Consider the following 144,179-nt stretch of genomic DNA (forward strand, 5'->3'; position numbering starts at 1 on the left):
AGTAAGGAAAATATTATCCAAACGTTAAACTTTTAATTTTTCAAAAAAATATACTAGACGCATTTGTATCCAGATATCAAGTAGACGTAATTTCCACTGAGTTTCTAAAGCATTTGATTATATGAGTCACAATATTCTTTCAAATAAACTATATTATATTAGTATTCAACACCAATTATTCTCATGGTTGGCTTCTTAGATTAGTGATAGAAAGAAAAATTATTAAATTAAAAAATATATATTCAACTGTTCCAAAAGGCTCTCATTATTATTTATCCTATTCATAAGCTATTTAAATTTTCTAAATTCTAAAAAATTACTTTTCGCTGACAAAAATATTTCATTTAATAAAATCCTCCTACGATTAAATTCTTTTTCAAAATAATTTAATTTCACTATCAGTTTGGAGTAATAAAAATAAATTACCATTAAATATTAATAAGTGCAGAGAAATGTCGTACATTAGATCTCATTCTCCAATTCTCAATGATTATACCATAATATTTATCATTCTTTAGTGACTATATGAAATTTGTGATTTAGGCTATGCGTTCAACTCGACTATCTTTCATTCATTTAGGACTCATTAATAGGAATTTTTTTTCTTCAAACTTCCCATTGAAACAACCTCTGTCGATATTCTTTTCACGTGGAAGGGTAAAGTGGTATATCACTTATACCCTTTTTCTAAATAGAAATTTACCACGTATATGGACTTCATTCTTGGTGGGGAACAGTATTGAGAAACTAGAACAATGGCAGGGAAAACTGACTTAAACTTAATTCCGTAGAATGTTTCTTTCATTAAGCCTGATGATTGCACGCATCGTAGCCAACTGTGTGACCACTTCAACACACTACTCCGATTGATTGAGCTTGCGAAGATTTTACTAATACTGTTGCCTTCAAAATATTCTATTTCTCACTTATGCAATCTATTCTAGAATACAACTATAATGTATTGTATTTTACAGCTTGCATTCATATTAAGACCATTGAAGCAATTCAGAATAGATTCTTTCATTTTATTTCGTTCAAATATGGTATTTTTCATCGACCACATTCACAATATGAACCGTTATTAAACCAATTCAATATGAAAAGTCTAGATGTATGGAAAACAATTATAGAATTACAGTTTTTATATAAAATATTAAATAACTATTTAAATGCCATGAACTGCTTAGTTGTTTCAATTGAATGTACCGAATCGTTAAACTAGACTTACCAAAACGTTTTATACTACTTTATATAAAAAAAAAAAAAGAAATACAATTATGCTCTTGAAGCGCGATATAGTAGATTAATGATGTTTGTTAATGATTAACAGATGGATTTATTTAATTTTCCACTCTACTGAGTCTTTTTGTAATTACATTATAACTATGATTTTATTATATATTATTTGTTATTGCTGTTATAATAATATTTTTTTTATCGACCTTTAAATACATCGACATCTAAGGTCATTAGTATGTGTAAAATTGTTTGTTTATATTCTAGATTTATTCATTTAAATTAAGTTGTGCAAATCAGATTTTTTTTTAAAAAGAAACGAGGTTTCTGATATTGTTAGGGTTCAGTCCGAGAGCTTCGCAGTGTTGTTCAGAGATATGGAATATTTTGCGGAGTTGTTGGTATTTTTGACATTCAGTGATCATGTGGATGACCATTAGTAGGACACCGTATGTTTCGCAATGTGGTGGTTCATTTTGCCTCATCAAAAACTTGTGGGTTATCGTCTTTTCACTTGAGTTCAGTATTTGGCCATAGATTTATGTTGTTTTTTTATTTTATTAAGTTTGGTATTCAGTTTTCTCTAGTGAGAAAGTTATTTATTATTTATAAGGGAGTTTATTTGGATCTTTACATCTGAGTATGAGGTATTATTTATGATTAGAGATGATATTGAGGCAATTGTGTTGAGTGCTTCATGGTCAGATTTTTTGTTTTCTGAAATGCCAATGTGACCTGGAATCCAAATTAAATTAATTTATATTCCGTTATTTTTAACTAGGTATTTTTCTTCTTAAATATTTTTTGTAATATCAGTTGGATTTTATGTATTTTTGATATTTTATAATTATTATTATTTACTATTGAAATTGTAATTATTATCGCTTTTTCACCTATTGTTAATATTTCCCACGAATTTTAATAGATTTAAATATGTATATAATAAATGCAATAAAATTTATTATCTATTAAAATTTGTAATTATGTTTAGCCCGTTTAAATATATATAAATAAATAAAGTAAACATATTAACAAAGAAAACCATGGTTTTAAAATAAAATAAAACCAAATACAATGGATTTCGCTTAATGTAGATATGTTGTGACCAAACCCATTTTCACACATTAAGTGATATGAGACATATAAACCAAACTTAATTCTAACACACCATCGCTTTTAGAATCAAAAGGTTTTTATTTTGCATTTTTAAGCCATAAAATTAGAAATAAAATGTAGTTAAGGACAATTTAGAGAGACATTGAAACCAATTTATGAGGGGAAACTTGACATAAAGAATGCGAAATATAAAGAATTACTTTATTTGAAACAGTTTTTAATTAAAGAAGAATCTCTCAAGTTCTACGATAATCTGAAGACAAAAGAAGAAGATATTCAGGACAGTGAAAACGAATATATCGACAACATTCATTGATGAAGTTGAAGATTAAAAAAAAAAGTATTATTTCAATGTTAAAATCAAAATGAAGTAATGTTATTTAAAATAATGTATGACTACAAATTATTATTTTTTTTAACAAGAATAAAAAACTTAATGGTTATTGTATCTTCAAATATGCGTGTTTTTTTTTCTTTTAATTCAGGATAAAAATAAAATATTTTTTGTCAAGTTATTGAAAAAAAAGTTACAAACTTATCACTTGATTTTATTTATTTATTTTTAATTCCTCTTAAAAAGACTCATATGCGTATAATTAAATTCACAACAAAATCCCATTAAAGTTTAAAAGTTAATCATTTTTATTACTTTTGATAAATACAGTATCATAAATACGGCGAAACCCAATTGTATTGGTTGTTAATACATATTATAAGGCTACGATAAAACAAATATTATCGACTTAAACCGAACCGAGTATCCATATCATGCGGTTTTTTTAATCTTGTTAGTATACATTGCATTTGGGATCAGACCATTTTGTCCATATTACGCTGATGCCCATATTAACGGGTTCCCACGTAAGGCGAAATCTACTGCTATATAATTTCGTTTTATTAATTTTATATTTCATCGATATTAAGTTGCACTAGAAACAAAAAGATCATAAAAACAAATATTTAACGGATTATTTCGTAGAAAAAACGATTTTATTATGTCTTGTATTGTTTACCCGTTAGATATAATAATAGTAGTGTAACGTTTAGAACGTGTAAATATTTACAAATGTATTGTGTTGTATATATTTTATAATCCATATCATAATTCAAAAAAAAAAAATCTTTGTGGAAATTCTGTCTGATCTTTATTTCTATATACGATTGCAAGTGTTCTACGTTCATCATAATTAATGATTTATATATATTATATAAATTGTCTTCTAATTTTGCACAATTAAACAATACGGCATTATTACGTAGGTACAACAGCAATCTAAAAACTCTTGATTACTAAATTATAATATATAATATTAAACGAAATTACCAAGACGTTACTACGTTGAAAGCACGGATAATATTACGATCGCTTGGGGGAGAGGAATAAACTTGATTTGTGATGAGTTATTCGAATTCTGAGGCTGAAATTTCAGATGTTGATTAGTCGATCACAGGTCATGCAACTTGCTTTTGTTTTGCAAGGCTCATGATAGTGTTTATTATCTGATCATATGTGATATATGATTGGATAGCGGATGCAAGATTCAATAGTTTTATTTTTTTTAAAAAAAAAAAAAAATCTGGTTAGGTACAAAAATATTAAAATTGAAGTATATCTTGATAACTCTTTATGAAAATAATTATTGTATTTCTCTGTATCGAAGGTTATATATATCTCAAAATCAAGGTAAATATTACACTATTTTTCACCACTTCCCCACATGTTTTAAATACCTCCTGTTTAAACCTCAAATTTAATGCAGATTCAATTTTCAAAACAAAATAATTATTTATGAATTATATTACATTTTTAATTCAATTTATTAAATATGCAATGGTTTAAAGAAAACCCTATAAGATTGATTTAAATATTAAAAATACAAAAATAATATCAATAACTGATATACAATTATAATTCATAATAATTATTTATGAAGAATATTATGTCATAATATAAAAATGCTTAATGGAGTAAACTTTAATGAAAAGCAATCACATATTTTAAAATATACATGCATTTTGCCTTGATATTAATAAAAAATTATGTTTAATTTTTAATGAAAATGTATTTTTTGTTATAAGAAATTCAAATATATTCAAATTATTCTACTAAATAATGTTGAAGAAATCGAAAAAGATAATTTAAAATCTAATTTCGGTAATTTGAAAGCACCAAAATCGATAAGAATTATTTAGAGAAATGTAATCAAAAAATGTACCAACTAATGGTTAATGGTTGAAATAATGAAAGATAGAAATAACTAATTATTAATTTAAATTTATTTTAAAAATTAAATTACTCATATAAAATGTTTGAACTTTTTGGATTATTTTGAGCCTTAACTATGAACTCATGAAATTCTTTTTTCTCTTTTTGGAATACCAATAAATGTATATTACGTGTATATAGGTATTTATTATACTTATACCAAGCAATATCATAGTTCTATTGCACTAATTAAATTACAATATAATTTCATTTCATTATTCTTTATTTTCGTTGTGTCTTGGATAATTATACCTAACACGTATTCAGGGCCGTAGCAATTAAATATTTCACCGAGGGCGAAACTTCAAAATGCGCCTTTTATTTATTAAAAGACTCACAAAACAATTGAATATTTTTTATAAACGTAATGTAAATAATCATTTTTCTTTATAATTATGTGAGCATTTGTTAATTTAATTTGAATCAATAACTTATTAAAATATAAATATACATAAAAACTACTAGTAAATATTTAATTATACATTAATATACATTAGTAGACATATACCATATACGTTGGTAAATAGGTATAACATAATAATATTTATAAGTTATATAAATAAACACATAAACATATAAATAGATAATATTGCTTTTACTTAAGTAATAAGTTATATGTAAAAATTAAATTGCCAATTTTTCATTTTAGGGCTCTGCCAGGATTTGCGCCCGAGACGTAGTCACCTATAGCCTAACCCCTCTTGCTACATCCCTGCACATAACATCATTATTCATTCTTAATGTTTTGTAAAAAAATGTTTAAGCTTTTATTTTTGAAAGTTATTTTTACTTAATAATTGTAATTTATTATTTTTTTTTATCGTAACATTAATTATTTTTATTTGATTATATTTTCAACCATATCGAAATGTGCTTTTAAAAAAAAAAAAAAAAAATCGTTAACTGTGTTTACATACAGGGATAGGCAGTATCTTAGATACATTTCTATCTTGTATTCAGATACTTTTAGTGGCTGTATATATTTTATGATTTAATTTTGTTTGCATAATGATACAAGATAAAAATGAAAATATTTTTTTTTTAACAAACAATAAACGTCAATTGAAATTATCCTCATGTAATGTACATAGTTGACTGATATAAGTTCTAAATTAATTGAAAACATGTTCTGTGAAATAAGTTTTAAAGAAGTAAAGACCCATTTTAGGGTAAATTAGGCTAAATTATTTGTTTGCTATATAAAAAATGTAACGTGACTTTTCGGTAGTATTTCTTATATTTTTATCCTTCATATATTCACCTACACGTTCTAAGTTATGAGATAAGACGTTTGAAAATTTAATATTTCTTAAATGATTAATTATTCATTTTTAAAGTTAATTCTTTTTTTTTTTTTTTTTTATTTATTATTATTACAAACACAATGTATACCTAAGGGTACAATAAGAGTATTTGCTAAGTTAGATTAAATACATGAATACGCTTGATAAAAGCAGCCAACCAGAGATGACACTTTTAATTGAGGTTATATTAATTTATACATATATCTATATTTATATTATTATTCTCTTTTTTTTTTTTTTTATATATTATTAACAAATCTCTATACAAGTTTCGTTTTAAGCACCTTGGAGGATTGCCCGGGATATCATTTGATGAAAGAGCTTTAATTAGAGGATTAGAATGTGATGCTAGACGGTTGTGGAATCTTTTATAGTTATTATATAAGTTATTTTATAAGTTATATAAGTTACTACTAGTTATACTTTATATAAGTTATTGCTTCTTCTTTTACTGTTTTGATTTTAAGGTCTGAGTGAAGGGTATGGTTTGAAACGTAAGGAGGGAAGTTAGTTAATTTCCTTAATGCAATATTTTGAAAAGGCTGTATTCGATTTAAATTTGATTTTTTAGCATTTCCCCACAGTTGGAGACCATAAGTCCAAATGGGTTTGATGAGGGATTTATACATGGGAAGTTTTATATTTAGATTTGTGTGTTTGTTATTGACAAATAATGATTCAAGCATACGAAGTCGTAGGTTTAGTTGTAGTCTTTTTGCACGTGTATGTTGGGCCTAGGTGAGTCTACGGTCAAGGGTTAATCCAAGATACTTAACTGTTGGAGTAATCGGGATTTGAGTGCCAAAGAGAGTGACTGCCGGACATTGTCCTAGTTTAAGGGTAAAAGTTGTATGATTTGATTTGGTTTGATTTACCTTAATTCTCCAGTTATTATACCAGGTTTCCATAAGAGAAAGATGATTTTGAAGATTATGCGATGCTACAATAGAGCTTTCATTTATGTATATGATAAGTTTGTCATCTGCATAGTCTGCCACAATCGTGTTAGGCGAGGTTGGTTGATCAGAAGCATATACGTTATACAGAATTGGGGATAGGATGCCTCCCTGTAGAACCCCAGCTCTGATGTTTGCTATGTTGGAGTATGCGGATTTAAAATGGACTTGAAAATAACGATCAGTTATGTATGACTTAAGTAGAGTAAAATAAGTTGGGTGCAAAAAGGACTTTAACTTGTATAACAGTCCTTTATGCCATACACGGTCTAAAGTTAATTCAACAGTAAATAAAACAATTTAAATTGATTTTATTTATATTATATAATTTTTTTTAATTTAATTTTTAGTTAATCTTAAAAAAAATATAATGGACCGGTTCTATTACTGTGCTCCATAATAAATATTAGTGTGTCTTAATTATTATTGAAAATACACAATATTAAATTGCAATACATTTTTTAATACATTTACTTACTTCAATAATAATTTTTTTAAAAAAAAATTTAAGTTTCTAGTATATTGTAATTTGTGTCTAAAACGGTAAAAAAAATTTATCCAGTATTTAGTTTTGTATTTTGTATCTTGTATCACCAGGTAAAAATTATTTATCTAGTATTTAGTATTTTGATACATTTTTTTAAAAGATCTTGCCCATTCCTGTTAACATATCATACTGAATCACTTAGTACACGATGTATTATTTTGAAGGTAAACAAGTTTCAATGAGTGAAAACTGATTACGTACAGCTAAAATATATAAAGGATAAAAACTAATATATTGTACTTGTCAATAGTAGGATTTGACATCACACATAAAATGATAATTAACTAAGCTTATGCCAGTTCAATGTTAAGGAATTGTATAACAATCTATAATTGTTTTTATCCGTAAATCTGTTACTAAATTTCATATTAAAGTTCACACATCGTTTTTATTGAAAAAAAACGTCTATTTAGTTATTTTCAAATTAATTAGTGCATTATTTTTTTGGACGTATACTGAAATTCGAAATTTTTATAAGATTATTCATTTAATTTTTGATTAACTTGAATTAACAACATACCTATACGTATGATTACAATGAATCTTAAATTGAATAAAATTGCCAGTAAACATTTTTGCCAACTGACGGAAAATAAATAATAAAAAGTAAAACGTTACCTAAACGTACGTGAATAGTGTATTTTTACTTTCTGGTGTTCAATTTTAGGACCTTTGGGTTTTTCTAAAAATGTAATCAATTTTCTATGAGCCAGTGTACTTAAAAAAAAAATAAATAAATAAATAAAAGTATTAAAAAAATTTACATTTGAGTTCTAGCGGAATTCTCTCCCATTCTAATGTATGGTTTAATTTAACCATTATAAATTCATAAGCATTCTTAAAATTCTCGATTCAAATGATTCGATACAATATTTGTGAAGTATATACTTGGAAAAGAGCATATAAAATGCATGTTTTAAATTAAAAAAGTACATCCGAGCGTTTTATTTGAAAAAGAAATTTGTGCTCCGAACATATACTATAATAATACGGTTTTGTGTATTGAGAGTTTTTTTTTTCCCCCATAAATATATGTACCTTTATATTGTACTTAAAACGACGCAAAACCTTGTACTGAGAAAAGAGTGAGCATTGTTCTCTCGTGTGCATTATGTAATGTACACTGCTAACAAACGTTTCGCCCGTTCGTGAATTAGTGAAAATGGTCTTAAACCAACATGGGAACTCGTTTCTACGTACACACAATATTATACTCGTCGAGAGCGAAGCTCGCTGAATGAAGGCTTTTCCTCGTCGCGAATGATTATGATTAACGTCAACTGCAAAAACACTCTCCCAGTACCTGCACATAGTGAACGGTTACTATTTCCGAGCAAGTGCGTCCACCGTAGTCAGTAAAACCGCGTTTCCGCTTCCGAATGTTTACAAATACGGCACGTTGGGAAAAGTTTTGGTCAAACCGTTGTCGACCCTCGGTTACCGTGATGACAATAGTTTTTTTTTCTACTTTTCGCTCGTCAATCAAATTATAATTCACCCTTAATCGGTATGCCTACGACTCTCGTAAAATCCACCGTTTTTGCGTGGGAAAAAATTATACGATGAACACGTCATAATGGAGTGTGTGTAATGTACAGGGCTAATGAATATTATTTATGATACTATAATAGGGTAAAGGGGTGAAGAACAGGCCAAGATGCAAAATGTGTACTAGTATACTTATTAACTTGTGTAAATAATAAAATATATTTTGATATTTTGACAAGACGTGTTATATTTTTGTTTTCAAACTCGGTCATAGTTTTTTTTTTTAAGAAATTCTTCTTTTTCCATTTTAATGCCAACACAAACAAAATTAATTACCAACAATTCATTGTAAGTTTTTATTTATAAACAAGATATCGATAATCAAGACTATCTACGAGTTTATCAACAAACATTATTCTCAGTCACGACAAAACCGCGGACGCATCTCAGATGTATCGTGATAAAACCAGGAACGCAACTCGGACAAATCATCATTTTGGGACACAATTTCAATGAATATTTACAAAATATTACTCACTATTATTTTACACAAATTTCTCAAATCCGCATCCTCGTTTTAACATCTTAAATGAATGTTTGGCGAAATACAACAACTCATAATGTGTACAGTGATCACGACGGTATATTTCTTGGACCAATAAATAGCGTACAGAATACGATGAAAAAAAAATAAAAAAAAAATGTGATTGTCAACGCAAATTTCTATGAAATTATTCCGGAACACGCGTGTTCGTATTGTAATAATATACAGAAACTTTTTTGGCACCAATAATAGTATCATTATGGCAATTCGTTTTTATGCACATGTTTACGATTTCGATCAAACAGTGCGTATAAAATCTCACGGTGAGGACGACAAGAAATCCCGATTCCCGTGTGACTAGTGCGCCCCCGATGTTCGGATTATCGATGACGGAAACGTGCGAGATATTCTTTTACGGCCACCATAAATAAAAAAATAAAATAAAAAAAAATAAAAAACGAAATACAGATAAAAAAAAACCGTTCAAATTGTGATTTTTTGCATAGCACACGCATGAAACGCTCCGACGATAAATGACTACTACCGACGACACAATTTTCGATATCGACAACACGGATTGACGATGCTATTGGTGTGCGTGGTCGTCAATAAAATTAACGACTTCAGGTGGTCGCGAATACGGAACAATTGAAGGAAAACAAACATCTCACAGATTGTACGATTTGAATATTATTGTTCTCAGACTATACTATAAAAATGTGATGTATTGCATCAATGGGATCGACAAATATAAAACAATATCAGTTGGGTAATATCGAATATATAAAGCAGCCGATTTTATTGAACATACGAAGCAAAGTTTTCTAGGCTTTACTTCAACATAGGAGGAAACTTTTATTTTTCAAATTTATGTATTTACAGTTTTTTCTCGATTTCCAAATCACATAGTATACTTTCAGTGCTTTATTTTATTAGTCTATTATTGGTTATTATAACTATCACTAATTTTATTTGTTTCACTAATTGAAAACGGCTTCTGAGAAAGAGAGTTTATGTACTTTCAAATTAAATAAATAATAGTATTTTTAAGGAAAAAATATTATTGTTTTATTTTATTTTTAATTGATGCAAATTTTAAATTTTAAATTTAGGTGCAAGAACTATAAATTGTTTAATGTTTGTGTTTGATGTATTCTGTAACAAAATGTGCATACCAAATTAAATATTCGTTCGTTGGTATGATATTGTTTCAGATCATAGAGAAGAACTATTAGAGAAATCGAGGGGAATGGATGTTATGTACAATACGATAAATATGAAAATAAAAAAATAGATGCTATACGCGCGGAACGAAATATTTTTTCACCTTGTTCGTCACTTTATTACGGTTTATTAACCAACCAACTCGTCTCATTGGTGTGCATCTAGTAGTCCGCAATTGAGAACGGATTTCGTCCGTATCACCCGACTGAAGGATTTAGTCACTGATTTAGATCGCAGTCGTTTCCTAAATTGACACATTGGTAGAATGACTTTAGATCACATTCTTCGGTATGCAAACAGTCAGGTTAATAAATTCAGTAGCACAACTTTTGACCATAAACTAGTGGAATTAATCAACTACTTGAAATAAGATTGACAATGCTCATTCGTTAAATAATAAATAAAAATTATGTATCTGCAAATAATTTCCGTGTGATGCATAAATTGCATTATTTACAATATGTATGATACTATGAGATATTATTAAAATAAACATAAAGTAAAAGCGAAGCCTTTCTTTAAGCTTGTTGTGGGATATGGTTAGCAAGTTTGCAATAAATTATAATTGCATAAATAATTATTTTTTAGTATCTATTCTAAGATTATAATAAGGATTAAATATATGTTTTAAATACAGCTTCAAATGTTTTGTACATCATAAAGTTATATAACTTAATTTTTTATGCACTACATAGTTGCTATATAATTTTAGTATAATTATAGTACATAATTGCTACAAGAGTATATAAATTGCATTATTTTCCACCAAAATGTTTATTAAATTTAAGAATAATTAATATTTATTACTATATTTAATATTTTCTTTGTACTTAATACATTATTCACGTGAAAAACTGATATTGTATTGTTTCTTTATTTTTACAAAAATATTGAATTATTTTTAATATTTTCAAACACAACATTTTTAACAAAATTTAAATTTTCCAAACTCAATGTCATCGCCAAATAAATAAAATTCTGTTTTATGTTCCGAATGATTCTCTTCACAATAATCTCTTCAAATATCTAGCAGATAACTAATTGGTTTAAATGTAGATTCGATTGAAAGATTTTGCATAATTTTAAAAGTTAAAGCAAGTAGGTGTGAATCAATGCAAATGCTTTTGAGTTATATTATAACTATAACGATGATGAAACTGTGAAACATTTTCATTCATTCATCTCTATCAAATTACATGCTTTCAAGCGTATTTAATATTCTGACTCATGGATCTGATTTTATACGTTATGCTGTTTTACAAATCGGTAGATACATGTATATTATTAATCAAAGCTAGGCAAGTTTTTTTTTTTTTTTTATTTATTGAACTTTTAATCTTTTTTAACACGATCTGTTGCAAATGGAACAATAAGTGAAATTAAGGTACATATTTTTTGTCGTGAGTAACAGAATGAAGAAACCTCCCGATGAAAGCACTTAAGCGGTTTTTTAACAATAGTTTAGGTTAGTTATTTAAATAATAATAATAATAGTAATAAAGAAAAAAGCGATAGAAATAATCATTACAATTGTGATATTTACAGTTTTTTTTTTTTTTTTTTTTTAAATTAGTAGGTCCCGATACCACCGCCTTTTAAATCTTTTTTTTGGGTTTCCAATTATATTTTTTGAGGCCAGATCTTTGATTAATGAATTTATATGGTTTTTTTAATTTAATTTGACTCGTTTATTGAAGATTTTAGCAATATCTTGGACGGGGAAGATGGCAAGATCATTATGTAGAGAATGGTTTGATACATAATAGAGGGCTTTAGTAATAGCTCGGAGGGTTTTTGACTGGAAATGCTGGCTGAGCAAGTTAACGATTTTTTTTAACTCGTTAAGTTAAGTTATTTTAAAATAATAAAGTTTAAGTTAAATTAATAGTAACTTATATTTTTTTAGTTAACTCGTTAAGTTAAAAGTTAACTTAGAAAAAAATGTAACTTAACTTAGTTTAAAGTTAAAATTTTCTAATTAGCAAAAATAAAAATAAATGCACACATTATATTAGTTTTTTTACGCTCAAGAAAATTACTGGGGAAATTTAAAATGATACATAAAAGTATTAACTATATATCAAAAACCTACTTTCAAAAATAAATCACATTAATAATGAAATTAAATTGGAAATTATACCACTGTTGTTATGTGATTAATCCCTCATCGACACTCGCTCTCGTGGTATTTACTATTATCACAGAATATTCTTGGGATTTCAATGGGATTATAGTGTATATACAATAAAAATGTTATAAAAATTGAATAATAAAATATAGCCCATAAAATGACTATTAAAGTAATTTTTTATATTATTTTCGTCTACAGGAAATTCTTAATAAAATAGTAAATTATAAATATACTAAAAACCTCATTTAATAATTTGCATTATTCTTTGCACTAAAATTAACTTAATTTAGATATTTTTAAATAAAATTAACTAAACGTTTTAACTTTATTTTAACTTTTAATTCGTTAATGCCCAACCTCGTTATTAATATTAGTTTATACTTTATAACTATATTATATAAATATATTCTTTGCACTATTTTTATACTATATTTGATTTAAGGTCAACTCACAGAAAAAGCCCAAGAATTCCATCACAAGGATTACAAAATATATAGACTTTACAACACAACGAGAATATCTCAAACAAAATTAAAGAATGAGCTATTGAAATTTTTAGTATCGTTTGATCCATAAATATTATTAATTAGAGGCTTTATTTTGAAAAAAGTTCATCATTTTCAAGCAAAATGTTTAATTTAATTATCCGAAAAAAAAATACTTATGATCCAAGTGTAACGGAGCCTGAATCTGGTCGTGATTGAAAATTAATGACATTTTATAATATTTATTGAATATACACATTATAATTTTACACGTTCTTAATTAATTTTCATCAGTATTCATTACCGTCAGTAATATTTATAATTATTCTGTAAAAAATAATTGTTTGCATGCTTAATATACATTTCAGACCTCTGCAGTGCCACGGTCAGCATGTGCAATTGATCGATACGGGTACAGGTTGTGTCGATCTGACATCAGTATAACATCATAAACAGGGATCGCATAATATGTACCTTACCTCGTGTACTAAAATATGCCATCCATGTACACACAGACCACCGCCGTTGACTGTTATGATTCGGTCTCGTCTTCGGATAACGCAAACTATTTCATTTCTTCTCTTCGTCCCGCAGCGCATCTCAGATCCACATTACTATCATCTCTTTGCACGATAATAATATTGTACCACGTGGAAGGTTTCATGGGCGAGAAAGTGAGGCGGGCGTCGATGATGCAAGATAAAGCGGCTCGAAGTCTGCAGAGAACGTCCCAGATCTAGGTAATCCTGCGACGCTCTGTTTTTTTTTCCTTTGGCCAATAGCCTGAAACGAAACGGAAAGTTTTCTTCTTTCACGTCCCTCTCGGACGGTGCAGCGGTGGAACGTATTCCTTTAATGTTACTGCGTGTGCACGCGCGTATCGCGTATTTGCATCGTACGTAAAAGCTTACATTGAATGTAATAATTTTATGCGATGGTACAACGACAAACTTACAACAACATTACAATATTTCACTTGTGAATCGATACGCAGCGCTGACGTGACAAGATCAATTTAATATGTAATTGTATCTTCAAAGACAAACGGAGAACCGAATAGTTAATAAAGATGGTTGGTTCGAAATTTATCAATAAGGTTTGTACCTGGTTAATACGTTATGAAAATAAAATATGTTCTGAGGAACTCGAACGTGTACGTATGCTAGAAATAACGTTGAAAATATTTTGATAGATATTTTTCAAGTATAAATTGTACATTAAATCATATATTTATGTTGTTATTGTTGTTGATCATCTGGATCATATAGGCAGAACCAACTGCTTAGTTTTTGAACGACTCTGGTGATAAATTATCAGTATAACTATAAAAAATTTGAATTATTTTTATTGAAAAAAAAACACAACTAAAGAACCCAAAAAACGAAAATATTGAATATATTTCAAATATTATTATATTTTTAACCAGCTATTTCGATTACACATTTTTTTTTTACTCTCAAAATAGTATTATGTTGTGTTTAATGGAAAATTATATATTCTTAACATTATTTTGAGTATATATTTTATAACTAATACATTAAACATTTAATAGACATTATGATTCCTCAACAATAGTCTCTATAGTACCTTGCTTATGTGTCACACATTTCTTAATATTCTCTGAACGGGGTTTATATGTTGTGTATGTTTTAAAATATTTTTCTCCGTGATTAGAGTATGTTTATATATCCATAGTAAAATAAATGAACTCAGTTTACTGGAATAAAAAAAATAATTAAAAAAAAAAAAAAAAATAAGGGATCAAGAAGAAACAAGGTTCGGAATACTTGTGTATACCTGGGAGTATTTTTAATAAGTTTTATTAGTAATGTTTTCACAAAGCATTTAAAAAAAAGTGCTTTAATTGAAATTAATAAATTTTATATTAATTTGAGAGATTTTTTATTAACAATAAAATCCCTTGTTCTTTTGAATAAAATATTATGCAGCAGTTTGAATTGAAGATTTTATATTAAATATATTAAACTACATTATTATTCATATTAATCATAAGGGTATAAATATTTAGTTAAGATTTAATAATAGTTAACCATTGAATTATTCGTGTATGAATCCTTTTTTATTGCTTCTCAAAAACACATTAATTGTGCTTTATAGTACGTATAATAAATTATGTAGGCAATAACACTCAGTAATGGTATCATAAAAATACTGCACTATAACAAAGAATGTTACTTAATTAATTTGAGGATTTATAGAACAATAGAAAATTGTTCGTCACAAATAAATATAAATTTTGAAAATAAGTATTTATATTTATAAGTAAAAACAAATTTTTATAGTGAAAATGAATAGGATTTTATCAATAAATACTTATAATAAGGAACGGATTTATATGCAAATGCATATATGTATTTGATTAAATATTTTTTAAATCTGATGAGAATCGTCCTCGATCTAGATCATTCTTATTAAAATAAAATTAATTTAATTTGCATATCATGTTTATTTCATGCATATTTGTAGTTTTATAGTGCATATTTAAATGTATTGCACATATATTAAATATATGAAAAAATTTGTTTTACCTTATATTAGTATATAAGTTATATAGTAGTGATAAAATGAAGACCTGTCGTTATTCCCAAAATTAAAATGACATTCTCGTATGTAATATAAGATTACAAAAATTTTATATTAATATATAAGAATCCATATGATAGAATTGAATACTTGAACTTGACGGAATCACGGAAACCGATCTGTCATTGCGTGTATTTGTGCATATATTTATATATTTTTACATGTAAAACTGTCCCAGTTTTTGTTTCTTGTGATTTTTTCATACTACTCCTTCGTAACTTTAAAATGCTTAAAGTATAAACACTAATTAGGAATCATTTTTAGATTTAAGTAAACAAGACTAAACATATTTTTAAAACCTATAATTGAACTTTGTATTGCAATATTTGTGAAACTTTTACATGATTCAAAAGAAAATATTTTTAAATTAATTATAAGTGCATATTTTGTTGCATATTACAACATTCTTGGGAGTATATCTTGAGGATCTTTTGTGCATATAAATACTATTTATAACTACTTATTAGTAATATTGAATTGCATTTTATTTTTCAAAGTTATTCAATATTTAATTGGTTTTAATTGTTTTTATTTAGTTTTTTGAATGTTTTAACTGTAATATATGTGTATTTCTAAAATTGTAATGAAAATATTGTTGAACAGTTTAGTGCAAATTGTCACATATACTAAATAAAAAATTTAAAATATAAAATGTTAAATCAACGAATAAATCGCCTGGTTTCTATCTCAATTATATTCACTTATAAATTTGAAATATTAATATAATTTATATTTATACCAAAAAATAAGCATATACCTGAGTATCTTAGTGCTATACTGCTTCAACCGTAAGTAATATGAAAGTGTAATTTTTAAGGGTAATTTTGTCGGAATGTTATCAAATTTTTGCACGAAAGTCAGTACACGTCCTATCATAATACGTATTTGTGTGCGATTATACTATATAATAATATATGCAATTGTAGTCAGCACAGTTTTGACACATGTTATCCAAACTTTAGACGAAATTAAAGCTACGAAGAAGCGAGAAACTTGATGATAACTGATCCAGGTTATTTGCATGAAAATATATTTAATATGCATTAAGGAAAACTTCTTACCACGTGTGCATCCATCAATAATATAGAAACTTTATATGATTTTGCTATTTCAGAGAAACAACTTAAAATGGGTTAAGTTTGCCCACCATTCCGAAACATCTACAAACTAAACCATGAATGATAATATTATTATTACTATTGTTATAGTAGAAGATATATTATGTTAGTGCGATGGCGTAGAGTAATTCAAAAGTAGCTGGATTTAATGTAATGAATATTAAGGTAGCTCGCCGTGGTCAGACTTCGTACATTATTTCGTCGTTGAATGACAGTATTATTAATTAATTATATTAAACGAAAGGTTTGAATGAAAAAATAAAAATAAAACAATACGATTAATAAATAATTTGTATTTTTCAGCAACAGAATACTGATTTGTTATAATTGTTTAAACTTTTTAGCGCCATTATTATGGTCACATGAAGATAGGAAAATACAAATTCTGACAAAAGGACTTTGTATGCACTACCATTTATATATAGTATGTAGATAAAGATGATTAAGCGTCGAATTTGTATAATATGCATTGTCAAAAAGTATAGGCCATTATTACAATCGGGTGCTAAATATCACGCTAGATTAGGGATGAGTATGAATATTAAATGACCGGTTAATTATTTTTTAGGTTTATAATGAAATGTTAAGCTAAAACTGGTCGCTTAATTTTAACAATAATGGGAATTTATTATTCTCACTAAATTACTCAAAGACTATATTCCATAGAGTTTGTGCTGCTAGACTAATTAAATCGACCATTGAAATTTAAAATAAATCCACAATATGAATATTTAAGTTATATTACATTTATCTTGTTCCGAATTATCAGCCACGAATAGCAAAATTCTACAGTCATGAGTATCAGCCGACTAGTTATTAAACCATGAAAATCGCCTTCGTTGCATTAAATGATTTCTTCTAAACTTTAAGCTAATGTCACATTATTGATCCACACGCTAGTTGAATATAATATAAATACTTTAAGCGAAGAACTTTCATGATGGATCTAAAGATAGTGCATTTCATCTATTGTATTATAATTATCGAGTCATTGTTGCAGTGAGATATGTAAAAATAGTAATGCAACATGAGTACTTATCGGTGTGTTATTCAAAAATGCTGATTTTAAACACTGCCATGACATGGCGTAATATATCCGTTAAGGATTTCTACAAATGTCACAGTTAATGTAGTCCATTAGATTAATTGATTACTCATGATAAGAACATTTATTATGAATATCCATTAGGGATATTAATGAATTATTTACAACAAATGTTTGATGAAAAAGGATGGATGAAAAATTAAAAGGAAAGATTTTCGTTAACATTTTAGATTATGCAAATAAGTATTATTGTAAAATGTTTTTAATCGTTCCAGTTTACAGACCTCTTTTAAAATCCTTTTGTTTTATATTTATATGACTAAATAACTAAATTAAAGATTCATTAAATAATGTAATGTAATTTCTTAAAGTACGAGTATCTCATATTTATTTTGCGCTGAAACTTATTTTTACATATATATATCTTAAATTTGTTATCACGGTTCTTTTTTAAAATCCTCGAAACTAACATCCTAATTTAGTTTAATAATAATAATACATTGCAGTCAACATTAATACTATAAAACATAGATTGAAAATAGTATTTTTACATTAATTAATTAATTAATATATAAGTTTATTCAAATTGTTATGTAACATAGAAAACCAAGTAATTAAAAGTTTTTAATACATAATTTATATATGATACTGGTATATTTATTTAATTACAACAGAATTCATTATATAATGTGCAATTTAAATATTAAAAACTACCTCATTATTTTTAGAAACGAGCAAAATCATTCGTTTAACGATACTGACACGCAAACCGAGATAATATTGTCTTTAAACAGATCATACCTATACATTAGTCTATTTATCATTTTAGAGAATACACGAGAGAATAAAAAAATGTCCAGTCGTAAATATATTTCAATGATTGCCAAACAGTAGTTTATTCAATGTAAAAATTCAATATATTTCTTACATAAAGTGGTACATTATTATGTATATTTTATAAACATTACTATTACAGGCTATTATTTCAGATGTTTAATCAAACACTGAAGAAAAATAATTTATTTATACATTTGTATAAATATAATTCTTCCTTTTTATTAAAACATTGATTTTCAAAACATTGATATGATAGAACATCAATAGTTAAGAATAAAAATCTTAAAACATCAAATTCCATGCGACACATTTTACTGTTGTAGATACTAAAAAGAGAATAGTTACAAACTAGACATTTTACAATTATATAATATGATTTGGTCGAATACGAATTTTCAAATAAAATGTTCGTGAAAATATTTCGTATGAGTAAAGTAAGCAATGGATTTAAATTTTGTGTTTTTTTTTTTTTTTCACATTGTATATCTTATTTTTTATTCCATGCGTTTATACATCATTATCAAATAATAATAACATATGTACGTTTACAGTAAATAATTAATAAATGTTAAAAACATGGCTTGTTTTTAAGCAGCTATTAAAATCAAGGCATAACGAAAAACTTTTAACAACCGCAAGACAACGCGCGAGTGCACTCGTATATATTCAAAGTTTACGGACAAAAAGTGTTGCGCAATTAGATTACGATTATTACGAAGTAGCGCGGCCGCCGCCGTTCCGCGGTCACATGCATTGTGATAATTTATGTAAATTTCATTTAAAGATTCGAACCGTAACGGTAGAAACTATTTTAAAAGCCAATATTGGACCACCGTGTACAGCAGCAGCAGCAGCAGCAGCAGCAGTAGTAGTAGTGGTAATAGCGGTGGCGGTAACGAGAAACCGTGTACTATGTCATTAACAAACTTATTTACAAAAGGCGAATGCGGTCGGGAAGCCAAAGGGGATTAGATCGGTCGCAAAACCTTGGCACCGCCATTATGTCGGTTGATATCGCGCGTACGGCCACGCGATTATTTAGCGAACTCGCATTCTCGGGAGAACGGCGGTGGCTGTTTCCGATTTGTCAAAGACAAGTATGACTTGTGTATTCGGGTCCCACCGAATTCCGATACGAACCTCGCTTGTACAATACGTACCTGCTCCCCTTCCTCTCCCCATAAGACGGGCTCGTGTCACGTACAATACGTCTCCGGCAGACGAGCGCCTCTGCTGCGGAATACTCCCCGGAGCGAAACCGTGATTGTGATAATAATATCGTTGTAAACTGTGGTACTGTTACAACGGCGACGACAACAATAACTGTATTGGGTGTAATGACGACGACGTGTACGTAACCGGTGCGCGAGGATCAATATAAAATTATGCGGACGGGCGATTTTGTTTTATTTGCCAACGCAACCGTAAGCGCCTATCGACGAGCAAAATTAGCATTGCGGGTCTCGCGGACGCGTACCATGATTTATCATGAAAGCAACGAACGGTTACTTAGTTTTTGTACGGAATCGTTTTCGTCTCGACCTCTTGTGCTGTACGGGAACGATACGTGCTCGGCGTATGTAATCGATAAATCGAATTGCAAACGGAATATCAGACGATCCTGCGCCGAACTTATGGCTGCGTGCGGAAAACGCGTCTCTAAAACGGAAATCATACGTCGCGGTAACCGAGTTGCTTTCCGCAAGAATAATATGTATTGTAAAAGCTATATGTTTGGTGATAAGCTCATGTGTTATCGATACCTTGTATACCTAAATATTAACTTTATATGTAATCAACATCAGTTGCACTGCGACATCCATTTCAATCGTTTAGCATAAAATCAGAAATAATACCAATGGTTAAAAATAGTATTATAATTTAAAGTATTTACAACCAATGATAACATTTTTCATGACAACTTTACAGCATTAATATAGCAACGGAAAACGTTGAAAAAATTAGTGTTTAGTAAAAAAAAAAAAAAATTATTTGCTTTCCAACATTTTTTTCAAACAATTTGAGTAAATTAGAAACTAACAAAGATGACATTTACGTTAGGAAATTGAGGACTCAGCTGGGACAAAATATAATTTATGGACGCAATTCGAATGCACCGTGAATTATAACGTTACAATATCGCATTGCATTAATACTATTACTACAATATTCCTTCAATGAAAATATTTGTCATCTCGATTCGGCTGGTCGTAAAACTTACATTTCATCGGAATCAATCGTGTTTAAACCGTTGCATTGCTAGTTAAACTTCTTATGATTGGTTTTGCAGTTAAATTTTACTTGACCCATACTAATTTACGAGTAATTTCAATGTGGTGGACTCTTTCACCTTTCCATATGTACTAAAGCTAGTACATGACATAACTTCAAGCTGTCATCATAAACTCTTTCGTTAGTTGTTTTACAGAAATCACCAATGGTCAGTAGTAGCTGTTACTGCTTCCCTATACTATCTCCTTTTAATCGCCTTTTACGATAAGCAAGATTTTTTGTAGATATTTTCTGGCCCTAACCTACAGGGGTTCTTTTATCTGTTCATAATTGTATTATTTATAATATAAAATGACAAAAAAAAAACCCATTAAGAGACCAAGACATTTTTAAGAGTATAAAAGTATTGTGCAATAAACTTAAATGCAGCAATCATTTTTCAAGTATTTTTTTTTCTTTTAAGATCTGTATTATTTATACTCTGTGGTCATAATTTTCCGTTCTACGACCTTTTATACATCGTCTTCAATAATTGGCTCAAGTATGCTTTCGAGTTGTGATCGTAACGCAATCACCGGCTATGAAAATTATCGGGGGAATCGATCATATACCTATTATTATTTTATTTTTCCTTTCGATAAACCCCATCGTCACCGCACACGCGATTATAGCTGACGATTACGGATCCTTACCTTTTTACCACTATATGTACAAGTGCGCGCATGCGTGTCATGCCACGGCTGATGGTTTTTTATTATTATTATTTTTTTTTTTTTTTATCAACAAACGGGTGTGGCGTTAACGGGAACCGCTGATTCTACACACACGAACACGAACAACGATTTTTATTATGCAGTTCGTTTTTCTCGCGTACTACACCGCCGATTGACTCCGGGCGAACGATCGGCTTTCTTTCCCGTTATTGTTGTTTTTTTTTTACCCTTACCTAGGTTCTGTATACGAAAGGCGTGGTGGTGCTTGTTTCGGCCGTCCACGGTCACGCGATTCTTTCGCCCCTTGTAAACCGCGTGCCGACGTCTCCGGGCGGTGCCATCACGACGTGCGATCACGTCACGGGTCGGAGACCGCAGTCGCACACCACGTCGTTGGTCCTCGACGACGAAAGTTATGTTAATCGATTGGCACAAAAAGCGGTCTAATGCGCTGTTGAAACATGCCCGTGTGGCGCGGGTAATGGGTCGGGTATCACCACTCTCGCGTTTAAATGTTTTGTCGAGAAAAAAATTAACTTTTCCCATTATTTCCGAGGGCCCCGTGATCGATGGGTCGACTCGGTAAAATTAGTTGGACTCGGTGGGGCGTGTTGGTCTTGCTCGGAGTTAAAGCCCAACCGTGACCAAGTGCCTTGAAGACTGTTAACGCAAACGCCGACCGTTCTGAACGCCATGCCGTATTGCCGCCACAGCCGGCACACCCGGTAGCAATGCCGGCGTAGAAAATTCGTGAACTTTCGAACGGCGTCTGCGGATAAAAAAAACCATCGATGACAATCATCGAAGCGTAACGCTGACGGTCTGCCGTCGAACGACCATCACTTCGTGTGTGAGATCTCTTTTTTTTCCCTACATCTTTGCTTTTTGGAATCTCGCACGTGTCACCGCTGAGTCGTCATGAACCCGGTCGCTGGTCCCTTATTACACGTCGTGCGCGTACACCATCGAGTTTTATTCATACACTGCCGGTCAATGACGTCACTTGTGCAATTTTGTGGTTACCGATTGATGTGATCACGGTGGTACCATCGGTTCTGGGACTACGGCAGCTGAGCTGCAACACGTGAGACACTGAGGTGTGGCAAACACATTACTGACGTGGCACCGGAATATCGCATTGCATGTGTTTCATTATCGTTTCATTATTACTATTGTTTTCATTATTGCTGTTATTATTTGTTATAAATGTTATTTTTTACTTTTTTTATTGTTTCCGAGCATTCACATTTTAAACTTATGTAATCGATTGGTGTTAATAGTACGTCGGTTCCTTCTGCCCGTTTACTCCGATATTTAAATTATTGTTATTTCTTAAGTTACTTCTCCATACCATTTCGTTGATTTGTTCGTTAATTGATCAATTATAAACGACAAGAGTACACAATCGAACCACTTACGGTAAGACTGCGAAGTGAGAAAACAATGGCATTGACGTCATTCCGGGAAGATCCATCGACTACTATAATTGTATACGTACACGGATATTATATTTGTCCAAACCGAAGACATCTAATTTTCTTTTATTTTCGTAAACAATTTTCAAGGCGGTGGCTAGCATATAACATATATAATATGCTTGTAATAGCATGAAAATATTTTAAGATTCGGATGACACATCTATAGAATCAATAAAATAATAATATGTTTTTGAATTCGATAAAATAAAGCTAAATTATTATTTTAATCGATCCTAACCATAATATTGAGTTCTAATAGTGTTATTGTATTTACTAAGTGTTGAAAAAAATTATAACATGCAGAAGCATAGGTATATAATATTCTGTGCTTACATCAATGTAATTAAAAAAAAAAAAAAATGGTGTATTTATAGTATAAATAAACCGATCACCCGACGGCCGTACAATTAAATAATATAGTAAGATTTCCGTAAACGATCATCTCTAAGGGATGGTTACCTTTACGTAACGGTAAATTTTTTTAGTCTCCAGCGTACGAACCCTTGTAGATAAATTTCGAATTTAAAACAAAAATATATAATTACATTTGTTTAATTTAAAATGATGTACTATCTTTATTAAAACGAAACAAAAGTGGAATCCGATGGTGAGAATAAAAAATAAAAACTATATACATGCATAATAAATGTTTTCTCTTTAGCGAAAGGTTCCACTATCCTGGAAAAAATGTATAGTATTTACAGTGGTTTTCTCAGCAAAATAAATTGGTTTCAACTAACAACCATATAAGCGATAAAAAACAATGTGTAAATATCGTATATCTCATACAAAATTTGATTAAATAAACGTATAAGAAATAACAATAGTGGTTATTAATAATAGCGTATGAAATACAATATCCGATTCAAAAATCACCGGATTAGGTGAGTGTCCATATGTGTCATTTATTTTTTTTAAAACGCAGAATGTATTGTATAGTCAAAGATTCACATTTAATTGCTACAGCTCGTTATGTATTACTTGTCAAATATAAATATTCAGTTCTTATGGCAATCTTCTCAATAGGGTTGAATATTGCACTATAATATGAATAAAATATGTAGTCGTAATAATTCATTTCGTACGATAATTTTTGCGCTTTATTCTCCACCCGGTGTTTCGTACAAATGACGTGCCAATATTTTATCGAAGTTATATTACATTATAATTATCTGACTTCGGAGGCGTTAAGCTGCACTCATTAAATTAATCTCTATAACATGCACGTCTTGATGAAAGTTTTTGGAAAACGGATTATTTGAAATTCTAACGGAAATAATATGTAAGGACCAAACAACTACAGCTGTGTACTGTAAACAATAGTTTTCACAGAATAGTATTGATAAATTAACCATTACGAGTTCCAAATGCTCAAAAACCATCAACGCTTTACCCGGTGCTATTTCAAATTCTTCGCGATCATTATACCTACCTACATATTGATTTACCACGATCCAGTACTTACCGAATTTTTTTTTTTTTACTAAGAAAACACTTACAACAACATAGGCCATTGTGTATATTAAAATTAATCTCATATGTATTATGAACAAAAAAAAAAACAGTTAATATTAATATTTTATATCCTTTATTGATTTCTAGATTTTTGGTTGTAGGTTGGTGGTCTTGATGAATAACATAATCCTGGTTAATGATTGAGGGTGGTTATTAAGTAATTCGGCTTTTTTTTTTTTTTGAACACCATAGTCAGCATAGTATTATCAACACCGTTTACAATTACTAAAACGGATCGAACTTGTTTATAGTACTTGAGGTTTTTTGACAACACAATCGATTAATCACCAATTTAAGCGAGACCGCATAACGGATAAAATGTAAAACATTTTTTATTCAAAGATAAATATCGAATATATTACAAACATTTCTTTTTCCAGAAAATTCGTTGTTTTTAAAAACCAATTTGAAGGCATCTGATTTACAATATCTCATACTTTCCATTCGATACACTTGCCGTACTGTACTGCCGAACATGAAATACTATTTTATTGGGGATATACACTTTCTTCCGCAGAATCTATCCGCAATTCGTATTGTTTCTTCGTGATCCAAGTCCTAAGACAGCTTTACATGACACGTGCCCCCGACGGTGAAGGAGATTTTTGCAAGTCACGTTACCGCAAAACAATTCAATTATAATAATAAAACACGTAGTAGGTAATTCGTGTTGGTTTTTTCCTGCGCTTCGCATTTTATCAAAACGTCAGTTCATCTCACACGCCGCGGCCAACCGAGAGCACCGTTGGATTTGCGTCCGACCATATTATAAATGCGTTGAGACGTGTCATTTTATATACACGTGTAGTACGTTACGTTGATTTATTATATATGCCATTATTATAAATTAAATTACTATCGTTAATCGCCGACTGGTGTATTATAACTTTCAAGAGGGTATACGGCAGAGTGATAATGCAAACCACGTATACTCAAAGAGTGTGTACCTAATTTGTTATACAATTTACTATTTACATTTTACATAATTTTATTAACATCCATTATAATTACCGCCACGACATTGATTCATTCTGTGGAAATGTTTCGCGTTCACGATTTCACATGTCACGCGCTAAGTCCGATTTAGGAGACAATACGCTTATAATAATAATAATAATAAAAGCAGTTGAAAACTCGAACTCCTATTTATCGAATCTCTCTGTAGAAACTTTAGGAAACAATATTTTCAAAAAAAAATAAATTTTTATTTCACTGTATATTATGATTTTATAAAATTATATAATATCATATTTGTATTCCGTAGTTTTCAATGTATGCCAAAAACAAATTTCAAAAATAACAAGTTGCTATCCCTGTACTACTAATCAAGGATCATAATAAACCTATTTTAACATAGTATTGTTAATATTATTCGTTGCAATACAAAGTTGTTATTATTTTATATATTATTATTATTTACATACATACTGTACAGTAAAAAATAAACGTGATTTAAGTGAAAAAAAAATATTATTTCTTTTATTGAATATTTTCAAAGAACCGTCAAGTTCAATAAACAATGGTTCCACTGTATTATATCGCCTCCCGGGTACACCGTTTAGGGGCGTAATGCAACGGTCATAATTATAATAATCATAATTACTGTAGTAATTATTCTGCTCAATAATAGTGTTCGTATTAATATTTTTAACGAGCCATTTTCGGGCTCACCGCTGAAGCGCAATAATTTTTGTATTTAGTTTGCTGCGGTCGGGTCGTTTTCTATACATGCGCGCGCGCGTGTGTATTATGATTACTGTGTACTGAAAATAAATATAATAAAGTCTCTTATAATACGCATTTAATGCTTGAAAGTTGTGAAAGCGTATTTACGAATTTACGAATTCTTCGAGCACTTTGTATCCGGGTCTCTCACCCTTCTTCATACTCTCCCACTCTTTCTCTCTCTTTTTGTTTTTTTCATCCTCATTAACTGCAGGGCTCATGATCATTGTACTGGTAAACTCATATACACAGCTGTACATGATGTAACTACATGATATTACATTGTATATTATTTTTATACATACTGTATATATATTTACAAATTTATATATTGTATATATCACTTGGCTGTTGACCTTTATCGAGTATAGATCTTTGTTGTACATGTTCAGTCTTTTATCTTTTAGTATCTTATTCTAAATTCTGTTTTATTAATTTTATTGTGTTCTGTTCAATATTTTATTTAATAGTTCGTAATTGAATTTGTCTTGTGTGAAATTTTTACTTCGGTGATTTGGATTAGCCAATTTATTGTGACAGCTGCTCTCTACCAGCGCATAGCAAATGCAGTGGCCTTTCTGCGACTGAAATAAAATATTTTGCATTCAAGAATAGTAATTTAAAATATTATTGTAATTCATGTGATCAGGGCTTTAAAGAACTGCCCGGCCTAAAGTTACTTATTTAAAAAGCTTTTTACCAAGGTTGAAGAATTAAAAGTTAAGTGCCAGCTGGCAGATACAAACATATGATTATAAATTGACTTTATCATTAATGAAATTAATGATCGAAACTCTCGAGCTTCTAATCTTATATTTTATAATATTGGAATCTAATCAGGTCAATGTCCGTATTACTGATAATTTTGGATAGGTAAGTAATTGCAAACATTCAATTATCTCTGAAAACGATGCTAGACCAATTTCAGTAAAGGTCATTCGTCTTGGACGTTATGGTAATAATAATAAACCATGATCGTTAAAAATAATCTTTTTTTCACCTGCTGATGCGTTCGATGTATCAAGTGTAACATAAACTATCATGTCAAAATTTGCCATCTCAAATTAGTATCAGTTCGGACCTTACTAAACATCAAAGAGAATCCATTAATAAATTACGTAAACAACCTAATCAACGCTTACCAAGAGAGCCAGATTTAACTACTAAATTTATTAGAGAAGTTCCCAAAATTGTTCTTAAAGAAAAATAAACAACAACATTTTTAAAAAACCAGGTTACTCGTATTTATCAAAATGTAACGACTAAATTAGATTTTTTTCGTTAACTCGGTATACCATTGTAATTATTCGTGTATTATTCTTATCTGAAACCTTGTTAAATAATTCTATTAGTCACAATGAATTAGGCATTATGAATTATTATATTTTCAGATCTGAAAGATCAACTGACTATTCTATGAGAGGTGGTGGTGTTTTGTTAGCAGTTAATAATATTTATAAATATGAGCCTATTTCTACGGATTTTATATCAAATATTGAACATATTTTTGTCTTATTAAATGTTAACATACTTAATTCCTATTATGTTGTATTTACATCTTTTATCATTTTCCTTGTGATATATACACTCAATTCTGTGAATATGATGAAAACACTTTACATCTATACCCTAATTCTAATATTTAACTTATAAGTGGTTTTATTTGATCAAACTTTTCTTCCCAAGATATGGCATAGTCTCTTAACTCAGCTATCAATATTATTAATAACAGTTTTATCAATAATGTGGAACTTAAAAAATTAATTAATTTATTTATATACAAGTTGTACTTTTTGCTGATGATGCTAAGATTTGCGCCGAAACCAATTCAATTTATGATTCAATCAATTTTTAAAATAACATGTATACTTTTTTAATTTAGACTATAAATAATTTCCTGCCTTAAATATTGAAAAATTTAAAATTGTTTCCTTCACTCGTACTTACAATCATTTTGCTTACAATTACTTATTGGATTATAGAACCTTAATAGAGTTTTTTTTAATAAAATACCTTGGTGATTACTTTAGTTCAGATTTATCATTTAAACTAAACCATGAGCATATGCTCAGCAAATTATATAAAATGTTAGCCTTCATAAATAGGAACACTCAAAAATGTATAAACTCTACTAAAATAAAAACAATTTATTGTTCCTTTGAACTATGATTTGTTAAAGTATAATATGATATGCTGTAAGATTTTCACTCAGGTCAGTTTTCATATTCTCTCCTATTATTATAGAAATAAAAATCTTTTTACCATTCCATCCTTTAAGTTAAAATAAAATAGTGAGTTTTTTTTTTTTTTTTTAAGCTTTGAAACTAGCGAATAAAGTCTCCACTGCATTAGATTTTTTTTAACACGACTCGTGGTACTTTTGGACTTAAGCCAATTAAAATAATAAAAAAAATAAAAATATTTTAATTTTAATTAATCGTTCTTAATCTAAGTATTTTTTTAATATTTTTTTAAACCTATATGTTTTTAGTATTATTTATACAAATTGTACAATATTCTATGCATTTGTTTTATCATACACATAATTCGTCTCATACCACATTTAAAATTGTTAAAGGGCTAGGGCCCCGTTGATAATGTACCATACGTTGGTGGCGATTGTACATGCATGTATTGTTTTGTCTGGATGGAAACTGAAGAAATATGCTATTTTGTCACGCCCGCACCGAAAGTTTAGTTTTCGACCGTGGTTGGAGCGTTGGAAAGTGACCTTTTTCCGTCCAGTGGGTGGTAAAGTTGAAATCCTCAAAAATACCTAATGGTAAATTGGATATCTTCTGCAGAAGTACTGGTTGCGTATTTCCAGCATAAGCTGAAACTGAAGTGTATACCACGGTCCTTACAAAACATAAACTTTTGGTTAAATCTTATATTCAAACTATAACCTCCATGCACGACGCATAAACATTGCACATATTTAATTTTCACTGTTTCTTCATAAGTGCGTTGAACGTTATGGATAAGTTTATTTCACGTGATTTATTAAATAATTTAAATTCTAAAATTAGCATAATTACGAAAGATGACAATTAGAATAGCAGTTGTAATTAACTCCACTATACATGGGTAAAACAGTAAATGCTGTTTCACAAAATCTATTGCCTGAAAAATCAAAAGAACAATTATATATTAGCCTACGAAAATCTTTCAAAATGGAGGAAAATAAATAAAATAAAATCGTGGTCGGAAAATACATTGCTTATATATTATCAACTTATCCAAATAAATTAAATCTTCAACTCTAGGGTCTGTTTATTCAATGCTTAAAATGACTATAAATATGAAAAATTATATTAACAATGTTACTTATTCAAATTTACAAGCTTTTTTTAATGAGAAAATCGACTGAATTTAAAATTAAAAGTCCAAAGTTTTGAGTTCAACCGATTTAAAAAAAAACTATAAGGTGAAGCTCCTGATATTCAATACTTGGTAACTAAAGTTGGTGAAATAAAATTGTTTTGTATATATTGGCTATTAATATTCCATTAGGTTATTTATTACGATATAGGTAAAATTGATTTTTGAAATAACTGGCGCATGAAAAAGAGAAAAATTTAATAATATCATCATATTTTATATACAAAATTTTGCTTCTATGTTACACATTAAACTTTCATACACAAACACAAATTGTTCATGATTATATACTATTGAAGAGGAGTTATATGATAATTTTTAGAAATACACGAATTTACGATCCACAAATGTAACATCGAATAGATTTTTTTTAAATTATAAAAACGGTAAATTCACCAAGCAGGTCATTGAAATAAACTTAATTGGAAATATACCTAAATAAATTGCCAGGTATTTAAACTTACCGGATCTCAAGCTTATACAGGTTATATTATTTCCGTCAAACTTCATCAATATCATTTGCCGATTCTGGATGTGTTATTACATCATTCAAACGCCATGATGGTTGGAAACTTAGCCGAATTGCCGAAGGTTATGTAGAATATTCAATATAAAAAATTATTTAACCAGATAACTGAGTCTATGACAAATCCATCGTCTACAAAAACAATATTTGATGTGACTATAGAGCATCTACTTTAAAAGTCAGTGACAATGGTGAAAAAGAAAAATAATCAAGTGTTAGTGGAAATGTTTTCAAAATTAGTTATTGTACTAGTTGGACATTAAATATAAATTATAATAAAATATAGTATAATAATCTTATAAGTTAAAATAGAATATAAAAATAAAATGGAAATTGTAATAATTGTGAAATGAGGTAATATTTGTTCCGTGAAATGGTTTTCGTAGAATAGTCTGTTGTTGCACAGATCCTTGCATTAAATTTTCTGCGAACGCAGGGGCATGTTAAAAAATATTACGTGTTGCTCGCGTGGGAAGGCAATTTCGGTTTTGAGCGAAATGAGGCCCTCGCCTGCGGCTTGTGACGCATACGTTTCCCTCGAATGAAATAGCTTACTTGTCGCCTTTGCCGTACAATAAACTATTATGGAAGGGAAGACTACCAAACGTTGCGATGCCAATGCTGGAGAGTGTCAACATTTGCTTTTGAGTTTTCAAAACGGTGACAAAAAAAAAAAAGAGAAATAATAACAGACGAATTATAGTACTGGGGAAATAAGAGATAGCGTATACAATACAGAACCGGTGTGACGGAGAAAAATATAAAAAGTCGAACGGACTTGTTCTTAACGCGCCGCAGGGTGGAAAGAGAATCGTGTAATGCGCGCGTATAATGAGCGATTTGGACGAAACGTGCACGCACCGACTGCTACAGTCCATTATGTATACATACGTAAGAGTGAAATAATGCAACTCTATATCCTCACTATCCTCCCGCTCCTCCTGCTCATTCTCCGTTCGCTATTCGTTCTACGTCACGTTTACTGTCTATTCATGCGTGTGTATGTGTAAAAGAATAATTTTTATTTTCCTTTCATCGTGTATATATCATCTCGCCACCGCCGTCGACAACAGCAGACTACTCGTGTCGTCGTCGACGTCATCTCGACTCAAGTACGTGTTATTAACGCACGCCACTAGCAAAATGGTTTAACGCCCCAACAAACACACACACAAACATACAGTATTATATACTATTGTCTAACTGCGTATACGTACGCGTTATCGGAGGCTGTTGTAGTAATTTTAGTATATACTATTATTATTATTATTATTATTTTAATGACAACGCGAGATATGTAGTACACGAGTACGACGACAGTAGTTTATTATATCACATACACATAAAATATTATTTGCGTACTCGATGTACACTATTATGACCGTCTCGCTATAGGAAACGCGCAACCGAGGATTATCCAGATGATTGTTTTTCTTTTATTTTGTCTTATCCTGGTACAGCTATTGCATCCGCAACGATAAGATAAAAATAATCATCTTTAAAGCATAGATAATAATCTTGTAAAATATTTGAAATAAACATAAACACTATTTTATATTCTCATTTGTCATTTTTATTTGAACACACGCAAACAAAAATTAAATTACAAATTGCAAGTTCGCACATTCCAATTGGAATAAGTAGTTCATTTTTAGTAATAGGAAATATTTTGTTACATTAGAGATATTTAAAATATCCATCTATCTTTAAAAAATATTTAAAATTTTGTTCTTATTTTATCTGGATATGTTTTATTTTTTTTTAGAATTGTTTATAAGATACTTACAATATTGGACATATTTATCTGAATCTAGATTAAATAACGTTCATAATATTTGTTTCTGTATTTTGATAATCTCAAATCAACTTAAATAATAAAACTGATTTATCAAATTAATTTAACTGTCGGATGAATTACAATAATACCATGGTTATCGATCGTGGTTTAAAATGAAAATGATTCGACAAAAGAGTTGATGATTAGATTATTTTTTTCTCCAATTACCATTGAAGCCATTTTTTTTTTGTGATTTATTACCACCACTGTCGCAAAAGTTTAAACTTATACTTAAATAAATAATAGTTCGTTTCTAACTGTTCAAATCGTGCTCGCATTTATAATTTCGTGTTTGTATTTAAATTTCTAATGCAATAGTAAGTAAAAGTGCATATAATATACGTCGATTTACATTTAATTGTAAGTTTACTCATGGCAGTGGTGTGATGTCTTGCGTGTCACAGAAATCGACGTGTGGGGGAAAATTAATCGACTCTGCCCTCGCACACGAATAGCGTATACTGGTGTTATGAATTACTGGTTCTATGCAGTGCGAGTAATTTTTTATAGATAGGTAATCTCATCATCTGATCGATAAAATATGATCAAATCGTTTTACAGTCGAAAAACAAATGGTCGAGTATTTTATTAGTATGGTAGAAATGATTTGTGGCTGAAAAGGTTTTTAGGTCAAAGTAAAGATAATTATTAAATTTTCGATTACTTTATCTAATATTTTGAAAAATGTAGTCCATATGTAGGTCTATTATAGTAAGACCTACTATTATAGAATTGAAGAAATTAATCAAAACATTAATTCTTAAAACAAAACCGCAGCAAAAAAATGAGATGAATTAATGGGCGTAGTGACAAAAAAAGATAACTCAAATACAATTCCACAATATACACCTAAAAATATTACAACTCATACTCTTAGTGGTTAACGGTTTTAATTAATTAGAATACTTAAGAGGAATAACTCAAAATTTAAAATTTTACTTATTCATTAAATATTTATTATTATATAATAATTATTAATATTTTATTAAATTACTTAATAATAACTTTTTAACTTGTAAGGTTTTTTTAAAATAATCACCTCAAAATATATATTTTTTGACCTTAATATATTCCAATTACATAAAATGTGGATCACTTAAATTTTTGATATTATATTTTTCTATTTTTATATCAAAAATGTGTTTGAACTGATGACATTTCTATCACTAGACTTTCGGTTACTACATTTTGGACCAGACACCTCTCCTAGTTCAACTTAAATGAACAATGTATGGCTGGCAGTTTCAAACTGAAAGTTGCCTGTCAAACACCAGAACCTTCGGAATTTTAAAACACGAATTTGTAATTAAAATAATAAAAAATATAATTTTAGTAAACGTCTTCAATTTCCTAATTTGTTGTTCTTTTTTCGAAAAAAAAGTATAACACAAGAGCGGTTGGATAAATAGATGGTATTTACATAAAAAAAAAGTATTGAAATATGGACAACAGCAAAATATACCGTTTATCTACAAATCTCATACATTTTTAACGTTCAAATATTGTCCATAAAGTCAATATAGATTTTATATACGTACAACGATGTAACTATGAATTAAGATGTATCTTTATTTCATATACCATCATCACGAGACTTGATGCAATCGGTTTCGGCCAGCAGTTAATAACCATCGTTGATTTTAACATAAGTCGTTGCATCCATTTCCTGGTATTTCAGTACTATTTACGGCCCGTGAGATGAGATTCATCGCTTCCATATTTCACAGCTGAAATGTCGTAAAATTGGATTCACGCATATGATGGCAGACAAATCCTATGCGTATTTTCAAATATTTGTTTTTGTACAATTTGCCACCATCATTGGTATAACATGGCTCTTTATATAATTGGACCGTTCTGTTGTTAAGGCGGAAAAAAATTGTTTAAAATGTTCCAAACGCCAAACTTTTTTGTGCTCAAAACCCGGGAAAACATGGCTTTTATTACGTTTATCACATTAGTTGCAGTCCAAAGACCTTCGGTCTCGAAAGTCGAAGCGCATATTATATGAACGATTGTCATCGTCCGAACCGCGTTCGTCCTGGAGTTGAAATATTTGTGCGAATTCCACAGATCGTTAACATAAAAGTTCTCGTCTATTCCCGACGATGCGCGCGTTGTTGCTGTGCAGATGACCAATGTTCGGTCGACCGAAAACGCATATATTGTATGCGCAATCCATCTAGGAACACAGACCGTAACATCGTGGTGTTGTTAATGATCGGCAGCCGACCGACGTCCGTGCGAACGGTGCTGAAATCCCCCAGGAATCCGCGGTGACAGCTGCTGTTCTAATATCCTTTCCTTTCGATACCTCCTTAGCGGCGCCAAAACGTATATATATATCTCATTGTAGTGTTGTACACGCGCGATTTGTTATTTACACCGAGTTGTTGATATAATGAAATGTCATCGTGTTCTCTGTCGATCACCCTTTGTTCTTATTCCTCTTACTCTATCTCTTTGTACCTCTCTTCCGTTTCCTATTGAACGTCTTAAACACTAATCATAATGAAATATTTATGGAAATAATTTCGCTAACCGAGTAATCTAGTCGCGTACTCTCTTCCAAATGTTTAACGTAGTTACAGACTATTATAGTATACAGTATACTATTAGATGGCTATCTTTGATTCGAGTAATAATCGTACACACTAAATACACGCACAGGTAGACTATTTATTGCATATCGTGAATTATTTTGATCTGTCATAATTTCGAGAAGAAGTACTTTTCAGTACATTACTGTAAACGAAACTATTCCAATAGAAGCGACAACAAAATGGCTAACCAATACTGTTTTATGTTACTACATTTTATCAAAATCTATATTCATATTTATATTTTTCATTTTAATATCTATTTTTGCTATTGTATTAACTGATTAGTGTTGGATTAAACCATACGAGAAATAAATAAACAAATAACCGGTCGGCTTATGCGCAGATGACTACGGGACGTCTCCCATTGCTGCCGTCGTTGAGTGGGATGACTGCGAAGTTTAAGGAAATTTTGGCGAACGATTGCGCATGGCTGCTGGTTAGGCACGTGGTGCAGAACAACGTGTTCGTCATGACGAGTTGCACCGAACGGACCAGTTGGAGAGTGCGAGATCGTCCTTAGAGTTCAGAACTCCGCGCGATGAATTCGTTCCAACTTTCAACTAGCTCTGTGGAAAATCATAAAATATCTCTTTTGCCTGCGCTCCGGATAAGCGTTTACGAATTCACGACTACGCTGTTCGATGATGTTAACCGTTGCGAACGGAATCCGTAAGACGAAACGCATAACGTGTATTAACATTAACCACAATAAAAGCTGTTAACTCATTAAACGACATTTGGTCTCAAATCGCCATACGTGTAATTAAATAAACAAATATTTTTGTTTTTAAACACATATTCGTACTGGACATTTCCAAGTAATCAGCGAAGAGAGGTTTTCACTTCACGTAAATAGTCATATAGGTTTAGCAATAATTTACGAGTCTATTTTTTTTATATTAACTCAACACTTATATTATTTCGCATAATGTAATGTATGTGGCTACCAAGTATTTAAATATCAATGAATTTAAACAATTTCACGTTCGTAGTTTAAAATAAGTTTACGTATTATAAACGTTTATCTTATTGACTAATTTTATTCTGTACATTTATTTTTCTCTAGGAATATGCTATTTTCATTGTATGTGTGTGTGTGTGTGTGTGTGTGTGTGCATGAGAGTGTATCCATTTGTATTTTATATCGATATTTTTTGTAGATTATTCATATGATCCGCGTCCAAATGGTATTTTGCGTGAAAGTATCCCAGTTAATACAACATATGCGACTTTCAAAATCATTTCGAAAACTTTTTTCAATGGCTCTCACTCTCTTTCATTTTTTCCTTTTTCTTATTTTTTACTTACAACTTTCAAATATCTGAATAATATTCAATGTAGATGGAATACTACTCTTTCGTAAGTTTCGACTGAAGTGTATTTTATTAATTTATTTTTTATTATTTTTCATTTCCGTTCAAAATGTATAAATTGGGTAAAGTAAAAATGGTCAATTATAATTTAATTAATATTTACTTCACATCTGTGAACTTATATACAATAGTTTTGTGTTCTCATTCAAATAGAAATATTCATAAATATATTTTCAAACTATAAACTATCTTAAACCTAGACAATTTTATTCTGAGCCAGTAAAATATTTACATTGTATTGATGAATTAATAATATATCAGTTGTAAATGGTAATATTTATATCATTGATTTTAATTTTTTTATAGAAACATTTAATAATCCTTGTTGAGACAATATTCATATTTATTTCATTGTGACTATTTTTCTGAATACATATTGTATTATTTTAATTACAGTACCATTTTATTAGCATTAAAATGATATAATTCTTAATCACATTTCATACAAATTAATCAATAAAAAAAAAAAAATCGAAAACGGATTTAAAACAAATGCTACCAAAATATAACAATCCAATTAATCTATGGAAAATAATTGTTATTTGTTACATGTTGGATGTACATTCTTATGTTATACAATTTTAGTTTATGAACCGAAAAGTTTATTTGTTTAACATTTTTCTATTTCATAGTATATTTAGATTCATCGGAAGAAAATAATAATTTTTAATTCAAAATTTAATACAAACACTAATTTTCTTGATAACGAGGCATGGTTTAACAAATGAATAAATTATAAGACAACTGATTTAGTCTACAACGTTTTTCTGTTAAATTAATCATGAAAATAATTAATACACAAACTGCAGTGCTGAAGTATATTAAAAAAAACATAATAAATTATGTGTAATTTAATTTCAGTATAAAATGTCTTAATACAGTTGCTACCAACGAGTAATAATTTTCAGTGTTCGTGTCAGCAGTCGCATTTACGAAAAGCGTATACATAATATTACGGTCCAAACCATTCATTTCCGTTTTCATATAGGACCCGAAAAATGTGATTTCCATTTTTCGGAAGTACTCGGACCAACATTGGTTTGGAAGTGTATGCATGTACAATACATAGAATAGCCACTTGATTTTAATACTATTTTCTTCATGAAATTCGTTCTTATGTGACATATTTTTTACGGCAGCGGTGCGTAGTAAAACTATACTAATGTAATAATATAGTCGTATTCTAAAGAATAATAATACATTTTTTATTTTATTTTTTATTTTTATTAATACTTTATCAAGTTTTGGAACTTGTAACGGCAACGTTTTCAATCTCTAAAGACTTCTGACGATAAATGAAAGATTCTTCTTAAAATACACTAGGTAGCTCTTTCAATCAATGTTAATTTTAAATTTTATTTATACTATTCAAATATTCTTAGCATGAGTTTTTGCTCTTTTTTTCGTGTTAATTAAGATTCATATTGAGTATTATTTGATTGTTCAATCGAACGAGGTATCATAATTTTTCATTTTAAAAATATAATTTACAGCTTATATAATATTATTATATAATAAATATTATCGAAAATATTGAAATTAATGAATCAAATTTGATTATAGTTTTATTTTTCTTGAAATTAGCTGAAATGAAAATCACCGTGATTTTTAGAAGCGTTAAAAACAGCAAGAATTGTCAAATTTAGACGGATGTACATGGATATGAGCAGTAGTGGTATTTTTTTTTTTTTTTTTTATAGTAAAAATGGTTTTAGCCAATCTTATTTAACTGAGTGAGCTCTGCTCGCAAAATGTGATTTTTTTCCCTGTCAAACAATTCATCTTCTTCTTCCTTGTATTTGAATACATACGAGTATATTATATTATATAAAATGTTTAAAGTTTTAATTATCGGAATGGTATAACAAAATATTGGTTTACTATTTTACTCGACTAAACTTTATGTAGTTATGAATAATATGAACAACTGGGATCGCCATTCATATCTGAAAAAAATAATATACAACACAATTATGTATCAAGTACGATATCGCTGTTTTTCACTTAAACATTTCTGAACTATATAAAATTAAATGAAAATATATGTTCTTATTAGAAACATAATTATTTTGTTAAAAACTCATTATCCGGCAGTCAGCAAATAATTTTCAACCATAGTATGAATGAACCATAGTATAAAATATGTTGATCATATATTTTCACTATACGTAGAACTCGATTTGTTACACACGTTGTTGACATAAAATATAGATGCGCGTTCATCTACTATTCATTACGCACACTACATTGTAATATATCCAGGACCGATTCGACCTACTTTTGAAATCCTTTCAAACACGCATATTACTCTGTCCGTGCACACGTCTTTTTTAAGTACGTACATCACCATGTTATGATAAATTCATCGGGATCAAAAGAAGCTACGGGTATTATTTGGTCAACTCTTCCGCACCGCGTCACTTTAGGGTTAATAGGATGTGTCTTTCCCAGGAGCGGTACGGACGAATAATACGAGGAAAGTCAATGACGATAAAGATCCGAACTTTAACAGTATATTTACTGTTAGTTGATCCGTATTAATATTAAAGCATTTGATGCACATTCATTTTGTACTATAAACAACGGAAGGTTTATATTATGAACAAATATTTTGAATTATTATTTGTAAGGTGTACGCTTACAGACTTAATACCTCGTTGGACCAGTGATTTCTAGGTATTATTATGAAATCACATACCCCTAGCTAAATCTTTAATGATTTATCGAGGACGTTTTTTTTTTTTTCGTAGACAAAAAAAATGAATTTTACGATTTATAATTGATTTAATAACACATTCTTGCGATAATGTGATCTAGGATATTCTCTAAGTACAAAGATACTCTCTGGATTTTCTTCCTTTACCTATGACTAGAGTGACAATTTTCAGAAAGAAAGAAAACGGGACGGTCGTTAATTACTCCCCCTCTGAAAAAAAAAAATTGCATTTCAAAACATAATTATAATAACTACAAATAAAATATATTTATTTTAAAAAAATTAAATAATTTGCTTTTTATTATTGATGAATTTAACAATAGGTACATTGTTACACATTATTACTAATTCATTTTTTTTAAATATAAATAAGAGAAATACTTTATTGGCAGTCTTCATTATTCATGATCAATTTAACTATCAAATTACCCTTCAATGTCTATATTTTTATTTTTTTTTGTTTCAATTGTATAAATTGAAATGTTAGGAATTTGATAAAAATAAGGAGAATAATCTAAGCTTAATAAATGTTTAAAAATTTCAATTTTAAATCATGTTGTATACATGCAACAGTGGGCATTAATGACATTTTTTGTCCACGGTATCTTATAAAAAATGTATACTTAACATTTTACATATACATATATATAATATTATATAGGTAGTTATAATATAATAATAATAATAATAATTTTATATAATACATTTTTATTTTAAAATTGTAGACATGTTAGTTCATAAAACAATTATTATTTTAGTTAAAATATAAATTTATACTTAAAAAAGGGTTATGTATAACCCTTTTTCTACACTTTATACTCATTTTCATACTTTTCTGAAGAATATATTGAATATAAAAATGTTTGGTGCTTCAAAAGAAATTCATAAAATTGTTGACAAGTTAAATTTTTAAAGTTCAATTTCGCAATAATTATCGACCTTATGGCTTCGATAAGTGTATAGTTTATGGTTTATAGAATAAAAGTATCTTAAATTCACATTTTTTTTTCTTTTACAAATATAACGTAATAATATGTAAAGAACGGGATTAAAAGGGGACCATTTTCTAAAAACAGTATAAAAAGGGTACTACTTTGTTTTTTATCGGGACACCGAACATGAATATCAAAAAAGGAATATTTCCGTTTTAAACAGGATGCATGGTCACACTCCTTATAACACGATGCATACGGATTTACCTATAACTGTATAACAGTGATTATCCGAATAAGTGATTACATTGATTTTAAAACTTAATCAGACGAGTGAAAAGTTTTTTCTTTTGTTCATAATATCGTCCCTGATTGTGGTGCACGTTCGTTATTTTCATTTCGAATAGAACTACGGGCCACCCATTGGGAACCATTGAGCAAGGGACTGTACACTACACAGACTTGGCAGGACAGCGACCGAGTTGCTAAGATTCACGCGCGCGTAGTCCACACTGAATGATTAATTAGAAAGCGTTTAAAGAAGTTTGTTACACAGCTAATGGAGTGCGAGAGGACTCATTCTACGCGGTGCGCTTCGTTTGATTTATCGATTCTTCGAAATGTTTCAAGCCTAGAAATTACCACCATGCATCGTTATAATTAGGGCTCGGATTTATATGTATTAAAAAAACCAATATATGTAAATATATATGTAATAACAAATCGCTTTATATGTTATAATAAAATGAAAACACGAAATATAAAAAATGAAAATAAAAAAATTAAGACACTTGAGTTGAAATTATTATGAAATTGAATCTTGATCTTAATAAAAATAAACCATATACATCTTCAAAATATCAAAGTTAAATTATTTGCGGTTTGGTAGTAACATAGATTTGTACCGACTAAAGGAGCGCTTGACTTCAACTGAGGTAATGAGTGCAAATTTCATATTTCCACTGTCCAAAATAATGAACTCATTCCGCAATATTACCGCAATGTATATCTTTAATTAATTTTAGACAGTTTAAACCAGGATTTTTGTTTAATACACTGTGCATTTTTACTTTTACTGCAACTCTGAATGGTCTTTGTACTTGTTCTATGCATTTTATATCTTTTTCAACGAGTCCTAAACTTTGAACTAAAGTCATTTTTCTTGTCAAACATATTGAAATATCGAAATATTGAACATATTCGATAATAGATTAAATTCAATAATTGATACTATTTGATTTACTTACTTTTGGAAACATGGGAAATTGTATATATTGAATTATTAATAAATTGTAAATGGACAAATGGTCGAAATATGTAAGAAAAAATGGAATTATCGAGAAATATGTAAAAATGGCAAAATATATAAAAATATGTAAAATAAAAAATAGTTAATTTCATTGGAAATCTCTTGAAACGAATTTATCACTTGACTAAATTAATTTATCAATAAATCCAAGCCCTATTTATAATAAACATAATATACCGCAACCGAGCAAAGTGAAATTATCGAACGATTATCGCGTAACAGACTGTGAGCCATAATGTGTTTTTAAACGTTTTAAACCTGTGTTTCGTACGTACGAGTTCTATTTAATTTTTAATCACATTCGAATAAGAAATTCTATGAAAATATAACAAATATCCACCTGAAAAATAAAATAAAACCATTTTTAAATAATTTATTTCCATACAAACTCAATATAAAACTGAACCCTTTATTATCATATTGGATAATATTTATGCCGCAATAATTTTGAAAACTGATCCAAATTCGATTTCAAACGAATATATCGAGGAGCTTATTGGTGTTTCGTTTTTCTTTCGTTCAGATGAAATATTTCCTGTATTTATTTTGTGTCAAAATCTGTATAATACAATCACACAATTATTTAATAAATATTAAATTCTGGTACAATTTTTTTACCCAATAAGGATTTTTTGTAGTTAAAAAGTAGTCAATCAATCACTTAAATCCAGATATTACGGTTTTATAGATACGGTTATAAAATTTATCTTTCACATAGCGACGTAATTTTTTATCTCATTTTACTCGCGTTGACGTTCTGTTTCCGTTATCCGAACAATCAATAATCCCATCGTTTAATATTATGAAACCAGCACTAAAATGTTGAAAGTCAATTTATGTGGAGTGAATAAACGTAGAACGCTAACTTTGGTCCCCATATGATAGTGCAGAATTACGTTTTGTTTTGTGTGGCTGTACAAAAAACGCGACGACATTTATCGGACAGATAAAATGATATGAGGTTTTTTTGTTTTTAACGTCAACTTTCCTACATTTATTTAAATACGTAACAGCTCACAAAATAAAAATTTAGTCATCATTTTTGTATTTTTATTAGAAAATTTATATCATAAACGTGTTCACGAAATTAAACATAATGTCACTTGTGGATACAATACTTTCGCCTCGATATTGATTATATTTTCCTTATTATTATTATTGTCTTTAATTACCCGTGTATTGCTTATCTTAAAGCTGCGATGTCTGTTTAGCCCTCAAACATCTAGAAATATACATACAAAATTATAATTATTTTTCTTGTCAGTTAATTTGAAAAGTTAGATTTTATGGTACGGTCCTTCGTTTGAAATCAACAGGCTGATTTATTGATATTAATGTGAATATGTCAATAAACATCCATTTTCAAATTTTCCATAATAATATTTTTGAAATCCTAAACCTATATTGCACTGTTTCAATCTGATTTTCTTGCGTTTGCTTACAGTGAACGTTTTCATTCGTAGATTGTAAATGTTTATACTATTGATATTATCAATTTAACTGTTTTCGACATATTTGGACTACATTGAGATATCTATAAGACACAATAGTTCAACATGTAATTTTATTAAATTATTTATGTAATATTTAATTCGTAATATGTAAAATTAAAATATATACAGTCGGTTTTCTTAAAACGAACTACGTCTCATCATATCCAATTGCAAACAACATTTTATTAGCTATAGGTAAAATTATCGGAAATTTATTCTCATTGTGGAATGTATTTACTGTGTAATATTTTATCAACCGTCATAAAATAATTAGTATAAAATAATATAAATAAAAGCTGATAGTACAGAAATATGTCTTTTCTTGTAATTTTTTTCCCTACATTTTTTAATTAAATTATTTCTAATTTATCCAAATTCAAAGTCAAAAACTTTTTTAGACGATTAGATATTAAAACTAGTTTTTTAATTAGAGATATTCAGTTTTAGAATACTAATGATGATTATAAAGCTACTAAAAGAAATTTCAGACTTAAAAAATGGCGAATGATTGTACCAAAAGAGCAGCTAAACTAAATGAAGATTTCAATTATATTATAACCAAAAGCGAGGAACAAAAATAATATATTTTCAAATCGTGGCTGATTATCGGAAAAATCATCCCGATTCAAAATAAAATACTTTAATTGAAGGATAAAATAAAATTATGTAAAATAATAGTTATAATATAATAGATATTTTAAATGTAATAATAAAATTAATAAATCATATATAATTATAAAAATTGAATTTTTCCAAAAATAAATGAATTATTTGAATATTTTATTGTTTTTCGTAAAAAATAATAGATTTACAAAAGAATATTTTACTATATTTTTTTTGGTATTGTTATGCTCTACAAAAAATGATACATAAATTTTTACTCTAAGCACAATAGTTTTAACATAAACTTTAAAAAACTAAAAAATTATAAAATCCAACCCTTTAGGCAATTTTCAACCACCTTGCGCCTTGTAGAATTTATTTATTATAACCAAACTTCGTAGACATTATTTTTATAATAAAATATTTAAAATAATAATTCTTAAAACTATTGAGGGGCACTACGACAAAAATTTTTACTTTCATACGTTAAGACAACCCTAATGTGTAAAAATTTTATTTTCTTTCTGTGACTTGATTAAATGATATGCGCATATATAAAAATAAATAATTTTAATTGACTGAAACAAAAATTACTAACAATGACCAACAAAATGTTTCTCTTTTGGTGTGCGATATGCTAACTCTAAGGCTATTATAAATTGTGTCTTACGAAATTGAAATAATAATAAAAATTGTTACTAACGCCTGAGTGCCTGACTGCTGTTGCCGGTTGTTCATCAGTGAAAAATAATTTGCTAGTTTGTAATCGTTTGTTCATCAAGTAAAAAAATAAATAAGATAAAATAAAATTGATACATACGAGAATTATATTTATATTATATTGCTTAAATAATACGGTCTGTGGCAGGCGGCGATGTCCACTTGATCGATGTGTGTAACCTCATCGTTATAGAGAAAACACAAATAGTTGTCAACAACTTATAATAATTTACAAAGCACTACCTTACTAAAATGATTTTTACTTTGCGAGAAAATAATATGTTATATGTTATGTGTTATATTATAACACGTTAACATTTAATACCAATAGAAAAATATAATTTATTGATATTCTCAGTTGACGTTTTTTGTATTATGATTTTACTTTTGAGCTTCTTTAACGGATATAAATGCGATACCTTGATAATGTTCTAAAAGCGCGAGGCCTTGGACAGATGTCCCACTTTTCCAACCCAAGTCCCGTCCCTGATTGTGCACAGCTCACGTGTTAGCGTACGTTACAAATATTTGCGTTAATGATACGTTTTATTTATTTTAATTGTTGACGTTAGTAGATAATCGTCAACGCAAAACGATAGAACACTCGAAACCACCTTATATACTCGTCACGAGCAACGGTTTTATTTATTCCTTACGAGACATCTATTTCGGAGTCCAACCGGCAGTGACGGTACTCCGCAAACCAACCGTATATTTGTTTACGACCGGCTGGAGCTGTGCTGCTGCTACTGCTGCTGCTGCTGCTGCTGCTGCTGTCGCTGCACCGGGAAATCTATTTAGAGTTTGTACACAGGTCTGGAAACATTTAACGACGGGCTTCACAAACACAATTGGATATCAGGTCGTGTGCACGACCCAACATGTACACGCGCACGGGTGCATGATTATGTGACGTCGAAAACCGTTTTCAGATCTGCATCCGACCGTCTGCGGTCGCAGTGCGCGAGCGTGTACATACACTTTGAACGAATAATAGTGTTCGCGTAATACAATCGTATATTATACGCGCGCACACGCTCAAACGTAAATATATATATATATATATATATGTGTGTATAGTAGTGCACATGTATAAAGTGAAGCAACGTTTGATGCTTATCTCGTGGGTTTCGGTTTTGTCGTCCGCTGCGGATTCGGGTGTGGACGGCAAAATTAATGACTCGTAAAAATCCTTTCGGGCGTCGGTCTTCGTGACGAATCGCAGATTAGATTGGCTGACATATACTCGCACACCATATTCCCGCTCGTCCTGTCCTCCGCCTCCGCGTCTAAATCTCTCTCTCTCTCGTTCTGATCCCGTCGGAAATGTTACCCACACGTCCCCCCGCGCGGGCAGTGTTCGTCTCTTTATCCTTTCTGTCCTTACACCACTCCTCCGTTGCCCCCACACGTTCCATGCAGTTATCTTCGCGTTGTAATAATATGCATAATTTCCGTTTTTCGGTTCAAAGTTTAGCACGGAAATGGATTTCGTCGATTCCCAAAGAGGTCACCCGACCGCCAAACACACACGTTCACGCGCGTTTTGTCGCAAACACGTGTAGTATAAATAAGTCAACAACGTTCCAGTCGCGCAATACACGTCATAATATATTACACATACAATCATATTGTTTTATGTTATCTTAACACTTGTCGTATGAGAGACAAACAAACGACCATGATCGTACTGACTAATGTCATTGTTTGTACACATAACGCAGGAAGTTAAAAATACTTTTTGCGAGAAAAAACTATTACTTCCGATTTGTTGCGTATATTTGTAGTTTTTTTTTTTTAATGGATCTTTCATTTTTTGTTTTTCAACTACAGATTAATATTAAAAATATTATTTTATTCTGGGGTTAAATACACGTGAAGTGCTTTTTAGTGGTAAGTATTCCATGATGTTTATTGGAAAGAAAACCACCGCGACTACAGCTGTCCGTCCCTGTGGAATAAGCCTAAAAATTAGCCGAATATCAAAGGGGGAAAAAATAATTTCATCGGACTCAGGCAACGAGGCTTTTTCTGTAAAAGTATAATTTAGCAAATGGCCTACAAAATAATGTTTTGTTGTTGTCTGTTACAAAAAAAAAAAAAAAAAACGAAGCGTGAGTTACACACCAAACATTTCGAACGCCCTTTTTAGGGCAAATTAAAGTGAATAAGAATTCTATACTATTATATTGATTTATTCATTTGTTTTATTTTTATGTTATGAAACTAACAACAGTTTGCACCATGTATAACGATAAAGAAGTAAGATCCCACTGACCGTAAGTACTTACCGTTAAGAACAAATCTATGCGTGAGCGAATATATGTATTTTATTTACATACGTATATTTATTTATGTAGAGTGTGTGTATCTGTAATTTCAGAATACGTTACAGAATGTCTGAATACAAACAACGGTTGCAAATAATGGTGTAGGACAATGAATAACAGGAATAAATATAGTTTTCTATTCGAAATAATAATAGAATCCGTGTGAGTTTGAACAAGTTTCTGCTGAAGTACAATATTTAAGTGCTGTTTAGCTTTCTTAGTTTTTAATACTCAGCCAGAATCAAACTTTGTAATGTACGGAGTATACAGTGTAAAGTATAAAGGTTTTAAAAAAATGTTCTTGTTTTATAAAATAACACAATTCGAATACGTTGTAAATTATTAATTATGACAATAATCTTAAAATATCGAACGTGTTTCAATAATGAATTTTAAATTATGAGTGACACTACTTTAAATCTTTATTGCAAAATTCGTTGAAAAGTGTATTCGGTTTCACTGTAAAAAAATATTTTAGGCATGATCATTTATTATTATTTAATACAATATAATTATAACTAGATATTATTCTCCTTTTTAACGATACACGTTCAATATTTAAAAATACATACTATCAATGGCCACAGTGTATAGTATTTTTGTCATCAACATATATACACATTGTAGACAAATGTGTAATTTAAAATAATAATAAGTACGTATTAACTCAACTAGAGGTTAGTTTTTTTTTATATGTGTTAAATATTTAGAAGTAAAAACATTAAATTTACAAAAATATCACATACATTTGTGTGCTGAGTAATAGATAAAATAGTTTTTGTTAACAGATAATTTCGATATCGTCACTTAAAATCATTTAATTAAAACTAATATTTGCAGTTGGTAATAAAATTTTATTTTTTTGTACTAATATTATCTAAACTAAATATTTTTTTATCTGAATTTATTTTTCAAACTTGGAAATATGTATCTAATTTTCATTAGTGAATATATCTCTTTTCTGATAAATCCAATAATATGCTCACGTTTTGGACTCATCGCATGTTCTAACTTTATATATTTATAATCTGCGTGCTCACATTGTCCAAGTTATACATACTGATTGATGTACTTTTTTCAGACTTCCATTGATACTATTGATTTCGATCATACAATATTTTTATAGTCTCGTGTACCAATCATATCATCTTTTATGTTGTATAATTATTTTGCATGTTCTACAACTGATGATATATTGGTTTTTTTTTTTTTTTATATAAAATATATATTTATGTGTTGTTTTGTTCTGTCTTTAGCTCTTTACCTGATAATAATATATTCAGTTTATCATGTGAAAATAAGATTTCAAAAACTGCTCGAAGTTTCAATACTGGTATTCTGTTCGAAGAAATTGAAATATTTCTCATTATTTTTATCTGTACTAAAAAGTTTTTTACGCATAATACGCTCAAATTGTGTTCGTTCCTGTCTCTTATATAAGTATTAATATTCCCTTCTTATTATTTAAATTAATAACATTGTAATTTTGCTATTTGTGTTTGATTTAGACTCTTTATATAAAGATAAAATAAAATAAACTAAACAAAACTGTAAGATAGTGGAAACATCTTAATATTGATATAACCACATTAATATTCGGAAGACTTCGAAAACCAACTCGCAATATTGTTTTAATTTTTCAAGCTAATTTTGTAGCTATCCAAAAACCCAAACGTAATGTTTATTTTTGTATATTACTTTGTATATTAATTTTATTGAAATAATTAGCCATGAACATTTATTTCAAAAGTAAACGTTATTCTTTAAATATCATTAACAAATCTGTACAAATAAATACCTAATATATAATACAAGACAGAAAACGTATTTCAGTTGAAATAACTAAAATAGTATTATTTTAACGTCAATATTTGTCCAATTTGCAACTTGTTTAGCAACAAAAATGTATTTAATTTTTAAATTCAAAGGGACATGTAACTGTATGAATAAAATATATGTACTCTTGCATGCGTGTTTTGGATCTAAAACCGAGAGAAAATATTATACGGCACGTACATAGTTTTAAATAATATATTTATATAATTAAAAAAATAATAATTATTATAAAAACGCGAATAAGATAATGTTATATAATGGATAATGATATGAAAGGTTACTCGAGAAGTGTAACGAAGATAAAGAAGAGAGGAATGAAAAAAGAAGGAAAATATAATAATAATGGCCGACCCCTGCAGTATTCGCCAGAGGACGTATAAAAGCGGGTCGCGGTAAAGAAGATTTATGGTACATTTTAATTAAGGGGCTGCTGTAGAGCACTACCGTATTTTCGTGTGAAGAAAGAATAGGGAAATGGCATCATTAAGGTATGATAAGGTTTTTCGATAAGAATTTTTGATGACACATTTGGAATCTTCGTTAAGTTAACGGTAATTTTTTTCACGTATATTCGATCGTCGATCGATATAAGGGCGAAAATATTTGAAATTCATTATGAAAAAGTGTTTGTTACACGATAATAAATGTATTTGAGTTATGTATGTTTATACTTATATGAAGGATGTAGACTAAAAGTATTAAGTTAGGTACTCTATTAAGGATATTAACAAGATACTACATTTACAGTTGAGGCAGTTGAAAGTTTTAATCTTAAAAACACATTGTATTGGTAAATGGACAGTGCGTTTTAAATCAGCTTACATTTCGATTCAAAGTTTTTTCTTTTATTTCTTGAAAAGTTGATAGCTACAGTAAATTTTGTACCTATCATTGAGTGATAGAATACGTTTTATTTTTATAATTTATTCTTTAAAGGTAAATAGTTTGAAAATGTTTTTATTTTTCTTTAAAATACTTTTGTATCGTATAATTTAAATATTTCCAGGCTTGTGCTTCCCTTATTATAATATTATAATAGCTACTTGAATCGAATCTTTTGTATCGCGACTTGATAAATAAGCACTTGGATATAAAAACGATACTATTTTATCGCGTCAATTGTCCTTTTCTATGCAAAAAATAATGAATTTATCACGTCATTAATAATCATTCAATAAATTTGAAAAATTTCTTATTTCATATGCTTATACAATTACGTGATTTATGTATCACTCGTACGAAATAGAACTCCGAGTAAAATATTTGGTGCTTACGAATCAATATGCACTAGAATCGCATGATAATATTACAAATCTGGAATGAATCGTGAAAGGTACTAGATATAGGGAAATTGCTTAATTATATTTGATAAATATGTTTGATGTTTTAATTTTTTTTTCTTTTAACCATACACTGGTACGTATTTTTATAATGGGGCTTTGAATTTGCACAACAAAAGGCATTCCGGATATTTTTATAGAACCAGTTTAAAGGGACTAAAGGGACATCACACCCGTTCGGAATTATTTTGTGTCTTGAAACATATTTTTTTTTTTTTCGAAATTTTTATAAACTATTTTTACGAAACGAATACAAATATGGATTACTTTTCTTTTCCACTACGGTGAAAAAAAAAAATCATTCCAAGTAGGAAGATATCTCATTTTCTTTTTTCAATTTGCAATATTTTTATTGCAAAGAAATCAAGACGATAAGTACGTATTCTGACGTATATGAAAATTGATAGGTGAGCAATGATGAATCATTATTCTGTATAAATAAACCTAAATGTTGATGTCAAGAAATATATTAAATATTGTGTATTCATATGCAAATGATATTCAGTACAGTTTCGTTTCAATTACAATAGTTATGTAAAAATATAAAATAATATACAGTATTGATGTTATGAGATTTATATAATGTAATAGTATATTACTCTTAGATTTAAATGATTTAATCACTAAGATATAAATTAAAAGAAATAGTTTCATACATAAATATCAATGTAAAAATTATTTTCATTTTACATGGTTCTAATTAAAAGAGAGTTTTTACTATATAATAAACGTTGGAATGGCACATACAAATTATCAGCCTATTAATTCGTATGAACATGAACTATAAAAGTTAATTTTAACAACAGATCTGGACAGTACATTTAGTTATTCAATAACTTGTACATTAGTGGTCCATATTTTTAATTTCATACTCTCCCATTTTGTTTATTACATATACAAAATTACATAAAAATATTGAATTATTTAAGTATTAAATTTATTTTCATTAATTTTTGTTTTATATGAAAACATGGATAACTTTCATAGTTCTAACCACACACAATCCTACTCGATGATCTGGCATATTTTTATTCTTTATGTTTATACTAAGGAAATAACTTGATACCTTTAATATGTTAAAAATAAAAAAATAATTAAATGCTCTTCGTATTATGTATTGTATTTAGGTGTTATTAGTTGTTATTTAAATTTACAAATTTTTACAGTGTAAATTGCACTAACCCGATGTAATGATCCATGATGAATAAACATATACCTTGTGTAGGAACACCACGGAAATAGATAATTATGAGTCCTTATATCTCAAATTAATCATTACACGAATAAAATAAAGTGAACTATTCGTTTAAACATTTTACAGTTTCGTCTTGATTAATAATATTTTCTTCTGAGACTTGAAACTTATTTTTATGAATATTTTTATGTTGTAATTGAAATATTAAAAATATTAAAATGTTTTATCACATTAATGGACTAACAACCTTATTTTAGAATTGTTTAGCCTTTATGTGGCACGTGAGAGGTCAAGTAATCATGATCAAATTTAATATTACATATTTACTTATAGTTATTAAAAAAATGGGAGGGTGGGTGTTAAATATCAAAAATATTAATATTTGTATTTTCCTTATAAATAAAGACCATCCTATTGTACATAAAAAAAGGTACCCTATTTTATCCTTTTAGTGTCAAGTTTTAAGCATAATGATAAAAGTTATATATGATGTGTGAGACAAACGTTGAATATTAAATTTATAACTTACGAATCTTAGAAAAAGATTTTGAATCGCTTCAAGAGACTGGAAGTGGACGATAACAATGAGGAGATCAAATGATTGAATTATAATGTAAAACCGTTCGAACAAATACGCAGTAGAATGACTTAAGAGTTAGTGGATTATTGAAATCAGTACAGCTCCAATTTATAAAGGCAAGCAATTAGTTCAATTTTGAATATGGATTTTTATATGGTTTTCCATATTTATACTTCGCAGAAACCGTTTAACTTGTCTTGGCTGTTCAAAACGTATACAGATTATCGAGACTGACATCGCAACATTATAATTATTTAATATAGTTGTTAAATGCTTTTGTGAAATCGGACGTTTTATAACGATCTCACACATCGTGTATACGCACGCACATCATGGATGCGACAAAATGACAACTACCGAAACGTCACGGTTTTCCGGGATGTATTCATAATCATTTTTCGCATGCACCGTTGACCGATACATGTTCGTTGAAAATCGAGCCCGGTAGCTTTTTATTTCACCTCGAATCAGTAGCTACTCCACGCCGTGCAGTGTCGTGCGAGAAAATTGTGTCCGATCGACTGAACAATAACGGATTGACTTTAGGTCGAACCGTTTGGTATGCCTGGAGTTCATCATCGCATATTTATCGAAGTTACTACTTTGCACTGCCGCAAAGTTGATTTCATCAAACTTTTTAACTTGGGGCTACAGACTGTAATATATTCTACTATAGAACGATTTTGTATATAATGTATAAATGAGATGAACGTTTGATAGGTTTACCTGGTAAATATTGAACACTCACGTCATTGTATGTATCGGTAATTTCCATTGTAAAATGAATGTGACGCACCATCGGCCTAGCTGCTGCGCTCGGAGGTCCGTAACAAACAGTGGCGTAGCAAGGGTATGACGAACTATGCGTACGTCAGTGGCACAAAATCGTACAGAAGTTTTATTTTTATTATATTTTATAAAACGACATATTTCCATTATACTTTTTAAAATATGTAGGTCTTGTCTAGTAATACACATAACGTGAGAATTTAATGATTAAATTATAAAAATCGGACAAGCAAATTCGTATAGAACATTTTTATACAAAGAAATTATCGATGAGTTCTTAAGTTTTTAAGTGAGATAGCGAATGTTCAGTGTTTAAAATTTACACTGCAGTCATAACTTATAACTGTAAATTGTATTCTTAAAAATAATTATTATAATGAAAGGTTAAAAAAAAAAACCATCATCACTAACTTTAAATTGGTTAAAAGTCGTTTTCCACAAAAATTGTCGAGGGGCGCTAACTAGTCATCCTATGCCACTGGTCACACCATTCCCGGGGGTCCTACGCGTCTCCGTTGACCGTTCCATAGCCCAGTTTTATCTTCATCTTTTTTCATTTTCTTTATCTTCGGTTCGAGTATGGTTATAGTTGTTAGTAGTGGCGTGCCGATGTTGGTAATCGTGAGGTAGCCGCCTCTAATTTTTTTTTTTTTTTGTGGGGGGAGGGTGAGTGGGTATTGACGAAATATACTTGCTTCTGAAAATTTTTGAGTTTGCCATACGACTAATTTGTTAGGAACCTCGCGACAGCGTCGTGGGAATCGTGAGGCTTTGGGCGCGTTTTAGCCGCACGGTCAACGGCCGCGACGATGTACACGTGTAAATTACGTCGCGTGTCCCGCCAAAGGAAAGTTTTCGAACGGTAACCCTAAGTGCCCGTGGCGGTTCCAAGGGGGGTGACGAGTATACACACATCATGCGTGTGCGGAATTAGCTGACGGAAAACCGTTTACTGATGTTACGATATTTACACACCGCGTGACTGGGTGGGCTCGGGAACGTTATGAAAGAATACCGGTACCGGTCTCCTGCATCGAGCCGTTTCGTCGTCGATTGATAGAGATATTGTATTAGAAAACTTAATATGCTATTAAAGAAATGCAATTCCGATGGAAGACATCCTTAATACAGCTATATACCACGAAATAACAGATAAAAGTCAAGACACAGTTTCCTATACAGTACTACTGGGATCCTGAAATCAAAGACCGATGAACGCGTATTAAGATAGAAACATTGATTTAAAACGAACCAATATAGAATAGAGCCTTAGAGAGCCTCCCACCGGGAAGGAACCTGAAGTATGGACTATGGAAAAACTTAAAACGCCGTTTAGAGTAGAAGTAGGGAGAACAAAAAAGAACCTCATGTGATGGATGACAGGAGAAACTGCAAAATCCAAATATGGAAATATTCAAAATGACCAACATCTACTGCAATGCGGTAAAACTAACACAAATTGTAAAATATACGATCTTTTTAAAAAACCAACCGACGAAGTAATAAAACCTATCTAATATTGCCTCAAAAAAAGGATTTGAAACAGCTGACTGACACGATGAAGAAGAAGACTTAATACGCTGTTGGGCACTGTTTGTTGCTGCACGCATTCTGAAAAATAATTAAATAAATTAACGGTAACTCACTGTTTATCGCGTGGGTTCACTAATTAAAACAGTCGCCCGCAACAGTGCAGTCGTGGTAAGTCGTATAATTCGCAATCGACCTACTTGACGGCTCTCGAGAGCATGGTTTTCAAAACAATACCACCCGACCTGAAAGATAATAAATTATTTCGTTTAAGATTTTAATCGATTTTAATTCGAACGATTGATAGCTAGACATTTGAACATAAGTTAAGACTTTGGGATTTTAAAATTGGTAAATACAAAAAAGCATGAGACAAGTATCTTTCAAAAAGTGACTTGCGAATCATAAATATTTGAGTAAAAATGTTATGAAAAGGTTAATTTTTTTTTCGAGAGAGAGTACTGAAGACACGTTATTACAGCCTCCTAGACTATTTTTAAATTTATTTTAAAATAAACTCATACGAATTCTGATTTTTATCATTAAATTTATAAAAATACCATATCAAATATTGATGCAAACAATTATTACAAAATCAATATGGGGGGGGGGGGGGCTGGAGAAAATTACGTCTTAATCGACTGAGAAAAAAATAAATATCAATATTTTATTTAGATCATAATATTATAGTTTAACAAATACATAAGTTTCTATAAAACGTTCCTTAGTCTTCGAAATATTAAGTAAATTCTTATTTCGATTTTATTTGTTGTGTGATTTTATGTGTGAACTAACATAAAGTTTGTGAAATTTGAAGAAAACATGTTTTATTAAACTTTTCTCGGAAATGTAAAAGTTTTCGATCACATTTTATCGAATATAGAATAAAGTTTCTATTTTATCATAATACTAATATGAATTCTAAAAAAAAAATTATTATAGACATATAACCCGGTTAGACTATCTATTTGATTTTCATCTTTTTCACCGATATTTTATTATGATTCACTCGTTTGAAAAATGCACATTATACTATGCTCATTCAAATTAAAAAAAAAATATATCAATAATAATATAGAGTTAAACTAGAAATGGAATTTTTTATCATAATAATCGCTATTAAAATTGCATTCATGTGAATGGATTTAAAAATATTTATAATATTTTAAGAATAAAGTATAAGTGTTATTTTTATCAGGATTTCCCTATAAGAGATTTTAATTCATGTCTCAATGAAAAATGATTAACTTTTTTCTCGAGTCTATAAAATAGATTTACGTACCATTGAATCAAACATTAGAACTATTATTATTCAATGTATTTGAAGGTATAAATAATTAATGTAAGGAAAAATTAAAACCTTAAAATCAATAAGCGTAATTTGGTTTGTGGTGATCATTACTATTGTTAAACTATATGATACTAAATTATTGAGGAGTATTTTAAATTTTAATGCATTTACTGTTATATAATGAAAACGTTTTTAATTTTACGGAACATACATTTAAACGTATTTAATTAAATGTCTTATAAATTTAAATGTTTTCATGAAATTTTATTTGAATTCATTTTGATTATTATTTTTAACTATAGGTAAATAAATAATATTATCAAATATTATCGATTTTATATTAATGGATATTATTATAGTTGAAAGTAATTTTACTTCCAAAAATCTCCATCTAGGTTTTGGATTGTTAAAGTTGTGATTTTAGAATTTTGAATTGCACTAGATTTTATAATTAGTTTAAAGATTATAAGATAGTAGATTTAGTTAATAGATAATGTATAGATAAATACTATAAAATATTAATAAATATCTGATAATATGCCTTTATACCATTATTTGAATAGTGTTCATTTTAGCTACCTAGCTAAACCATAGCTATACAACGTTTGGCCTTAGGGTGCCGGGCGTCGAATTTAGTTTGTTTTGTGTTCCGTGATTTTGAGGTGTTGGTTTTTATCCCTAGATCAAGTCCCTAGGTTGTGGATAAAGATTTTTAAATACTCCTTTGTGGTTGGAGAGAAGGACGGATTACGGTGAACTCGTCCTCCGAACAGTGAACTTGCACAATAGTTGATATCGGACGGCAGTTTCCGTAATTGCAAATTGACCGTGTAAAAGGCCGACTGAGTTTCGAGCCGGGGAATCGTCCTTCGATCATAGAATTTTCTCCGAGAGCATTACCTAAAGCCCATCAGGATGATGGTTGGTCGTTCTATACCAAACCACGTCGATATGACGTTATTATTTAGACCAGACGAGCCTATTCGTGTCTTACGTTAGTCTTGGTTTCAATTTCCTTTAGGTACTTGAGGAGTTTGGGGGATGGCTGGGTGGCTGTATTAAATCGATAGATGGTGGGCTGACTTCTCGTTGTTAGCGAATATTCAATCTTTGATCACGGTATAAAAGACGAAAGGTACCTACATCGGGAAGCGTGGTTATCCAGGGCAGCATGTATCTTACATGTATTACCGCTACACTTGGTTTATCCGCAAACTGCTGTTAGATTCAACGGGGCTTACAGCGGGGTTGAATAGTTACCGGTCGATGACCATCCTTCCGGATCCGTTTAGGATCTTCACTTGCGGTACAAGAGTCGGTAGTCCGGCACTCAGCCGTGCATCCTTACGATCAAAGTCACAGACTTATCCATGGCCCGTTCCCCATCTTTGAGTCACGCCAAGCGCTTATAGAAATATGGTGAGCGATCACCCAAAAGCCGGATTACGTATTAATTTTGGTTGATATAGCTCGGATTAAAGTTGTATAAATGTTTTGTGAAATTTGCTAACTACTGGCTTCGAAGAAAAATAGAGGTAACGTAATAAATCCTTGTTTAAATGTAACTATGTCAATATTGTATTTAAATTAAGTGATCAATATTTCGCCAAAAAGCTTAGTCGTTCGAATTTTTACGATAATCCTAAGTTCACCGCATTCGGATAACGTTGATATTTGTATTTCGACTTGAATAAATACTATTATGACTGAACCCAATGTCGACGTGGTTGATACAAAGATCAAGCAAGAATCTGTAGAAGAACAGGATTCATCTGAAATGCCACCTATCGATATTAATAAACTGTCGACTACCAGTGCGGCATACAAATCTAGTGTTCAAGAGCCGTTAACGCCTTTTTCGGACGAAGCGTATGCGTGCGATCGGCAGTACGCAATTGTTCTCGCACAACTGATATCGATCACTGATCGTGAAAAAGTTTATAAATGGATCGAAAAGTATGATCACTTCCTTGGTGATTATCGTTAATAAATCTTCTATGATTGCCTGATATAATCACCATGAATGTTCAAACCTAAATTTAATTTCTTCATCAATTTTTTTAAGCCGGCGATCCATCTGCCTCCTGAGAACGTTGTTAGGTAATAATTTGGGTAGCGCGTCGCAATCGTTGATTTAATAAACATCCACGTTGGGGTGAGAGTAGGACTAATCCCCACCTTTAACCTCTTACATTATATTTGTATACAAAATATAATATAGCAAAATAAAATTAATAATAATAATAACAAAAAGTTCCTGACCGTCGTTGGATAGAAATTGGGTAGAAATGACTGCTGGTGGCTAGCGGGATGCGAGTTGGTCAGATAACTCTCATAAGTCTCCTCGCCGCTACCCTTCTTACCCGCCATGATAGAGGTACCCACTGCCAGTGCTATCTGTAGCACTCAGTATCCTCATTGGTGGTCATAACTTTGTCCATGAAACGAGGCATTGCTCTCTTGTTTAGACCGGTGGTCAGGGTGGTCATGAAAACTTTGATCCAATCTAAGTCTTAGGTTATTGACCCCCTACGCATTTTCCTCAATTTCCCTGCAATAGCGTCGTATCAACCCACTTACCTGTATACGCATTGGATGTGAACGTACAATTTTGGAACTGTTATATTATATTATTTACTATTGAGATATTTTGCACATCAATTTCAATAATTTTCGAACGAATCTTGTCCGGCATTTTACTAGAGATCTCACTGTCTGATTATTCGATCGGCGATGCACACTATTTGATTTTCGTCTTTCGTATTTTAGAAAAAAAACTCTCATATTCCACCATACAGAACTACGTAAACTAAGCGACTTTACCATCTAAAACCGTGATATGGACAACGTCCATGTGCAAACATCTAGGAATGCATTTGAAAGCGCGTCAATTCATTACTTTCCATTTTCCTTAGACTCGATACGATGAATAAATGCGACGAAATGAAAGAGGAACGGTCAGATTATTTGAGATTTTTAAACCTTTCGATGAAGTATGGCAAACTAGTGCCACCTTTCACAAAATTGCCGTCTCCGAGTCTACGTCCGCTCACCAACATCATGCCTAAGTCCGTGTACAGTCTGATATACAAAGGTAAGTACGCCACTGCCGACGATTGCAGCCTCGATGAGGACCTTGGCGACCCAACTTATGGACCACCCGATGAAGTCGTTCCCAGCTCATTTTTCGACAGGCAACCGGTACCACGAAACGGTGGTGTGGTGTACGCAGCTGCATACAGCACCAGATAAAAATCGGTGAAAACCCACACTAACCGAGTGGCACACGACCTATGACAAATATAAATATAAAAACGAAAACGATAAAAAAACGATTTTTAATTCGACTTTCAATCAGGTTGTATGCATAAAGGTGGTACTGTAAAAATATTTATGAACTGTAAATCGAAAATTTAGTGAAAAAAAAAATTGAATCCATCAAAATAATTAAAGTGCATTAATAAATCAATATTGAAAAAAAACATCACTGTATATATGGAATAGTGTTTCATAGTGGTGTTTTTTTCGTACGTTATTTTCATGGTTCTACAAATTAGGACTTATATACAACTAATTGTAATTTATTTAGATTTACGAAAGGTTATATGTGCATATAAAATCGAACTTTTTGTTTTTATGATGATGTTTTTCTGGCATCCAATAAGAAATTATCTTTTTATTACATTTTTTCTGTAACTATTACAAGTGAAATAATTTATTAATTTTCATCGATTAAGAGTTAATTTTTGAATAAATTAAAATCCGTTTGGATGTTCAATGGTACACTTTAATTTAGTTTATCGATTAACTGTTGTATGGTTTTATTGAAAAAGTGTGATGTAAAAACTACAATTAATTGTTTAAATTTTCTTTTGTATTATTTACTCCATAAATTTAAAAACTTACCATCGAGTAATATTATTTTAATTAGTAATGAAACATTAACGGACAAATAGACGAAAAATGTATTAACAAAAAATAAAAAAAAAAGATTTATTTTAAAATTAAATATCGAATAATTAAATTATATGCGAGAAAATAAATTGATGCAAGAGTATAATAAAATAACACTTAAAAATATTATTTCGACTCATAAAAAAATAATTTATCATATGCATTGAATTAAAGTTGTTAATTATTCGAATTTTAATTATATTCTTCGCTTTACTTAAATTATCCTCTTGATTAAAACGCGATTAAAACTCATTTCAACAAATATTTTCTACGAAAATTACTTTTTTTTTTTAAATGTTTTTTATCAACAAATAATATTATGTGACTAATTTAATGCGTGTTTCCAGTAAATGATATATCTCTCATAATATTATGAAATTTTATTAAAATATGTATTTCCTTAAATGCACGTAATGAATGAAGCAACGTTTACATCGTTGTCCACGGATTTGCTCAGATGCATCGCACATAGATCATGTTTACATTTGTGAAAACGAATATAACATAACTTTGATTTTCCTCATGATAGTTATATCTATTTGTATCTTATTATTTTCCAGTCTTCAATAATAGCTGAACAATACAATTATTTAAACATTTGTGAAAGTACACAGAGTACGTTTTTTAACAAAACTCAAGAATACACATAATTTTGATATTTTTTCGAATAATGGCCTTGGCCATAATATGTATAATGAACTATCACGTATAGGAAATATACATATTTGTGCGTTAGAAACAATTGATCTTAGCAAAATGTATTACTTCAACTTCACTTATCACTTATCAACTTATATATATAATCATATTTACCTATACTCCTACTTAATGCAAAAATACCGCTATAAATGAAAATAAACCATACCAATTTATTTCTATTTTTTAACACTTCCATTACAATCGACGGAAAACTTGGAAGAAATAAGTATCACATATATTAAAGTTGTTCATATTAAAAAAATTATCATTTATTAGATGTACTCAATTTTGATATAAAATAAATTAAGTCTAATTTAAATTCTAATTTTCTTCAAAGTGTATTATATTATTATTACATTAAAAAACTATTATATTTATGTATTTTATACTGACTACACTTAATGGTGCTACATAAAAAAAACACACTTAAGACGATATTATTTTAAGTTCTTAATGTAATAATTATTTGTATCCATTTTAAAAAAAACAAAAGTAAATATTAAAATAGCAGACTCCACGGTCATGTGAAATACAGAAATGAGCGGATTATACTGCTTTATTAGAATTTTTAATTTGAAACCAATGAATATACAATTGTCCTTGAAAAGTCGATTATCAGTGAAAAAGGTCGAGCGAATTAATCTATATTTCTAAATATGGTTGATAAAAAAGATGGACCGAATTTCTTAAAAATGTAGGGGACTTTCGTTGTTTAGTCAAAATTTAATACTAAAACAATTGAATTTATTTTTATTTTTATATAAAGCTCAATTGCATTTCATTAATTTATAAAATATACCAACATTGTTTGTTATGTTCAAGACTTTTTGTCAAATCAATCGAAATTTTTTAAGAAAAATATAAACATTTAAATTTTCTATAAAAAGCACAAAAAAATATTTTATAAATTAAAATATTAAATGGTAAAATAATAATTTAGTGTAAATTTCAAATGTCTTTAATTATTATTTTTTGAATTACAAAGAAAATTAATTTCTATTTTATCAAAGATCAGTATGCTGTAAATGTTTCTTTTCTTTAAATTACTTTTCGTCAGTTTTGGCGAATATTAAAAAACTGTTATGACATTTGTAATACAACTTCTTTCGGAGTACAAAATATGTAATATTTTTTATCGGAAACTTTTTATAATTGAGATGATCAGAGCAATCTTTCTGGTCTAAATCATATACACAGACCTAAAAAACAAAAAAAAACACACACATCATCGAAAATATATTAACATTTTTTGAAAAGTAAAATTAATTCGTAATATTATTCACTGTGTTGTGTTTTTAAAACGAATTTTATTTAGTAAAAAATGAAATTAATTAATTAAATTACATTATTTCATAGTCCAGTTGATACAAAACTAGTTTAATAGAAATCCTAATTTTGTAAACAATTTTAAAGAATTTTAAATTTTTACAACTTTTAATAACATAAATTTAATTGATTAAAATTATATAATAAATAATAATAATATAGAATTCGTATTGGACATGAAAAAAAAATTAAATACCTATTTTCGTTATATGCATTTGAAAAATGTGTTTAATTTATATGCACCTATCACTTTGTGATTTTACTTCGTTAGGTTAATAGTGAACTAAAACTTATTGCCACATTGAAAACTATAGAAGTAAATTTTATTTTTCAAAAATGTACATTGCATATAGAAAATTCGCTTGTTTGGTATAAAAAAAAAAAAAAAATTGAAAAATAAATAAATCAACAAAACACCGCAACATCGGTTTTTGTAGTTCTTATATGGATACTCCGATTGGAGTTGTTCATTAGACTTGACACCAGCTGAGCTCATTAAAAACGAAGGAGATATTATCAAGAAAAAACACAATCTAATTTCAATGACGAGACTTTTGCATATTAATTAAACCCTATGCGTGATAAGAATGAAAATATTGTATAGACATTAGGAAAATTTGGGTCTTATTACTCGACGATGTACTCCTCACACACAAACATATACATGCATGCACATACAAACATACACGCACTTAATTGTGTTCTAGTTGAAATTCAGTGTACGCAACTCATCTAACGAACAAGGCAGCTAAATTTTAATTGCGAAACATTATTATGTTATCGAATTAGGGCACCACACACGTCATACATCTGTGGTCCTGCTTTCTGTTCCTGCACTCCAACGAATCCCTAGTCTGGTGAACATCATCAATTACGCATTTACATACAGGGTCGAGTCATCGCCACACTGGTGTACGGCTCGTGTAGATACAATTGTATTAAACCAATGTCAGTTTTCGAAAATTCTCTGACCATAACCAGCAACAACAACAACAGCCACAACGGCTATGACTATATCACCACTAACACTCGTAAAATTCCCACTGCTACTACTACCACTATCACTGAACTCATCTACAACGGTATATACACTTACTCTGTTCTGTGTATGCGCCTGCATTCATACTATTTTTACACGACCGTGGGTCAAGGCAAAGCAATCGGATCAAGATAACAGTTTTTATGATAATAATATTGTCTGTAACTATTGTTGTTCTCGACGTACGAGATAATTGTCTTTATTTCCATTCGGAGACGTTTCCCACTAAGAGTCGGTGCCCGGACCAACGGATTAATTATTATCAAAATGTTCTGTTATTAAAAGGTAACATATTTTTATTATAAGTCTTTATCAAATCATAGCTTAACATTTGGACGACCACGTAGGTATGTAAATCACAGTGCATTGCCACACTGGAACGTTTCCGTCATGACAATAAGTATCTAACCCGGTCTAATATAATATAATAAGTAAGTTTGGTGAAACGTCCGGTATCTATAATTATCTACGTTTGAATATTGTACGTGATTTTATGCGCGTTTTCAATCCCTATGGATTTAATATTAACTAGGCTGTGTCAAATAATGAAATAAATCACGATGACGGATCACTTGGAAGTACGAAAAGTTCGGTCGGAAGTGTTTGTTTTAATTCCACGGTCTCGCTAAGGTATTGTTGTGCTATCCCGTCGCTTTTCTCGAAACATATTATACAGCCGTTAAAGGGGAGAAAAAGGAGAATAGTGGTTATGATCTCTACGGTTTTGGATTCATGCAATTCGATTATTGATAAAGATGTATAATATTATTATCTCATCTCCCTCTTCGAAAAAACCCCCCTTGCTTTTAAATAGCGTCCGGTGTGATGATCCAAAGCCTCGCGTTTTACGCGTTACACGAATAGAACGTGTTTGTGTACGTATCCACGAGTGATTCGTTTTGTTCGAACGTGATGTTTTATGTGAAACTTTATCTCTGCTACCCCTCGAAAACCTTCCACCAAGGTCGCCCCCCTCGCGGAAGTCGTGGGTTTCAAAATGTGAGCTTATCGCTTGGTAACGACCAGATGGTCTTTCGGCAGGAGCTAATTGTCAATAACGATTGATCTATATATATACGTACGTACGCAGCATCGGTACTGCGCATTACGGATTCACCCCTTGTTTTATGGCATTGGCGGTGACGGTACCCTTTGGGACGGCTGAAATATGATAATTGAACAACCCCTGTCCCGTATTTACTCCAAATCCACCCCCACGCCGTTCTGTAATACGCGCGACGCGTGACGGAAGTACGATTCTCCATGCTGGCACGCGCGTGACGAAACACATCGTTGCTGACCGTCCTGCACAATGATCCGCGACCGCGGTCTATTATTCTCATATATAATTATAGTTTACTAAACGTGACATTTGCATCGATGACCGTGTTAATGGTGAATTATAATACTTCGTGTGTACGAACGTGGAGAATGATATGGAACAGTTATTAATCATATAGCGCGTGTGCATACGTACCTATATAATGCACGTGTAACGCGTCTGTGTGCATAAATAAAACTGCAGCAAACCTTTAAATGTAAACAAAACCGGATTTGCTTGGACGATGTAAAATATACAGCGTTTAATCAATATTCGAACCATGTTTTTTTTCCATAATTCTATTAATCAGAGTATTAATATTGAGAATATTATATATTGAAAATAATAAAAAAATCATAGGGTTTAAAAATGCATAGTATCAAAATAGATTTTTGGGCATTTAAATCTTTATTAATACTAAAAATAACAACTTTCTTCGATGTAACTAAAACCAAAATAAAACAAAAGTTTGATTAAACGTTTTTGACGTTTTGTCAAATAATAAAAAAAAAATATGTAACATAAAATTAACAAGATGTGTATTCCAATAATTTAGGTTAATAGTAAAAAAATATAATACTACTTATTTCATACATAAATAGCTGAATAACTTGGCTTCAGCCATGTGCAGTGTTTTGTGTTATCTACATATAACTTTTTATTTTATCAGTTTTATATTACAGGTTACTTTAAAATGTTGACTCTTGATTGCTCGTGTATTGTAACAAATAGAAATTGAGAAAAAAGTAGTATATTTTAATATTTCGAAGGAAAATTATAAGATGCAATTTTAATAAGAAAAATATTCAAACACCTTCATGTTGCTTATAAAATTATAATTTACTCTATAGATTTTTAGTTGAAAAAATTGTTTACGTATTATTATTATTAGTATTATTCTTATGATTATTTAATTTTTTATAATTATTTACTATATCACCTTGTTTTATTAAAATAGCTAAAAACACTAAAAACAAAATCACTAATCACACATACCGCCGTGATTATTTTAAAATCGAAATATAATATATGTTACCGATAAAATTGATAACACAATTATCAATGGTCTCATTAAATGTATTATATTAACAAACGGGTATAATAAACAACATAACTGTAATATCTTATGATACAGTTTTAACAATAACTACTTAAATTGTTATAGCAAATACACTGATTAAGACGCATATAAAAATATAATTTTCCATCAATTTTTACCCCTTTTAATGCCTTTTGGGGTTCAATTTAAAAAAAAAATTTACGGTTTTTTTTGCATTATAAAATTACTTCACTGACTAAATTTCAAACTCATATTTTCAGAGGTTTCGGCTAAGTGATTAATAATATAATAAAATCATAAATAACAACTTATTTCACATCAAATAATATATATATAAAAAAAAAAAAAAAACAACTTATGTATAGTAATATATAATTACTAATGTTACAATGGGATCATACATTATATTTATCACAATTTGGCGTGGAACAACAAGAAACAATTTTTTATTAATTTTTATTAAGACGTAAAAAAATATTACATTTCCTATACTTAATTCTAGAATAACTAGAACAATTTATATACTTTTACCTTTCACCTGAGGAATTTGTGCTCATTAGTGTTTCATTAAATTTCCTAATATCTAACAAATCTCCAACTAATAAATAATTGCAATTTCATTTTCTGTTAAGATTTTTCGATGTATTTTGATATAAACCTGAAATTAATTACAAAAAAACAATGAAAATTAATAAAAAAATAAAAGATCCTAAAATAAATCAATGAAATTTAATGTAATAAAAAAAAAAAAACATTTGTTACTCATAAGTCTACTGATCTATTCGTTTACAACGAATAATATTTAGGTTCAAATGCACAATCAATGTTAATGAATGCACTTAGTATCCAATTATAATTGTTTTAAGATAATTAAAATAACTAAAACTTACAGAAATCGAAGTGTGAAAAATCCGTTTTTTTTTTTTTTAATTCCACTAGTCAGTATAAAATGATAACAATAACAAATATTTTTAATAAAACAAATCACGGGTTAACCGTGATTGTATGACCAATTGAAAGAAAATAATATTCCCTATCTAAAAATACAATAAAATTTCAGATTTGATACCACGGTACTATTTGAAACATTTTTTAAAAACATCATTTCAAAGTTAATTACTAGCCTTCAAAGGGTTAGTATTCATATTGGATATAAATAAAAAAAGTGTAATACCTTTTTTGCTATACGCAGTTGAATAATGCAAATCATAAATATTTGTGTTTAATATAAGAGTTTAATACACACACACACACACACACACACACACACACACACACACACACACATATATATGAACCTATAATTTTGTGATTTTACTGTGTTAAGTTAAGTGGAAAATCAAAACTTATTGCCACATTGAAAGTTAGCGAATTATATTTTTCGAAAATATATATATAGGATAAAAAAAATTCGCTTGTTCAGTATTTTCTGAAAAAATTAAAATTTTTTAAAAATTAAATTTAAATGTAAAATCGGAAAATGTGTAATCGATGATTGGAATTATTTAATATTATAATTTATGCAGTTCTTATATAGATATTCCGATTGGCTTTATTGATAAGAGTTGACAATGACTGACCTAACTGAAAACAAATCCAGTATTTTCAAAAAAAAATAAGCTTAATTCAATAACATGTGCGTTTTAATTAAACCACACAACCACACTTACACAGTGGTCGAAGACGTAATCTAGCTTGCTTAAATGAAAATTTAAAATTATGTCATATACCATTTATGACATAAAATCATTATCAACTTCATATTTATTAGAGATAAAATGAAGCTTATGATAGATTTAGATATTTCTAACCTTGCTGAATTCCCAGATAAGCGTATACAATATATAGATTTGAAGGTATAATGTTATCATTGCGTTCTCTTTATTGTATAACGTGGTACTAAGTGCACACATTTTAGATTTTATTTTTTTTTTATTTTCGATATACATTATAGATACTGCGGAACAAGCTGAGAAAATTTTTATAAATGTTTTTATATTATTTTTTTTTACAACTTTGAAAAATTCCGATTTTTCAATATTTTTTAAATTTAAAAGGGTAGTTTTAAAAATGTATTTGATTTTACAATTTAACAATACATACAAATTATAGTTTGACTAATGGGCTACATAGATCGAAAAAAAAATTGCGTTTATTTACGTTTACACCTTAAATATATTTCCTTCTAGGGACTAGTAATGGAGAGAGTGGCATAATAAATTTGACATTTCACGATCTATTTGAATTGTTACGGAAAAGAGGATCATTAAATCCTACTAATGTTGAGTCCAGGCTTTATTTATATGAGTTAATTAATAAGCAACGCAACGTAAAGGGACGTAATACAGATAACGAAAGGAAAATAAAAAATTAATTATTAAATTTCACTATAATTTTAAATAAAAAGTGGAATAAATATTACAGAAATTATAGTAAATTTGTTCAAAAAGAAGACCAATGGCTTAAAACTGTTTTTAATTTTTCGTCTATAATAAAAACTGATAATGTTGGTCGTTCTATTAAAATATTTAGTGAATGTTCTGAAAGAACAAAGAAAAAAAAGGTACAGCCTTTATTAAAACCTTATAGTATATCTTTTTTTTTCTGGTTTGAAGAAAAATAAAATAAATTAAATCAATTTTCGATGACTGAACATATATGACGTGTATATAAATATTTTTTTTCACCCACGTATTTTATCAATTAACTGTAATATGTTAGATGATCCACAATACATTTTAAAAAATAAACCTATACATTGTTCTCATCAATCAAATCAAGCATCCAAACAAGTTGTAAACGCATAAGTTTTTATTTTTTTTTACTAATTTATGTGCATTTTATTTCATAGAAAATTTACTTAATATGAATTATTTCCTACTATATTCTTGATATTTACATCTTTTGGGAATTTCCCATGAAGTTTGTAAACTTTAAATTTGTAGTTAAAATCACATATTGCAAATTCATTATGTGATAAACAATGATTAATTTAACTAACCTTTAGGGCAATGTATACTTTCAGTTGCATTGGTAAATGTTAACTTAAATCGCTCTTGATATATTGTGTTCCATTTTCAAGAATTATACACTTTCTTGGCATATCGTGATGTGCCGTCATAAATGATATGCCAAAAAGAAGAAAGAATCCGAAGAATAAATAACAGGGAACAATCTGCTTGAAAAAGTAGAACATTATATTACTCAGGCAATATAATCAATCAAAACGGAAAATGCACCAAAGAAATAAGATCTAGAATCACACAATCAAAGTCAGTATTTATAAAAAAGAAAAAATTGTTATGCTCCAATATCATGAGTATTAAGATGAGAATGAGATTTCATAAAAGTATATATATGGAGTGTAGCAATCTGTGGTTGCGAAACATGGATAATAAATAAGGCAGAACAACAAACACTTGAAAACTTCGAAATATGGTGTTGGATAAGGATGCTGAGAGTGAGATTGATATAACACCGTACCTACTAAAATATACTCAGTGAAATAGAGGAACGAAGAGAGATACTCAAAGCCATCAGAACAAGACGATGGAACATGATGGGTCATATATTGAAACCCAAAAATGAACTAACCCATTGAATAATAGAAGGGATAATTGAAGGTAAAAGGGACCGAGGACGTCTGAGAACTTCATTTGTCAAATAAATGATCTCCGAGGTTGGACTAACAAGTTACACCGAACTGATAAGGATAGTTGAGAAGAGAGAAAAGTGAAGAGTGAATATCCAATTGCAAATCCAAACTTAAGGGTTGACTACTAAAAAGAAAGAAGAATAATTTATTAAATATAATCATATGACCATGTGACTATCAATACAGTAATCCCTCGTTATCCGCGTTTTTTTTATCCGCGGTTGGTTCCACGATAACATATTTTTAATGCGATTGCGATAACATTTTACAATTATTACACGAACTCTTTAGAAATTTATTTTTGACAATAATTGTAGATAATTGTTGTTATATCGCTATAGGTATAACACATATACATTATACCTGCACGATTAATAATCGTCAATTGTTCAGTTGTAAGATGATATTTGTATACAACACGTGTACAACAGTGTTTAATAAATTTAGTAGTGAATATATTTTTAAATGGCTTATAAATGTAAATTATCTATAAAAAGGAAAAGAAATGTTTTATTACTCGTTCAAAAAATTGAAATTTTGGACTAACTAAAAAGTGGTGATACTGTAGCGTCACTTGGTAGAACGTACAAAATGAATGAACCTAGTGTTTGAGAAATACGTAAAAATTAAGGAAAAATAAGATAGATAATAAATAAATTAGTTGTAGGAATTAAAAAATTATTAATTGATTAATAATACATTTTTAAAATTAAAAAAAATTAAACCTAACTTCCCTTTTTACATTGATTTATGGTCTCGTTATCCGCGCAGGTTTGCTGGAACGTAACCTTAGCGGATAACAAGGGATTACTGTATATGCATAGATGACCAATAATGCAAAATTTGAAATTTATGTTGATTAACCTTTTTTTTTTTTTTTTTTTTTATTGAAAATGCAATAAAAACAATTTGAGACAAGTAGAATTCTTTATCATTTTGTTTTTAATACATTGAATAGTTCGTTTTTATTTTATTAGTACTTTCAGTGTAATTTCAAATAGTTTTCCCTTTAATTGTGTTAGTTGTTGAGATCTCATTATTCCTTAGGACGAACCGTTTCAACACTGTTCTACGAAAACATTAAGAGTTAAATCTAATATTTACTGTTTCCACGTTTACTTGAAGTGAATCTATTTAAATTGTCAGTAGTTACAACGCGAATTTATTCAAATGTATTACATTTTTCAAACTACGATATTTATGTGTATTGAAAATCATGCAAACAATTTTAGTGAATGTGAAAAGCGTTCGAATAACATTTTCACGCTTTACCTATTATTTAAAGTATGAATAATAACTATTAACTTATAAACAGTGATAAAAAATCGTTCATTTATTTACAGTAATATATAATGGTAGTTATTTAATTGTAATAAATTCTCTGAAATTATTTGTATAGTTCTAATTGAAATACAATTAACTAGTTGCATTTTGATCAATTTTTGATTACTAAAACTTTTTTATTAAAAGGTGGGTAAATAATTGTTATTTTCAATTCAAAATATAGATAAAACATAATAATATTTTATTTAAACGCTTTTTGCTTCAATTACGGAAACTCTGACAATAAGGCTCTGAGGTGGACATTTGATAATTGTATTGATAAACTTCATTACATATGTTATCACAAATAAAATAATTTGTATCTACTGATGTTGATTATGTCATTGAAATATTCATAGAACTACTCGCTTTTCATTTACGTTTCACTGGTTTAACGAATATACGCTTTACAACACAATTGCAGTTATATAATTCAAACATTATACAAAACCTCATGTAATTTATGCTAATATGAATTTGATGGAGTATTCAAATATAAATATCGTCATTATTCAATTCAATTCTTTTATTAAACTTTTATCGGAGGCGAATTTTTTTTTTAAAATATTTACTTTATTATCACTTATTTTTTCCCTAGACAATTTTGTTTGTAAGTCTGTAACTATTTTTAGGCAAGAAATTAGACAGAAAGAGTATAAGTAGCTTAAATTGGTTCTTCCACTCATTTTCTAATGTATAACTTACAAACAAATATTTTGGAAAGTATGATTTCGTTAAATAACCTTATTATTTTTTAAGTAAAATAATTCTAAAATGTAATATTTGATTATTTAGAAATAAGAATAGATAATTTAAATTTGTAAATTTTTTTTTCTTTTTTTTTTTATGTAAAATTAAATTTTCTGTAAGAAGAAAAGTATATAGACTCGATGTATAAATATACATATACATAAACTTTTATAATTTTGCTAGTGATATAGTAAAAAGTTTTCTTATAAATGAAACTTTGACCCATTTTTAAAATACAGATCACAATATTGCAAAAGCGTCTAGAAAAAAATTGCATTTTTAAGGAGTTCGTTTTACGTTGCTGTATTAAATGCATTAAAAAACCAAAATAATATTTGATTGAATAATACAATTGTATGTAACATCGCATAATTGTTTATGATCATTTACAATCCTACGCATTTTCAAATTATTATGTGTAAAATTATAACATTGTTATTAAATTATTCAGCAGTATGCAATATTTTTCCTATGAATAAAAGTGGTGAAAAATAATGTATTCTTAATATGGTAGAATTCCTAACATAAGAGTACACACTAATTTTCCTGATTCTAATAGCTTTTAATATTATATAAACGTCAAAATCATCATGCTTTGTATTATTAAATACCTACTAAAAACTCCGTAATTGATCTTTTCTTTAGATATTAATAAACACGTAATTTCACATCAACACTTCGATTTTAGTTTTCTTAATAATAATTGATATACTTAAATATTATCATAGTACATTTTAAACGGATTTACTGAGAAATTAAGGTATAAAAAAATCGTTCCGACGCCACTACTTCAAACAAAAGTAGCACATTTGTTATAATAAATATTATGCACGATATAAATAAACAGGATTTTCATTTAATATTATATATATATATATATATATATAACAATATTTTATATTTTTTTAAGTCCTGAGTAAATTTAAATCCGTGTTTACGAAAAATATTCGATGGTTTGTCTATTGATTTTCATCTATTCTAAGTGACGCGTAAAGGCATTCTAATATTTGGTTTTCGAATTGTTTGTTTCCAACTTGATGCAATCAGTGAGATTGTATTTAACACGTAAAGTACACATGCGTTAACTCCCATGCATACACGCACACACACAGAAACGAACGCATGTATTGACTCGCTCGCTTTTCATTTACACGACGGTGTTGTATCGAGTTAGTCGATCGTTTAAGACGTATATAGTTGGGTAAAATATACACAACGTTTCTGAGGTTATACGATTATGGTTCAAAATCAAGGTTCGATTATAATTGAATTTTATTATTAAGACCAATTTATCTGATATAATCAAATCATGTGATTCGATAACTGCACAAAATTATAGTAGCATAATAATAGCAGTATCATGATTATAGGGCTATTGCAACCTCTTAGGTGTAAATTGTCTTTCAAAAGTTTACCTGTTAAGTTATAATTTTCACTCTAATTAATAATATTATAAGGTGACGGTATAGTAGATAATCAATACTATTTTCATTTAGATAGAAACAAACGGTTTATGTAGGTAGTGTTTGGTTAAATAAATGGCCAAAAATCGTCAGATTCAATGGACCGTATGTGCGCAGATCATTGTAGAACGTGGTTGTATAGATATACATATATATGGGATAAAATGTTGTATACGAAAGTGAGTCTTTAAATGGGACGTGAAATCTACATTACAGAATTATAAAAAAAAAAAAGACGTGCATGAGCGTAATATTTATATATGCATATGTACTATCATACAATGTGTACGCTGTACGTCAGAGTAGACGACGGAACTCGACTACGACGTAGTAAATGAAACATTGTGTTATGAAGTTGAATAAAAGGTTTTCGCATTGTTGTCCTCCACGAAACGAGGTAGAGGTGGCGGAGATCCGAAAATATGTCAAGCTCAAGTGTACAATAGGGCGAGTGCTGCCGGGACGGAAGAGAAAACGTATTATTATTATTATTATTATGTATACCCCCATTGAAATTTCAAAAATATTATACACACGAAAGCGACTTTCGAGCCGGACAGTTTTCGCAAAACGCGTATGTGTGATAATATAAAATATTGCATAAATACTACACACACACACACACACACACACTCACGTAGTAGATATTATTATTATTGTGTTTAACGTATATGTTATACCATGCATATATTAATTAATACGCCAACGCGTATAATACTATTACGCGTGTGCATTGTACTGGACGACCTCTTCTAAAAATGTCGTTGGTTTTCACGTGTTTGTTGTGCATAAGGGTGTGTGTGTGTGTTTGGTTATATGAAGTCAGCAGTGTGTACCCTTTAACCCTTTTGTGCCCACAACGTCGCGGGAAAGAATTGAATTTCCTCGCTTGGCACACAATATAATACGTATATATATTACACGAAGTAGATAATATGTAGATTTTATAATATTTCGACGCTGCCGCGGGACACGGCCGGTTCCATCGGACCGGAAATAGCCGTGGAGCAATCTAGCGATGCGGGATAGGGGAGGTTGATACGACGATGGGGTGTGGAAACTCGGATTTAATACCGTTTCCGGACTTCATCTCGTGCAATATTATTTCCTGTCCTCCTCCTACTTCCGGACTCTTGTTCCTCCCCCGGGTACATGACGATCGTGACTGTGACAATTCTTGCACGCCTGCATATCTGCAAAAGAGCACGATATTACCCCGCCACGTGTTGTTCAATGTTGTTTCCAACCCTTTGGTCCCTTCCACCGTTAATAGACCGAAAAATATTTCAAATAGGGTTTCGGCGACAGTTGTTCGAGTCACAACGCCTTCTCACCCGCAGAGGTTTTGGCAGATGATTATACAACACTATTATACAGTCTTTGCTATTCCGTTGCTCCATGCCGTACCTCCGTAGATAATTCATTTCTTCCTCCCTTTTAATTTTTTTTTCTACTTTCATCCCAAGCGCAATCGTCATTGATGAATGTGAACTAAGGATTGACGTGTGTACGTTGCGTGTACCATATGCTGTGTTTGCGTACGCACGGAAAAGCGTTTTTCGGGCTCAAAAAAAAGTCGCAGGTTTTTAATACATTCCTGCTGCGTACTCTCGACACGTTAAAAAGCCTATATCGATACGACGGTTTATACGCGAAACGTAAAGAAAATGCTACGCGCTGAATCGTGGTCATGGTGCTGAACTGCGTTGAAAATCAGTGTACATTGTCGTAAGAACGTCCAGTTTTCTCGAACACAATGTGGTGATAATATTATTATTATTTTGTTGAATAAAAACTGCCAACAGAGAATGGTAGCTATAGATACTTGTTATTACCACGCACGTGCTCTGCAATAGTGTATACGTGTGATTTCAAAATATTACTTCACGATTCGTAGCTTGGTGTATCTTATTTTCAATATAAACTCTTTAAATTGTAATATGATCGTTTTCAACTGTCCATCAAAACAAAAACAACGATTGAAGCTCACTAGTTTGAAATATAATGTTTAATTCTCATAGCGTTCATCATCACACGATTTTGATGTAAAACGCATTGAACGATATCGTATTCAATAGATTTTCTTGAATGTAATAACATTTAATAAAATACTGATTTTTGTTGTTTGTGAATAGTTTTTAATAAAAATATTTACTCATAGAATTATGCACTCCATACGTTGAGCAATTATTTTAATAATTTATATCAAACGAAAAAAAAAAAATTAATAAAACCATTTAACTAAAGACCAAATAATAAAAGGACCAAGTTTTTTTTTTCTCCAGAACTATGAACCTTACCCTGAATTTAATCGAATCGGAATTTATTATTACTTTCGGTGGCTTGGCCAACATCATTCGCTTTTTGTGTATGTTTTTACTTCATTAGGTTTTCATATAAGCCAAAATTCGTGTGTCTAATATCGTTGAGATCAAAGGAAAGGTTATTAAAATTTATTTTCACTCCAGTGATCGTGATTATTAGCGTTTAAATGGCTAACCATTTATTTCGGTTACACGCGATAAGCTCGAAAAGAATATTTGCCATTTGAATTTAGCGCGAATTATAAACCGTTGAACAAACGATTAAAGATGCACCCAAAGAAGTTTACTAGCAACTCAGAAGTGCAAGTCGATTGCATAAAAGTCCTTTGTACTACAAGCCGCTGAAGCTCTGTTTAAAAGATTTAATCCAATGAACGGCCGCTGAAACCGTAGTACAAAGTAGCAATATGCAAACAAAAATCAATCGCATAATTTTTATCCACACGTATAGCTTATACTCTACGAATACATTCAGGGAGTTCGTTAAATGTACACAATAGTTTTGCTCTTAAAAATAATTATTTAATTACAATGTTTTTTTCAAAAATCGTATAATTAAATGTAATTTAAGGGAATATTAATACATCATTTCCGCTTAAATCTTTCATTTTCACAAGTAAATAATCAATTTCCGTCACTCGCTCACCTCATTACTCATACCAAATCAACAGTCATGGCGTGCGCCCCCAGCACCAAGAAACGTCTTATATTTAGTTTACGGACGTTTGATAAAAAAAAAAAAAAAACGATTTTATATTTTAACGAAAGTTGAATAACGGGAGCAGTAATAAAGCAGTCGTACTATACTCACTAGGCGATTCGAATTCAATACTAATCTGAAAATATCTGATAATCGAGATATCATAAATTTTCCGTACACTAAATAACCGTTGGATATTGGTAAATATATCAGCCTTGTCACAACCGGTAGGTCTTGCTATAATGTACGGATAATCAACATTTTTCCGATCCCGTGTTATGCATGTCAAATTGAATATTAAACCAGATATGAAAATAAAAATAAAAAATAAACACATCGATAATAATATAATAATAATTTCGCATACTTCGTGCGTTGTACGTGCGCGTCGTGTTTTACATTTAAAAAAAAAAAATGGTTAACCAAGCGGCAGCCCCTAATATTTCAAAAACCCATAAATTGTTAAAATCAAATTAATTTTATATTGGCAAGAACTCACGCAAAGTTATTATTTTGCCGTAGGAGATGAAACAACGGTGTATGAGTGAAGTTATTGAAATTTCAATGAGATTTTATTGATTTTGACCGCGTCGCCAGTCCAGTATTACGTTGAAGATAAATAAGACCCGTAGTTAAAAGCTAACATGTTTTACTTATTACTTGAAAATGAAATGAATTTTTATACACGTTTAATCGTGAACGGACTACTTATAGTGACAAAAAATTAATGTCATATGTCAACTGCTAGAATCGTTAATTATACTGGTTATTGTAGATTAGAAGTGAAATTGCTGATGGAAAAGGATACACCTTACTGTCTTAATGTTTAAACTTCAAAATAATAAATGAACCATGGCATACATAAGTTTCTTCGAAGACTCTGTAGTGATAGCAAATCAGATTTTCGATTCCATCAGCCAAAGCTCTCGAATACTTGACGGAAGATGACAAAGCGTTATCAAATCGACTGTATTCGCTAATTAACATTATGCAGAAGGAACATAAATATCTTATTCTGTAGTATTTTGTAAGTACGTGCGTGTATGATGCGCATATATATATATATGTAAATTATAATGTGATGGTAGTAATAACAATAATAATAACAATATTTACAATTACATTTACCACAACGATTCTTCTTCGTGCAGTTTTCAAGGCGATGCACTATCATATGAGTATGCTATCTGAGGTTAGAGACTATTAATTATATTATACCTGGTTAGTCTAGATACTAACAGAGTTATGTAGGATAATTAGCATGCAAAAAATTGAAGTTTTTGAAATGTGGTGGTTATATAGGCCACATATATATTTATAAAAGTTTCATGGACAGATCGTATTACTTATTAAAAGATGCCGGAAATGATGGGACATGAAAAGGAACTATTTACAGCAATAAAAGCTCAGAAGCTTAAATACACGGGACACATCATGGGTTATGATTAATAATAAACAATACAAAATATTTCAACTTATATTACAAGAGTCGATCAAAGGAAAAATAAGAGGGGAAATGAAGCGAATATCTTAGTTGAACCATTTCCACGACTGGTACAAAAACAAAACATTAAATTATTAGTTTTGGCCATAACTTGACAAAAACAACATTGCAAATTTTATGTCCATCATCCGAAACGGATAGAAGCTCATAGAAGAATTTAAAAACCGACGTACTGCAGCTGTGAATTTAATTTGGTCATATTTCTTATTTTTTAACATGACCAATTTACACGATTATAATATAATATACTGAATTCTATAGGTATGCGTACAGATTGCGATATCATTTTTAATTAATTTATAATAATAATTTATTTACTTTTCAGTAACTATTACACCAATTTTCATTTGCACTCCTCTTTTCCTGACAAATTAAGTATTGTAAAAAAAATGTAACTATTGTAGATGTTGACGGTTTTGAAGCGTAGACACACGAGATTTTTAATTAAATAACACAATCTTCATTTTAACAATTAAAATGCAATTGGTACATTAATAATAAAAACGCGGACAGACGACCAGCCGTTGTTCCACTCTCAACCGTCGTACGTGAGATGCGGCCGTCCGCCGGGGCGACGGCCCGCACCACCGGTAGCGACCACACCGGTTCGGTCGCGTCCTCGCGGACATCGATAGGGATGCCGTGGTCGAGGTAATAACGATCGCGGCACTATCGCGATTTAAAATGAAGCTATACAAAAATTCGAAAAAATAAAGCAATAATGCCATTATAATAATATTATAAAACTGGACGCTTTATTATTTTTGTGTTATAATTTATGCATATTACGAAATAATTGAATTGAACGAATTTAAAAAATATCGTATGTTTTTAAGCAACTGAATTAGAAAAAATATTGTCATAGACATTTAAGTGTTTTACAAAGACGTATATATATTTTATTATTCGATCAAACAAATATGTATTCAATGGAAAATGCCCAATGAGCATTTTATGTTGGCATTTGCTGTTTTTTTAATTTATTTCAACCATGAATAGTCGAAATTTAGTGCACATTTTGTGATATTATGAAATATCTATAGAGCATTAGTCTAAAAAAATTGTTTTTAAAAAATGATATTACGACTTATATAAAATATACATTATGGTTTAAAATATGTAATTTATAGCACAATATTTTTTTTTTTTTTGCATAAATACTATATTAAATTATTGTTCACAGGAACGCACAATAACCTAAAACGTTTGTATGTAACCGTCATGATTTCACCCCAAAAATATGATACAATTTCGCAAGTAAAAAGCATGTGATGATTACGGCTTCCATGACGTAAACAAATTTAATCAATTTCACGTTTAAATTGTTTAAAATCGATTCATATTTTGCTTGTAAATTCTATGGTTAGCTGTTCAATTTAATTTATTAAAAGAAAAATAATAAAACCCTTAACACAATTTCAACAATGTCCAAAAGCGATATTCATTTTTATTGAACAATAAACGTTGTTAGTTTAGTACAACAGTAATAGCATGTTGTTAATTGAATAAGCAAGTATGAAATAAAAACTGATTTAATTGAATATTACATAAAACGAAAAACAAAAAAAAAAAAAAAACAACACATTTAAATCGTATCCAATCCTGTGCTGAAAAACCAATTTCAGTGACACACAGTAAACATTTGAACAGCATATTGATGAACGTTGAAATGTTTTTCATAATATCATACAAAAATGTAAGAATAATTAAATAACTATGATTCAATATGCTTCAAGTCGATGTTAATGTTTAACGATTAATATCCGGTTCATATTAAGTTTCATGCACGTAGACAAGTATAAAAAAAAATTTTGGATCACGTAAAAGTAGATAGCCAATGGTAAAAAGCTTATAGTTTTTAATGATTATGATTTAAAAATTAAAAACATTGATGAATAACATTTTTCCGTATGTATTTCCATTAATAAATAAAGTACTAAGTTTACAGTTTAAAATATAATTATGAATTATAAATGTATAACTATACAACATCTTAGTTTTTTAGAGTTGTCCAATCTTCAACGAAAATTTGTTCTAAAAATTTAATTTATCGAAAATTTATTCTGGTATACAACATTTTTTTTTTATTTGAATAACACGTGTATATAACATAACACTTATTTAGACAAACTTAACACAATGAAAACAAATCACAAAGGTTTATTTATGAATGAGTAAAGAACACGTCGAAATAATTTAAGCTTGAAAATAATATTCTGCCTGACATCAAATATGCACAACAAACCGCGATAATCGACTAATCTCAATTCTTAATTTGCTATAGATAGTTGAGTCAGTAAAACATGCGATTTCAGAATCAATAATAATAAAACTTTTCTTTTCAAGCGAATCCATTTTTATAATCTCATTATATTGTAATGATTTAAAATGTTTTGGTTAGTAGTTACTGTGGAAAATATTTATATGTTTTTTTTTTTTTTTTTTTTAAATGATTACTTATTATATTATAAATAAATAATATTACCTCTTTGATGATTATGTTGACCTGCCTGTTGAAAACTGAGGTTGACATTTTGAGGAATAATATAAGGTGACCAATTTGTACTTAAGTATAATAATAACTTTCTCTTTAACTCACTTTTATTGATTTTATTTAAACTTCTTTTACACACATTAATATACGTATTTTGAATTAGTACAGAAAGTTTACCATTAATTGTGTATTTTTGCATAGACGATCTGCGTAGTCTTTTACACTCGCCTTTGACCATCTATACAAAATGACAACGAGAACGCTTTTTTCCTGTCACTAAAAATTATGCTCCTTATATCTAATGTTGTGTATGTGTGAGCGCGTGTATACGTGTATGCGTGTGTGTAATATCTTATCTTTAATACTTACGACGTATTATTATACCTAATAGCTATCGATTATTATAATTATTTAATTATACATTTAATTTTAAAAATTATATGAATGTTTAGGTGTATCTCATTACAATATATTCAATAAAATATGTGTAAAAATAAATTACATTACAATAAATTCTTGTTGGTTCATTCAGTGGTGATCGGTTTCTTAAATAATACTCACTGGTAATATGATAATAAGTACTTACAACATAAAGACATTGATAAACAGAAATTTAAAAGACAACACAATATAGAAGATATCATACGATTTTTGTTGATATGTAATGTATGAGAAATATAAATAGCATTAAGGTATTCATTGATCCAACTCTTATTTTTTTTTTTTTTTTTTTTTTTTAAGATTATAATAGAGAATCCGATGTTAATTTCTCAAACAGAATATTTTAATAATCATGTATTATAGTGAATGTAACTAAAACTGAGCGAATAGTGACAATTTATGGTAGGATAAATTTCAAACGGAAAATTATGTTCTAAACTCCTGTAAATTAGTTGAAACTCGTATTACTATTAATCAATAATGAACGAGAAAAGCGAAGGTGTAGTAATAAGCTTTTGTTTTTTGTAACATCGGCGTACGCAAAAATATCCCATAGAACGAGTTACAATACATTTCCTCAACAAAAACTAACCGTTGTGGTACATTTTTATTTATAGCTTTTCTTGGGGGTTTAACCAAACCATAATTTATCCCTTCTACACAGACATCACCGATTTTCAGAAACAATCTATTTTAATTAAATATTTTATTTGAAAAAAAAAAAATAAAACAAAACCAAAACGTTACTATAAATGTTGACTCTAACGTAACTGTAATACAAAACGTGTCGTCATTTAAGGTGCAAGTAAATTCATCTCATATAAAACCACTTTAATAAATATCTTATTTTAGACTCAGAGAGACTCCATTATAATAACAATTATTTCTCTGATTACTAATACACACCGAAAAATCATAACAAAAATAATTATAAAGAACCATCACTTTACAAAATTTAATTCTACAAGAAATCGCCATGCCAGATTATTTGATGACATGGGTGTAGTTAAATTGCCAACACAGTGCCCCGTCCGTTATTATTTGCACTATTAATATATTTGACCCGGTGAATGACATGATTTATATTTCATGAAAATTTAGAACGGTGTATCAATGTTTTCATTAATATGCATATGTTAATTATGAGGAAGCCTTCACTACCCTTCATTTAAATGTGTAAGAACTTTGTCATTTGAACAATAATTCATTATAGGTCTTGAAAAAAAAATGAAAATACTTATTCGTGGCCAATATTGAAAAGTTTCATTTCATGTATGTACATTCAATAAATCATACCATCGTCCCAGAAAAAAAAAAAACAATAAAATAAACTACCAATGTGTAAATATGAACATTTTTCTAGTTGGATTCAATTTTTATATTACATATTTATTTAAATTTGTCTTTCTGTATAATGATTTTCCAGTCGAATCCATATTTGAACTACATGATTAAGACAATGCAGTATAATGTATTCTAATGTAAGCTCAACAAACACAGAAATCCGCTTACTGCCTTAATTCCACTATACATCTTCTAAGCAACTCCTTTCTGCCACAAATGGACTTTGGGGTAAGATTCAATTAAACCAACTCTAACCTATTAATTAATTAACTATTTATAATAATACTCAAATAGTCAATTATTAGTTTGTAATGTAGCAATAAGCAAAAACAATGCCAATTGAAAATAACCATACGCGTATATAGATATATGAGATTACTTTATACAATACGGTAACATTTAGTCTACTATAAATTATCCATAAATCGCGTGTGTTAAACTTAATATACCGGAATAATATTGTATTATTATAAGATGGATACAATAAACTTTATGACACTGAATGTAATACTGTGTACGAGTATGATTATGTAACTAGAGAACTAAGATACGAGTATGTATTAATATGTTAGCAACCAGTTATAAGCGAAAAACCTATTTCGTTTAATAAAATCGAAAATACATGTTCAATTGTTTGTTAAACCAAATTTAATTTTCTTATATGATTAATCTGATTTTGAACACTGTACGTATTATAAGCTCGTCGTTTGGTCATTTAAACAACGTGGTATCTTAATGACGTTACAAATTTCACTAGTGCATAATACGTACACCCACATGCATGTACATATTATGTCATTCAACAGATGGTGCATTATACCTTTTGGATTGAGATTGCATATTAACTATTATATAGGTGATTAGAACAAATTTTTACTATTTCGATTTAACTGTATCAAATAAATTATTAATGAACACAAAAGACTCAATCGCATCATTAGTTTAGCATATTTTAATAAAATTAGTAAAGTAAGTTTCGCACCTCTTAATATAAATAAATTGTATTATTCATTCAACGATTCAATGAAGAATCATTAATTGCTTGTAATTTCCTCCAAAAAAAAAATTCTCTTATGACTAACATATAAAGAATGAAAATGAATCGATCTTTGTACAAAATACTTCAAGATAAACACATAATATTCTATTATTGTACCAATCAGTGTAAAAGTAAAAATAAATCATTAAATAATGATATATTATATTTTGTTCTTAATTTCCTTTGAGATCAAAAAGACACTGAAAAGTATTCAAAAATGTCGGAAAACAAGTATACACGCGGATATCATAGTTAGAATACTATTTCCGATATAAATATATAATACTTTAGTGTCTACTTCTTATGAATATATAAGAGGCTTATGTATCTATATCTTACATTACTTATACATAATTATAGGATAATTATTGTAGTTTAAAATTATTTATATTTTCAACATCATAATTTCTATCTGTACAAAAATAAGTCCTAAATCCTATACTAGCTTCCATAGCAGAAATAAATTTTTTTTTTTTACTCTACTGTTGATTGATTAAAAATTTGATATTCTTATGTATCATATTCGTCATTTTTGATCGAATAAATTACATACTGCATAGAACAAATACAACATTTTTATTACTCGAATAATGAGAATTGGAAAATTTTTATGAAAAATAATGGAATAAACAAAGATAATATACTTTCATAATATTAATTAAAGATATTTTTGTAGCATTCTATTTTAGGACGTGGCATTTTAAATATTTTTTAGGAGCAAATCAAACGCATGGAACGTCGTACAATTGTAAATAGGCATTTTCGTGAATCATACACTAAGCAATTTGCGATAAACCAGCGAGCTAAAAACCCATTATCATACAATGAGTACACATACACAAGTGAAAATTCGTACTTTAATGATGTAAAACAAAAGCACATAATAATTGAAATGGACTGGAACTCGAAAAAGTCCATGTTCGCGAGAAATATAAAAAACAGTTTACTCGGAAATCCATCGCACATTACAATACGATTGAACAAAACGTAAAAGTGACCCTTAAGTGTGTATAGAATAAAATTATAATACGATTATTATGTTGATGAGTTATGATATTATAATCTTATGAAAATCGTACTCAAACAGAACACTTTGCATACCTATTCAAATAAATTTATTACTACGCATATAATACGTTTTTACGCACATGTGGTATAAGTCTCTTATATTTGGTTTTAAATCAAGTCTGATTAAAGATAATAATATGAAATGTATTAAATAAATAAAGAAATTTAACGGTTTTAAATCGTGTTGATCACTTGATAACCCAACAGAAGCATCTAGTGAAGGAGGTGAAAAGTTATCAAAATAAATATATCGATTTTGGCTTATATGACCGCGTAATAAAATATCGATATTGGTACAGAAATGGGACAGATAAAGTACTGCGTAGAAATTTCACTGTGATACTACTTAATGATGATAATAATTGCACGACCCTTAGTTCCTCACCGAGTTGTGATGTCTCTATGACGATAAATTGTTCTTTAACGAACTGTATAATTACCTTATAAACCTAACATCCACAGCATGTAAATTTTGAATTGAATTATTTACTGTCGTCATATTGTATAATATATGTTGTAATGGGCGTTAAAAAGTTTTTTGAACTTTTCAAATTTCAAATTCACTTTTCAAATTCACCGATGAAAAGTTTTTTTGAACTGTATATATCTATTATTATTCGTACGGTCTAGAAATGCATTTGCATTCACGAAAATAATAAATATCGAATCGTACCAATGTATTCTTGAACAACGACGAATATTAAGTATATTGTTCTTAAAACACTTATGGTATTACAGACGGACATGTAAGTTACGTACGGACACTTTTATACTTTACTGAATAATATGATATCGCCAAAACAACGACTCCTTTAATCCGATAACCATCAAACATATGATATTATCGTAGAGGAATTGAAAACTAAAAACGGTAATAATCATTTTCAACAATTTATAATGAACCATTCATAGTTGTAGTGCACGGAAATAGTTTTAATATAAATAACGAAATATAAACGATAAGACATTAAAAAAAAATTAAAGATTCTGTTTCAATCGTTTTTACTAGAACGCACTGCGATAAACCGTCAAAAAAATGTCCAAGCGGTAGTAGCGATGTAAATAATTTATTTTTACGTTTCCGCAATGGTGGCAGCAGGAGTTTCGACCAAACGGGTTAGAACCAGGTGTCCTATGTGCATAATTCAGTATTATGTTCGCCACGTGTTGTATTGTTCATCGAGCAAATGGAATATCATCCGCTGCCACTGTTTTGACTTTTCCCCAGAAAACATAACAAAGAATATTATATAGAAAATGATGTGTGATTCTTGAACACATATATATCGTTATACTTATACACACACACACACACACAAACATTCATGTGCATATGCCCTATTTAATACACTGATATAATATATTATACAAATTGAATAATTTTAAAAATGTATCAATCATTTCCTCTATGGATCCATTGTGTTTTTATCAAAATATGCTATAGTTTGATAAATATTCGTACTACTATAACAAGATAATTTTTTCTTCTTAGAATTCTCTTTCTTCTCTTTCACGGATCATTTAAAATCAGTAGGTTTTTCTAAAAACTGTCATTTCTGAAGACGTTCTGATTATTACTGGTGAAATCCAGTCTGCAATATAGTTAATTAATTTAAATAATTAGTGTTTGAACGAACCCATCAATATTGATTATAATAAATTTATTAAAAAATATAATATAATAAATAATTTAATAATGATATAATATAATAAATATAATAAAATAATAATATAAATGATATAATTTGTGGTTCAACTTCTTTTATTCTGTCCAAATAAACTTTAGGGGTAGTTATAATATAAAACTGTTATTCGGTTTTGTATACCAATTTTCGTATCAATAATTCTCCTACTCTAGAAAATATTACATTACAAGGGTATTTATTTTAATTTGAAAAAAATTGTTTTAAAAATAAACTTATAAGATATATGGTCACCTGGTGAATATAAAATTGTATCGTATGGTTTTATGTGGTAAAATAACATTAACGTGAACGATTTTCCGTCCGTTTCTGTCGACGATTTGAATCACCGTAAACAAAATGTATATTTACGATTACGATTACAAGAAAAGTGTATCAGTAACAGCGGTATTGTAACTGTTGATCCAGTGTCACGGAATTCAAACGGTCATGGCAGGAGTTAAATAAAAACATAAAATAATAGCGGTGGCATGAAAGTGTATATTATCCCGAAGCAAGAATTGCCCATTTGAACTGCGTAAATAATGAGGTTTTTTGTCAGACGAGATGATTATGAATTACCTATTCAATCAATTAATACTCAGTAAATTGAGAAACATCAGAAAAGTTTAGCAGATGATACTTTTGTAGAAATTATCGAAATCGTATGGTTAAATATAAGGTTATTAAAGGAATTATGTACAATTTTCAATGAAAAAATATATTGAAATGATAGCGGTTGCTTCTCGCGTAGTCACTTTAACCCCATTCAATTTCGTGTACTCAATACAAAGCCTTGGCACATTTGATGGAATATTTTATTATTATTATTATTATTATTACCTACGGTTACGACAACGTTTTATTATTGCCATTTGACGTGTTTTATATTTGTTTCATTCAATCATCGTCAACGGCTCGTATCAGTCGTAGTCTGCTCACATTGCGTCGTTACACGTTCATGGTATATAATACTTATTGTAATAGATAAATAATCATTTATTGAAAAATGAATACAAATGTATCGTTGAAAAAAATGGTGACATCACAACAAAAACCCTTTATCGGACTTCATGTAAAAAATTAGCTTAATAAAATAAAAATTAAATTGATGTACGCTTAATTTGTTTAATTAATTTATTTATATGATGAGGAATAATTTTGATAATTAGAGAAAATTTCTCTGTAATATTATTAAGTTATCAATTCTTAAAGCTTATTATTTCATTTATCTTATTTTGTGTCATAAAAAGTAAATAATTTCTCGCCAAGCTAATACATTAATGGAATAATTTATGTGTACTTATATTCAATTTTCTTAGCATTTTTTCATGATATCACATCTTAATAGTGCTTAAAAATCTTATAAAATACTGATTTTTAGATTTTATGTTCGATTTTTTTTTTTTTTTTTTATTAACTAGTTTCTTACAAGAAGTTCGATCAAGATTTTTTGTTGTGATATTAATAAAATGAAAGTTTTCTTCCGTCTTCTAATAATAAAATCTCACCGATAACAAGATTATATTATGGTAGAACCTTTTTTCTTTCAATATTATTATAATTAGTTGATAATTTTCGATATTGGCAGATTAATCATTGTCGATTAAAATTAAATCAATAATCATTGAACTTTAACCTTTGAAACTTTGAGTGGTCAAATCATTTCGTTAATATGCGGAGTTTCTACAGTTCAAGTTCTATTCTTCAATTAGTTCCGCATGACGTGATTGTGGATATAATATTTAATGAGCGCACATCTGTCATCTTAACAATAGTAGCTCATCGAAATGTGGGTTTTTCCTAATGCTATAAGTCAATACCGAAGGTGTAATATATTATGGATTTATGTTGATTTTATGATTTTGATTCTTTAAAGTGCAGTCTTTTTTTTACTATCTAATTGAAAGATATGTTTGAAATTATACGCAAAACGTTTCTATGAATTCCGTTATCCAACATGATCAAGTAGTTACATTTTTTTTTCGTTTTTTAAAAATTGTTTTTTATCATAGAGACGATCCCTAAGACCTCTACCAATGTGTTTCATGTATTCAATAAGGTACATAAGTACACGGGTGACCATATTTACTCGACCGCGGAGAACACAAGTGGAAATAGTTCTCAGAGGAATAAAAGGTCCAACGCGATGTAATTGGGCAATTGTTGAAGAATTTATGAATCGTAGTCAATTTGCACTCGCATTCTACGTAACCCCGTACATTCGATTCAAATGTTTTATTTCTTGTTTATACTTGGTTGACTCAATTACTTATGAGAATGTTGATTTCGTTCGACTAAAATAGGCAACTTCACTGCGTATTTTTTGTACGGTGCCAATAATATAGCTCTATTCTACGAGTAACTATTATGCTGCACGTGAATTAATACACCATTTTTGTTTGGTAGTTTTTTTTCTATTTAAACTACCCATAACCCTGATATAACTGCGATTTAACGTTCCGGGTATAAACGGCCATTTACACTTGCAGTTTCCGAATTTACGTGTTTATTTTACGCAACAAAACTTGTCTAATACGGTATTTACTGCATTGGCCACGTATATCATACCGAAGGAGTTCTTATTTTATTGCTAAAATACGATACATAGTTACGCTTTTTTGTATTATTACTTTTCATTTCAATAACTACTGATACGTGTGTGTTTTTCGAACAATGTTAGGTTTAGATAAATATTATTTTATAATATAAGTTAATAACTCAATAAGTAAAAAATTAACAAACGTTTTAAATTTAACCATTAAAAACATAAATATTTTACACATGTTACATTAAATTGTAATTGTTGTGAACTTTCATAACAGTTAAAGTTCATTAATAATATCATGTATTTAAATTTATATAAGATATAAGTAGACCTGCAATTGTTATTTGGTTAGATACCTGTAATATCATCTATATTATACATACAATAAATAAAATAACACTTTATTCGATGTTAAAAATAATATTAAAAGATGCAAATAAATAGGTTTTGTCTGACTAAAGTAGCTCATTGGTCATTCTTACTAAATGATCACATTTTTTCATTAATTTACCAGATCACCACTCACCAACATAATAACAAAATGTTATCAAATTTTGAGCATTGGACACCAGACTCCAAACGAAAACGTTAACAATGTATAATATTATTTTGTAGTTTTTGTTACTGGGATTATTTAAGAATTTTAATTTAAAATATAAAATATCAATGAAATGAATTTATAATAAACACTTGTATTTTTTTTTTTGGCATACAAACAAATTTATCAAGATAATTGAATTTTTTGTTTAAGATAATATGCAACTATCTAGATACAAAAAAATGATAAATAAATAATTAACTAGGTAAGTTATAAAATTAACTCAACACTGATTACGAGTATATTTATCTGAGTGTGTGTGCGTGTGCCTTAGTCTTATTTACCTTTTGCATCGTATAATACCGAGAGTATACGGTTTTTAGAGGTACCTTGTGATTGATACGGTGCATTTAACTTTAACGTTTCATTATACACGTATTCATGTACAATAACAATAATTATATAGCAGGTAAGTAGTGTATGTATGAGCAGATATTATACACTTGACTTGGTCACACTCGCCTGCGGTATACGGTAGCGTCTTCCCTTACAATCTGGTTAAGACTATACGGTCATGGTCAGTCGCTCGGACTTGAGTGTTAGCATTTTTTTACAAATTCATTTTCCACAGTAAGTATTTTAAAAATGTTATCATAATATTAAAATTAATGCTCAGTTATGGGATTTATTGTAGATTCATGAACGTGACAACAAAGATTTTTAAACAAATCACAAGTCATGATTTTATACAAGTAGGTCCATTACACAGACAACTTAGGTATACTGACGTTTATTATTTCCAACGTGCTAATCGATCAATTTAGACGTTAAGGATTTAGAAAATCTATTTGAATTCATCGTTAAGTCCATTTAACATGTACTTTCCCACTATTTTTTAAACGTTATGCCAAAAATAACAATCAATTGACTTTTGCTGATTCTTATATTTCAATTTTTTTTTTAATTCTAGACCTTACACCGAGTTTTCAAAATAATTGCATTTGATCGACCGGTTTATTGGAAATAGAAGACGTCTTGAATCTTTTATTGCAAATGTGATGAACAGAGACAGAAAACGATGGCTTGCAATCCCCTTATATATAAAGTATTAAAAGTATTAAAAATTTTAAAATTTTGATAGTTAAATATTTACGGTTGTCTACATGATTTTTAATAACCATGGGTAAATTAAATCATGATGAAACAGTTCGTATTAATTAGCTTTTGTTTATCTATTAGTTACTTTTCTGTTAATATTGTTTTGATTTGTGTAATTTACTTTTAAATTATTACATGCATTTCCTGTTACTAATAATTTATGGTTACTATAACTAGAAAAATAAATTGATTAATAAGTAATTCATTTTTATGTTACCGAAAAGGTGATCATTTAAGAATTATCATCGTTTCCTAGTCATTGTTGACAATTCCTGATGATGTTAGGCAATAATGATTATTTTGTAGTTGTATCGAAATTCCCCAATTATTTTAGGCAATTTTGTAAATTGACATGACTAACCGAACAGAATACAGATAATCTCATCTAGGTTTTATGTTATCGAATTGCATTCTTAACTTCTTTATTTTGGTTTATAGAACACTGTATTCTGAATTTCTACTTAAATATTATATAGTTCATATTTTTGATTTATTTAATTGCAATTCTAATTTCTAAATTTATACAAATAATTTTACGAAATAAATATTATTGCATTGTCCATTAACAAAACATGATAACAACAATATAGTATTATGTATTTTATAAATAATTTTAAGTTAAAACCAATGTTGAATATAATCTTGGGCATATGAGCGGGAAACGAATACGGCAACATTCAAGTCTTATCGAATAAAATATATTATTAAGTAGGTTACGTGGTATAGGGGTTCTTTTTTACCCGATAGATTTGTGGGTATACATATATGAAACACGTAAAAATAGGCCCGACTGGCATCTTATTGGGCATTTTTTTTCAACTAAGATGTATAAATAAAACGTGAAATCAAGATTAAGTGGGGCTCGATACAATTTGACTAGAATCTAATAGTGTTGTTGGTGAAAATCTCGAGGGACACTGTCAATGGTTAACATTAGAATTGTATCCTAGTACTAGAAAAACTATTTGATGTAGCTCCCGAGAAAAATTGTATCCGCATGTGATTCTTCGGTTCTACGAATAACTATATACACACTGTAACGATTGTTACATAGTTATTAGTGTATATGTATATTATATATATTTCTGAGTAGATATTATATTCTAACTAAGTGTAAATATCATACATCGCTATTGTAAATCCCACGGCTAATGTCGAATATGTAAGGCACGGCAGTTCAACCACAACGATCATCCGGTGTAGGTGTGCTGAACTCCATACTACTTTGATATAGTGATCCATACTCGTATGTTATTTATTATACTTCGTATAATCTGTATTTATTTGTAAAATTAAGATTCCTTCCTTTTATACTATAATATATCTAAAATTACTACAAAATCTTCCCTGAATATCTTATATTTAACTGGTCACCCCTGACCACGTTATAACACATGTATCGGTCGTTGATGGATTAATAATATAATCTCATGCAAATATTACAAAAGTTCAAATACATATTATTTGTACAACAAATAACTATCATCATGAACGGTTATTATGCTTATCTAGACGTACAATGTTATTGATATCGTTTATACAATGTACAACAATAATACTCAATACTTTGATCTGTGTATAAACGATTTTCGGCATTATTGCGTTTTGGGTATTTGAATAACAAAACCATGTCAGAAACACAAAACTAAATAAATTATAACTAAATTATCAGATGAAATATGAATTTTCAAAAGTTTCGAATACTTCTAAAGTTTTGGTTTAATATACTCGCGCGTTGTCTGATCATTTCTAAGTTAATTTACGCAACAACAACTCATTAAAGTTTTTGGAGTTTAAAAGGTTAATTCAAAATGAGTTTACAAATCGAGCAGACCTGAAATTAACATAATAGGCCATAATTTCGTTTCAGTATTATAATCAAATTTAAAAGGTATGTGTGAACAAGTGTGTTAATAATACCATTTAATATTGCAATCGCATTATCATTCGATTGAATAAATAATTATGTATGATGCGAATTTTAATATTATTTCACATATTCCTAACCGAACCGAATAGACAGCCGTTTTTTATATGATGCTATGCTCGTATATATTATATATATATAGAAGATTATTCGACACGAGACTAATATATATATATATATACTTTTTTATTGTAGCAGTGCATCGGAAACTTATAGAAAAACGGTCACGTACAGAGAAAACCGTATGTATTGAAAAGTGCTGGACTATATTAGGAAGGACTGCACAGAAACATTACCACTGATGTTGTATCTGTTAATACTCGTGTTCGTAACGATTCGTCTGGTTGGTCCAACAAGGTTCAACAAAGGGGCGAGTAACAATGGTCGTGAAACGCTAACAGTTTCAGGCGTCGCGCCCACAGCACAATGATATCGGCTAATTGTTAATCTTGTGTCACTCTCGTTTATTGGCAAAATAATCGGAATAAAAATTAAAAAAAATAAATAAATAACGGGTGGATGAGAAACCGCAACGGAAAGAGGGAAGAATATGCGTCTCGGGTTCGGTCGAGTCGAGTGCATTTTCGCCATATGGCGATGGTGGTCGGGGACAAAACGCGCATACATATATTGTACACGCGTATGTGTATGTGTATGTGTAATTGTCTACATGTAAATTGTGAGCGTGCACGTGCGTGCGCGCGCACGGTGTTTTGCGGAAGAGGGTCGCGGAATTAGCATACATTAATTAATACGGTACGAAAACGCGTGTGAGAGCTGACCCCTTTTTCAATCAGTAAAATCGCCTGCGGTCGGTCCGGTCGAGAATTACGTCCGCGCGCACTATCCGATTCCGTTCACACGCACACGTCGTATATACGTGTAAGTACATGTACTCGTATATTTATGTTTATATTAGTCGTGCACGCACCGGGGTCCGGCGATAATATAAGCTAGGGCACTGCGTTACACGATCGTCGTGTTCGCCGGTGACGTTCACGCCGTACACGTTTATATGTATATAATATAGTTCGTCCTGCCGATCCTTTTTGCATCTTAACCGGATCGCGACGCGTCCCGCACAAAGACAATTTACATAATTTATACCGACCACCCTCGAGCCGTACCCGCACTCGGCATCCCGCCACGTTCCGACAATGCGCTATCCGTTGTAACTCTAGACCGTTTTGTACACCGGATAGAGCTACGATAAATATGATGCAGTCGTTTAATTAGACCCGGTATCATCACTGCGTTTATTGTGTGAAATTTGCTCACCAACATCCCCCGCACCGACTATCAAGTGTGCATCACGTAGACTTCGAGTCCAGGACGACCGACTTAGATCCTTCGAGCACCGACTAAGGCCGATGTAGACCTTGGGTGAATCCGTTGTACGATAAGGTTCTAAGGTAAAATAATAAATTAAATAACGTGTAGGTCGATGCCCGTACAAGACGCCTAGACGGAAACGGCGTTTTATTTTTTATTTATCATTGTTCCGCCTTTGAAACAGTTATTATACGGACCTTCAAGATCGCGTAGAGTTGTTGATTAGTATGTTAATACTATGTTTTCATAAATTATAATTTTAATTTTACCTTATTTACTCACCTATCATATAAGCCTTCATATTTTATTTATGTAATTTTGGTTTTTTCCCTTTGTACTTTTTAAAATATAACCTTAATATTATCTTTATTATTTTGTTACATTTTATTCCTAAGGAAAAGCTCAAATATATATCAAAGAAATTTAATTTTAAATTTCACACTTGTTATATTTTTTTTAATCACTCGAATAGATTAATAATAATTGTTGTAGATGATTTTATGCTATATAGTTAATATTAATAATGTGTAAAATATACAAAACACAGTTTTCACTTATAAAATAGAAGCAATGGGATAAAGCTATGCATTTTCATGATTGAACCACTTCTTTCTCAGTAAACTGTTTCCTCTTAATTCAAACCTGTATCTGAAGAATTAGTTGAATTTTAAAATTAACTAAATTAAGTAATGTAATTACAACATAAAATTTGGATAAGACAGGAAATAAAAAAAAATTTCTACTTTAAAAAAAAAATAAATAAATACTTACGACGTGTTTTTCGACGCTATGCTTATAGCATTAACAAATTTTCGACTAAAGTGGGCGGATTAAATTTTATCGAATTTTAAATGCCTCATGAATATTGATGTTTACTTAAACTGGTTTTTATTTTAAACTGTGACTACAAAAATCCAAGTATAACCTTTAATCGTCACTTACGAGAAACAAACAAAACATAACAACAAAAACAAAAAACTAACATTTAAGCTGTGGTCATATACTAGTATATTTATTAATTTATTTTTTAATGGATTAATATATAGTTCTATTATTAGTTTTAGATTTTTATCGTCAATATCTTTATCAAGATATGTTCTAAAATTACCTAATTATAATATGAAATGACTACAACTTCTGTAGTAAAGAATTTTCATGATTTTTCCTCTGTAGCGTCAAAGAATAAATATATTTTAAAGATCCGTTACGTGACCAAAAATATTTATCTTCATTATTGAACAACATTCATTTTACAAAATCGGCAGTTTATCTTTAAATAATATTTAGAAATATTTTTTCTGGATTATTGAATTATGATTGGTCACTACAAGTAATTGTAATGCTTATGTTATATCATTAAAAAAAACTTTTAAATAACATAATATAAAAAAAAATAAAATATTTGCGATGATTATTATAACAGTTTTTAATAATTTTCCATTGGAATTAATTTGGTCCTATGATTTTATAACAACATTCAATATCTGTAACCATTCAGAGATTTCGTATAATGATAATCATCATTACAGAATTATTCCGAATAATTTTAATTTTAAATTAACCATTTAATTAGGGTTAAGATTCATTACAAAAAAGTATTACGTGGATCATCGAAAATGTGTTACACAAAAATACTTGGAGTACAAAATGATATGAAGGGGATAAAAAATGAACAAAAACTATAGTTTGGATTACAAAAAATGAGTATTAGAAGTGTGATTGTTGAGGCGTATAACAGACATGAGTTTCTATTATCGATATCATCTTGCAGTTTTATTTTTTTGTTATTTTAAAGTAAAAAATCATTTTCAGTTTAATGGACAATCGATAGAAATTAAATAAAAGTAATATTTCCCTAGGGAAAAAAAAATCCAAACAAATAACTTAAAAAATAGGGGAAATTCAATGGGTGCGTATTTTGTATAGTACATATTATTATAGTTCGCAAATTCGAAGTCTGTACGCAAATCGAGAAAAATCGAATATTTATTTAGAAATAATCGAGGGTCAAATTTCAGAAAAAAACACTAAAACGATACTATAACTTATATAAGTAAGAGGAAAAAATATGTAGAAATTAAAATAGTGTCATTATCTAAAAATTATTTAATCCTTGCTAATTTCATATTATTTGAAGTTTGTAAGAATGAATAACATAATTTTAAGAAATTGTATCAATATATTGTATACAATTACATCGCAATCTTCAACAATACTATTAGTTAAAACTTGAAACTTTCACAAAATGTTATAAATTTTACTTCCTTTACATAATTTTCGTAATTTTACATTCAATTTTTTTTTACGAAAATTACAAAATGAATAATACATGTATAATAGTTTTCCTAACTAATTGAAAAATAACTAATAGACACAAAATAAATATTTTTAGGTGAGTTATATTGTATTTAAATTAAAAATTTTTAAAATAGTGTATAAATATATATATATATATATATATATATATATATATATATATATATATCCATAATTCACCAATATTATAGCGAGGGTCGCAGATAATTAGTTAAATCTTCTTTGTTACTTACATAACTTTTTTTGAGAGGGCGATAATTGCCTGGGACATGAAATGTTCAAACACGACTCTGTATGAGCCACCTGCACTGGCTAGCAGTCGATAATCGACATTGCTCGTTCTGCCACAATAATATTAGTTACTGTTGTACAAGAATACGTAATTTCTGATAATGATATTCTGCAAACTATTATTGAGATTATAATTTACGATTACCTAGACTGATGGAGCGAAGGGAAGAGGTACCCGCATTGAATCCAACTCTCACTAATAATCATTTACCAATAACGCATAGATTCTGAGTGGCGACGACGAGATTATAAATAACCTAGATGTTGCTTCTTAAATAAATGTTATAGCGAGGCCCCTAAATAAGTTTAATTAATTTACCAGTAATGAAATAAATCATGTTAACAAGTTAAATTAACTTTTAACTTATTAATTCATTAATGCCAAACTTACTAATTACAAATAAACATAAAAAAATAATTTTCCAGACTCCGTTCAAAGATTATTTAAATAATATAGATATGTGAATGCTTGCGTAGATGTCATAAATTTGCATCCATAAATGATTTCTTTTTTTAAGCCTTCAGTACCTAAAACGATAACCATTTTTTTTATTATTATTATTATCATTATATTATATTAATTATTTTATATTTACTTTATTATTACACCTGTACTTATTGTATAATTTATATTTACCTATCGTCCAAATACAAATAAGGAAGAAAAGTGTGAACGCAAAATAATAGTTCACACCAACTAAACTATAATCTTTAGCCTGATAATTGAATTAAAAATTACAATAGTTATCTAAAAGTTGTATTGATAGTTTTTATAATTATCTGCTCAAAAATTTACTCTGTTAAATTAAAACTGTAATATTCAAAAGTCATTGAAATACTTAAATTACAGCAAAATATTTAAAAATGAAGCCTACTATATATTAGCTCTTTAACGTCTAATAAAAATAAAATAAAATAAACTCGAGTAATTTAAATTAAAAATGTATGTTATTGCTCTTGCTTACGAAAATGTAACAATCTTTGCAAGCATTGATACGGATGACTTGACGGTTAGAGCTTAAACTAACTTGCGCTTTCTGGTTGAAGCTTAAGATCACACATAACTTATTGCCAGTTATATTTCGTCACTCAAGGCATTAATCAGACTGAGTAGGTCTTATAACCCAAAGGACTAGAGAGAAATGACTGTCGTTCAATGGACCTTACACAAAATTTAATTGGTAGGATATGTTGATAACACATTTTACTGGGAGTAGCTTAGTGATAATCCATGAAAAACTGATTTCTATTATTTTGTTATTGACCGAGAAGCTTTTCAATTACTATTATCGATAAGATAGACATTAATGCAAAATAAATACATAACCATTTATTATTAATTAGTTCAATGATATATCGTTACGTTGCCAATCTTTATAAATTATTATTATTTAGAAAAAATAAGTGTATGTTTTTACTATTGAGTTATTGATCAATATATAAAATATATTTTTTTAAAAGGTTCTTGAATAGGTTATTGGTTTACTACATATTTTTATTATAAAAAAAAACCCTAAATACTATTTTAAATGATTGTTTAATATGTACTTGATAGAAGTGAACTAACGAATTCAATAAAAAATAATCAAAAAAATCTAAGCTTGTTGATAACAAAATATGAATTAATTAATACATCTTAAATATTGATAAAAATTAATTTGTGTTGCTGGATTGATCCACCTATAGGTCAGTACAAGGTATCGGTCAGTATTTAAACTACGTAACTATGATCTTTAATAATAAATTGATCTGATCACTAAAGACTTTTTCTGTTGATTCTATTTGAATTATACTTGAATTCAGATTTTCTTATTTATCCAACGGTATCGGATTAAAATATATAGTTCGTAACACGATTTTACATAACATTTTTCTGGGTTTCTCGATTTCAAAATAATAAAAAACGTAGTACTAAAGACAATCCACTATGGGGACACTTACGGCAGTGTGATGACATGACGGTGGTGAATTGCAATTTGATTTTATTTCGTTGCGCAGTATTCGATGCTAGAATTATTCATTTTAGCGCTAATGACGCTGTTTCCGGGTTTCGCTACCAATCGAAAATCCGATCAGTCACGGTAATGAAAATCGGTATGGTGAAAAAAAAAAAAGAAAAAAGAGTGGGAAAAATACAAAAATATAATCGTAGGTGAAAATCGACTCTTGGGTCAAGGTGAGTGGTGGTCGAGTCATTCGCACAACGGACGATGCATGAAGTCATGCATGGCGATGCGAGTGTAAATTGGGTCTTTTTTTTTTTAGCCGACGTCACGTGGTAATGTTGACACCAACAAGTTTTATGGTAACTTGTGAGAACGTACATGGCAGTTGCGATGGTGGCGAACGAGGTTGGTCCGATAGAGTATTGTCGTAGACGTAAAACGATCTTTAAAGCGGTCAGTAATAATATGTATTCACGTTTCTCGATATATCGTAAAGTCGAGTTCACAGTACCCTGGACCGAGTATTTCACCGAGTACTATTTGTAATTCGTAATAACCACGAACGCATTCTTTATTCACTATCAATCAAATCTTGGTTACCGATGATATCGTTTTTCCGTAAAATGTATTATGGTCGATGACCACTCGTTCAATATGTCTATGAAATGAACTTTGCAGTAGCTTACGATTCCTTCGTACGTCAAATTCAATATTTATCGTATTATAATTAAATGTCACGATGGGATTTAGCAGCAAATCGGAGATAATTGTTTTGGATTTTGCGCCATGGATACGCCATGTAATATAAACCTGACTCAAAACAATTTTCGAGATTGTATTTAATAATATGTGTTTAGTTCTTCTTTCTTTCAGTCTTGTAAGATATTTCAGGCCAAGAACGTTCTTTTATTCTCGATTGAGAGATGCGAATGGGAGAGACCAAAGGGATCGCTGAAGGAAACTCATTCGACGTGCCGTTTTGGGGGTTTCTTTCGTTTTTTCCTTCATTTTCATCCATGCCAACCACGACGACTATTAATTGTTTTGTACACTCTCGTCGGTCTTAACTATTCAAAACTGTTGGACGGCGAATAGTACGGGCAATATAACTACATACGTGTGAAGCATATTCAACGATGCATAGCCGACATGTTTGCCACTGCATATTTTTAAAATTAAAATACTTGAATTATTATATAATTATATCATATTTTACACATGGATATACACATATATATATATATATATATTTTTTTTTGAGTCATTTTAATATTTTAATGAAGTAATAGTTTTACTGAAATTTATTGCATATGAATTTTAAATGAAAATTTATATTTTATAATGTTATACTAATCGTTACTATAATAATAGCATGATTTATATTCACTAATAAGAGTATAATAGGATACCGGAAACTTCTTTGGGTGTATAATAAAATCGGATTAACTACTGACCTCTCAGCATCTCAATCGACTTTAAATGTATCTTTATGTGTTAAATTTAAACGCAATAACAAATGGTTATATTCGTAAAATGGTATGGAAAACGAATGATGTTGAGTTTGTTATATGACAAATAAAGTAACTGTATATAATAATAGACATTGTAGGAAGTTTTGAATAAAATTGATTTTAATTTATTAAGTTAAATGCCATCATGATTAAAATTCTAAATGAGATTTGCAATACGTACATTTAACAATGTAATAAATTCAAATTTAAAACGCAATATCAGTATACCACACGCTTTACGTGAAGATTTATTAAGTATTTAAAATTTTTTGGGATATTTATAATTATATTTCTAAATTATTAAACTAATCTGGTAAAAACAATATAATTTATATCTGAATTTAAACTTTTAATTATGCATGCTAATGTAAATTTAAAGTACTCTGATCTATGATTTCTAAATTTTTAAAATACATACAATAATATTATTATCATTTTGTCTACAAATAATTTAATTTAGAATTAATAACATAGCATGTATGATATGGTAATTCAATAATATTTTCAAGTCCCTAGTGTATAATGTTTTAATTATTTATTGAATTTTACCAATTTAAGATTATGAATATTGATTGTTATATTAAGCCAGTTTTTTACAAAACCCAAGGGTTCTACGGATATCACTTTAAAGTTTCGTAAAATGTGAAATTCAAGTATTTTTTCAATATATTTATAAAAATGAACTTAAAAAAATCTTACTGAAGATCAGAAGTGGCAGAAGGGAAAAAATCATGTTAGGCGTGCATGTTTATTTATAAAATATTGTTATACTTTAATATTTCATAATAGTTAATTACAATGTGCAATGTAAAATAAATAATAGTATATAGTTAGTTTTGTGCTTATACATTGTAAAAAAGGTTGAAAGACTGCCATCGACAATGAAAAATTATTACGTGATACGTACCCACGTTCTAATAACAAATAAAATTATAGTTTGATTTAGATACGACAAATAATTATTTATATTTAATATCTATTACATTTTTTTAATTTTTAAAATATATAATACGATATTATTCATTTTTTGGCAACCCAGGGATGTGATCTTTATGTCCATCCTTAAATCTGGTCCTGAAATTACTTATATGGAATCTCAGCAGTCTCTGCAATCAATTCTTAATATCGAAGTATGCTGAATTTGACGCTGACACTAAGACTTATGGAAACAAATCTTACTCCAGATATTGATAATACACGCAGTCACATTCAAGCTCATCCGTCCAGTTAAGATGCATGCATTAACTGTATTATTATTTTTACTGTTATTTAAATCATATATTACTTTACTTACAGATATTATGGTATGATTCCTCACGAATAAATAATTTGAATGTATTTTGCTATATTTAGTATTTTAACGAATTCTTAATATTAGCGTTTATTTTCATGTTATGGGTACATTTATTTTTTGACGATAACGTCCATAAAGGTTCCGCATAAAAAATATTATTATTTGATGTTCTGAGATTCCAAAATCTTAAGAAACACTTTATTAAAAAAAAAAACCAAAATCGATTTTCAAGAAGATACGTGACTTGTTTCTATGGTATGGCTTTTTATATGTTGTTTGAACAAATTTCATAAACTGTTGAAAAATAACCACTCTCTTAAACAAATTATATGGTTTATTTATATAGAACAGTGTGAACATTTTAGATTATTGCTTGTACATATAAGAAATATAAACATACATGCTAAATAAAACATAAAAACACATAGTTGAAAAAACAATACATTCTTCCGAATATTAAACAATCAAAGAATAAATAGAATTATTCAAAATATGAATATATTTAGAAATCTCATATAGTAGTTATATATTTCATTGGTTGTGAATTTAAGAAAATACCTTTTTATGAATATAAATTCTAGAAAAATTCTTTATTTCATAGTTTAATCAATAATATAAATAACATTTTTTCTAAAATAATTACAAATTTTTTTTTAATTATGTAACAATATATACTTTGTGGTTTTTAAATGTTTTAAATTAGATATAATATATAACATAATTCAGTTAAATATTCTCATGATAAGTATTTATTTTTTAGTTCAGCTCTTATGACTTATGTATATATTATTAATAGTTTTCAAGGATCATAATTTGAATAATTAAAATCTGGGAGCTCATAAAAGTTTAAAAACATATTACTTTCGTGTGTCGCTTTAATAGTATTAATCATATGTTAAAATTTGATAACGATAATGAGTGAAAACATACGGGATGAAATATATATTCAGCTATCAAATAACTATTATTTAAAAAGTCTTATTACAAAATAAAATATTCACTTGTATTACAACTATATATTGTTCTGTAATAAAATGTTTAGACCTCATATTATTCAAAAATATCTGTATATTTCACGTTCGTGAAATTTGCCCGCCTAAATATTACATTTTTTTTTTTAATCTGTGAAGTAATTCGTAAGTAGACACAAGTCAGTTTTTAGAATTTGCAAGTAAATTTTCACCATGAAACATAAAATTTAAAATTAGACCAACTTCACGTAGCCTACCCGTTTTTACCTAGAATTTTGAAATTAGTACCATATGAAGACTATTGATTAGCAGCAAAAATTCGAATATTTATTTAATTTTTTTCACTTATTTTGTATTTTATAATTTGCAAGTAATATAGTTGGCCGCTATAAGCTTTTGAACTTGTGAAATTGGCCAACCCATTTTAACCTAAAACTTTGAAATCAGTACCAAAGATTGCTAATAATAGGCGAAAATTTGCAAGTCATTCAGGTGGCCAATAACATTTTAAGTTGCACAGTTTGCATTATGTTTTGACCTGAAACTATGAAGTGGATATCGACGGAGGCTAATGATTATTGTAAGTATTTGCTGCCCCCACTCTCTATAATTCAAAAACTGCTACAACAAAAGTACCTAGTAAATTAGAAAAAATTTTAATTTATAACTGTACCTTTGTATTGCAAGTATGGTACATTATATTATTTATTACAATTAAGGTACCTATTTTTATTTACATTTATATTAATAAAAAAAAAACTAAATTAAATTTAACATTTTATTGTGAAATTTAATTAATACTTCAATGTCAATTGGCATTTATTATTGAAACTTCAGTATCAATTTTTCAATTATATTGCTTAAGGGTATTCTTTTTGCATATATAAAATTGCCTAACTGTTCAATCATACTAAACGCATGTGACTCTAAAGTATGTTTTATATCATCATAAAGTACATAATATATAATTTAAATGTATTTTGTCAATGTATATTAAACGTTGTCTTAACGATTCCTGATTGTTCGTGATATATGTGTATACATCCGATTTCGGTTGATCACTGTCTATTTTATACAAACTTTCGTATAAGACAGAAACAATAATAATTATATCATAATTATTATAATACACCTGGCCGTATCTCAAAGAGCCACAATGTTACGTTATTACTTAATGGATATCCTATTGGGTTTGGGAGATTTTACAGTGGTATGCTGCCAATAATAATACTCGAGTAGAAAGGTGCCCATGGTGATAAGCACAACACAGATCAAAGACGAGAGAGGTATTCTAGGCAAAACATTCGAATGATCCTACCGCAAGACTATTATACAGCAAGGGGTGTATCAATAAATTATATTTCGCCGTTGAAAATTTTCCGTTAATGCAACCGATACAAAGACATGGTTGCGGCTAAGAACGGTCAAATTGGTCGAGGGTCTGTGTGTAGCAGAATGGGTTGAATCTTTATGACCGGAAGTTCACTACGATTATGTCACTTTTCAACGTAAGAAAAAAAAAGGATAAAAAAAATAATAATTACAATGCCAGTAAAAATAAAATTGAATTCATAGACACTCATAATGAACCTAGGATATAATGCGAATTTAATAAAAAAAATACAAGACAATAGATACGTGATCACGAGCAGGGCCGTGCATTGGAAAGTGCGAGAGATGTGCGTGCATTGAGTGCCATTAACATTGGGGTGCCAAAAGCTTTTTCATAATCTAAGTGAAATTACTGAAAGTTAACCATATTATTTAATTCGAAATATTTAACACATTTAATGTCATTTTCTCAAAGCATAGTCGTCATCTTTAACATTGTCTTGATAGGCAGTGCAGTGTTGCTAGTTTATTTTTAGTATTAGTATTTTTTTTTGTCCCGAAATAGACGACATGACAAATTAATAATAATATACCATTTATATTATATTTATATTGTATTATTATTTTTACTTGATATAATTAATTTAATAACATTAATAACATAAACGAACATCGTCTTGATCTAGTTGTAGGATTTTATTTTGAACCCGTCTATGATAGTGTTCACATCATAATTCATGAATGCAGATGTTGCATAGGTTCCTAATTATTTTTCATCAGCAATTATTTAAAAACGTAAGTTATATTTTGTGCAATCGAATAAATTTAGTTAGTTTGTGAATAAATTACACCGGTTTAGAATAATAAATTATTATCTACATGTTTTGCTCTACCTATTAAGTTATTTTTCATAGAGTTTTTTATTTATTTTTATTTATAGATCTTTTAGAAATACTATTAAGCACGACAATTATAATAAAATACATCAATTAATTAATTAAAATATAATATATAAAACATAGGACATAAAAATTTCAAAATAATAAAAGATTGTATACAGAAATCGGTCTCGTGAATGAAGGAAATAATTAGAATGAGAGCAGATTTTGAAATTTAGAATGCTGAAAGTATTGAATGAGTTATTGATTATATTGTTCTTTAGTCGTTGATTATTTGTTTTATTAATTTAAAAAATTCAAATTAAGTAGTTACATAAAACCCCCTATTCTTAAGTAGTCTCCTTATAATTTAAGCTTAGCTATAATTATAGGTTCAAAAATATTTTGTGGAGGGGTGAGGACACTAAAAATTATTTTTGGCACCGGGCGCTAATTATGCTAGGCGCGGTACTGATCACGGACATGAACTTTAGAAGTGTTTCAGATACTTAAATATCAGAAGTTCTGTACATATTATATATATATATATATATAATAGTTTCATTATAATTAATGCATTACATTTTAAAATTCAATTATCTTCCTTTATTATCCTAGACGTAATTTTTGAATGGTAGAAAGTTAACAGGATCGTTTGTGTTAACGGTGATCAAGATAAATGTTACTAGAAAAAAAATTTTGACTCATTGGGTATAAGTTTAGTTCAGTAATTGATGCACACATTTAGAAAAAAATAAAAATTAAATTTTCAATGATCACGTATCATGTACATAGTTTTTTTATATGATTTAACCAAAAAAAAAACACTAGAATGGAAGGCGTTATCCACACTTTTTTCGCGTTCCTGTGGCCAATATAAACGAATAAGAATTGCTTGAAACAAATGTTATCGTTTATAATATTAATTATAATATCGTCACACCCGGTGTATTGTGATCCATTTTACAGACCGTCATCTTGCAAAAGAAACAATAAGAACTTGTGCATATATTCCATATACATTATATACACACGTGGACAACGAGATTAAAAAATAAATATAATAATGCTTTTAGAATAAAATATTATTATATTGTGCAGTGGTAACGCAACAGTTTTTGACGGACGAAACATAATACGTTTCACACGTTTTTAAATATACGAATAAAATGCGATTACGATGTTCCTTTAGGGTTTTTTATTTCTAATTATTTTTGATGAAAAATTATTATTATTACTATGAAGTTGATTAGCAGATTTTCTTTCTTTTTTTCGTTTATTTGAACCACCTCTCCTATACAGAGAGCACAAATCTCTTTTTTGAATTTCCTGCACGGCAGTACGATGAAAGACCATATCGTACTTTGTTTTTACGACCGCGTTAACCATAAGTAGGCAAGTTCAATGACGGTGGAGAGCAAATGTCAAAAAAAAAAAAAAAAATCATAATTATAAAAACACCCGGTTACCTAACAATAGAACAAAAGCATTAGGTGATTAAAAAAAAAAAAAAAAATAAAAAAATAAATTGAAAAAACTCTACTCAATAAGGCGACGAATGCGATATTTGTGAACACTCGATATTTCGGCATTGTTCGCATCCATCACACGCAGTCTACCGTCCCGTCCTCTCTAACGAATCTTTTTGACGTTATGTATAGTAATATAATACGTTAAATCGTGGAAAGGCACGTCTGGCGATTATTTGTTTTGTTTTGTGGGAGTGGGAGAGGTAAAAAAAAAAAAAATATATTATTTAATATACTTTCGTTTATTGATTATTATTGTACGGCCGACGGCTTGTGTTTTGGCCAAGCTCTTTTTTGTTTATTTGTTGTTTTTTTTTTTTTTTTGTTAATGAATCATTGCGTACGGGGACATATTATAATACTATATACGCCTATAAAAAGGCAGCTACAGATTTCCTGGCTTCAAAACCCTTCAAATGCAGCGGATTTACGTCTACCATTTTTGTATGAACCCCACAGTCGATATACGGAAATTCGTTAAATTCGTATTCGGCCAATAATAAACACTACAAAATGGGCGCACCAACGATTTAAATTTATTCGAATCAAATGCTGTGATATTGTTTACGTACAAAGAGCGAAAAAACAAAAGCAATCCAGTCATTAAATATATCCAATATGATGACACATACAAATTGTGTGTACGTATACATTCGTGTGTGTGCATGTTTATGAGTGTATATGTACAAATTTTTATGTGACGATATCCATACGCATATTTACATTTATTTATCTACTGCGAAAATTTATTTTTACGAAAAAGCGTTTCGGTAAGTGTGAATTCGAATTAAAAAATTGACAAGCAGCCACTAGCAATAATACACATAATATGTTATACTATTCAGTTGATCCTAATTTTGCTTAGTGCGTGAATACAAAAAACGTTTTTATTATTATTTATTTTATATAATTTTCTGTAATTTTTTTTTTTTTTTTTGTTTCCATAGTGATTTTACTTAAACTTTTATTCTTTTATTTTACCATAATTCCATTTGTACTTATTCAAACGAAACGTAAACAAAATATTTAATTTCCTCATTATACAAGATCTTAATTGAGCTTATACTTTAAAGTACACTGCGGTAAATCCCATACTGTTTTGCAGTTGTATTTTGTCGAAAACTAACGTAAAGCACAACTGTATGAACTTATTTTAAAGATTACTATGTATTATGATTTTTTTTTTCAAAGTCTTAAAAAAGAATTCGGATCTAAAAAATTCCCCGACTCATTAAACTTCTAAAGTGTAGAAAGGTGAATCAGTAATATCCGTGGCCATATTGTTCAAACCTACCGCATCCATAGACATCGCGACGACAACAATATTCTGAGAAATGCCGGAGAAACTTTTGAACATTATATGTTAAACGGAGATTTTAAGAATCGATACCGGTCATTATTCAGTTATCGATTTGAAATTGTAAATTTTTACTGTCGATGGTAGTACATAGATAAATAGTATTGTTAAACTACACATTATGCTCAGACATATTATTTTTATGTACTGTACATTTTGTCTTATATGTTAAATGGTTCAACCTTAGACATTGCTGTAACTTCATTGAATGTTTTGTTGAAAAGCAAAATTCATTCGATGGTCAATAAATTTAAGATAACGAAATATTTCTTAAAAATGGAACAAATTAATAGTTTTTTAACATTTTTAATTTGTTACGTAAACATAATAAATATTATTGTAATTATTACATATTGTTCTTCATTGGTGGTGAGTACCAATTTAATTGTAGTTATTAATAAACTTTATTCTCCTCTCAGGCGTAATATTGATACTTATCTATTAAGATAACACTTGCGATGTCTTTTAAAATAAATTATGTGTCTAAGGTAATATATTTTTTGTTTTTGGTATTTAATTACGTAAATCTTAAGGTTATTAATTGAAAAATAATAGATTTTTTTTTGTAGAAAAACACTGGCCTCTTTTATATTAAAGAACAGTATGCAATTTTTTCTCAATTTAATATTAATACGGACTTTTTGAATGAAGATCCGAGCACATGGGACACTCAAATTAGTTATTTATACGGGAAAGAAATTGCATGCTCGCTAAATGTAGCAAATGACACAGCGGAAAGAGCAGTTAAATTTATGGAAGATTTTCACGGAACTTTAACCAAAGATGATAAGAAGTCTGAGTTGCTATTACAATGTATACAAGAACACAGAAGACTATATCCTGATTGTAAAAAGGAAACATTGAAAAAACAATTTAAATTAATAAAAATTCATAGTATAATTTTGAGAAAATAGTACTTTCATACACAAAATTCAATATATCTTGTAAATTATAATAAATAAGAAGAAGTATATAAGAATATAATTTATAGACAATTTTATTATATTTAAAATAATTATGTAACAAATTTTAATTTTCCTAATTGTAAATGAGTTATATATAAAAATGTAAAATATATCATTAAATTATGAATGAATTAATATACTCAAATTTCAAATTCAAGTCGGCACGGGTTAACTTTAATAGATTGATTTAAAACTTTTTGTAGTTCATTTTTTTAAGCATAAACACAAATTAAGTGGGTGAGACCAACAAAAATGCAAAAAAAAAAAATTTATGGTTAAATAAGGGACACCCTAATATATATGTATAATAATACTATAGAGTAATACATGTAGAAATACTGGAAATTACTATTGATAGCCTATTAATCATATATTTTTTAACATATAGTAAAATATCTTCATAGTATAATAACAGCTTAAAAATCACTTTCTTGAAGTTTATCATTAATTAAATTCGCTCTGTCCTTACGCGAAATCTGTTAACCACGTTGAAATGTGTTGAAACCCTTTAATAATAAAATCCTGCATATTTTTTTTTTAAAGTCTCTACTACAGTCATGATGATTATTATCACTTCCTATTATCACTTATTTTAAAATTAGTACACAAACTATTAGAAGAGTAATTATCCTTTGTCTTCTTACTTATTTTGATTTTATAGACCCAACATATATTGCTACAGAACTGAAAGATTTGACTAACCCTAAATCACTAGAAGAGTCGTTCATTTCCAAGTTACTTGATGTTTTTCTATTTCAATAAAATTTGTTTTTGAAAGAAAATATAGAAAATTCAATTTAATTTATTCAAATAGTTTAAAAAGCATAAATTAATTTTTACAATCACCTTCAATTTAATTACTTCACTTTTCTCTTAAAAGTGCTTTATTTTTTCGTTCAATAGGAATTTGATCTTTTCGCATACTTGTATAATCCACATAAATACTAGACGTCTTTATTTTTGTTTATTTAAATCTGTATGTGTTACATCAAATATATCATAATATTTTGAAATAAACAGATCTTCTTATTCTTTATGACTTGCTGTATTTTATGTGACATGCTTTTGATGTTTTCACCACTCATATCATAGATATTTGAATTTGGTTACACAATATTTTTCTAATCATACTGTTATACGAGCCTTTTCCCTAAAAACTAACACTTCTTGAATAATTTATTTTGCATTTTTATGAAGATTCAATTTTACTACTTCCTGTTTAAAGAACAATGTCTTTGATATTTGTAAATTAGACGGTAATTTACTTCCTATTATCGAATGATAATTAATTAAATAAATTGTGTTTCATAAAATTATAGAAGACATTGTTAAACAGAAAAAGTGATAAGTTGAGATAACACTTCGAAACGTAAGTAAAAAACAACAAACTAAACTTATCTAGTAAACACAATACGTTAAATGACACAAATATGTACAAAATTATTGAATCTATATCCGAATTTTATAATATTATCTTTATTATCATGATCACAGCAATTTAATGAAATCGATAATAATCAAATATTAATATGATAAATTATTTTCACAATAAACACATTTTTTTGATTATAAATATTAATATTGTTTCTGCTAGTGCTCTGCATGGTCTGGTCTTATGGTATAAAAATAGGTGAAGGATCGAATCGGTCCGAATCAATATTTTATTGAATGATTTTGAACCGGTCCTGATTTAAACTATAATAATTTCGGTTCGGCCCGGTTTCTAAAATATAATCAGATCGGTTCGGTCCGGTCCGGACCAATCAGTCCCAATTAGTTTAAAATATACGGCTAATATTACGGTTTCTTTCAAATCCAGTGCTTGACTTGAGAGGGGACGTAAGGGGACGGAGTACCCCTTCTAATTTTTAGAAATTTTAGCATCCTCCTACTATTAATACGTTATAATTATAACGCTTAATAAGTTTTGGGGACGCAATTTTTTTTAAGTAAACAGAGTCCCTCTTCTTTAATTTTGCCAAATCAAGCACTGTTCAAATCTCATATCTTTTGAACAATGATTTAAAATTATAGACATTATTTATAGAATTAATAACACGAATATTATCATTATGGCCCATGGCAATCAATATTTTACCCCAGCACCGTTGTTTTATATAAATTGTATGTACTACCATGTATATTGTATATATCTCAAAGCTGTTCATGGTACCTATAGGTAATTTAAACCAATATATTGGCTATTAATAATTTATTATCGACCATATTTTCAAGAAAAATGATTATTATTCTCGGTATGATACGGGTAACATGGAATATTGTTGAAGTGCCACGCCGCGTCGCACTGTCCAAATATACAAATGTATACAACTGCCAATGAAATACTCACACATTATGATCTTGATTTATATTAATTATAGTTTATCTATACATTATTTTGGGGAAACGGAGGTCGGAAATGAAATATGCACTTCTTATTTCTATCCATTCTTGCGATGATGCCGGTAAGCGGTAATACTTTGAAAATAGTCGATTAGCCAGGTCAGATAGCAAGTAGTTCGATATTTCCACTTAAAATTCTTTGTAAAAATAATGAATACTTAATAATGAGATAAAGACGAGTATAGTATAGTTTAGTACAGTGGTTTTCAACCGGTGGGTCGCGACCCAATTTTGGGTCGCGATAAGTTTTCTGTTTAACATTTAGAAAATTCATATTTATATATATATTTATATAATGTATGTCGTATGATATTGCATAAAATTTTTTTTTAATTTAAGCCGAAACCGTACTATTTTATGCTATTTCAAATTTGTAGAAGATTAGAATGAAAACTTTTTTCTTATACACTTATACCTAATTAGAAAAAAAACCAAAAACCAATATGTGACACATGTCGCTTATCATTAACTATCGATCACATGGTGGAGGAGTGTACACAATATATCTCAATATGCACTAACCTGAACATGCCATCCAACATGGTAAAAGTACTTGCAAAAAACAAACTCTGAAAATTGTCACATTTTTAAGTACATATTACAAATATTATTAGTAAATCTTAATTTTACACCTAACTTCATCTATATAATATGTCATATGAAATATTGTAATTTTAAATCTAACACCTAATACATCTAATAGTTAATATTATCTGCTGTTGGAGCCTTCATTTTCAAAAAAAAAAAAAAAAAAATAGAATGAACAATCAAATTAAGTAATCGTATAGCGATAGCCCGAATTAATACACAAAACTCATTTACTTTTCATATATATATATATATATATATATATATTAACTTGCTGAATCTATTAGTTTGTGTAAAATTGAGCTGAGGTGGAGGTATTTCATGTGAAAACAGTCCGAGACAAATATCGCAGTAATTTATTTTTTGTATTATAACATATAATTTTTTCAGTATCATTACATTCATTTTTTTTTTTTTTTATCATTACTTAAAACAAAAATTAAATATTACCTAGATATCTAGAAAAAATATATATATATATTAATTTATTCAGTTATAAAAGCACTTCTACAATGACCTACATTAAGCAATTTGACATGGGTTGCGAAAAATGTTTGGTAAGAAAGTGGGTCAGGGGTCGAAAAAGGTTGAAGACCACTGGTGTAGTATAAATATACCTAATATATTTATACTAAAATATAAATTTACTATATTCTATTTTCATGGTGCAATATTTATTTAGTTTGGATCGTTTATCCGCTGTATCATATTATGTAATACTTAGGTTCTTGTATGGTAGAAAAAAAATAGATCCACGGTCCGGTCCGGTCCATAAGCTTTTCAGTCAGAAATTTTTTAGTTCGGACCAGACGATCCGGTCTCAGTCCACTCTAACAAATTATTTTAAATTTTCAGTCCGGTCTGGTCTAAAATTAAATGTAGAATCGGTTCGGTTCGACTTCGGTTCTTTTTTAACATTTTCAGTCCGGTCCGGTCCCTAAAATTACAGACCATGCAGAGCACTAGTTTCTGTATTTCAATATATATGTATAAAAGTTTTTTTGAGAATTATTTTTAATCATTATAATAGAGGATTTAATTTTAAAGAACTTTTTACATATGTAATTTTATAGTATTTTAACTGTTCGGCTGGTATTAATAAAAAAAAAATATTAAAAAATTTTTTTTGTTATATTTGTTGAGATTTTACAATATTTTTTTCTTTTTTTACAAGAATAAGTTAAGGACCACCCTAGTTTAATATTATAATTCAATATCGTATTAAGTACACTTAAATAAAACAAAATATTACACAATTAAAAATTGAATAATTTTATTTCACATTTATATTTATATTGCACCTACAAATAAAATGATTATAGATTTTTATTTTATTTTTATATGAATAGTGTAAAAGTATAGAAAATAATTAATTTTAATAAATTCGTATACACCAATAAATATTGAATGCATTTATTTACAGGGGATTTATAATGTACTATAGTTATATTTCAACGTTTATGAAAGACATAATACTGTGAATTCTATCTTAAAAACGAATCCAGAATATTCAAGAAATCATTTAAAAATGATAATCATCTTCAATTCTGCCACCAACTACTAGATATTGAGCTGTATAAACTTCAAATAATTGTATTTTAAATGGATCATGCTATTTAAATGGAATAACAATGGTTTTTTTTCTTCGTTAAGGGTTTTCCGCAATTGAGATTATTTATAGTGCAATAAAAATACAGTTTAAACATTTAAATTGATTTGATATCCCTATTATATTGTTTTTTTTAGTAAATATAAAACAAAATGAAATAAAATAATATTGGATAGGACACAAAAATAATACGCTTTGTATAATTCTACATTGTTGAGCACTTCACTTGTATTTAACTTTTACATTATTGAACAAATTCAAGTAAATTTTTTTCACGATCTATCATGAAATGGATTTTCTCGTATATGTATGCGCGGGGGCGCGTGTTTGTATAATGTCATTGTGCTATTCTTCGTACATACCTTAATTCAGATGTCATACGAATTTGATTTTATTTATCTCATACGCAACTCTGCTGTTTACGTGCAGGTCATTAAATTTGCATTTTGATTGAAGGTTTTATCATAGGAGTCTTGTGAAAACGGTTTTTGTTTGTGCAGTTATCAAATACATATATTGCACGCTGTTCCGCAGTACATAAATATACTTTAGATTGTATCATACATTTTGCAATATACACTTACAAATGTTTTATTCCTACAGCTATTATCCCATACCAGCTTTTCAACATATCCTATTTATAATATTTCAAATAAAAGATTTTTATTCGTGTTACTTCGACTGTATGATAGAATAAATTATACTCTATTGCACAGTCAACTGTTTAAAACTGAAAAACGAAAATATTATTTTTTTCCTAGTTTTTCTCGAGATCAATAAATTTAAAAAAAATTATACTTTTCAAATAAATGTTCTTAATTAAATTTATCAACCGTAAATATTGTTTTAAAAACTATAATGTAAAATAAGTAAATAGAATTAATAATTTTTATATTTATTACGTCGCATACTTTATAATAGAAAAATATAATGCAATTATTTCATTTCATATTTTAATTTGATGATGATTCAACGAATACATTTTACATTTTTCTTGGAAATATTATAAACATTTACATAAAAATTTAGATCAACACTTATGTTTTTTTTATCGAATACATTTGTATGTACTGCTGTAATTTTCCTAGACAATCCTGTATTTTCTCTTTTTTTCAAATATTTACACTAATTTACTATATATCACTTAACTATGTAGTACGTATCATACATTACATTGTACAGTTAGTCATTTTATAGAAAATTGACATAAAGATATTGATGTTTTTCTGATGATAAAAATATTAAATTAATTAGAATATATTTTGTATTATAATGATTGTTCATCGATATTAGTTAGCTAAAATTATTAAATATCCTAAAAATACTGTGAAACAATAACATTACATTTGTATCGTTAAAAGATATATTAATGAAACATACTTTTTTTTTTTAAATAATTTGTAATTTTTTTTCACCATCAGTTATGAAATTAACATTAATTTGAACGATGTATATTAAAAGAACATATAATTATTTGATTTAAATTTTCACGAGTATTGTTTAAGTAAATAGGAATAAATTAAGGTGATGAATATGATATATTTCAAATATCGTGGAAGAATAATTGATTTAAATGGAAAAATAAAAACAAAATAAATATTTAATAAATGTTTTGAAATATAATTTATGTTCATTTTCTTGGTAGTCAAATACGTTATGTACATCGGTTTAAAAAAGACGACTGAGTTTTTATGATTTTATTGTTTTATTATTATATTATTTTTTACGACAAATGACAAGTCAAAGTGCCACGAAAAAACAATTATTTTTTTATATGATTTTTAGACGGACACAATGTTCTAAGTCACAATACAACGATATGATATATATATATATAATAGCCTAAATATATTTTAGCTATTAAGTTAAAAAAAAAAAACTTGAAAAATAGTTCTTTTGATGAAAAAAAAAAGTGTTAAGCAATAGGTAATATTTCTATTGTGATTACATAAAAGAAAAAACCGATCATAAAAACTGATAGATAAAACAATGGGATTGTATTATTACTAATAATGATGAATTAGAATATCAAACAATTTTTCAAACCATATTCATACTGTTTTTAAAATATATTTCAACGCTAGAATGGATAGTACCCGTTGCGGTGCACCGAATAAAATACTAATATCAACCATTTGATTTTAATTTAACTTTAATAGCGCATGAATGCACATCAAAATTTCTGCTAATTTAATTTTATAGGGAATTAAAGCCACTACCATAAAACACTACAAATAACTCTTACTAATTTAATATGTGATGATCGGGATTTTCCGCAAACGCAAGACTCGATATTGTCGATTCCATCGGGAATAAAACGCGTGTAAAACAAATAAATTAATTCCTCCCGTGTAGAATTTACTATCGAGATAATACTCATTTTCTACACAACTATATAGTTTACCATTTTTCGCCGTTCATCGATCGATTGGCGGTGTTCTGTAAAAATATGAATGTGTCTTCGGACTTAAACGTGCAATACGATAAATTTATTTTACACCGATTCCCGTACCGGCACAATTATGTATGTTGTACTACTGTATTACTCCAGTTATTGAATTATAACGCAGTGAAATAGTATTTTTGTAAACCGCTAGTAATAAAATTAAAAAAATAAAAATAAAAAAAAATCTACTTATTCAATCAATTCTAAACACCTTTTAATATTTTAATGTTTTTCTTAATAATATTATTTTTAAATGTTCGTAAAATAAAATTGAATACTGGCGTAGAGATGGGGAATCGTTGTATTAACCCTTTGTAGACCAACATTAAATGGTGATAGAAATTTGATTTTTTTTTTGCACCTTTATAAATTATTATTTTTTTGATGAATTTAGAAATTAAGAAATTTGAAATTGGAGGTTTTTTAATATTTTTTTAAGGAGTGGGACAAATAAGTCCCATTGGTCATTTAAGGACTATACTTAAAAGTCCCTATGGTCCGTTACGACACTACTATTTTCTTATTCCCTATGATAAATAAGTAATAATTAGTTAAAATTTAATTAATTAATTAATTAAAAATATAATGACCATTTAAATATGTATATAATTCATGTTTCAAATTAACAACAATATAAACTTAAAGAAAATAGTTATAGTATCAAAAACTAAATGGTCAATTTTTTTATATAGCAGACTAATATTAAGAACATTGAGTGGTAAGAACATCGCCCCGGCGGCAGCGTTATTGCTGTGTCATCCATTCTTAGTTTTTGTATTCCGATCATGCTTATGAAAAGCGACTTTTAACATCGCCCAAGCATCGCGCATGCGCTGATCACAGGTCCCGGCAAATTGTTATCGGTTATGGATTCTCAGAAGCTACAGTGTTCAATGATTTATTTTTAAACTCCTATTATCTGATAATGTTTTAATAATATTTATTAGTATAAATATAGGAAACACAATTTTTATTTTTGACAATATTATGCTACAACATAAATTTGATATTAAACTTATAAATTAGTAACAAATGATAATTTTAGAAGGGGGGCAATCGCCCCATCGTCTCTATCTACGAGCCGCCACTAGGAATGAGGGAAACCTGTATAGTCACTTGTTGTAGCGAAAATTTTGGTATGGGAATAATAATAAGTATAGTATATTTGAACGGTACGGTACGGTATCTGTCGGTACGTGTCTGACTAGTGTGAATCATACTTTAGGCCAGTGATTTTTAACTGGTGTTCCGTGGCCTTGGTATAAGTTTTCCGCTAAAATTTTAAAATCAGTGAAAAAAAAATGCTTAGTTCCATTATCTTAAAATTTCGACTTTTATGGACTTCCAAAACACAAAAGTATAAGACGTGTATAACAATAACTTTATACTGTATAGTGTATAGAATCATTTTAGGTTTTGTTGGTTTATTTTTGTACACAAAAACATTATCGTTAACTTTCGAATTATATGTGTCAGTATACTACATAATATACATTATTATTATTATATTATTCGATAATCGCCACCATATTGCGATAACATACGTCATAGACATTGACAATTTTATTTTTCCGCACTAATAAAAGTTATAAAATATATTAGTATTAGTGCGTTGCCTGTGGTTATCAACTTAAGACGCGTGTACAACTACGTAAATAAGGATTCTTTTATTAGTAAGTTCAATTTATTTAATTAATAAAATATTCTATCCAATTATTCTATGATAATTAGAAGTTCATTTGTAACGACCATTTTCATAACAAAATGGACAAATTTCTTAAACGAAAACATGATTCTGGTACTGGTAATGCAAGTACAAATACAAGCAATATCAATGATGATACTTTTAATGATGAGAATAAAATAAAAAAGGTCAATAGACAATATTGCAATGATTATTTAAATTTTGGGTTTTCTTATGTTTACGAAAATTATTGTAAAATTCCCCTACGTGTGGTTAGCGGGGAAAATTTGTCTAATAGCGCAATAGCACCAGCGAAATTAAAACGGTATTTTTCATCTAAACACGCCAATCTCCAGTCTAAAGAAAAAAATTGTTTTGAAAGGTTATTGAACATCACACGTCTAGTTATGAATTTATGTTAGAAGAAGAGGAAGAATTCATAACGCTAAAAACAGATCGAACTCTCAAAATATCATTTTCTGAAATAATAGTAGAAGAATTTTGGAATTCAGTTCAAACCGAATTTAAAAAAATTCTATAAAAGCAATTTCAATTTTATTTCAATTTTCAACCTCATATTTTTGTGAGCTTGGATTTTCAAAATTTCAAAATGAATATCAAAAAAAAAAAAAACGAGAAAACCTGACAAATATTGAAGAGGAAATGAGAGAAGCAATATCCTACATACTGCCTGATATTGAAAATATCTGTAAAAAATAATCAGGCACAAATATCTCATACATAGTATTAATTTCAAATTTTTTTTAACTTTTTTTATTATTTTAATATTTTTTAGTGACTAACACTAACATGCAGGCATGCAAACAATTTTATGCTATACAATATACATTCATTGTTTAATATATTATAAAATTTAAAAATGTATGTATTACTATTTTATTTTACGGCTGTGTTCCGCGAAAATCTTATAAAATGTTAAGTGTTCCGTCATTAGAAAAAGATTAAGAACCACTGCTTTAGGCTCACGGACGACGCGGCGATGGTTATTGGGTGTTGATGGGGAGTGGGGTGCGACGTGTGGGAGCCCAGAGCGAAGGCCGAGAACTTGACTCCGGTCGCGGGTTCTAACCACACCCGTTACAATGCGGTCAGCCCCGCGACCGTTCGCGGTTACCAGCAGCGTTAACAATCATACGCTGGTGATAACGCGATGAAGCTCGCACGACGACCCTGGTATTTTATCGAGGAGGCTGCCATAACTTTATGGAACGCGTTCGAAATGTCTCATAACGATGTATAGATCCTGTTATAATTTTTTAGTGTTGTAAACTATTATTCTTAATCTTATCACCTTTGAAAATGTTTGTATATAAACGCCTATAGTTTAAACAATGTAAGTAGTTTAAAAAACAACACCCTATTATAGATTATAGATTGTGCGTGCGATGCAGTTAATACGTGTGTTGCAAACATTCTCAGTCTACGTGCGTACGTTTGTTTTATTGAACAATTTATATGTACTTTTTTATGTGAAACTGAATACTGTACAGAAATACAGACAATTTTTAATTACCATTCTGAAATTGTACAATTAAAGTTTGTGCTCGTTAAAGATAAAGTTCTTTTTTTTTAAATGCAGACGGCAAAATCCATGTCTTCGTCAACTTATCAACTTATTCGAAAATGTTTTCGTTATTTATTAAATAGATTTCGAAAAAATATCATTATTTCTATTTTAACTATTTTTAATTTAAATTATTTGTTCTGTGTGTAATATTTAAGTAAAAATTGCGTAATTAAAATAAAAAACCGAGATCGATATAAAAATCGTATTCAACAAATCATATCGTAAAAATATAAACTATTCATATCGACTTCAAATTTAATAAAATAAAATTTTATATATATATATATATATATATATATATATAATAATAATGAATATACGCCAATATTACTATTTTTCTTCGATTTGAAATATAGCTTTGTAACGTTTCTGGTTCAATCTAAATGTGTTTTTATAGTTTTACATAAGTTTTGTCGAAAATTAATTAAAAGTTACAAAATCCATATCGATTCTAATATTATTAGCCTATAAAATAACCGTTCTGTCCTACGCATTATACATATTTTATACAATTACAATAATTGTGAACATGTTTATGAATATAATTCTCGTTTGAAAATTATATATTTTATTGTGCACAACACCTTAATGTATGATCTACGCAATTTTTTGATTTGTGAAATAGATAACAACAAGTTTTATTTTTATTTACTAAACTCACAGTGGGATACTTGCATAATTAATAAATAGTTAGGTAAATAAATTAATTGATTAAAGTGTATGTGAACCAGTGTTGGGAATAGATAATGCAAAATGTATTTAGATAAAGATAAAAGATAATGTGTCCAAAGTCATTTAGATAAAGATATCTCAAAAATTTTTATTTTTTGGTTAATATTTCATATTTGTAATAATACCTATGAAGACTCAATTATAATCATTATTATTAATAGGTACCTAAGTGTTTAATATTTATTGTAGTAATGTTGTGTATCATTAAGCAGTAATTATATATAATGTACAATATTTAATAATAGTTGATCACTAATATGTTACACAAAAAAAAAAAAAAAAAACAATGAAAATTACTCTGTACGTATCAGGATGAATACAGAATACATAAGAAATTATTTTAAGTTAACAATATTGTTTTTATTGTTTTCCATATAATCTTAATTTAATGATTTTTATTATTCTATATAAGTAGTTGCGACTTTACGAGTTCCAAGAGTGACGTATTTACTATTCAGTGTATGAGTTACATATGTTTACTAAAATCAAATACCTACTATATTTAGAACTTTCATGGAAAAATAAGAAATTAAGTTTAAAAATATCAAAAGTATTTTCCCGACCTGAAAATACAAACAAATTATCATACCTAGAAATAATAATTACTTATTAATATAGTGCGAATTTCTATACAATTGCATATTTTTTCCTTTCAATATTTTTGGATTTTTGTCAGTTACCTCCACGAATCATCATAATTTGAAGCTAATGGTGAATTTTTTTTTTTTTGCATATTTCTGCATATTTAGAGTTTATTGCATATTTTTGCATATTTTGGCAAAATTTAAAATTTATTACATATTGAAGTGAAAATTTAAAAAAATATGTATAAAATAATATTTTGTCAAGTAGAAAAATTAAAACTAAATTTCATAGTCACTAAATAATAATTTATAAATATATATATATATATATATATATATATATATATATATATATATATTTAGTTATTTAATAAATAATCGATTACAACGTAAACTTAATCACTCTTGCTGTGTCAGTCGGTTATCGACATACCACTTGCTTCAAATATGCCCCAATAACTTCGGTTGTCATCGAATGTTCGTTTTCAGTCTTTAAAAATATGTTAACCGATAAACGACACAACTTCACAAAAGATAAACTTGAAATGCATATGATTATTCATTTTAATAATAAATAAAATATTAAAAATAAATTAGGTTCAGAAAATTCCCTAAATTTTTTGTATTAAGTATTTAAGTAATTAATTATTATAAGTTGAACTATACATTTTAAATAAATAAAAAATTCTTGCATATTTTCATGATTTTTACTGTATATTATATGGCATATTTCAATACTTTTAAGTGCATACAAATTCGCGCTCTACTTATTAATAATACACGAATTATGATTATAAATACAAAATCTATGTATATGTTACAGGCAAAGTTTATAATTTGGACAATAACGATAACAGATGATATGATTTAATGAAACATGATAAATCGTAAAACATATTTAAAATAAAGTCTAATTATTATCTGTAACTAGTTTGTTTGTTCTTATCGTATTTTTACAATGGGGATGTCCGCGTGTCCACATATTATACGCGCGAACGTGACATAATATATTATTACTATATTTACTGATTTATAAGTTATATTATATGATATGTAGTTATAGTGCTTATCGTGCAGTCAGCCTTTTACCTATTCTCAAAAATGAACTATTTAGTAACCGCGTATCGTTTGTATAGTGCAAGTTAATTAATTCAGTGCGTACCTATATAAAAATATCACCAGGGATATGATTATGCAATACTTAAATAGTTACGAATCGTGTAAAAAAAAAAGGAAGCACAGCCAAGTAAGGATTGGTGGTGCAACCAATTATATCTACTTATATATAATATAAATACATTTCATTATTCACTGATTTATCATATTTCATTAAATCATATCATCCGTTATCAATATTGACCAATATACGAAGGGCATTTTATATACTGTCCGAACAATATATAAAATGCCCAGGCATATATGTATATATATATATATAAAAGAAAGTCAGGTTAGTTATAGAATATATAATTCAAGAACAGCTGGACCGATTTTTATGATATCTGATTTGTTGGATTCGTCTCCGTACAAGAATAAAAATAACTCTAATCTTGGCAAAAATACAGACAATTATCTAGATTAGTAAAAATTTTATCTTGGATAAATAATTAGATAATTTAACGTCATTTATCAAGATGAGATAAAAGATGACAAAAAATCTATCTAGATACTTTATCTAGATAAGTCCCAATACTGATGTGAACACTGCTTTGAAAAAAATTACGTTATTTGATTAGTGATTCATCGATTCTGTAATGTATAATTCATAAATTCTTTGATATCAACTAAAGTAACTAACATTATTTTAATATGAAATGGGATGCAAGTAATATTTATGTATTCATCTATATTACGTATAACAGATATGCAACTACATGAAACAATATATGATTAACATTACTATCAAAAAAACTTACTTTTATAGTAATTTTATTTTTATTATTTTACAGTATTTAAATAAATATTAAAACATGATTAGAACAAACAATCATTTATTATAATATAATTATTCATTAATTAATTTAGATTTAAATTAAACGTGAATTGTTGAACTTATCCATCGTATTGTATTAATTATAAATACCCAATGATTATTTATTTTTTTGTTGCGCAAAAAGAAATAGTTGATCTTTAATCGAGCTAAATTTGAGGAATAAATAGCTACTAAAATAATATTTTATATTTATACTCACCATATCCAACATTGTTCTTAAAATAATCACTCACATATTTTTTGGCCAAAATAATAAAACTTAAAAAAATTTGTGTACCAAATATATATAAATATTTGATATATTATATAATAAATAAATATTTGATTCCGTTAAAACGAGCAAATATGCGTATTTATTTTAATTTTATATATTACTAAAATTTGAAATGCATTTAAGCAAACTTGAAAAATTATAAGCATAGTATTGGTAAAAATAATATTTTCATTTTTATTTATTTTTGGCAGATTGGAAAAATAATATCATTGAAGTCTGTTAACAAGAAGGTTGCAAATATATGTTTGAGACGACTATTTAGAATGTGGTTTATGGTATTTTATTTTATTTTTTTTGTCCGTAATTTAATCGTCTCCTCAGTTGTCCAAATAAGTCTTAAAAAGTTTAAGACGAACTCGTTGTCAGGTGAAATGAAAAATGGCACGTAAGTCGGTATTAACCGCTAACGTCGTCGCAAGTTTGTAAAATATATTCTGATAATCCTCGCGGGTATTAAGCTGTGGACGTAAAGACATCATGTATAACATCATTAAGCGTCACTTTTCCCTGTTATCACTTGTTCGTTCATCATTATTATTGTCGTTTAAAAAAAAAGAATAAAAATTGTTAAAGCCAAACTCAGGTTAAAATGATATGGTATCGGAAACGCAGGGCAATGAACAAAAACGTATATCGATGTTTCGTAAAATTTGAAGATAGCATTTTTCCACAAATTTTTACTGTTTGACACCTTGATTATAGTGACTTCATGATTATTAATATTTTATCATTATTTATCATTGAATATGAATGCATACCATGCAATCTGTCTATTTGCAAACAACTGTCTGGAATACCACTTATATTCTTTGTGTATTACTTTTTTTTTTTTTATTTCTTTAAAATAAATAAAATAAAATTTCAGAAAGAAAAAAAACCGCTGGTAAACTGAACATTATAGATAATTATATTTTTTATTTTCCAATTTAAAAACGATGAGTATTATCAAATACTAAGGATTTTGTTTTTTAGTAATAATTTAGAAAAAATAATTTTCAGTATAGCGGTTAATTTTTCTACAAAAATGACGGTATAGTAATAATATGCAATACTATTATGTACATACGAATACATATTTGTTTTTAATCAGCCAAAACCATATTATAACGAGTATTATTAAAATTATTATTACCATGTAAGCACATAGGATACATCGATAATTAGTGCGGACTACAACTCGTAAAATATGTAAATGAATTGTACTGTCAATATCACCAATTTTGGCATACGGATAAACAATATTATTTTTATACATTAAAAAATCAAACAGGTTGTTTCGTGTTATAACAACGACCGTATCGTTTAATTAAATTTCAATGTGACGAACCCGATGTGTATATTATGCGCTCCCCACCTACTCGTAGATGCCTGTACTTTCGAGAAATCGAGTGCCGCAACTCATTCGCCAACAGTTTCTTGATTGTCTAATACGATTAAGTAAAGTGTATGTCAAGAGTTAAACTAATTCAATTTTCACACGGCCGTATAAGAAACTTCAACCGTAAACTTAACAAAAAAAAAAATAAATACATAAACATTTTATTTCGAGAATGCTCAAGTATTACGTCACAATAACATATACGAGTAGGTCTATATAGTAGTACTATCATCTAGTTTTGTTCACATTTTGGCTTATTAATTTCTCGAAATTTTGTCCTTGCCGTTCAAATACATTCTAGTATATAACCGTTACAAATGAATAAATCATAATTTATAATTTGTCGAGTTATTACAATTTTACAGAAGACAGTGCTTTCGCGTTATAATATTCAAATAATAATGTAATTACGAAACAATATAACATAACTTTGTTATTTATTCTTTTTAATAAGAATCGCGAGTAGTTTTTACTTTTTTTTTAACTCATCATCGAATCTCCCGTTATCGTGGGTGACCAATAATTTTTAACGAACACTGTATTTTGAATTTTAAGTTGATCGGAGACGACTACGGAGTTGCCGTTTGAATGGGTGGGATGGACAAGGATAGGTGGAACAGGAAAATAGGGTGGCACCGGCTGCAGCAGCAGGATACCTAAAAACGACCGACAACCCTAACCCTCACCGCCGACCCAGCCGTCTCTTGCAAGCATACATTTTGTGCGTGAAGACGAATTTCGTCTTATTTAGCCCGGTTCATATATAACAATATACAATTATGAACCGTCACTCTATCCTCCTTCTATACTTCCTTATCCTTCTCATAATATTTCTTCCCTGCCATCACCTTACCTACCCATATTACACGCATACACATACACACAAACACACACACACACGTTCCTCTTGTGTATATACATTTATTTCTCCTATATACACCACAACGATTCACCTTTGTTTCGGGTTCGTCAGTGGTGGCCGGGGGAACCCTTATCGCCGGCGTCGCGTACCATTAACTACGATAAATTGTTTTACGACGTTTTCGCCACCGTGTGAGACTATAAGATAATGCGATACGCGTCAGCATCATCAACCCCTTTCGAACAACCCCGATTTTGACCTATTGTACTGAGTATTTACAATATGTATATGCATATAATATAGACTTTGCATGGGGTTGTGTGTACCACGATGAGTGTATGTGTGTGTATGTGTGTGTGTATACATGTAATATAGATTTATCTTTTATAATTGTCAGTAATAGTAAGTTTGACGTGGCTGAAGCCTAGAATGTAAATTGTATTTGTATGTGTATGAGTGTGGAGGTGAGAAGGAATGGGTTTTTTTTTCCGTGGCCGTACCCTTTCCGGTTGATATTATCATTAGTATATGCGTAGTCTAATAAGAATAATTATCATAACACGTGTCGAGAACACGCTAACCGTATGTAAATGACTTTAGCCGGAGTGAAAGCAGTATAAGAGAGCTAACGTGAAAATTATAAGTTTTCCGACCATCTTTCCGTCTTTATATTTAAGTGTCTTACGTGTACTGCACAAAGTATTTTGTAAATATATATATATGTATTCATCCGACTACGGTACGACTGGTTTGATTTTAGCAATTGTTAATGATTTTAGCGAACTAATGCGAGTCTATCAATTACCTATACACACCCATCAACGGTGTTTGCCAAACACACAAGTCAATTAAACATATAATGGCCGAAATAGCAATTTATATTGCATGAGTTTGTTGCACTGATACCATTATGTTTATCGATAATTTTAGATAAGTATGGTCCGTCTTTCATACTTTATTACTCGTATATTTATCCTGTTCTGTTTACGATTTAAATTTAAACGGTTTAATAGGCGATCTTGTTATTAAATTCAATGTGACATTATTCTTGCTATTATTTTGGCTAGAAAGGCATTATTCAACGTCGATAATATTAAAGGCTGGTAAGAAAATTATTTAAGTATGAATATTAAAAGTGATTACTGTGGAATTATTTAAATGCGTAACTATTAAGCTTAATATTTTACATGCAAAAATTTAATTTAATCATTTTAAACAAACACAACTGTAGTATAATATTTATTCATAGACACGTTATATATTCTAAGACAACATTATTGTGTAAGGGTAATTTTAAAAGTCAATTAAACCTTTAAATTTATCTTATCTCAAGGCTTAAAGATATTTCGTCTCCAAATAAGAAACCTACACCACGTCTTATCACATTAATTCTTATTTTATCCTTGTTTCATTTCGAATAATCCACCCTCCATCACTCCCTTTCTTAATTTCTCCCTATTCCTTATACTTCTGTTTCTCACGTTTCCACGTTTGGATGACATGACATCTATCATAATTCATGATATACCGTATAGTGCACGTATTACCAATGCCATATAATAGGCATCTATTTAATGATATCAGCGCAGAAGACATATCTAATATCACCAGCTTATAATATTTGAAGGTCAATTAAGCATGCCAATGAGAAACAAATAATATCTCAATGGTACGAAAAATATGCTTTACTATCGACACAATATTATTTTTAGTGAATAAAATATGAAAGTTAGATAGCATATGTTGCATGAATCACCACCCAGCATAAAATTTTCACAAAAACATTTCAACGATAATTAACAATATAAATCGAAAATGAACGAACGATTATTAAATGGTCTACTTTTATATCTTGAGTAAATAATACTATCATAAGCATTACGCCATTGGATCAGAGGGTCGAAGAGAAATTTCACACATTGCTAAAATATGTCAACAGTTACCCATTCGAGTATATTTGCAGCGTTTAACAATATTGTACATTGGTATATATTTTCGTGGAAGAATTTAAATTTCCATGTATCAAGAGAAAAATTATTGAAAATAGCTACCTATTATATATTCCTATTATGTGTTTATACTCGTATATTATCGTTTAAAGAGTATTATATTTTTCTATAGAGACTGTTCGCGTGTTATGTATAAATATTCTATATTTTTATAAATCTATTGTTGTTCCATTTCACAATTTATATATGTCACTTAAAATGAATAAAATATTTTATCCTGACGTCCATTAAAGAAGTTCACGTCATTATATTATTATCTTACTCGTATGTACACTATTATTATTATTATTATTATTATTACTATTATTGTCACCATAATTTCCCGTTTTTCATATAAAAGATTTACTGTACCTATTCGCAGTGAACATATAAAGTGCAAACGTCCGTCTATGACTTATGATTTAATTAGACGAGTCCAAGAGACAAACGTGAGAGCAGTGGTAATCAATTTGTGATAATTGCAGTAGGTAAACGAAATCATATTCCAAATGACTGCGGTGTTACCGCATTATATAATATGAGTTTCGCAAGTTATTCATTTATTTATATGCCATTTCCCTAGGTATTTATCGTATCGTCTATCTCGCCCACACAGTCCCTTACTCTGTTTAATCAAACGGTCCCTTTAACTTAACCATACACACACACACACACACACACACACACACACACACAAACACACATACACAAAGAACCACAAGGGTATTCAAATTATGTAAAGTGTGTTTCGGTACCCACGCACGTAATTATAATATGTAATAGTGATGTGTATATATGATACACATTAGGCAGCTACGAATTTATCTACAAACCAGGTTGGTGTGCGCACTGAGAATCGAGATAATACATTATATCTGACCACATTGCTATAATAACGATCCTTGACCGAATAAGTTTTCATGGAATCATAATAGATGTATTGGCGCAAAATTATGAATACAATGTGAATTTTCAACATTTTGAATTAACAAGCCAAAAAATAATGAGCACCAAAATTTTTATTTTATAGTAAATTTGTGTTAAAATAAAGCTGATATTGTAGCGTTAAATAAATTTTATTTATATGTACACATTTCTGTTACACTTGTTTGTATCATGAATTTGTTATTAATGCGAATTAAAATATAAGTCATGTAAATTATGTAGAGCTGTTTCATTGAGATCTCGCTCAGGAAAATTAAGATGATTTTTCCTATACAAATTTGAACCTATAGTATTGAGTAGTGACAAATTGTATCTGTAAAGACATTATTGAAATAAAAGTACGAAGCCGTAGCTCCTGCAGATTTGTGATATTTTGATACTCTTAGTTTTTCCCCCAGAAATGTAAATTTTCGTTACGCTTGTGAATTAGTATGAACGCTATACTATTTATACGTATTTCCATCCACGACGGTTTTTCTTGTAAAATTTAGACTCACTGTAATTATCATATTATACTAAATGATAATTGATTACCATATACTCACAACTTTAAAAATCTAATATAATTTAATTTTGTTTTATTTTACAATTCGGTCCATAACAATTGTTTATTCCAAATAAGTTGTTGATCACATATAATTGTTTTTTTTTTTTTTTTCATTATTTCACAAATCTTGGTCTGGCAAGCAAAATATTCTCTTATTATTAATCTAAGCTATTCAAATAGATAAAATATAACTATTAAAATAGTTTGCGATTAACATATAAAGAAATTATTAAAATCCTCGTATAGCGTATTAATTATGATATTTCCGTCTTCATAGACCGTTTCGAAATCCAATCGAACTTTTATCTACGTACCTATATCATTCTTATATTGTTTTTTAAGAATAACATTGAAATTAATAAATTCTATAACGATATTTTTTTAACTATATGTACTATATGTGCATAATACTTATATGCATATATTTATATGTTTACACATTTCAAGAGGATCACAACGAACTCGTGTTCTTCCTGCTCCTCCGTAGCGATTTCGTCAAGGTTCCGATATCACATTCATCTACTATCTAAACACAAATACATTTAAGGCTCTGTAACCATGACTATACAATATGCATTAACGGGTGGGTTAAAACATGAAAAATTGCATATCGGAGATCGGCACAAAGGATAATAATATCACTAATATGCACTTAACGATCAACATTCAGTCACATGTATTATACAATGTTCCTACAGGGCGTGTATCACGTGAGTAAGCCATGCTAATAAATGTACAGTTTAGTTTATACCGAAACGTCAATCATAACGATCATGAATGACCAAATTGTTGAAAGCTGTACTATTTTGAATTATCTTATTTTTTTTTTTTTTTTTGTACTATATTAGCAAAAAAGATTGATTACATGCAAGTCACAAAGACCGGAAAACGAAAAAAAAAAAAGCAGCTTTTGTATTAAAGAGTGGATACTGCGAAGGAAAACGTTAGGAGCAACAAACTTGATAAATATGATATTAAATAGCAATTTCCCAGATGATTTAAGAATCCTTCTGCGAATGACTGAATCTCAGTTTGAATATCTGAAATACGACATCTTGGCTTTACGAACAATATTTAACGACTGAAAATCAAACATATTTGATCCGTCGACGCTTGAGTCGTGCGCCAATATTTACGAAAACAAGTTTACCGACTGTACGTTCCATAGAAACGTATTCCACGAAAGCGTAGCTCACTCTCAAATGCACGCTCGATGGAAACGCGGTATTAAATAGGTTCTCGAATGGATATGTTATAAAAGTTGAGTAGCCATTCCATTGTTCTTACGAAGTACTTTGAGTGAATTAATCTTGCATGCGCTCAAATCGCTTACCGCTTGATTTACCAGGTATTTCACTTATTTTTTCTATGATTCGACTCCCAAATCGCAGAATATTATTATATTTAACTGTACGCTACGATAAATTATTTTTAATCAAAATAGTTTAAATTATTTTTTTTCCAACTCTCTATTAACAACAACTAATAAAAATGCTAAACAAATATTACAATTTGTATTACATTAATATTAAACCTTTAGACATTTTAATATAATCAATTATTATAATGATCATATTTACTGTTTATAGTATTTTGAATCGATTAAACATATATGAAATATGGTTATAAATATATTGATTCAACTCATTTGGTCAAATAAAAATATAAGTATTTAGTTTTTTGCACATAAAATATGTTTGGTAAAAACAATTTTTTTTAATATTTTATGTTCAATAAAACAAAATGTTTATAAACATGATATTTTCACGATTTTATGTGTGTGATAAATAATATATTTTAATAACGTATTGATTTATAGGAACAAAGAATTATTATTATTGAAGCAGCAATAAATAAATTCTGTTTTCTTTTTATACGAGTACGTTATGAAATCGGTTTCTTTAAAAGTTTGACAGTAGCATTTACATAAAAAATAAGCAATATTCGAAGAATTGATGAGAGAAAATTTACGTATATCTCAATCATATACAGTGTCTACAGATCATTAATATTTATAACTGGTATTAACTTGTGATATTTTGAATTTCCTTAAATATTATTTTTAAGATTTTTGTTCACTTTGAATTGGCTTTTCTTACTTTTTTTCCGAGGACCTTGAACACCGAAAAACTGACAAAAACTTTTTTTGAATCGAAAATGTCTGGAGGTAATGTTTTTAACAAACAATAAGTTTTATATTGAACATAGTACTCACAGTAATTCAAAAGGAATCATAAGAGTATAAATATGATTATTTGGATATTTAAATAGACTAACAGAGAATCAGACAAATTTTTCTACTGCATAAACATTATTACTCTATATGTCTCAACTCAATTTCTCTATTATATGAATTCCTTACATTATGTTTTCATTTGATATTTATATTTCCACTGAGAACTTACTCATAGGACATGAATACATCGGACATTATTACTGATTGCATACCTTGGATATTGATATAATTTATATAAAATATTTTATACTACGTGATTTTTAATATCACTAAACGTTTTATTTATTCCTTTGAATAATAAAAAAAAAAAATGAATTTTTTAAGTCTTTAATTTACCGTCTTACAATATATTTGCATACAGAACAATTATAAAATAAAGAATTATGACAGTATGTTTTTCATATTTTATAATTATGTGGAGTTAGGAGTATATCTATTACTAGAAATATATTTTTAAAAATAAAATCATATTACGAGTTTATATAAATGAACTAGAGTAACGGAAAATATCTCATTAAATTTTTAAAAATTATTAAGTATGTATTTGGTATTGAATGTTACGCATACAATTTTTTATAAATATTTTCTGATTTATCATACATTTTAATTTCTTCTATAACATTATGCATATAAAGTTTATTTATATTTTTTTAAAAAACTGAAAAATATATTTTTTTCTGATGAATTGACCGAGTAAACGAGACACATAATTAAAAATCACCTGTATTCGAGCGCGTTAATTTTTTTAATCAATACTTTTATTAGTATTGAACTGCAATCGGAATAGTATCATGATATAAGGTGCAGGATATGTCTGTGATATCTATATTAAAATATATTTTGTGTTAAATTTCCAAGATTAAAATATATTTACTATAATCTTTGAATATACTGATACTAGGTATTCAATTAATTATTAGTGTATTCTAACAACTGTTAGTATAAAAGTGTATAATTACATATTTTATGAACAATTTTTGTACTATATGTGCATATATATAGTGAAACTAATCATTAATGAATTATTTGTTATACCAATGAATATTTGTGTTAAAAAAATTGTAATATTGTTTAATGATTTTATCTTATTAAAAATTACTCCTAAATAATATTATAATACATTATACGGCATACATGAGATGCATATAATACATGAGCATTTTAGATTAAATTCAGAAACCAGTGAGAACTAAATGAGTGATGAAAGAGATAATGGCGACAGAACGAAAATTAAGGAGACTCATTACGTCAAGGGGAGAAAAATAATTTAATTACAAATTTTTAAATTGTGTTCATTTGAGCCAATGTTACTTACCTAAAAAGCCCTTCGCCTCACAAAATATTTAATATGACATTTAATAAATTATATTTATTCATAAGGCACTTACTGAAAATTTCAAAAATAAAAATAAAACAATGTATTGCGTAATACAAAAATAGTTTGTATAAACCTATTTAAAAATATATTTTTATCCATTGATTTAAATTATTTATTTTTATTATTTTTAAATAATTTATTGTATATATTTAAATTGCGTACTTTGATTGTTAAAAATTACATTGAGATCTTAACTTAAAGTTGTATCACAAAGTCAAAGATTTGTATAATAACAAATATTGTAACATAAGACATTTTTTGATTTTCAAATCCTATATTATCATTATTAGTTTTTAAAAACAAATACATTTCATTAAAATATTCAAGAAGGTAATTGGAAAAAAAAACAATAATTTTACATACCTCTTGCTAAGCTGGTATCTTATATTAATTCATTGCGTTAATTTTCAAGAATATACGCTTGTCGATAGAGGTAATTTTTATCGCTTAATTCGAATCCATCGTTTACCTTTGAAATTCCAAGAAGATACTCCATTGCCACCCTTAGTTTGGACCACAGTTTTATTAATGTATTATTATATTCTCCTATCCTCCTATATGAGAAGTTTTGTTGTAAGTTTTATTTGATACTGATATTCAGTAGAAGAAGAAACATCAGCTGCTTTCGGCAGGTTAGGAATTTTGCTAACTAGTTTTTTCCTGTGTTCAGTAGTTCAAGATAGTTCTACTCTTTTAGAGCTCATTACCTGTGACATTTAGGAGTTAGACTGTCAGTGGTCTCTTGAGGTCTCTAGAGTTCAAAGTGAATAAAACTATAAGTATGATGGAAATAAATATTTTAACAAAATCAGAGTTTTCTTGAGGTTAAGATGTTTTTATTATTAGCGTACTTTTTTAAACCAGCTTTTAATAATAAATGTATGGATTTCATATTCTCGAATGCATGATTTCTTAACCATTCCTAATCTATTTTTCAAATAATTTAATGATCATTTAATAATTATATAATATTATTATATCGTAACTGGTATATATTAGATAACGTGTCATATTTTATACGATTGTTCTATTGGTATTTAGTGGAATTAAATGGATCACCACTGTACTAGATACTGGGTCGATTTAACTTTTTACTTACATTTTAATACTTTAAAGTTTAAAGTAGTAAGTTTAAAGTTTAATATGAAATATAAGGTTCAAATATAATTTTTGACATATTTTCCCCGATTTTAAAAGATTTATTGGTAATTTTGAATTATTGATTTATTTAATTTCTTTATTCGATTTTTAATATAATTGATTAGGTATGACGAGTATTTTTTAAGTTCATGTGTGAACTTATAATAAATAATATTAAAAAATAAAAATAAATAATATAGTTGATAATATTAAAATGCCACGTTATACGATAGGTTAAAATGGTTTTATTAAATCATAGGAACTATAGAAATATATATATATATATATATATAATTTAGTAAAGATGATTATGTTTATAGTGGAAGAAACTATGGTCCTGACATAAACTTAACATCGAAATTTAAATTTGTACATAAATAATACGGAAATCGTATTTACATATTTATAGATGTAGTACATAAAATGTAACCAATTTTGTCCCACATTACATATGTGTAAATATATCATTATAAAATAAGTATTACTATTCGAGACTATGAGTATGAACTCATTAGCATTTTTATCTGCAATTTATGTAAATTATGGATAGTTTATTTTTAGTGATTTAAATCAAAAATGTATTTATATGCTGATTTTTGCTTACAGAAATTTGACATTTTAAGTAATATCTGATACGAGTGACTTGATGATTGTTACTTAAATCAACTTGAGGAGATATAAAAGATCTCACTGTCCTTTTCAGGTAGGTAAGATTTAGTTACAACACATTAACACATTTTAGTTGAAGCGTGTTTTATGATTAACTTTACATAGTCCAGCGTTTTATTGTTTTGTTGATTGCCAAAATTTGTTAAATGCCTGTAAGAATACTACTAATTAAGGGTCTCAATTTCACATGTATCGAAGTATACAAATTTACGTGTTTTTAAGGAAACAGTGTTAAAGTTCGTGTGATTAAAATACACGTGAATTTAGAGTGCACGGTAGCTTCCGTGTATTAAATATCCATGTACCCGTATGACGTGTTTTAAAAGTCCAAGCACCCTGTTTAGAGGACAAAGGGGCGCGTTAGCCTTTCTAATGTTGTTTAAGGAAAATTAATACATAATACTATAATATTATTTTATTTTAACTTTATTTTTTATGTATATTTAATATTGACATATAATATATTTAACATTTATTATTGTAATGAAACAAAAATAAATAGCGGAGCGACCATTATTCTTGGGGCTTTACCTTATAACAATATATAAACTAAAGTTGGTACAGTTGGATGTTTTTAAATGTAAGTGAAGAGATGAGAGTGTCGACGTTCTCGATTAGTTCATTTATTATTTATTAACACCTGTACATTGTTACGTTATTAATTGGGGACGTGATATATAGATTTAAATGTAGGTCATATTTCTTATTATTACACCGGAGACTGTTTGCCTTACATACATATATGTATATATATGTATATATATATATATATATATGTATATATTACTTACATATATGTTTGCCTTAGACATTGATGATAAATAAATCATTATTTATCATCAATGTCTATTGGTTATTGAGCATATATAAATAATATTTGTGAAGGTGGTGTATACTGTTGATGACAAAACTGAATGTGAGCTATCCAAGATAGCATTCGTTGTTGGTGAAAGACTGAATTTAAATTTTGATAAAATGAGGGTTTATTTAATATTGACCTGATGACTTGTTGTTCCGTTTTTAATTTACCATTGTTTATTTAGTGTAATAAAATTGATATAAAATATGTTTTTACATGGTTTGTTATCGTTTACATATATGTATAATATATATTTAATAATTTTATAAGATTAATATCTATAGTACAGATTATATTTACAATTGTGTCTTAGTATTGTTATTAATCTACTTATTGATAATGTTACTGTGATGTTTATTGCGATGACGTATGAATGTAATTATAATTGTTTTTTTTTTACATAATTTGTTGTGATGGTTATTGTGAGAAATGGATATCTGATCATTTTATCATATTATTATATTGATTGATTTGTAGATTAATATAATATGACACATATACTTATAATTATGTTATTCTTAATCTATTTGATGATATTAATATGGTGTAATATTAATATCATTACATCCACCCTCGTTTTTTTTTGTTATGTCCTCATAACGTGTAAAGTTGTTTACACAATTTGAATGAATTGTATGAAGGATTAAATATGACGAATAGTTTTGAATTAAGACTAAATTATCAAAATTGAATATAAAATTATGAGCTTAATATCTAGTTAATTATATATAATGATTCATAAAGGAAAAGCTATTTATATATATTTTTTTTCTTTTTTGTACAGATAATTTTCTTGGAAATTTTTTTGGTGTTAGTTAAATTTTAGTTTTTTGTGTTTTGTTTTTTTATGCTTGGAATTAGTTGTGCTGTTTGGTCAGATTGTTTTGATTTTAATTAATTCTTGTGTTGCTTGTGCATGATTAATTGGGTGAGATTTGTAAATATTTCTGCCAACATCTTAAAACTCCAATCAAAAGTTTGGTATAATAGTGAAATATTGAGGCCGGTGTTCAATAAGTTGATTATTAATTTAATAATAAAAATATGCCTAATAGTCCAGATACGAAGTTTCCTAATGTGGTGAATCAGTCCCACATTTGTGTAATTTATTGTCTACCATTTTTTCAATTGAATTTTCATTGAGAAGGCTGTTTAATCTAAGGCTTTGGTCTGTAAATATATATCCAAGGGATATATATATCTGGCTATATTTTTTTGGACTGTTTCAATTTCTTGTGGAAGTAATAAATGCTTCTGTAATGTGTTCATTGTTTCATACGTATAAATCTCTGCAGTTATTCGATTTTCTGGACTTTTGTAGTTCCAGGTCCATGTTGTAGATAGTTTTAGGGTAATTGAGTCTTTTATATCCCTTAACGAGGGAGTTATGCCGAACCATGTTCCTTCTAAAAGAAATGCTGGAGGTAATATGGTATTACATTCTACTTCAATACCGTAATTTTGTAGCGTATGCGTTTTTGGTGCCATGCAGTATGTTTTATTGCCATATGATATTGGTCATTCATTGAATCATGCGGTTAAGGAGTGAATTTTGTCATATACTGACTTACATTTTAATAAATAAATTATTTCTCCGGTTTTTATAGCTGTATATCTTGGTCCTTTGACCATTGTATATTCGAATTCAGATAAGCTATAAGATGCTAGTGATAATTTTTGTATTAGGATTTTTCTTTCCAATTCACATTGTTTTGTGATTAAGTCTGAATATAATGCTGTCATTGTTGTTTTTAAGAAATTTTCTATGTAAACAAATTTTGTGTTTACATAAGCCATGAGATCTGTATTTTATGGAGCAATCGTTTTTATTTTAAAGTGGTGCATGAAATTTTGGTCATTTAAAATAAATAATTGGGGATGTTCCGTTTGAATGACTGGTATTTCAAAGGCAAAAGTTCTTTTTTCTTCTTTAAGTTTATATTTTCTGCTTCTACTATAAATGTATGTGTTTTTTGTGAATTTGTATTAAGTTTATTTGTGGCAATGAGTGATGCGAGGCCATCATACAATAAATCAAAATCATTTGTGTCACAGTTTTGTAATGCATGATCATTTTTCCAGACTACTTCGCCTTTGTATGAGTCCAGTCCATATAGTTTAGATAGTTTTAATCTGATGCCTGTTGGCATAATTAATATATTATCTTTTTTTTGTGTGACATCTAGGACTGAGTATCTAGTTATTAGGTAATTAATGGATATGAGGCAGGATATGTAAGATATAGAACTTATTTTAACCCTTTGTAGTAATTTTATTCTAGGTATTAGAGTTGATTGCGGGATTGTTGTTGATTCACAATAGTTAACTTATAAGCTGTTGAAAGATGTGATATTCAATCTTGGTACAGCACAGTCATATGCTATGAAGGAGTTTGAATAATGGATTTTTATGAATGTGAATAGTATGATCCAATGGTTTTTGAGTTGTTCATTTTGTTGACTTTTTTTTTTTTTTTTTTGATATATTGTTTTATACAAAAATATTTGTATTTACGCTTATATAATATGTTTTTGTGGGATTTTGTTTCTTATATCGTTTAATTCTATTAATGATTTTTGTATGTCATTGGTAAGTCTTCGGGTATTAATTTACTATCTATGATAAAGTATGGTTCAAAACCATACATTGAGAAGAATGGGCTTTTATTGGTAGAAGTTTGGGGAATCGAATTATATGCTAATGTAACATAAGGTAAGAAATATGACCATCTGTGTTGATTATCGTCGTTTAAATATTTTTTTAGAGAATTACATAATATCAACGAAACCCTGTGTTTCTGGTGAATAAGCAGTTTATAGTGTTTGTTTTATTCTTAGATTTTGTGTTACTTCTTCTACTAATTTATTTTTGAAATAGGTACCTCTATGGGATAAAAATTTTCTCCCCATTGCGAAACTATTTGTATAAAAAATGTTACAGTTGAGTCAGCAGTGGCTGTTTCGACAGCCTTGGTGAATATGTATTTAGTGCTACTGCATGTGAATACTTGTACATATTTATTTTTATTGCTTGAAATTAGTGAATCTAGATAGCCAAAGACTAATCTATCCATTGGTTTATTTGTTATCTGAATTGGTCGTAATTGTCCTATTGGTTTACCGGATAATTTTTTGTTTATTTAGCATTGATGACATGTTTTTATAAATTGAGTTGTGTCTTTAGATAATGTTGTCCAATACTATTTGTTTTGTAATTTGTGAATAATAAGTGAGATCCCAGTATGAACGCCAATAGGTGATTCGTGTACCTCATTAATTAATATTCTTGGTAAAACTAACAAGTTTATTAGTTTGTAGGGAGGTGTGAAATGTTTATTATATAATGTGTTATCAAGTATTACAAATTGCCTTGATTTTCTTTTAATGTGCTTATCTACTTTGTTGTCGTTACCATACATTGCAAAATTGGTCTTTAGACTGTAATACTTTTATATCATATTTATCTAGTTTATCAATTACATTTGTTTTTTTTTTTTTTAATTTGCCTTTGTTCACACATTACAGCACAAAGCGATTACATAAACGAAAATAACAATGGTATTAATTAGTGAATAATAATAAAAATAACAACAATACTTATAAAATACATACAAGAACAATTTAATTAAATAAAGAAGGCAGCGAAATTAATGAAATTTATTATGGAATGGATAACAAGTATGGAACGAGAGTTAAGAAGAAGGTTGGCGTCGGGAGTGATATAACCAAAAGAAGATAGGAATGAGAAAAGGAGAAATATATTGGAAAGGACGGAAGGACATTGAAAGATGATATGGTTAAAGTCGCAAACGGTGTCAACGTGATGTCGCGTACAAAGAAGAGAAGAGGTTAGAGAAAGCTTAAAGGCATGGAGGGGAAGAAGACTGTGTCCTATTCGAAGGCGAGTGAAAGCGACTATAATTTTTCTAGATAAACTTAAGTCGTTAAACCATGGACGCCGAGAGATAGTTGGAACAATCTGTCTATACCAAGCGCCATTGTTAGGTGAAAGATAAGACAATTTTGTTTGCCAAGCTTTTCGAAGTATCTTGCGGTGGATAGGGAGGATATCGGAAGCCGGTATTTTACAGGAGGAAATATGATTGGTGTATTTAGTTGAGAAAGTAAGATGGTCTGCACATTTATTTGCCAGCGATGCCTACATGGCTGGGATTCCAGAAAAAATTGACAATTTTATTTCCAAGGCTGAGATGATAAACCAAGGATTTAATGATAAGAATAAGTTGGGATAAGGAAGAATTAAACGAATCAGAGGCGATAGCGAGTAATCAAGATTGCAAATCAGAGATAATTAAAAAATTATTAAATTCAAAGCAGAAAATAAATTGTAAAACATTGATAATAGCATAAAATTCAGTAGTGAGGGAAGAAGCGAGAGCGTTAATCTAACTGGAAAAAGAAATATTGAGCGTGGGGATATAAAAAGAAAAACCAGCAGAACTAGTAGATACGTACTAGTAGATACTAGTGAAAACTAGTAAGGAGTTCGGATAGTTGGAAAGCATATATATATATATATATTGAATAAAGATTCAACTAAGGGATGAGGGAGACACGATAATTCACTAGACGAATAATCAAGAAAGTTGGGTGCGATAATGATATCAGGTATAAATAAAAGTGCAGGATATGAGGTATCATAAGATTGTAACCACAGGCTAGAACTGTAGATGATAGGAGAAAAGCTATAGAATGAATAGGCGATAGAAGCGAGGAGCGTTTTAGACATATAGGACCACGAAGATTTGATGGAAGCAAACAATTGAAAAATAGAAATGTTGGATGATGATAAACATTTAAGTAAAAATTTACCAGCAAGGTGATGGCTTCTCAATTCATTCGAAAGACAGACGCATTCTATTTCTAGGCAAGCAAGAGGAGAGGATTGAAGGGCGCCGATGATGGTACGAAGACAAGCAGATATAATGGAATTAATTTTTTTTCTGTATGAAAGGGAGGCCAAAGCATAAAGAAAAGAACCATAGTCTGATTTAGCTATAATAACAGCATTAAAGATTTTTAAAAGACGTGAAGGATGTGAGCCCCAACCTGATCCTGCTATAGCACGAAGAAAGTTGGACCAACGAGAAAGTATACCCTTAAGATATTGAGAATGTGGAATCTATCTAAGTTTGGGATAGAGCTTTAAAACTAAATTGGTGACAGAAGAATATGGTTGAATGATATTATTATCTAGAACTAAATGAGGATGAATAGAGATTTGTTTACGGGTAAATATCATAAAGTTGTTTTTCTCGGGAGCTGTTGTGAAAAATGAAGGGGAAAGTTGAGAATAGAGCATTTTTAAATAAAGCGCTATTTAAAATATTGACGGATCTATTTAGATATGTGACTGAAGAGAAAATAACAATGTCATCAACATACTAAAGAACTTTGATATCCAGTGAAACTAAAGAAAAACATATGGGAGATATGTAAACATTGAAAAATAGAGGGTTTAGACAACTCCCTTGAGATAAACCTCTAAACGTTGAACTTCTTAAGGTGATTCCCGATGGGGAGGTGAATTCAAGGAAACGAAGATAAAACCACGAAGAAACAAATTTACAAACCCAATGAGGAATGTGAAGTGAAACGAGTTGAGAAATCAGAATAAGGATGTGTACGGAATCAAACGCCCCTTTGATGTCTTCAAAAGTGGCACACAAACATTCTTTGTTGTAGAAGATATCATAAATTGAAAACTCAAGCGATGAAAGGCATTTGTACAATACAGACATTCCATTGTACCAATGCCACGTCGAAACCCGAATAAATTTTTAGGGACGAGATTGTTCTTTTCTAAAAACCAGTCGAGACGTTTTTTAATTATGAATTTACTAATTTTGCACAGGGCTGAGGATAAGGCAATGGGTCTAAATGATGAAGGATAAGAGTAGGGCTTAGGAATGGGAATAAAAGGATACCATTTCCAAGAATCTGGAATCGTGCCTGTGACCCAGATGTCATTAAAAATAAGTAGTAAGCATTCTGCAGAATTATTGGACATACTTTGGAGGACTATAACTAAAATACCATCGAGACCAGATGCATTTGAGGAACGGGAATGGATGGCCGAAATAAGCTCTTTGAGGCTGAAGGAGCTGAAAGAATGTGTGAAAAAGGATCGAAGTTTTCTGGATGAGAAAAAATACATGGACGAGATTCTTGAAAGGAAGGAACATATAGTGGAGAAACTTTATTACAAAAAGATGAAAACCATTCTTCATTAAGTGAGGGGGTAGTCTGGTTGACGCAGTTCTTGAATTTTTTTGCCGTAGCCCATAGGTCCTGAATCAGGTTTAAGTGCCTGAGAGTAGAACAAAATTTGGAACAAGAATTTTTTTTTCTGATTTAAGAATGCGTTTAGTATAGGAACAAGCATTTTGATAGGAAAAAAATCCATCACGGATCCCGAACTCCTGTATTTTTTAAAAGCCACAAATTGATTTTTTATAGCATCGGAACAAGTAGAACTCCACCATATTGGAGAGGTGGAGAGAGATCTAGAAGATATGCATTTAGTTGGGATTGCAAGTCTGGAGGCTGTATTCAGAAGAGAAATAAAGTTTTTGTAGTTGTCTATTGGAGAAGAAGAGAAAACAAAGGTGTTGACGAGAGAATCTAAATGAGATGAAAAAAGAGACCAGTCGGTCTTTAAGTATATAAATGTAGGGGTTTTCGGGCCATGATTGTTTGATGTTGTGGGAAAAAAAGAAGGAATAACATACTCGATTATCACAGGGAAATGGTCGCTCCCATGTGGGTCATCTAATGGATGTCAGGCGAATGACCAGTAGAGAGCGGTAGCAGAGACGGTGCGGTGTTAGGGAAAGACGGACGGTTGATAGGCGTGGTAACTCCTGAGTTAAGGCAGCACAGATTGAAGTTGCTTATGGCAGAAAATACTATATCGCCGCGATGATTTAAATTGTTATTGTTATCTCAAAATGGATGGTGGCCATTTAGGTTACTTCCTAAGATACACAAAGGGTCGATAAGTTGAAATATATCATTGAGTAATCCAATAGGAGGGTAAGAAGAAGGAGGAATATATAATGACCATAATTTTAGGGAATGTTTGGTGTTAATGATTGCCTCAATACCAACTAAATTGATGGATTGGCGAGATAAATTGATATTTAAGTAGTTGTCGACAGAAATCTTTTTAATTTGTATAGAACGATGGGTGACGATGGCTACGCTACTATAGCCGTCCATACGATCCGCCCTAATAAGTGTTTTACTTCGGTAATGGCTTTTACATTTCTATCTAATGGTGTTATTCCATTAATTGTATATTATGTCCCAATAATTTAATATTATTATTAAAGAAGAAACATTTGTTTGTTTTTAATGAAAAGTTAAAAAGTTAATTTTATTCATTATTATAAAGGTTTCTTTTAAATTATTTAATGCTTGATCAAAGTTTTTTCCCTATAAGACTAGGCCATCTATGTATATTATTAGTGATTTATGTAATAAAGGTGAAAATTATTAATTTAATATTCTCTGAAATATGGTGCTACTATTTTTGTTTCCTTGAGCTTATCTTGTAAAAGTCATTATTCCATAAAAATATGAATGCTAATTTATATTGATCTTCAATGGCATTACATATCATTACATTATAAATTAATAATGATAATTAACATATTGATACTGAAAAATGAAACTTTACCATTATATAACAATCGAAACAACTTTTTCAAAAAAATCTAAAATTAAAACTATTTTTCTTGATTTTTCAATATTTTCATACCTACCTTTTCATTGAATATAAATAAAAAAATAATGTTGTATACTTGAATGATTATGTACAACATATGAATTAAATTAAATCTCTTAAAATAATTCTTTGCAATTTTGTTATCGTTGCATTTTCGATAATGTGGTCATTATGGCGATTGAATATTTATGATTTAGAATTCATTACAGTTACTTCAAGGTTGACCAATCGTCAATTGAAACTTTATGCCTGAACTTTAAATGTTGACTACCATGTCACAATGAGTTCACCTATATTTGTAAATATCAATTTTTGGCTGATAACAAAATATACAATTATTCAATAAAAAAAAAATAAAATAAAATTATAAAGTTTAGGTACGTAAAATTCCACGGCGATATTATATAGGTATACTCTTAAAAATAAAATCTATAAAAACTTCTGGACCTTTTACACATTAAATTGTTTATTGTAATAAACGGGTAGGTGCATTTTTTATATACATGTACATGAAATTCTAAAACACATGTAATTAACTATACGAGTATTAACACATTGTATTATTTTAGGAATGGACTAAGTGTATACGTGTATATTAATATACTTACTAAATCAATAGTACTTCTTCTAATACGAAGAATAGACAGTTATATAAATGGCTATATAATATTTAATAGATAAAACAAGCATGGATATATAAGAAATTCATAAAAATGAATTATTTTATATTCTGTTTTATGAATTATCTATGACTTGATAATAGCGCACCTCAGAAACTAGTAGTGAAAAAAAATGATTTAGTATATTATATACAGGAATCTAGAGTCTTAGTGGACTACATTAATTTTTCTTGTATTGGCTTTCAACAAAACTAATAATAATCTGTCACCATGTTGAAATACAAGTTACGGATAATAAAAAGTACCTAAAGATATTTTATGCAAATAAGGTGAACTTTTCTTAAACTTGATTAAATTTGATAAAGTGAGAGCCACTAAAATAATTCATCATCTTGATAATCTTAACATCCATTAGTTTACACAAAGAACAATTATTTAATCTTTAAACTTTTAGCCTAGTCTAATTAAAAAAATCTAGTTCCTTCTATGCAAATTTTAAAAGTATACTTAACAAACGCTTAAATTACGCAAAACTTAAGAATAAATCAAATGAAAACGAAACATATTAAAAATGGTATTAAATCCCAGATGTTTGATAGCATTTATAAAAAGAATCCCACGGTAATATGACTTTACCGGAGTTTCAGAAACATTAAAAACAAATTCCCATTCCGTTGATAATCTCTTTAATATTTTATATGTAAATAATTATGTTAACAAACAATTTCCATAATACTGACAACAAAAAACGAGCGACACGCAAAAAGTCGTATTTGTAAAGCAAATACTTACATTTATTATTCACGTAATGATAATTCATTAAAATGGTACTTATGTAGAATTGTGATAATAACAACAATAATAATAACTATTGTAATAATAATGATAATAATGATAATAAATTTCAATAAAATGAATTTGCGTTTCGATGAGGTAGTGAAAGCACACAAACGAAACTTAAAACCATCGAGTAATAATAATTATTATTCGACGAGTTAAATGATTTTACGTCAAAATCAATTTAATGGTTATAATTGGGTGTCTATAATTGTGTTTGTAATGTTATATGGTATTTGTCTTGTATGCAAAACATCATATCAATAGATATATTTTGATGCAGTACCTACCATTAATACAAATCGTTTATTCAGTAGTATTTTATTGTAATAAAGAAATTATTATTACTCACAAATATAACGGAATTTTTCTCTTTCAAAAATATGTAAATTCGCGTTACATTTTAAATAATTTTAAATAGTTTTTATGAATCGATGAAAACAACCAAAGACATTCATAAAAACGAAATGGTTGGGTACGTGGGAACGTACTCGTATATTCATTATAAAAATGGAATTTGATATCAGCGATAACGACGTAATCGTCATCTATGACTGTATAATATGCCACCTTGGACACGTAACTACAAGCTTATTAATCACTCAGATATAATTATTTTATATAAACACGCATAAGCATATATATGACATTTTTTTTCAAATAGTGTGATTGTATAAACGGAATGAAAATTGATGAAATTTCCAACTGCATGTTTGCAGCTGCAAGTTACGCCGGTACAATCAGAGACGTCCACAAAAATATAGTGCAGTGAAGACAAAGAATTGTAAGTAAATATTAGCAACGGAAAAATTCACTCCTGAATCTTTTATTTACCCAAAAAAACTACACATTTTGTAACTGAGATAAAAAATATTAAAGGACAATGGCCCTCATTGTCCTCCCTTCGGGCGTCCATAAATATAAGCAAATCTAAACGTGTATACGTAAGTCAAGACAACGCACAATCAGTAAACAATAAATTGTTAAAACGTGATAGCTTCATGGTTTGTTTTGTGAAGTTATTATATTTTTTTTTATTTTTTTTTTTTTTTAATGATTACTTCGAATGTATAAAAATGAAATAGATAACTATTTAAAGATTTAATTCATGCTTACCAATCACAACCTTGTCTGTGGTGGTTTAAATCTTAAGAATACCACGATAAACCAAAACATGAAGTAGTGTACAAAATATTATTAGAGAAATATAAATTAATTAAATCAAACATCAATCTTGATGTAGTTATAAAAAAAAAATAAATAGCTTCAAAACTAATTTTAGAAGAGAAAAGAAAAAAATTTAAGATTCTCGTCTCTGTGGCTCTGAAACATATAAAGTATATGAACCAACACTTTGGAACCACAACTTATTTTACTTTCTGAGAGATTAAGAAATACCTAGAAACACTTTCTCCAACATTAATAAAAGAGAGGTAAATTTTATTTGTATTTTGTTTCGAGTACTAACAACGTTTAAAATCATTTTTCATTATTCTTATGTTTTTCATGTTCTTCTACCAAAATATTCACTATATTTTTCATAACATAATTGAAGGATTTTAGGATATAAAGTGTTTAAGGTAATAATCATAAATACGTTGTCATATCAAATAAATTCCTAGTATTATTTTCTTTAAAATAAAATAGGGGAGGCTCGAGAAAAATGTATAACGTTAATAACTTGTTATTTGATTTATATTTTAAGATATTGTTAAATTACTTAACGTTCTTTATTGTCGATTATAGTTTAAACACACTTTATAATATTTATTTTTAGTTCTAAACTTCATACTCTATCCAGATTTCCCTTACTATGAAATTAAAAAATAAAATTTTAATTGAAAAATTATTTTCTGTTTAATGAACTATCACATTATATTAATATTATAATTATAATTAAATATTATTAAAAAAAAAATAAATAAATAAAGTATCTATGAAATAATAAGCAAAGTATACATAAACAAATATATATTTATAACAATGTGATTGAAAATAATACTAATATATGTATGTAAATCACATCGATGTATTTGTTTCTAGGTCATAGCAAAGAATATAGATTAATAAAATATAGGATAAAGAAAACTCGGTGAAAAAATACATACAAATAAATCTTTATTTCAATAAAGATGCTAAATAATAAAAATTATTTTACATTTTATGTATAGATTTTAATGTATAAAGTAATCCTGCCAAGGGACTCTCTCATCAGTATTAAAGTTTGATCAGGTCTGGTATGAAGGGTTAATGTTCAAGCTTCTATTCTTACCTACCCCTCAAAAAGTTTCTATCAAACCGAACTTTTGTTGTAGGATGTGAAACCTAAATATCCATTTCTCATTCTATAAAAGCAGACATCAACCAAGGCAGTATCCTCTCCCCGACTTTTTACAACATATTCACAGCTGACTTACCATAATCCAACAACACCACACTACTATCACTGACGATACTGCCATAACCTCTTCTCGTTCAATATAATCACTACCACAAAAAAATCTTGAATATCATCATACTCAACAACAAATTTGGTTAAGCAAATGGAAAACTAAACCAAATGAATCCAAATCTACTCGAATAACTTTTACTCTCAGCTTTAAAAATATCCCCCACTTTACCTCAATAACCAATAAATCTCTATGCACAACTCCGTTAATTCCTAGGTCTCCTCCTCGTTAAAATACTAATCTGGGTGAACTATATTAAAAAAAAAGAACGTCACTTAACTTCAAACTACACAAACAAGACCACTCCTCCGTTCCGAAATTTCTTAAGCCAACTAATCTTAAATATACAAATAAATAGTATGTCTTGCAATGACATATATGGCATCGAACTTAAGGGATCCTCCAAAATATAAATATAAACAAATTTAAAGCTTTCCAATCAATAACTCTTCGTGTTATTTTTAATGCCCCTTGGAATGTCAGTAATCATACTCTATACCATGACTGCAACCTACCAACAATATCAACACTTGTTTCTTATCACTATATTAGATTTCATAAAAACTCCTTCGTCCACACCTAACATTTAATTT

The 144,179-nt window shown here is 28.8% G+C and overlaps 1 protein-coding gene across 1 annotated transcript; it reads left to right on the plus strand.

Annotated features, from left to right (window-relative positions):
- The first annotated feature begins 56,650 nt into the window (after nucleotides 1-56,650).
- LOC112693969 lies at nucleotides 56,651-58,200 on the plus strand. Its single transcript, XM_025569268.1, has 2 exons — nucleotides 56,651-56,904; nucleotides 57,864-58,200. Exons 1-2 carry the CDS (start codon nucleotides 56,651-56,653, stop codon nucleotides 58,198-58,200), a joined length of 591 nt encoding a protein of 196 aa, XP_025425053.1.
- Nucleotides 58,201-144,179: the final 85,979 nt, after the last annotated feature.

The sequence above is a fragment of the Sipha flava genome, unplaced genomic scaffold (assembly GCF_003268045.1).
Source record: "Sipha flava isolate LNK unplaced genomic scaffold, YSA_version1 0_pilon_pilon, whole genome shotgun sequence".
In the NCBI taxonomy this organism is placed as follows: domain Eukaryota; kingdom Metazoa; phylum Arthropoda; class Insecta; order Hemiptera; family Aphididae; genus Sipha; species Sipha flava.

Coding starts and splice junctions, on each gene's coding strand:
- LOC112693969 (XM_025569268.1), top strand. CDS start 56,651: ATGACTGAACCCAATGTCGACGTGGTTGATACAAAGATCAAGCAAGAA. Junction 56,905..57,863: donor GTTTATAAATGGATCGAAAA/GTATGATCACTT, acceptor CATTTTCCTTAG/ACTCGATACGATGAATAAAT.